This window comes from Hibiscus syriacus, unplaced genomic scaffold, assembly GCF_006381635.1.
Source record: "Hibiscus syriacus cultivar Baekdansim isolate YM2019G1 unplaced genomic scaffold, ASM638163v2 tig00111059_pilon, whole genome shotgun sequence".
In the NCBI taxonomy this organism is placed as follows: domain Eukaryota; kingdom Viridiplantae; phylum Streptophyta; class Magnoliopsida; order Malvales; family Malvaceae; genus Hibiscus; species Hibiscus syriacus.
Window position 1 is genome coordinate 596,995 of NW_024062966.1, and position 144,179 is coordinate 741,173.

The 144,179-nt window shown below is 35.0% G+C and overlaps 3 protein-coding genes and 4 pseudogenes across 3 annotated transcripts; 4 read left to right on the forward strand and 3 right to left on the reverse strand.

The window, feature by feature from the left end:
• The first annotated feature begins 16,488 nt into the window (after window positions 1-16,488).
• On the forward strand, window positions 16,489-17,212 carry LOC120151503 (annotated as a pseudogene).
• Window positions 17,213-36,522: 19,310 nt separating this feature from the next.
• On the forward strand, window positions 36,523-58,525 carry LOC120151546 (annotated as a pseudogene).
• A 3,689-nt stretch (window positions 58,526-62,214) lies between these two features.
• LOC120151540 lies at window positions 62,215-64,687 on the reverse strand (annotated as a pseudogene).
• A 35,491-nt stretch (window positions 64,688-100,178) lies between these two features.
• On the forward strand, window positions 100,179-101,050 carry LOC120151556 (ethylene-responsive transcription factor LEP-like). The gene has a single exon (XM_039163965.1). It carries the CDS (start codon window positions 100,179-100,181, stop codon window positions 100,995-100,997), a length of 819 nt encoding a protein of 272 aa, XP_039019896.1. The 3' UTR covers window positions 100,998-101,050.
• Window positions 101,051-109,348: 8,298 nt separating this feature from the next.
• LOC120151565 (transcription factor VOZ1-like) lies at window positions 109,349-111,931 on the forward strand. The gene is made up of 4 exons (XM_039163972.1): window positions 109,349-109,591; window positions 109,738-109,893; window positions 110,713-111,205; window positions 111,444-111,931. Exons 1-4 carry the CDS (start codon window positions 109,364-109,366, stop codon window positions 111,914-111,916), a joined length of 1,350 nt encoding a protein of 449 aa, XP_039019903.1. The 5' UTR covers window positions 109,349-109,363; the 3' UTR covers window positions 111,917-111,931.
• A 724-nt stretch (window positions 111,932-112,655) lies between these two features.
• LOC120151566 lies at window positions 112,656-114,762 on the reverse strand. Its single transcript, XM_039163973.1, has 2 exons — window positions 114,072-114,762; window positions 112,656-112,934 (listed from the first exon to the last, which is right to left on the reverse strand). Coding segments are annotated over exons 1-2 (609 nt in total). The 5' UTR covers window positions 114,680-114,762; the 3' UTR covers window positions 112,656-112,933.
• A 27,965-nt stretch (window positions 114,763-142,727) lies between these two features.
• Window positions 142,728-144,179, reverse strand: part of LOC120151452 — a 5,812-nt pseudogene continuing 4,360 nt past the window's right edge.

Here is a 144,179-nt window from a genome sequence, read left to right on the forward strand (position 1 = left end):
TGGTACTCGCAATCAAAGAATATGCCACTTTGTTGTATTGTAAATGACTCAAAATGGACCAGGATTGACACTGAGCACACCAAAAGTCAACATTTTGAGCTGGCAAAGGTTGTAGGGGCAGACGAGAAAAATGTTACTGACCTAGAGAGTCCATTCAAAGACAACAAGAACAAGATGACAAAATGATAGTTGAAATTGGAAGCCATTATTGACAAATTCAAGAAACAAGCAGATAAACTTCAGATAATTCCTATCGATGGAGGGTTCCAATTGTGTTTCTGTTAGGGAACATACTTAGCAGAGAGTGAAAACCAGAGATGCAGTCATTCGAGACTTCTTGGAACAAGTACAAAAAGCAGCTCAAAGAGGGCAGAACGGTTTGACAGGGTATTCAACCGGTGAAAGTAGAATGCGGAAGATGAATCATCATGTTAGAAGCTGTTCGAGATCTAGAAGAACATACCTTTAAAATGTTTTTTGTCTCTTAAGAAATAACACTTTTGTACCCAATAAGGATTATTTATAATAACAGACGTTTTTGGATCAATGACTCATTTCATGCATCATGCATTTAAACATATTTTGCATTTTGTTATTTTCATTTCTTTACATTCACATTAACTAACAGAAGAATGTCTCATCAAAAAAATGAATAAACACTGGACATACCACCTCAAGGATTGGACACACCACATCCTCATAACACCCGCTCAAAGAAGAAGAATATGGAAGCCAAAATTGCTCAACTCAAAGAGAACATGCTAAGGCTACAAAGAGAGTTAGAAGAAAAGATAAGCCAGAACAATCAAAGTACTTTGGATACGTCTACTAAGAGCCAATAGTCCTTGGTCGATCAGATTATTGCCAAATTTTATGGCTTACATCAAAGCCTGCACGGGGCAGGTTCATCTGATGGGGTAGTTGTGCCACCTACCCCGCAAATGGTTATTTCACCTGGAATTTTACCAGGACTTCAAGGGGACTCATCCGCTACAAAAGAGAAGACCTCGTCAACTGTAAAGATACAGACTTCTGTATCTAACCCTGAGAATAATTCGGGTGATTACCATATACCAGATTTGGACGAAGAGGACAAGGCAAAGAAGATGGAGGAGAATATCAAACAATTAGAGGACCAAATGAAGGTGACAATGACTACTATGAAGTCGATGCCACAGAACTTAGTCTAGTCTCAGACTTGGTTCTTCATCCGAAATTTAAGTCCTCATAATTCGAGAAGTTCAGTGGAAACAGTTGTCTATCCGCCCACATCACCATGTTCTGCAGAAAGATGACATGATACGTAGGAAATGACCAACTCTTGATCCATTGTTTCTAGGAGAGTCTGTCGGGCTCAGTCATCAGGTGATACAATCAGCTAAGTCAATCTCATATCAAGACTTGGAAATATTTAGCCAAGTCATTTCTGGAATAATACAAACACGTCAATGACATGAGGCCAGATCGAGTTATGCTACAAAGCATGGAGAAGAAGTATAATAAAAGTTTCAGAAAATACGCACATAAATGGAGGGATTTAGCTGTGCAGGTTCATCCACCTTTGGATGAGAAAGAAACCCAAAAGCTCTTCATGCAAACACTAAAGGCTCTTTACTTTAGGTACCTGGTTACAATCACATCCAGTAATTTTTCGGACTTAGTCATGGCCAGAGAGATGGTAGAAACGACCATAAAGCAAGGCAAGATTAATGAAGAGGAGGCAAGCAAGAAACCTCCTATAAGAAAAAAAGGATGGAGAGATTAACAACGTCAATAAATACAATGCCAATAAGGGTGTTACAATCTCTAACTCAAAATTAACTACAACTGTACTATCAAGTACTTCTAGACAAGATTCCAGGGAACCCAAGAAGGAAAGGGAATATTTCGACCCTATTCCCATGACTTACAAAGAACTTTACCAATAACCTTTTGACACCCACGTAGTGTCATCATATCCTGTGGAACCCATGAAGCCCCCATACCCCAGGTGGTATAATGAGAATACTCATTGAGAATATCATGGCAGTGTCCCAAGGCACACTATTGAAAACTGTTATGCATTCAAGAGAATCGTGTAGAATATGCGTAACAAGAATTGGATCGACTTCAACAACTCAGGAGCATCCAAATAAGAAAGAAGATCATTTCATAATTTTCAACATTTTGTTTAAATTTGTTTTTCTTTTTTTCTCAGTTTTTTGTAAGGACATTTAAATGAATTTATGATACTTTAAAGATGACAAGCAATTAATCAAATTTTAAGACTTGAAATTCTTTGAATATCAACTGAATTAAAAAACTTTGTAAATGATTGGAGTTATAGATCTTTGACAAAATAACACGATTAAAAACTGATAAAACAAGGTTTTGGCCTTACATCATAAAGATACGCTCGAACACCATACCCTTCTCTTGAAAGAACCGACATAGCATTCTCCTCTTATAAGGGAATGAACAAGAGGCTTGATATTTAGGTATGCATAGGAGCGCACAACATGAGGCATCTCTTGTGTATGACATTACTATACTTTTGTTGAGGACGTTCAATGAAGATCATGATCTTTACGGATGGGATAATCGGTTAAGTGAATCTAGTTCAGGTTAGTTGCTTGGAAATTAAACTCTAAAGATGAGATTTCTTGACTTTCAACAACACCTAGACTATAATAGGTTCTTCTTGACAAACTTAAGAAATTGAATCCGTATACCTAAGTTATAATTTTATATGTATACAATAAAGCTCGAGTTGTCCCTCTAGAGGAATTGGTTAAACGCCCCGGCTTTATGGATAAGATTTAGCTAGCCTGACAAAGGTGATTATAATATCTATACAATAAAGCTTGAGTTGTCCCTCTAAAGCAATTGGTTAAACGCCCCGGCTTTATGGATAAGATTCAGGTATCCTGATAAAGGTGATTATAACATTGATATGTCCCTCTAGAGCAATTGGTTAAACGCCCCGACTTTATGGATTCGGCTAGCCAGACAAAGGCAAATTAAATCAAATTTATCTAAATAAGGAGTTTCGGTAAAGATGAACTAAGGGAGTTAAGGAACACATGTTATAGTCAATTTCACACGAGCACTCATGAATTTCATCTTTAGACCGATATTTTTGCACTGCCTTTGTTAGAGGAGCCTACGAAACTTGAACAAATGGAAGATTTTAGAGAATCGAATTAGAAGGTCTAGTAATTGATTATGCTAGTTGCGTCGTTTTATCCGCATCCAATTAAAATGCCAAGCCGAGAAAGAGGGGTATGTTGTGATGTTCAAAAAAAGAAATGATATTTTGGTGGCCGGAACCTTAGAAATTAGGAAGCCAACTCATCTATTTGAATATTTGTCAAAGAGTTATAACTCTAAAATAATTAAATAGCTATTGATTCCCCTGATTTTTGGTGAACTCATGTTTATGATTCGATTCGATAGTGAGTCTGAATTAAGGGGCAATATTTTACAAAATTCTTATATTCTTTTTTTCTAAAATAAGAGAAAGGAAAAAAACATCTTCAAACATGACAATCTCAAATGTGAAAGGTCCTTGACGCTGCAACCTAAGAAAAAAATGGGGCATGATCGATTCCATGGGCTAGATCGGTAGACAAAGAATGAGACTCCATCCAAGAGATAAAACCGGAACTAATTCATGTTGCATTCATCTTAGACATACTTAAGAGCATCTCATTTATCATTTTTTGTATACATAATTTTTGCAGTTTTAGAGTCAAGTTTCAACTTCAAGACGAAAGATACTCGATTCAAAAGCACTTTCAAAGATCGATGGTGGTTCCTTAACTCAACAATAATGAGATACACCTAAAACCAATTTGACATATTGAAAGATCAACAGATCTTATAATCAACTTCAGAGGGGTTCGAGAGCCAATTCAGAATGAATCCATTTCAGATTAACTCAATGATGAGTGGCTAGTTTTCAGTTAGCATATCAAAGCCAGATTTCAACTCCACGATGGATGATATCTAACTGACAGAATTTACCACTAGGCTTTCCAGTGAATGGGAGTCATTTAAGAATTATGATCGGCTTTGACCCGTGAAAGGGAGCAATTTTTCACTTAAAGGAACTATTTGTAGCGTAGCTCAAGGCGAGAAGGGTTATCTGCCAACAAAAAACCTTCGAGTTCGATTACATTCAGCTCAAGGGTATATCAAATTTACATCATAGCTCAAGGAGAAAAGGGTTATCTGTCAACAAACCTTCGAGTTCGATTACATTCAGCTCAAGGACATATCAAGTTTATAGTATAACTAAAGGCGAGAACGGTTATATCAATAAAAAAAACTTTCGAGTTTGATTTCATTCAGCTCGAGGGCCTATCAACCACATGGTAGTGTCGAGAAACTACTTTCCAGTCAAATTTTCAAACCAAGGTCTTTAAACTGAGAAGAATACCAAAGTTGACTACAATTTGGCAACAAGAAGACACATTCCGATTCAAATTCCAAACTATGATATCATTTCAAGACTGACTCGTCTTCACGACGGAGGAGTCATCCGCGACTCAATTTAATAGGGAGTTATTTCTAATTGCAATATCAGAGTCAATTTTCAACTCCACAATGGAGGATATTAGACTTAGGGACCCCTTTCATACCGAACGAAAATTTGTGTCCATTTATCTTTGTTCTATTTTTTCGTTACACGAAAAAATGACAAAGAGGGGCAGCCATAGACACTCATTTTCGTCCGGATTTATTTTATTTTATTTTATTTTATTTATTTATATATATATATTATTAATATAGTATAATTTTTGAAAATATTTTTGAAAAATATAATATATAATTTTTAGAAAACGGATTTCATAAATATATAGTTTTGAAAATGGTTTTCGAATATATATATATATATATAATATTATATAATTTTAAAAAACATTTTGAAAATATATATAATATATGTTTTTAAAAACATTTTAAAAATTTATATAATATATGGTTTTTAAAAACATTTTGAAAACTTATATAATATATGGTTTTAAAAAAACGTTTTGAAAATATATATAATATAAGATTTTTAAAACATTTTGAAAACTATATAATATATAGTTTTGAAAACTTTTTTAAATAAATAAATATATATATATATATAATATGGTTTTAAAATATTTTTGAAAATATATTATTTTTTATTTTATTTTATTGTGGTCCAGGGTCCAAAGTCCAGGCTCGGGTCAAAGCCTAACCGAGCCTGCAAGCCTGACCCAGCAAGCAGACCCGGTGGGAGGCCCAAATATGCAATAGGGTTTTATCTTCAAGTCAAACTTGCAACCAATTGAGGGTCCTTAGATCTGGCCCTTTGATCTAACGGTCCAAATCTCACCAGAGGTGCCCAACGGGCGTTTCAACGGCTCCAAGATTTCTGGCCAAGGAAATCGGGACTGACCTATCCCGAAATCCATGGCCAACAACGATAAGTAATCGAGATAATCGGAAATGGCCACTTATGGAGGGGGTATAAATACCCCCACTAAACCACGATAAAGGGGACGGACACCACAGAGATCATCGAACGAACAGAAGCAACCGAGACAAGAACACAACAGAAGCAATCGATAACAGAGCCAAAACAACCAAATACCAGCCAAAACACAAAGCAACTACATTAGAAAAAACCACAAAGAAACATCGTGTACAAAAAACCCATGCACAGGAAGTGAAAGATCGAACAGAAACATAGACAAAGCAAAAAACTCGAAAAGTATTCGAGTATTCTCGAGATGATATCATAAAAAGCCGGTAGCTTTCATTGGAGGTCGAATCTGAAAAACAAAGAGCCACGTTGGAAAAAGTATATTTCGAGGCTTTGGAACTTAGATCTACGTCATGTGGGATTATTTTAGGAGAATCGGGCTTCGGTTTTGTGTTTAGGGTGTAGAGGAGGACATTTTTTGTGGGTTTTTTTGTTCTGGCCACCAGAGGCGGCGGTTGGACGACAACCTGAGGGTTTTGAGGCGATCGACCTTTGAGAGAACTTTCTCTATTTTTTTTGAGTTTTGGGTGAAAATAAAAAACAAAATGTTGATATATATAGACAAAGGTAGTGGGAAAATTACATTTTAAATACCTCCACTTTAGTCGTGTTTTTACATTTTGGTCCCTATAGGGACCAAAATCATTATTACGCCAATATATTATGCATGTTTTAATTATTTGGTAAATTTACTATTTCAGTCCCTCAAACTTAGACGTGTTTTTACACTTTGGTCATTAGACCATTCGTTTTAATTTATTTTAATTTTATTATTCAGTTTTGTTTTATTTTAATTTAGCCACTATTATTTTTTTTGATTTACCCACTGTTTTTTAATTTTTTTTTCATTTTGATCCTTTTTTTTAAAATTTATTTTATGGGTTTTCCTTAACATTTTTCTATTTTTATTTTTTATTTCAAAATTTAACCATTTTTATTTTTATTTTTTTATGTTTTTATTTTTATTTTTACTATGTTTTATTTATCTTTGTTTATCTATTTTATTTATTTTATTATTATTATTATATTAATATTTTTTTCTTTCTTCATATTTATTTTTATTTTATAATCTAATAATATTCTTGACTTTTTAGGGGAATTTTTTACCAATCAAAGTTAAGTAATTTGAATCGGGTTTTTTAAATTTTAATTTTCACAATTAAGACAACCGAAAAATTAATTGGTACCGAAAGGGCAGTATAAGGGTGCTAATCCTTCCTTGACTGTAACCGACTCCCGAACCCGACATATTTCTGGTAAAACGCGGATCAGGTAAGATGATGTATGATCCACCTAAATGTTTTTAAAATGATCGATGACGACTCTAGCACATTTTTTTATAAGTCAAAGCTCAATTTCGGGCCCACCCGAAAGACGGCCGTGACATGTATGGATTTTATTATTGTCTAAAGTGGGAATCATAAGAGTATAATAATTTTCTCTTCTCATCGCAGTGATTTTCCCCAAAAATCACCGATTAAAACTTTATTTACCTGTCAGACACTCTTTTATCTTTATTTACCGATCTAACACCCTTTGTAGGAAGGCGCGACCCATGCACCGCACCCTACGTTGATCTGACGCCACGTAAATACAATAAAAAAGTCCAATAAACAAGTAAATACAAATATAAATTAAATATCAAAAACTATCGATATTTGCGGTGCGAATGTGTTCCGCAGGGCGGTGACTGTTGGTCTCGAGGAGGATTTCTTTGTATAACTGGTTGTGGCTCCTCACTATCATCATAATCGTCGTCGTCGTCAGGAGTAGATACATTTTGTTGATGAGGAACTGATGACGATGTAACACCTCCATAGAATAAGAACCCTGGAGGTGTATGACTGACTAACCCACCGTTAATAGAAAACAGGGAAAACTCAAAAAACACAGACATTGATGAATGGGAAAACTATACAGGAGGTGTCTTTGCGGCGCCCATTGGTGATGAGGTTGCACCCGCCAAATAACCAGCATATGAACTCCAAGTTGGATCTGCAAATATACACCCATAATATCCACGAGGAGGGGTTATATAACTCTGTGACAGTGACATCGGTGGTATCTAGTAAGGGAAAGGCGATGGCGGCATCAGATATGGCTGCGGGGTGTACGTCATTGCAGACGATGGTTACTGTGAAGGTTCTGGTGGTATAGTTGAAGACGAACCGGAAGCACCTGCTCTCCCGCATGAGTCGGGGGAAGATAGGGTTGTGACGGCGCACGTCTCTGTCGACGTCAATGAATACTCTATCCTCGTGCATCCTCAAAAAGCATAAACAGTTTCCTATTGCTATTGAACCACTGATAATAATCATCTACAACCGTCAAGTCATCAACATAAATGGGTTCACTATGAGGAAGGCGCCGATGTCGATCCTCCCATATAATGACCAACTCATAATGCTTCACCAGCCAATATATATTCGTCTTGCCGCGTCGATCTGTGTTATACAACTAGTCTATATTGTGTGGTGCTTTCGGAATTGGTTGTACAAAACCAAATTACCGGAGCACACAATCAGTGGTGTGCCACTCGATAATAGCATAACAGATAAGAGAGACCACCGCCATCCAAACATCTAATGGGCCCCTCAACTCAAGTGGGATGCACATCCTCATATCATCATTAGAATATGGAGTCCATTCAAACTAAAATAAATATATGTAATTCTTATCAAAATAATAATCTAATTATTATACTATGATACAAAATCGATTTTCAAGAATTAAAATACATACCTATGTGCCAGCATTCTGATCAATTAATAGCCTGATTATTTCTAATTTATCAGATAGATCCCGATTATTTTTCCTATCAATAGACCACCTATTCAAGGATTGTTTTATTATACACTGGTAAAAGGATTAATATACGAAATCAGTTTTGTAATTACCTCAATAGCAGTGGGAATACAAACGGGTTCTTCACAACATAACATAAAAAGTGCAAGCGATACCATCCCCAAAACTACAGCAGAAGGAGACATCCACCGATAATATTTTTTCTGTAGTCATTCGCTCGACACATCTCCCTATACAGGAAATCCAAAACTGTCGAGCCCCAACTCAGTGATCCAGACAGATGAAAATTGTCAAGATGCCGCAACCACATATAATGAACTCGGTTGTGTGATTTGTCCGACATTAGCAACCCTCCTATCAGCTGCAGTATGCATGCCCGTGCATACTTTTTAACTTCATCCTCTGAGGCATCCTCACTCAAATTTTGAAAATTTGCATCTGACCAATTTAACTGTATCTGACCACCGTTAAAATTTCGTGGGACACCTCTTAAATACTCCTGGCACAAAATATTCCAGTTACCGTGTGCCATCCCTAAAATCAAATCTCCATCCACCGGAAGCCCCAAGTGCATGGAAACTCCTCAAAAGTAATCGTGTACTCTCTGCACGGAAGATGAAAAGTGTGAGTCTCCGGCCTCCACCGCTCCACTAATGCAAAAAACAGGTTTGGTTCTATCCCACAATGGCCTTCATATATAGCTATGTGACCGAATCAAACCTCGACTAAATACAACCAGACACGGGTAAGTATCGTTAACTCAAGGTTCCAGATAAAAGGATTTAATATACGATCGCTCTCCTAAAAATATTAATAATTACCATAAATTAATTTATAAACTAATAATCATGCATTAAATAAATAAATTATTACTAATAATTGAAATTAAATGAAAATGTAAAAATGTTACCGTATCAGCATAATGACTCGATATATGATTTTCATCCAAACGAAGCATACCCCTTTGCATTTTATAACTGCACAAAAAAATTATTAAAAAAATTAAATAATTAAATTAAATACTAACAAAATATTAAATATAATAAAATACACCTTAAAGAGCTATGAGAGAATATAAGGGGATTTGAGAGAAGTTGAGAGGATTTGGTGTAATGAAAATGATTGAGAATTGATGTATTTATAGGGAGGGAATGGGGTGTGAATGGGTGGGTGATTGCGAAATTAAAACAAAGGCGCAGGCCATGCACCACGTCTTTCTGACGCGTGTCAGAATTAAAGGAAAGGCATACAACTTAACTGTTTGAAATATTTTCTTTTAAATTCGAAAGTATGGATTCTTACTCTAAAAGTATAGATACTCTAAAGGTTAATAATAATGTATCCATACTTGCTCTAAAAGCATGGAACTATTTTGACAGTAATGTAAACGGTAAAATATATACAACTTAACCATTTGAAATATTTTTTTAAAAAATTGAAATATGAATACTTACTCTAAAAGTATGAATACTCTAAAGGTTAATAATAATGTATCCATAATAATAATATATCCATACTTACTCTAAAAGTATTTATATTTGCTAAAGTATCGATCATCAGATCATAGTAGCATCGATATTTATTTTAAAAATAATTGTAATCCAAAGATACGTAATATATTAAATTCTACGGATATCATTAAACACAACTTTAATATTCCAGATTACAACCTACTTCTTTATTCAAAATAGCATTATTGGGCGCAACCTAGTATGTTAATATTTATTTATAACAAAATAAGAAATTAACATAATTTGTTGTTGTGAGATTTTGAAGGCCCCATCAACTTAAACTTTAGTAACATTTTAGACGCTACTTAATATGTTGATAATATTAACAAAAAAATAAATAATTAACCTATTTTGTTATCGTCAGATTTCTAAGATTCCATCAGCTTAAACTTTGATAATATTTTAGGCGCTACCTAATATGTTGATAATATTGATAACAAATTAAGTAGTTAACATATTTTGTTATTATCGGATTTCTAAGACCCCATCAACTTTAAAAAGGTACTATCTATTACATTAAATAAGCGTTACTTGTTATATTATTATGGTTGATAATGTTTCCAGCAATTAGCCTATTTTGTTATTGTCGGATTTCTAAGGCTCCATCAGCTTAAAATTTGGTAACATTTTAGGCGCTACCTAATATGTTGATAATATTGATAACAAATCAAGTAATTAACATATTTTGTTATCGTTGGATTTCTAAGGCCCCGTCAGTTTTAAAAAGGCGCTACCTATTACATTAAATAAGCGCTATCTGTTATGTTATTATGGTTGATAATGTTTCTAGTAATTAACCGATTATTTAAAGTCAATATTTTTTTGGTGTATTTTACATACGACGATAATATTCCCGGTTATTATCATTATTATTACCAGCAAAGTTAACATTTTCGGTGAATATTTTCGGTGAAAACATATAATATTTTCGGTAACGCTTTTAACCTGTCACTTACTTAACCAGTCACGTACTTAACCAGTCACGTATTTTTTAGCCGTATATTAATCTTCCTCGCAGCAGAACCTCCCTCTGTGATGATTATTGAATCGTGTATGAAATAAATGGGAGGAGGGGACTGGTTTTGCCTTGTGTCAATTTTTTTGGGATAATTAAAGCATATAAGCATGATATGCAAAGAATAATAATATATTTAGATTTTATCCAACAAAAGTATTTATAAAAATTATTTAACAATTAATTATAAGTTAAGTAGAAAAGAAATTGTATATCTATTTTTTTATTTTTTATAATATGTATTGATTTTTTAATATAAAAGTCAAGCTAATATAATATATAGATATTAATAATTACTTTTATAATCATGTAAATCAAATATATATAAAGTTTAAAGTATCTATTAATGTAAATAATTACCCCTAATTATTCATTTCAAAAGTTCACAATGACTAAATTACTCTTCTTACTATTAGTTACCTAATTTAAAAATGAATAAAATACACAAGAGATCACTTAATCATGTTATACTGATTTTTTTTCAACAAACTTCCAAAAGTTATAAAACAATAATTAATTTTTTAAATAATTATAAAATAATTATTAAATTTATTGATCTATTATAAAATGATCAGTGAAATTCTTAAATTATTATAAAATAATTATTAAACTTATTAAAATTCATTACTATTTATCATTTTATGATAAATAGGATTATCACACAGTGAAAATAAAAGTATGAAACCACAAATGTACAAACTGATGTGGTCTTATCTTAGTAGTCATTTCTTTTGAAAACTATTGTTTGGCATCTAGCGGTTCATAACTTAACCATTTAATTTGATAGCAACAACCAATTTAACAAAAGTTAAACGACATTTTTTAAATTAAATGAATGATATCTTATATTATTCCTAAGATAAATATTTTAATAGAATGAAGTTATTTTATTTTAGAAAATAAAAGATTTGAGATGTTATATATAAAAATACGAGTGAACAACAACAACAACAAAACCCTATTCCCATATGCAACGGGGTAAGGGGGAGGTAGGGTAGTAGGATGCCCCCAACACCAGGTTGAGAGCAGCTTCCGTGGAAGACCTCCAGCAGTCAGAAAATTAAAAATAAAGATAAAATATAATGCATATATAAATAAATACATAATTGAACAGTCTTCATATGCACGTCTGTATGAGAAGTAACCCCTGCAAATAAATCCATGCGTAAAAATCTATGCATATAGACAGAAACGTAAGACCCGACTAAATTTAAAAGGAGGAAACATGAAGAGAATGACACAGAAGTCACGATAGCAAACTACGAGAAGGAATATAATTAAATGGGTTAAAACATAAACTAACAACACTACTCCGCTACCCTAGTTCTAAGCCTTCATAAATTCCAATGACAGAAACGTATAAAATTAGAAGTCATGGAAATTACTACAAAGGCATTAAAAAGAAAACAGAGATGCTACACCCTATGATTGTGACCCACACTACTCGACTACCCTGGTCTTAAGTCTCTATACTTTCCTATCAGAGGTCATGTCCTCGGTAAGGGCTAAATCCTTCAAATCAGATCTCAAGCAGTCTACCCACTTCCTCCTTGGTCGTCCTCTCCTTCTGGCACCGTCGGCTGTAATCAACTCTACCCTACTGACCGCATCCGACGGTTGTCGCCTAAGGACATGCCCAAACCACCGTAGTCTTCCCTCCCTCAATTTTTGGATATAGGCACCACCCCCAAGGACATCCTAATTGCAGAGTTTGGTGTCATATCCCACAGAGTCCTACCACATGTCCATCGAAGCATTCTCATTTCTGCGCCCTCCATCTTCCTTACGTGATCTTTCTTTATTGCCCAACATTCTGATCCATACAATAGCGCTGGTATTATTACCATTCTATAGAATTTTCCCTTAAGTTTTAGAGGCACCTTCTTGTCACACAAAACTCCAATAGCAACCCTCCACTTTAGCCATCCCGCCTTTATACGGTGTGTAAAGTCATTATCTACACCCCATCTTTATGTATCATAGACCATAGGTACTTGAAACAATCCTTTGAGGGGAGAACGTGTCATTCTATGCATACTTCTATATCTTCATCGTTTTGGTTCCCACTGAGGTTTGAACATAAATACTCCGTCTTTTCAATATTGATCCCTAGACCTTTTCTTCCAAAGCAGTCTTCCAGGTAGCCAGTCTACTATTCAACTCAGTTTTTGTTTCAGCAACTAGGACAATATCGTCAGCGAAAAGTATATACCATGGAACACCATATGGTGTCGCACAATAGATGTCGTCCATAATCAAGGTAAAGATGTAAGGGCTAAGAGATGACCCCTGGTGGAGTCCGATTTCCACCGAGAATGCCTCGGTGTCGCCAACTGTAGTCCTAACGTATGTAATAGATCTACAGTACATATCACGAATCGCCCGGATATAAGCAGTTGGGATCTGTCTCATTTCCAAGGTCTTCTAGATTGTATCGCGGGGAACGCTATCATACGCCTTCTCAAGGTCAATGAACGCCATGTGGAGGTCTATATTTTTTCCCTATATTTCTCCATAAGCCGTCGAAGTAGATGAATCGCCTCCGTAGTAGACATGCCTGACATAAAGCCAAATTGGTTTTCCGAAACCCTAGTAACTTGTCTCAACCTAGCCTCTATCACCCTGTCCGAACTCGATGCATAAGAATATCAATGAAGAGTGGCACACCGGGAATAAGGGTTTCAACCAACTAGGCCTAACTAATTGGGCTTTACGATTCTGAACTTAATTTACTCCCATTTTCTATTTTACTCGAAGATGTTCTCGTCGGCTACTTACGCCAGTCTCTTGTTACTTGTTTTAAAAGAAAAATGTAAATTACACGTGGATATATTTCATTGGTTTGTCACGCCTTCAGAGAACAGTCAATTTGATTTTGTATTTACCCTTAAACAGAGATATTTTATGAGATATGGGCATATCTTCCAGCGTAGTCTCCTGAATAACAAATATCAGAGAATTATTATTAGGGTAAAATATAGTAATGATCACTGAATTTTTCTAACGCTTGTATTTAAGTCCCCTAACTTTTAAAACTTGCAATACAATCCTCTAACATTTAATTCGTTTGCAATATGGTCCCTTAACTGGCCATTTGAAGTCGTATACTGCCGTTTGAAGAAGATGATGTGGCAGTCCTCCAACATTTAGTCCATTTGTAATATAGTCACTAAACTTTTCAGGCATTACATGTAGGTCCCCCAACTTTTAAAACTTGTAACACATCCTCAATTTTATTCTAAACCCCAAATTCTAAAATAATTCAATTACATTTTAAACCCAAAATTCTAAAATATTTGAATTTAAGGTTTAAAATATAATTGAAGTATTTTGGAATTTGGGGTTTAGAATGTAATTGAAGTGTTTTAGAATTTTGAACATGAATTTGCTATTTGACAGTGTTTACTTCAATATAAATTTGAGTTTTGTTGCATGCACATACAACGGCTGCCGCACTTTGAACATGAAAAGTGCACCTTTCATGTTTATTGCATAAACCGTTGAAGTAAAAGTAACAAGGCCAATTTGTCTTGTTCGTAGCTGTCGCACTTTGGTATGACAATCCAGAAGGTTTGGATAGAACTTGAGCATGCACATCTAACGGCTGCGAAAATAGTAAAGAGTTTTAGTTCATAGGACTACAACATATAGCCAAGAAATAACTAAAATAAACCAAGAATATCAATTAATAACTCATTCAAAAGGAAAACTTAATAAATAAAGGGAAAGAGGTTCGATCATAGTCACTCCAAAAGCTAAGGCGTCAAATGGGTTGTTTAAGATAGACATTAGATGCCAAATACAACATTACCAGTTGTGAATGCATTAATGGCCTATCCTTTCAACATATAATTACTTCTAATCCTCCATGTTTAATGTTCCTCAATAGCCAAAAATGATGAGAATCTAAAGAAGACAACGAAACTAAAATCATAAGACCCCATAATTCTTGTAAATTCATGGCATGTCAGTAATAAAAGACATTGTAAAACATAAAGGACACTACAACAAACATATATATGCCAGAAATGAAGGTGCAAATGTGCAATGACCGGGCAACATATCAAGTAGCTGCTCCAAATACACTACCCTATCATGATGCCTTTCGAGTTACGTGCATGCAGAATTGTCTTCTAAAGCTATAATTTAATACAGATTTAACTGTAAACTTTCTAAACCATGTAAAAAAATTCAGTTCGTTCACGATATATCAGTCTCATAATCAACATGAACTTATTAAGAAGAATACGAGCTCACAGGACACCGAAAACCACACGTCGGATCAATACAATTCCCAGCAAACTAGTATCAGCAGTATCTCGGATTGAGCTTGGCGATTTCATTATGTCGATACTCACAACCAATTCCCTGATTTAAAGAAAAACCAAACAAGAAGATCAAAAAAAAAATTAGCCTAGGACCCTCTTTCACTTCTATTCTGATGGATTGAATATCTTTCATAAGGAGTACTAAAAGTTTCGATTAAGAAGAAATAAATAAAATTAGATGGTTTTGGTTCAAAACAAAATCTGAATATCCAAATCCTTGACATGCAGTTCCAGAAACATAAAAATTTTAACTAAACACACACAATACGATCTGAAAATTGGAAAGTGTGAAAGAGGAAAAGCTTACTTCCGAAGGCCCAAAAGAGAAAATAAATATCTTCTTGCAAGTGAGGGGAGAGGCTAAGAAATAAACACAATCGGTGTTGCGTTTCAACAATTCTTCCTCCATTTTTTTCTTTGAAAATAAAAAGTTAAAAGACAGAACACTACTTGGGTTTACAATTTTACATGGCGGAAAACTGAAGAACAAAAACCAAACGAGAGTGCATGTGAGCGAAAGAGACAAAGAGGTGAATGTACTGTTTGTGATTTCATTATATTTGATCATCTGTTGAAAAATATTTAACCACAAGGATTAAACGAAAAATTATTATGTCATTTATGCAAAATAATTCCAGCTTTGTTGGTGACTTTCAACAATGATACTTAGTTCATCATAGTAGTATTTGTCAATTCTGCATTTCTAACCCTATTTTTTTCTCACAAACATTTCATCGAACATCTATGCTTCACCTGAGATGACCTGTATCTAACATTACACCTTGAATCGTTGATGGTCCTGATAGTCCCTTGGTTGAGTCTTCTGTCAATAGACCCTTATTCAAGTCAACACTTCCACAGAATTCAAAGTTAGATTTGAATTTTCCATGCATCCCCGACTGAAAAATTGCGTTGGAAATGAGAAGAGAGAAGAGAAAAAGTAAATTCGAGATCGAAAAGGAATTTGGAGTTTAGAATGAAATTGAGGATTGTGTTGCAAGTTTTAAAAGTTGGGGGATCTAAATATAATCTCCTACAAAGTTCAGTGACCATATTGCAAACAAACTAAATGTTGGAGGACTGCCATGTCATCTTCTTCTAACGGCAATGTAACAACATCAAACGGCCGGTTACGTCGGGGACCATATTGCAAACGGACTAAATGTCAGAGGATTGTATTACAAATTTTAAAAGTTAGAGGAGCTAAATGCAAGTGTCAAAAAGGTTTAGTAGCCATTACTATACTTTACCCTTATTATTATTTTGATAAAAGAGATAAGAGATAAGAGATAAGAGAGAAGAGCAACAACGATGGCCTCCGCCGACCAAAATCCGATGAAGCCCATGCACAAGATTACCCTCTTCCTCTTCCTCATTTTAACCTTTTCATTTCACTTCTGTAAATCCAAACCCGAACAAGACGACCCGACACCAACTCCATGGCCGCTCCAATTCCACTCCATCCTCGTCATGAACTACAGTGGTATTCTCCAATTGATCGACCTCTGATACGATTGGCCCAACGGCAGAAACTTCAACATAATCCAGCACCAGCTGGGCAATGTCCTCCACGACCTTGAGTGGAACAATGGGACTTCCTTTTGGTACACCCTCGATTCTTCCAGAACTTGCAGCAGTGCCCAGCTCGAGGTCGGGATTTTACGCCCCAACTGGCTCGACGGTGCTACGTACTTGGGTCAGCGGAGCGTTGATGGGTTCCTCTGCAATGTGTGGGAGAAAGTGGATTTCATCACGTATTTCGAGGATGTCGTCACTAAGAGGCCCGTTCACTGGTTCTTCTACACCGGTAAGGTCTAATTAATATCGATTCAAATTCATTTTTAATCTGATTTATCAGTCGGGAGATTGAACTGAAACTGTAGGGAGGGAGGCACATGTGATGACATTTGAAGTGGGAGCAGTTCTTGAGGATTCCAAGTGGCAAGCTCCCGTTTACTGCTTCGATAACACCACAAAAACCTCCACTGATTCCGCCACCCACAGCTTCCTTGATGGTGTTCTCAAAGGTTCTGCTGTGCTATGAATTTTCTGCTTTCCTCTTTATTTCACCCCTGCTGTTTTGATGAACTAATTGATGATAAGAAATTTGCTGAAATTTTCCTGCTTTCATATTGTTTCCTTCTAAGTTCTAAATGCATTATCTTCAATTCATATTTGCTTGCTTTGCAGTTCTAGATATTGATGAGAAATTGACATGCAATCTATTTGAAATATTTAATTTAAATACTTAATGAAGAAAATGCATATGGTTTGAAAGTTTCGTGTACAATTAGACTTTTTATTTATTTATAAAAGTGTGGGCAATGTACAAGTCGGTCCAGATTTCAAGCCCTAATGGCATTATTTAGTAATTGAGCCTAGTTTTGAGGTGTTTTTCCCGAAAAATCACCGGTGATTGGTATATTTACCGATCTAACACCGGTCAGATTATATTTCTCGATCTAATACCCGTAACAGTAAAGCGCGCCCCCTGAATCGCGCTATATGTTGATTTGGCGTCACGTGGGGTATAGCGTGCCCCTTGTACCGCGCTATACGCTGACATGAGTTACACGTGTGTATAGCGCGCCCCCTGATTTGCGCTATACGCCACGTAGGGGTGAATTATATTTAACGCGGTCCCTGGTCTGCGCTATATCTTTTATCTGAATAATTACATATAGCGCGGTGCAGGTACCGCGCCTTATATGGTTATAAATACCCTCATCCGCCGGTTAAGTTTCTCACATCTCCTCGCATCTCTCCTCTCAACTTATAAATTAATACAACAATTCCGTCAACGAGTAATAATTCTGGCAATCTTCTCATATTTGATTTAGAAGTTCGTGCGATTTTTCGTTATAAGGTAATTTTGTTATAATTTTTTAATTATACTTATTGTTTATTATCATTATTTGAAAAAATATTATACTAATTATTTTCAATTAATTTTTATGTTTGTAAAATTGAAAAGCGGGAGCATACGTCGAAATAATTTGCGGTGCAGGTAATAATATAAAATTATATTATTTAAATTATTTACGTTGATGTGTAAAAAATTTATTGTGATATATTTTCGTTCATATATAATTTATTTAATCAGGTTTGTTTCAGTTATTTTTTTTTTGCAAATATAATATTGCCGCACTTTTAAACTCAAAGAATGGAGCGACTTTCAGCTATTGTTTATTATGATGGTGAAATTCGAGAAGATGAAACAGGCGTTGTTTTCGTATCAAATGAGCGTGTTAAAATATCATTCAAGAGAAACATAACTCTTAAGGAGCTGATAACGAAGATTTTGAGGAAGATTCATGTTGGAAGTAGTAGAAGAATGTCGTCGTTGCAGTACAGATTTCCAACATCATTGTTGCCATTAACTTATACAGCGTTCAAACTTTCGAACAATGATGATGTTCATATGATGGTTGAAGCTCAAAGTAATTATTCAGACGCCGCTATTGAGATGTATACACATTTTGTTCAAGTGCATGTTGTTCGGGGTCAATCATTAAGCTCCCACTATGGGCTGATTGAACAAGTTGATCAAGTTGACAGCCCGACTACAGTATTGTGTAATGATTTTAATGCCATAATGGGGAGACATTCATCCGCAACTCCTTACGATATGTACCGAGGTGGGTCTACGAACAATCCGTATGGAAACACCGCATCCAGTTCAAGGGGAAGACATTCATCTGCAAATTTCTTTGACCATATGGAGATTCCATCGACGCAACCATCTGTGCAGTTTCCATTTGACACGATGGCTTCAAACTCCAGGGGGAGGCATTCGACTGCAAACTTTTTCGATCTCAATGTCGATATGCCTTCTAGTTCAAGGGGAAGACATACAAGTAGTAGGTTCTTCGACCTAAATGTGGAGCGCATGGAGGGACCATCATCTCCACCAGAAGAACCGCTTCGTGAGCCTGGTGCAGATGGTGCTGAGACTGGACTATTCATTCACCCAGAATCACCGCAATTCAACTCCGATGATGATGATGTAGATGAAGTACCAGGAAATGTGACATAAACTGACCCTTATGCACACATGTATGAAGCTGATTATGGTGCAATGTACGGGGCAAAATTTGTGGATATGTCTCATCTCGGTGACTATGGATATTAATCATCAATAAATAATGGTGAGTTATCTTTAGGCATGGAGTTTTCAAGCAAAGAATAAGCGATGATAGCTATAAAAAATTACAATATCCGTAATTCTGTTCAGTCCAGAGTCAACCGATCGACGACCGAAAAATATGTATGCTATTGTGCCCGACGCGAAAACGAATGCAATTGGATGGTTCACGTATCGAAAATGAAGAGGAAAAACAACATATGGGAACTAACAGTATACAACGGTACTCACACATGTTGTGCTGGAGGGGTCAACCAAGATCATCCCAACTTGGACTCTGAAGTGATATGTCAAGCCATCATGCCCATGGTAAAAGCAAGCTCTCATATAGCTGTTGCAGTGTTGATTTCAGCTATACAATCACAATATGGATACACTGTCTCCTATAAAAAAGCTTGGTTGGCAAAACAAAATGCCATTGTCAAACTTCATGGCGAATGTGATGCATCTTACAACGAACTTCTAGGTTGGTTTATGCTGGTGCGGACGTTGAATCCTGGGATAATTGTGGACTTCGAAATCTCCTATGCATACCATAATGATCGAGTTCTTCGCGATCGATGTCAATTTTACCGGGTTTTTTTGAGTTACCCACAGTGCGTTAATGCTGCCAAATACTGCAAGCCTGTGGTCCAGATCGACGAGACTTTCTTGTATGGAAAATACAAGCAAGTTTTATTATTGGCAATTGTCCAAGATGACAATCGCAACATTCTTCCAATTACTTTTGCTCTTGTCGAAGGAGAAGATACAGATTCTTGGGTTTTTTTCCTCCGAAATTTACGTGCACATGCTAACACGAGGGAAAACATCTGTGTCATTTCAGATCGCAGAGCTGGGATCCAATGTGGCAACCACCCTTTGTCCAACATAGATATTATCTCCGACACATTGCTGCGAACTATCATGGAAGGTACAAGAAGAATGATGAGCGACAATTAATTGTACGTCTGGGTAAGTGAAAGCAAGTTAGTAAGTTATACATTTTTTAATCATTTTAATTTTGCAAAGAAAGCAAGTTAGTAAGTTATACATTTTTTTATCAGGTTACGAACTACTTCCTCGAACGTTTGAATCAATGCTTCAAGATTTGCGGGTGAAGAACGAGGAAGGATACGATTACATCAGCCTCATCGATAAAGAAATGTGGACGAATGCATATGTGATGGATATCGATATGGACACATTAATGAGGAAATGATGTATTTGCTTATCAAATAATAATTCTTGTACTTTAATTTGCATTTACTTCAAGTTAATGATAACCAAATTGGTATTTGAATATAATTTTAAATACAACAAACTTACAATAAGTATTAAATGGTAAATGATCACCAAATTATAATAACTAATATTAAATGGTAATAAACAAAATTAACTGAAATACATTACAAAAAAAGTCCAACAAATTTAACAAAATAAAGTAAGTATTAAATGAGAAATAATAAAAAAATTACAATTTAACAAAATAAAGTAAATACAAATATAATAAAAAAAATCTATCGATGTCTGCGACGCGAATGTGTTCTGCAAGGCGGTGGCTGTCGGTCTCGAGGAGGATTTCTTCGTATCACTGGTTCTGACTCCTTGCTGTCATCATCATCACCATTGTCATCGTCGTCGTCCTGAGCAGATACATTAGGTTGATGAGGAGCTGATGACGATAAAGCACCTTCATAGAATAAGAACCCTGGAGGTGTATGATTGACTATCCCACCGGCCTGCGAAAACTGGGAAAACCCAGATATCGCTGAGAGTGAAAACTGTACAGGAGGTGTCTGTACTGCGGCCATGGGTGATGAGGCTGAACCCGCTAAATATCTAGCATATGAACCCCAAGTATGATATGCAAAAATAGACTCATAATAACCTCTAGGAGGGGTCATCTGTGACGGTGGCGGCGACGGGGGTCATAAAACCAGGTGAAGGCGGCGGCAGTAACATCTGGTAATGGAAAGGTGATGGCGGTATCATATATGGCTGCGACATCATAAATGGCTGCGGTGGCTTTTGTGAAGGTCATGCTGGTGCAGCTGAGGATGAACCGGAAGCACCTGCTCTCCGTCCACGAGTCGGGGGACGATGGTGCTGTGTCGGTGAACGTCTCTGTCGACGTCGTGGAAAGGTCTGCCGTCGTGCATCCTCGGGAAGTAGAAACGATTTTCCGTTACTGTTGAACCACTCATAATAATCCTCAGCATACATCAAGAAGTCAGTAAAAATAGGCTCTTTACGTGAAAGGTGCCGATGTCGATCCTTCCACAACACGACCCACTCATGATGCATCACCAGCCAATCTGTATCTGTCTTGCCGCAACTATCTAAGCTATGCAACTCGTTCATATTGGGAGGTGCTTCCGAAATTGGTTGAAAACAACCAAACTGTCGGAGCACACGATCAGTGAAGTGCCACTCGATGGTCGCATAACAGATCAGAAGGCCCATCGCCATCCAAACATCTAATGGACCCCTCAACTCAGGTGAGATTACCGCCCTCACATCATCAGTGGAATATGACACCCATTCAAACTAAAACAAATAATATATAATTTTTATCAAAATAATAATCTAATTATATAACTATAATCTAAAATCGATTTTTAAACATTAAAATTCATACCTGTGTGCCAGCCTTCTCATCGATTAGCACCCTAATTTTTTCTAAATCATCAGGAAGCTCCTGATGATTTTTCCTATTAGTAGACCACCTATTCAAGGAAAAAAATTTATTATACGCTGTATAAATTATTAATATACAAATCAGTTTTATAATTACCTCAGAAGTAGTGGAAATACGAATGGGTTCTTCACAACGGGACATAAAAAGGGCAATCGATACCATGCCCAAGACTGCAGCAGCAGGAGACATACGTCGATAGCATTACGACTGTAGTCAATGGCTCCACACATCTCCCTGTACAGCAAAGCCAAAACCACCGAGCCCCAACTGAATGATCCGGCGAGACGAAAGTCGCTAAGATGTCGCAACCACATGCAATGAACTAGGTTGCGCGATTTGTCCGGCATCAACAACCCTCCTATCAGCTGCAATATGCATGCCTGTGCATACATCTTAACCTCATCCTCAGAGGCGTCTGTGCTCAACTCCCGAAAATTGGCATCTAACCAATTTAACAGTATCCTACCTCCGATAAAATTTTCTAAGACACGTCCTAGATTATCCCGACACAAAGTAGTCCAAGAACCGGAAGCTATCCCCGATATCACATCTCCATCCACCGAAAGCCCCAGGTGCATAGAAATATCCTCATGCGTGATCGTGCACTCTCCGCACAGAAGATGGAATGTGTGGGTCTCCGGCCTCCACTGCTCTACTAAGGCAGAAATCAGGTCTGGCTCTATCTTACAGTGACCCTGATATCTACCTATGTAACCGAATACAACCTCTACTAAATACAGCAAGACACAGTTGGGTATCACTAACTTAAGATTCCTAATAAAAGGATCTAATACATGGTCTTTCTCTTAAAAATAAATAATTACAAAAATTAATTCTTAATCTAATAATCATGCATTAAATAAATCAACTAATTATTACTAATAGTTTAAATTAAATTAAACGTTAAAATGTTACTAAGTAATATTTAAATTCAATAACTTAATAAATCATGTTAAATGTAATAAAAATTAAATTAATTAAAATGTTTCGTATCAGCAAAGTGTAGAGATATATGATTTCCATCCGAGCGAAGTAGACTGCCTTCCATTATATCTGCAAAAGAATTATATTACTAAAATATTAAATAAAGTAAAATACTTAAATAAATTAAATACATAATATTAAAAATATTATAAAATATACCTTAAAAAGAGAGAGTATTTGAGAGAAATTGAGAGAAATTGAGAGAATTTGGTGTGATAAAAGTGATTGAGGATGAGGGTATTTATAGGGAGGATTGAGATGTGGACGGGCAGATATTTAGGGTATAGCGCGCCCCCTGCACCACGCTATACCCCACGTGTCAGATAACCAGGTATAGCGCGGATCAGGGGGTGCGCTATACCCACGTGGCGCCAAATCAGCGTATATCGCGGGGAACGCTTTACTGTTACGGGTGTTAGATCGGAAAATATAATCTGACCGGTGTTAGATCGGTAAATATACCGATCACCGATGATTTTTTTTGGAAAAACACCCAGTTTTGATTTAGAACCTGAAAAACTAAAATGCACCCACAAGTGAAAACCATGAGGCCCCATATGCTTGATTAGTTCGATGCGTCTGCTTTAACCATGCGGTACCGTCGATTGAAGCCACTGTTTCATTGTTGCACATGAAGCGTTGATAGCTATTGAATAAGTTTTTAGTTTCTGTTTAAACCAAAAAAAAACTTATATATTCATATTAATGATTTGTGTGAAGTTTTACTATTTGCTTGTAACCCCAATTATCATGGAAACAACTCGATGTTGTGTAACAATCAATATTGGCTATCATCTGTTGCCTATTCTAAAAATGATGATGGCACAATAAGTACAAATGTACAAGGATTATTATGTTGAATCTAGTCGGAGTAGTAAAAGGGATATTGCTCTTCCTAAAATATTTAAGTTCGAACAGTACGTGCGAAAATTTAGGATTATGTTGAGCTTAAACATCAAGTTGTTTGCGTTTCTTGACCCAGACTATGGTTTATTATAGCAATTCCATGCTCATGTTTGTCTTGGTAAACTCGATGGTCACTCAGATTTAAGATTCATGTTTCCATATATTTGTGTTACTGCAGATATCAATTTAGTGCCAACACGGAATAAAAAAACATGACATCCAACCACCTTGATGAGATCTGTCGAGCTCTCTTTTTTTAACACAGGACCCATCATCATTAGCCCGTTATCTATTAATGAACACATGAAGTAAGAGGCCATAGTAGAGTTAAACATCTTTAAAACACACAGTGAGCATGGGCTACCAGCTGAGGCTGGTAGTCGTCGCAGAAACCTCCGAAAACCCTATCCGGAAAACGACCTTAGGGAGACGATGATAAGATAAGATAAGCCGATGCAACTACCACACACGTGGTATTTATGGGGTAGAAATGAAGAACTCTAGTACATTGTGATATATAAGACTGTTTTTTGAAGAATTAGGGCAACATACAAGAAAAAAAGGTAATTGAAGTAAATCAAAACTTGTGCAACTCAGTTTAGAGCAATTGCTCCATTCGCAAACCAAAAAAACATAATTTTAGATCCTTTTTTAGGTATCAGCAGGGTTTTGTTTGGTTTCCCAGACCTCAAAACTCTGCTCTATCCTGTACTTGTACGTATGTGCTGAATATAGGAAAATGCAGACATTGATTATAGAAAGAACTGTAAGCAACCAGTAAAAGTTTACCTGCGATGCTTGGACATGACGAGGTTACTTGCTGGCACGCCCGATGTACCTTTCACTGTACCTCCCGGCACCACGACACCTCACAACAATCGTGACTTTCTTCGAAGACATGTACCACCACCTGCACCGGCGGATGATCTGCGGCCGAACATACAACTTCAAATTAACGAGGTGCACGATCTTCTCAACTCCATCGAGTCCAATCTTACTGAGATTTTGTCTTACCTCTGCCCAAGTACCTCTACCCAAGGTCATGGTCACGACATCACTAACACGGGAGTATCTCTATTTCTTCTCATATGCTTTAATTTTACATATTGGAACAATATGCTTTAAGTGAGGGTAGAAAACTTAGAGAACACACATCAAATTATCACTTACTTATTTACAAGCTTCAATTTGAGTTACCTTGGTTGATCTGTTGAAATCTCTTGTTATTAATCTTGAATCTTGCTTTGTTTCAATGATTACCTTATGAGTTTGTGATCACGTTTTTATCGAATTTAGGGTGCATGATAGTAAAAATGACATGATTAGTATTTTTCCTTAAAATATTTTGCTTGATATTCCATGAATCCATTGGTTGATATGTTTCTGGACTCGATACAAAATAAACATTTTTATGAGATTTGAGCCTAAACGAGCATAATTTTTCATTCTTGCTCTTTTGTTTGATTGAATGCGTTGGATTAATTTTGACATTCTAAAACTTATGATTAAATGCATATCAAGACCACACATCGAACTTGATGTTTTAATATGATTAGGGCACTTAGACACTTAGGATTAATCTACTTCTCTACCCAAATTGCCTACCTATTTCATTTTTATCCATAAGTGAATCAATTTTGTTCCTTTACCACTTTTTTGTTTTCACCACATTATAAAATCTGAAACATTTTATTGTTTCCCCTTTTTTGTCACCCATGTCAAGGCAGATATGAAACTGCTACATGAACAACAAAAGGAAAAAAAGGGAAAGAAGAAGCATTCGAAAAAAATTCTGGTTCAAATAAAGTGTTCAAATGGAGTTGAAAAACAACAAAGAAAAATCGAAAAAAGAAGAAAATTTTGATTTGTTTGATTACGCTTCTTCGAGTTTTTCTTGGCTTTTGCTTAAACCTGTTACATGTGTCTATTTGCTTAATTGTAACCTTACTTTCGATAATTGATGTCATCATTGATTCATTTTGTTTTTCTTTGTTTATTATGAGGTGAAAGATGGGTAATTTGAAATTTTAATAATTGATTAAGGCATGCTTGAGGAAAAGCATTGAATAAGTGAGGGGGAATTTGATGAGTGTTTTATTTTGTTAATATTTTGTTATTAATTAATTTATATTACCTCTTTAATAGTGTTAATTTAGGTTATTCATGTTCACATATGTGCATGACTCTATTTTCTAGAAAATAAAAATTAAAGGGCAAATTAAGTAGATTTTTCCTGTTTTCTGGAATCAAGCTGACGCCAACATAAACAAAATAATTCAGTCAGCAAGATCAAAGGAGGAAAGCCAGGCGAACCACAATTACTTAGGAATTAAAAGTTATAATTTAATTTAAACATTTGAGATTTTATTAATTAATTAATTAGGATTTAATTTGCTTAGGTTTTTAATTAGGATTTTAATTATTCAATATTATGATGACTTTTACTTTACTATTAATTGGGAATTAAGTGTTTCAATGTTCTTAAGAGTTAGTATTTTATTTTCATTAGGTTATCTCAATACTATGAATATCTCTAGGGGTGAAGCTTGAGGGATGTATTAATTTTGGCTTTTGTTTTGCTTTGAAGTTTTTAGTTCAATAAAAATATTTTTCTTTTTCTTCATCCAATTTTTTTACACGCAAAGTATGATTTCTATCATGTTTGGCTAAACTTTTATTTAGCATATAGTTGAGTGACGACTCAATCCGTTTCATGAGAATTGAAAGAGTACTTCATACCTTTAAATTTCTTTCTTGATTTTTGGCAATCAAGGATTGATGAAGCTCAAAAAGAACAACCGAAAAAGTGCCAAAAGGGGGTGAATTGGTAATTTAAAGTTTAGGGAGTAAGGAACAAAAAGATAAGGAAATTTGCATAATGACTTATAGTGGTTCAATTTTTCAACTAAGTTTACATCCACTACCTAAGCTCTTCACTTAGGATTTTCCAACAAATCATTAATTTGTTCTTTCTTTTCCAAGGATCAAGAGTAACCTTTACAACTCCTTATCTTTTCAATTGGCTAAGATAGAACCAAAACCTTTTTACAAAAGGAAAAAGAATATAAACAAAAAACCCTTACAAGGTAGGTGTTTACAAAATTGAAGCTCACAAGAACACAAATATTTACAAGAGAAAGAAAATAAAGAGTGAAAAACGTTTCTCTTGTGTTTGAATGTTTGGATAGCTGTTCTAACCTTTCTTCAAGTGTCTTGAACTTGTATTTATATGTTGGAATGTGTTTGTGGCCGTTTCTAGCCATTGTGGAATATTTTTTTTTGCAAAATAAAACTGCACAAGACATGGATTATCGGTACCTCATAATTGAGATGTCTTGGCTTTTGCTTAAACATGTTACATGTTATGCCTATTTGCTTAATTGTAACCTTACTTTCGATAATTGATGTGATCATTAATTCATTTTTTTTTCTTGGTTTAATATGAGGTGAAAGATTGGTAATTTGAAATTTTAATAATTGATTAAGGCATGTTTGAGGAAAAACATTGAATAAGTGAGGGGGATTTGATGAGTGTTTTATTTTGTTAATATTTCGTTATTAATTAATATGTATTACCTCTTTAATAGTGTTAATTTAGGTTATTCATGTTCAAATACGTGCATGGCTCTATTTCTAGAAAAACAATTAAAGGGCAAATTAAGTAGATTTTTCCTGTTTTCTAGAATCAAGAAAATAATTCAATCAGCAAGATCAAAGGAGGAAAGCCAGGCGAACCACAATTACTTAGGAATTTAAAGTTATAATTTAATTCATACATTTGAGATTTTATTATTTAATTAATTAGGATTCAATTTGCTTAGGTTTCTAATTAGGATTTTAATTTTTCAATATTATGATGACTTTTAGTTTACAATTAGTTAGGAATTAAGTGTTTCTATGTTCTTAAGAGTTATTTTATTTTCATTAGGTTATCTCAATGCTATAAATACCTCTAGGGGTGAAGCTTGAGGGATATACTAATTTTGGCTTTTGTTTTGCTTTGAGGTTTTTAGTTCAATAAAAATGTTTTTCTTTTTCTTCATCCAATTTTTTTATACGCAAAGTATGATTTATATCATGCTTGGTTAAACTTTTATTTAAGCGATAGTTGAGTGACGACTCAATCTGTTTCATGAAAATTGAAAGAGTACTTCATACCTTTAAATTTCTTTCTTATTTTTGGCAATCAAGGATTGATGAAGCTAAAAAAGAACAACCGAAAAAGTGCTAAGAGGGGGTGAATTGGAAATTTAAAGTTTAAGGAGTAAAGAGCAAAAAGATATGGAAATTTGCACAATGACTTAGAGTGGTTCAATTTCTCAACTAAGTTTATATCCACTACTTAAGCTCTTCAATTAGTATTTTCCAACAAATCCATTAATTTATTCTTTTTTTAAGGATCAATAGTAACCTTTACAACTCCCTATCTTTTCAATTGACTAAGATAGAACCAAAACCATTTTACAAAAGGAAAAAGAATATAAATAAAAAAAACCCTTACAAGGTAGGTGTTTACAAAATTGAAGCTCACAAAAACACAAATATTTACAAGAGAAAGAAAATAAATAGTTAAAAACGTTTCTCTTGTGTTTGAATGCTTGGATAGGTGTTATAAACTTTCTTCAAGTGTCTTGAACTTGTATTTATATGTTGGAATGTGTTTGTGGCTATTTCTAGCCGTTGGGGAATATTTTTCTGCAAAATAAAACTCCCCAGGATAGGGAGTATCAGTACTCCTTTAATGAGTATCGGTACTTCCTTTATATTATTTAAATAAACTAGTCGTTGCTAGCAGTTGGGCTTGACCAATATCGATATTATGATCATGATCAGTACTACTATGTAAAGTAGTATCGGTACCCCTTTGGGTATCAGTACTATTTTGCATTCTGGAATTTGAGCCATTTGGAAAACACATGGTATCGATACTACCTAGAGAGTATCGATACTTCTCTTACCTTTGGTATCAGTACCTAAGGAACAATATCGGTATTGTTCATGCAGTATCGATATTGTAAGAACATTATTGGTACTTCGTACCAAGAAAAGCATTTTTGTGGTGAAATTCTATTTTAATGGACTTTGAATTATTTTTTAAAACTTTTAAAAACTTTGAACAAATTCAATTCAAGTCCAAAAACATTTTGCCTTAAATTGTTATATCAAAATATTATAAAACATAGTTCAACAATTGGTAATCGACCTTTCCTTTAAACATCTTAACACTTTTATCCCAAAGAGCGCGTTGGTTTAATATACGTTTTGATCTACTGTTGGGGAGGGTAGTCGACTTGTAGCAAATTCAATTCCTTAAGAACAAACGTAGTGAAGGTTCACTAAAGAAAATAAGGATCGAGTTTGATTCTCATTAAGACACTATAATCCGAGCATGAGATTTTCCAGCACCTAAATTACATTGAAGTTAACATCAATAGTCGTTAATCCAAAGAAGGACTAAACTCCAAGGATTGACTTTGGAAAATTAGTTCACCAGAGAGAAGAGTAAGTTACAAGGGTTGGGCATTGTAGGTTGTAACCGACAAGTATTTGAAGTAAAATCTATTTTAGAGACGAATTGAGACGAATTGAGACAAAGCGAAGTTGGTGGCTATCTCTCATCATAATTAATCTTTTATCAATTTTTTTCTTACTTTTATTATTTTTATTTTATTCAATTTATTAATTGTTCTAAACGCCCTTTTTTATTTTTATTATTTTTAGATTTTCATAATCAAGATTAAATCAATTCAAAATTAGAAATTTTCAAATCCCTGTAGACCGACCCATTTTTTCCCTATTATGCGTTTATAGCTTATTTATCTCAGAAAAAGAGCTTATTTATTTGAAAATTATGACACCTATCAAATTGGCACCGTTTTCGAGGATCATAACAAAATTACTAATTAAAGATTATATCCTCATCATGATTCTGCATGAGGTTAAATCTCTATCTTGAATACATGAGATTATATCCCCGTCGTGATTCTTCATGGGATTAAATCCCCATCCTACTTTTGCATTGGATTATATCCCTATCCTATTTCTGTTTGGGATCCTTTTCAGAGGGCTTTATCCTCATTATGATTTCTATTCCTGATTAGGATCTTGTTAAAATTTGCGGTAGCTCGAATTGACAACCGAAAAAGTTGCAAGAGGGTGAATTGACAATAATTTGATTAGGGAGTAAGGAGATAAAAATATAAAGAAATTTGACACAAGAATTTATAGTGATTCACTTATAAACTAAGTCTACTTCCAATACCTTAGCTCCTCACTTAGGATTTTCTAACAAATTCATTAATTTGTGCTTTCCTTTTAAAGGATTAAGAGATAACCTTTACATTCCCTATCTTTACATAAGGTAAAAAGCAATAAAAAAACTAAAACCTCTCAAAAGTATGGTGTTTACACAATTTAGCTCACTAAAACACTAATATTTACAAGAGAGATAAAATAAGATTGAAAAACTCTTCTCTTGTGTTTGATTACTTGGATATGTGTTTTAACCCTTCTTCAAGTGTCTTGAATTTGTATTTATATATTGGAATGAGTTTGTGGCTATTTCTAGCCATTGGGGATGTTTTCTAGCCGTTTGAGGATGATATCTCTGCAAAATAAAATTACCCAGAACATAGGGTAGCGGTACTCCTAAAGGGAGTATCGATACTACCTTTGTTATTTTTAAATACAACTACCCGTTACTAGTCGTTGGGGCCTGATGGTATCGATACTATGCATATGGTATCAATACTACTATGTAAAGTAGTATCAGTACCCCTTGGGTATCGATACCATTTTTGCATTCTAGAATTTGAGCAATGTTGGTAGTATTGATACTACCTAGCGAGTATCGATACTTCCCTTACCTTTGGTATCAGTACCATATGAGCAGTATCGTTACTGTTCACGAGGTATCGATACTGTAAGAACAATATCGGTACTTCTTATACGTGAAAATCATTTTGTGCTCAATTCAAAGTTAAATGGACTTTGAATTATTTTTGAAAACTTTGAATAAATTCAATTCAAGTCCAAAAACATTTTGCCTTAAATTGTTATATCAAAATATAGTTCAACAATCTCCCCCTTTTTGATATAACAAAACATTTGAAAAATTGTTTTTGGCAAACTCTCCCCCTTAATAAAATATTTAATGAAAAAGATGCCAAATGTTGGAAAATATACGAAAATTTTCAGCTCCCCATTTTTCATTAAGAAATTGAATTTTCAAACCATACTTCTCCCTCTTTTTGTTATATCAAAAATAATTTAAATTTTAAAGTTCTAAAATATTTAAATTTAAAGTTCTAAAATAACTTTGGAGAGTACGTGTTAAATTTTATCATAAAATCATTTGAAAAATCAGAAGCTCCCCCTCAAAAGTTCATTACAAACAAAATTTTACTTTAAAAGCTTGGCACTTAAACAAAATTGAATTTCAACAAAGTGTAACCAACATGTTAGTAACACATGAAATTCAATATATCCAAGTTTAAAATACTTTATGCAATATCAAATATTGAAATTAAGTACATGTGCATAAAGCTTTAAAAAATGTTATGCATTTGAAGAATTTGATATCAATTGTTAGAGAGATATCTTTTGATTTTAAATCATATGCATAAACATTTAAAATTAAGGTCAAAACATAAAATTTGTAAAATCAAACATTTGAAAAGTTGATATAATTGTTAGAGATATTCATTTGCATTGAAAATCAATTTTGACCAAATTTATTATGATGAACTAAAAATTATGAAAAATCATTAAAACTTTAAATGTTCATCATAATGAATTTTTCAATATACATGAGATTAAAACAATGCATAATCATTTAAAATCAAAACTCATGCATGCATAAACAAAATGAGCAACCAAATAATCTAAATAAAACATTAAGCTTAGAGGTTACCCATTCATTTTCAAGTGTGGCTAGAGCATAGTTGATTTCTTCATTTTCATCATCATTGCTCCCACCACCTACAGAGACATTATTTGGATTTTGGTATCCAAATTACTATGGTTCCTTGGACGTTAGTTTCAATGCCCCTTGTTCCTTGGGAACCCATACTTGTCTAATTTTAAAATGATTTCCTTTCTTCAAAGGACAATATGTTTCCAAATGACCATGAAATTGGCAATGTGAACATTTTGCCATTTTTAAATAATGAGTTGTTTTTAGAAATTAATTCTTTTTTTTGTTAAGCTCTCAAGCTTAACTTTTAAATCAAATTTTTTCTAAATCATTTATTTTGACTTTTGAAAGCTCTAAATCATTTTCAAAATTTCATTTGATTTTTAAAATCACTTTTGCTTTCAAACCAAATCATTTTCAACTTTAACTTTGAAATTAATTTCTTATATTTGGAGTTCATGGTCTCAAATTACAAATACAACTCATTATAAGAATCTTGTAACTCATCAAAAGAATGTGAATTTAAATCATTTGATTTAGAATATACCATTGAATCTTCTTCGATGGCCATGAGACATAGGTTGGCTACTTCATATTCATCTTCATCATTAGAGTCATCGTCATCACTCTAAGCTACCACAAATAACTTTTTCTTTGATGATATCTTCTTCTCTAGGAGATGACATTCATACTTGACATGCCCCGTTCTTTGACAATTGAAGCACACCGGGGGACTATTCTTCTTGCTCGATTCATGTTTCACTTCCTTGTAAGACATGAATCTCTTGAACTTTTTGAAGAGCTTGGTCATCTCTTTTTTTCATCATCGTCTTTATCCACCTCTTCATTTGAATCTTGATAGCTCTCATTGGTGGACTTGAAGGCAACACCTATCTCATTCTTATTTTCTTCATTCTTGTCTTCATCATCTTTCTCTTCATTCACCATCAACTCATGAGTGAGAAGAGAACTAATTAGCTCGTCGAGAGTGAGAGACTTTAGGTTTTTAGCTTCGATAATCGTCGTCTTCTTCGATTACCATGACTTTGGAAGATAGTAGATTATATTCCTTACAAGCTTTACATTAGGGATTACTTCTCCAAATCCTTTTAGACCGTTGATGATTATAGAAAATCTATCCATCATAGCTTTGATGTCTTCATCAGGTTTCATCTTGAAATTCTCGTAGCTATGGTTGAGAATACTTATCTTGGTTTCCATCACTTCATCGGTTCCTTCAAGAGTGACTTGGAGCTTATCCCATATATCCTTTGCATTGGAACAAGAGGAGACTCTTCCATATTCATCCGGGCCTAATTCAAAAAAGAGAATGTGCATAGCCTTAGCATTGAGCTGAAACTTTTTCTTCTCTCCATCACTCCAATCGTTCATCTCACCGGGGTGGAGTGGAGTAACCCTTCATGATTGAGTTCTAAGCTCCTAGATCATTGGCTTGAATGAAGAGCATCATCCTATTTTTCCAATAGGTATAATTTTCTCCAGTGAATTAGGGTGACTTGTTGACCGATTGTGAATCTTCAATGTAATAGGCACCGGAGGTTGAAGTCATTTCTTTGTCAGTTACGTCGGGAATCGGTAGAGCTTCTTCTAGGATCGTCTCAAGGTGGTTAAACCCTCTAATGAGTCAAGCTTTGATACCAATTGTTAGGATTTACGGAAGCTCGAATTGACAACCGAAAAAGTTGCAAGAGGGTGAATTGATAATAATTTGATTAGGGTGTAAGGAGAGAAAAAGATAGAGAAATTTGGCATAATGATTTATATTGGTTCGACTTATCAACCAAGTCTACTTCCACTACCTAAGCTCCTCACTTAGGATTTTCTAACAAATTCACTAATTTGTTCTTTCTTTTTAAAGGATCAAGAGATAACCTTTACATTCCTTATCTTTTCACTTGGAAAAGATAGAACCAATCCCCTTTTACATAAGGTAAAAAGAAATAAACAATAAAACCTCTCAAAGGTAGGGTGTTTACACAATTTAGCTCACGAAAATACTAATATTTACAAGAGAGATAAAATAAGATTGAAAATCTTTTCTCTTGTGTTTAATTGCTTGGATGTTATAACCCTTATTCAATTGTCTTGAACTTGTATTTATATGTTGGAATGAGTTTTTGGTCATTTCTAGCCGTTGGGGATGTTTTCTAGCCATTTGGGGATGAAATCTCTACAAAATAAAATTGTCCAAAATAGAGGGTATCGGTACTCCTAAAGGGAGTATTGCTATTACCTTTGTTATTTTTAAATACAACTAGCTGTTACTAGCCGTTGGGGCTTGATGGTATCGATACTATGCCTATGGTATCGATACTACTATGTAAACTAGTATCGGTACCATTTTTGCATTCTGGAATTTGAGCAATGTTGGTAGTATCGATACTACCAAGTGAGTATCGATACTTCCCTTACATTTGGTATCAGTACCATATTGATACTTCTTATATGTGAAAATCATTTTGTGCTCAATTCCAAGTTAAACGGACTTTGAATTATTTTTTTGAAAACTTTGAATAAATTTAATTCAAGTCTAAAACATTTTGCTTAAATTGTTATATCAAAATATATTTCAACATATCTTTTTTGAGGGAACGTCCACATCTTGTTATTCGCAGTGAAAGGTAAAGTTATGAATTGTGTTATACCTCTCGATAATGGTCAATGGTTTATTTTTGTCTATTTTACTATTGTTTACTACTGTGGGGACACTGGGTTAATAGCCTACTCTCTAGTTTCTGTCTTTTCATATTCCTTTAATCAGTATGACTACGACGGGTACTTGGAGGATCGTTTAGAAACTTGTTTCCTTTACAGACATCATATGGATAATTTCAGTTTTTATGTTATTTCTTTTTCGTTGACTTTATATTTATTTATGGGATTTTGGATATTAAATTATTTTATTTGCTTTGGACTTAAACTCATTTCATAGTATGCATTAGGAACTCTTATTTTGTTTAAGAATTTATACTAATTTTCTGATGATGCATGTTTTAATCTAAAAGTTTCATGATTTCTATTAAATTGAATTATTGTTGTGGTCTCTGAGATTCGATCGTAAAGTCTAGGTCGGGTCTAGGGGGTTACATGAACCATATAAATGAACATGTCCACGATGATAAAAGAATATGTTGACAAATGCTAAATGAAAATGTTGACGAACATATAAATAGACATGTTTACAAAAGTTAAATGAATCAAACACGAGCCACTTTAAAAAATAAGCAAACAGACACTAGCACGATTAAGGGTGAGCATTTGATCAAGTTGAGTCAAGTCGAGTCAAATAAATTTTGAGTTATCCGAGTTGTATTTTACAACTCAAACTTAACTTGATTTTATTTTTCAAACGAGTCGAGTTATTCAAATTTCTATGCTAATTTTATTATATTATTTATAGTATTATGGTAAGGAGTGGTTCCGATTTTTTTGACTTTCTTTAACCATATAAGATATATATTTCATATTCTTTTCATATTATATTGTTATTTAATATATTAACTAAAATCTAAAACTATAAAATATATTCACAATATTATATTTTTCTTATTTTGAGGGTGAACTATTTATGAGAGTATAAAAGAGTCAAAGAATTGATGAGAACAAAGAATTTGCAAACAATTGCAGTTTAAAAACCAAATTGAGTAAAATGCAATGTTAAGTTAAATGGGCATAGTTGTATACGAGAGCATGTGGTTCAAATTTGGTTGAAATAAATGATAAATTGAAGAAATAAGGAAATTGAAAAATATACTTAAAAATTGAAAACTTGAGGGAGTAAATCAAAAAATTGAGAACTTGTTATCGAAACAAGAAATTTAAAGTACATATGTATTCTATGGTGGTTTAAGAACATGTGGTTCAAATTTGGTTTAAAATAAGCTTAAAATAAAGGATAAATTGAATGAGTAATGAAATCAGAGACTAAATAGTAAAATTGTCAAAATACATAGTAAAAATTTTGATTTTTCGAATAACTTGAGCGACTCGAACTCGAAAACTGAATTGATAATTCGAGTTAACTCGAATAACTCGACTAGAATAATTTCAAATTTAAAAAATCAATTTTTCGAGTCGAGTTTTACTTACCCCTAAACATGATATTAATTTTTTTTATTAATCTATGATAAGTATAAGGTAATATATATTTAAATATAACTCTCAGCCATTTGACATTGAACACTCACACTTCTAACATTTCTGGTTCTCGAGCCCAAAACCTCACGAAATAACAATAATTTCTTTACCATCAAAATCACTTGATTCATACATATTAAAAATTAAATAAATATGAATATAATATAAATACATTTAAAAATAAACAAATAAACATAAATAATACCTTATTAGTTAAAACACTATTAATTTATACCGATAAATATAGTAGTCTGCTAATTTGTTTGTTTCTTTATTTGGCCTTGATATTTAAAAAAAAATCCTCCACCAATTATACAATTGCAGGATTATTAATTTTGCAAAGAGTACCCTCCACCAATTATAAGACGACACGTTAACATAAAAATACAACCTGAGCCAAAAATTTGCCAGAATCAACTAGCGCCCATGCAAACTCGGCCCTTCCGAATCAAGCTCTGATAATCACGGCCCGGTTCTGTTATAAGATAGTGCTTAGTTCCACTTTTATCAGTATTAACTCTTAACAAACTAATTTAGCTCTTAACCTTTTAATTTCTAAAGCTTTTTTGTTCTCACCAAAAAGTAGAATAAAATGATTCTCTCAGTTTGCTACTTTTCTCGTTAATCTACTAATTTTCTCCTTCTCTGTTCCTTTTTCTTTGCTGATCCCCTGCATTTTGAATCTCGAATCTGGTAATTATTCTTCATTATTTTACCTCATTGTTTCTACAGTATAATTATTTTTGCGGTTAACTTTATGTCTTTGGGTTCTTCGTCGCATTCTTGTTGATTTTCCTGCAATAAATTTTATATAACGATTTGGGTTTTTTAATTGTTTCCCCCCCCCTTTTCTGTAGTGACTCGAGTTAGTCCAACTTTTGACTAACAGTATTGATTAGAGATTCTTCTCCGTAGCTTAAATTTTTTCTTTCATTTCATAATTCCTACATTTTTTTCCTTTGATTTTCAGCTGTGAACCGATAGGAAGCTATCGAATACGAGGCACCATGGAAGCAGATGACAAGTTCTTGAACATGGGCATTCTTCTAGTAGTGGCCAAGCTCATATCGTTCCTCATAATGCCCAGATCTAAGAAGCGGGTGCCTCCAGTGGTCAAAACCTGGCCGGTAATTGGTGGGCTCCTTCGATTCATGAAGGACCCATTGTGATGCTCCGGGAGGAGTACCCAAAGCTTGGCAATGTTTTCACGTTGAACTTGTTTAACAATAAGATAACATTCTTGATTGGGCCTGAGGTTTCAGCACACTTCTTTAAGGCTTCTGAATCAGACCTCAGCCAACAGGAGGTTTATCAGTTCCATGTGCCTACTTTCGGTCCCGGTGTGGTGTTCGATGTTGATTACTCTGTGAGGCAAGAGCAGTTCCGGTTCTTCACGGAGTCCCTTAGAGTTAATAAACTTAAGGGTTATGTGGATCAAATAGTTACAGAAGCTGAGGTGAGTGATTTGCATACACATTACTTGGTGTTTATAAATCGTTTATTATTTGATGACCCCATATCTGAACCTAATAAAGAAGCGACAATTATTCGATAGTGTTAGAGTAGTATGGGGTTTTGCATTTCTGTTTTAGAGTAAATTGAAGTTTGGTGAATGATATAAATGAACCCAATTGAGTTCAGTGTTTAAAAAGGCACGAGACGAGGGTGAAACGCCTAATTAGGTCTGGGTGAGGCGACTTCAATGAAGCGCAGCAAGGCGCTGAAGCTCAGAAAGGCGCCGCCTTTTCGAAGTTTTTTTTTTTGTTTTACATACTAACTTATATATATGAACAAAAAAAATGAAATGTCAGAGAAGAAAAGTGTAAAACATGGTGGGGTGATTAGAAAAGAGAGTTTTATGAAAGACATGAAAATTTGTCGTGAAATATAGATAAAGGGGGTGATTTACAAAATAATTCCAGATTGAGCAAGTAAAATGAGAGAGAGGCATGCATGCACGAATTGTGAATCGGGGAGGAAAGATAGGTTTTAGCGAGTTTTGTCGCACAGTGATGGGTTCTTGAGCAGCATGTTTAGCACATGGTGAAATTTGAATCCATGAGAAAGAAAGAAAAGCTTAGAAACACAATTTAGAAATACGAAAAATGGAGGATTAGAGTGGATAGAAGTGGGGAGTGGGGTTTAGGGTAGGGGTGTAAACGAGCCGAGTCGAGCTCGAGTATTGCAGAGCTCGACTCGAAAACTCGCGAGCTTAAAATTTTCAAGCTCAAATCGAACTCGAAATCTTAAACTGAAGCTCATGAGAAGCTCGAAAAGGTTCGAAATGAAAAAAATCTTAAACTTAACTTGATTGAAGCCTCAAACTCAAACTTAAACCTTAAATACATGAAAATCTTATTGTATTTAAAAAAAATCAATACATAAATGTTAATATTATTAATAATTTATTTTAAAAAAATAAAATCTTAATATATTATATTTTCGAACTGTTCACAAGCTTTTCGAGTCGAATATCAAGTAGCTCGTTAAGAACTCGAGTCGAGTCCATTCGATCCGAGTATTTATCGAGCCTTGATCGAGTCGAGCTCAAATAACTCACGATCTGTGTTGTCTTCATTTACAGCCCTAGTTTAGGGTGTAGGTGGTGTTAATGAGGAAAACACGTTTATTGAGAGGTGCGAGGTGGACGGACAAGAAGGAGACAAGTAAGAAGTTGATGGCAACTCATTATTAGATTTTTATTTATTGTTTCAGTTTCTTATGTGGAATTGTTTATTAGATTTCTATTTATTGTTTCAGTTTCTTATGTGGAATTGTGGACCAAGGAAGGAAGGGGGGTTTTGTTGGGTTTCCCAAGGTTCAATAGTTGATGGAGCAAAAAAGTGATGTTAAATACATAAAATGCTGAAAATGATTACTCTTTGGTATTTATATTGTATGAACTATTCTTTATATTTGATTATACAACTGGAGAAAATTTGTATATCTTTTATTTTTAAAAAGTGTGCCTCACTTCAATGAAGCGCGCTTCTTATACCTTGTGTCGTAACTGGTTTTCGTCCGGGCACGAAATATTAAATTGGGCGAGGAAATTGATGTGAATAAATAATTTTGAAAATAATTTAAGAGTCGCCATCGGCCTTTTGGGTCAGGTAGGTCGAATACCTAAAAAATATCTTTTAAAAGAGTTTTAAGAAAACATCAATTAAAAAAAAATTAAACTGATCTGCGTTTATAACCAAAAATTCGTTCTTTTTAGTAATAAAAAGGGATTCGTGGTCGGTTACGTTTAGGGAAGGATTAGCACCCCTACAACGCCCAAAATTGGTACTTTGCAATTATAAATTGTCTCTATTATTAAAATTTAAAAATTCAAAAATATATTTAATTCTATTATTTTCAAAATTATATATATATAAAATATTTATTTATTTAAAAATATCCAAAAAGAACTTCTAGGTGCCTTAAGACAGCTCTTTTTCTTTGATATTGATAAATAATATTATTTAATTTTTAATTTTAAAATATCAGAATAGGACATCCAGTTGTATTAAGACTGTCCTTTTCTTCGATTTATTAAGATAAATATTTAAAAATTACTATTATATATATTTTATGAATATATAAAATATTTATTCATAAAAATAAAAATACTATTAAAACAATATATTTAAAAACAATAAAATAAAAGAAAACATATAAAATAAATGAATAAATTATAGCAAAAATAAAATTAAAAGTCTAATTCATAATTAATCAAAATTATATGGATCAAATATGTTATTTTCTGATTTAATGATTTAGTGACTAAAATAAAATTATCTAAAATTCGAATTTTATAATGAAATAAATTAAAAATATAAACTAGGGATTAAAAAATTATTTATAGAAATTAATGGATCAAATCTGTAATTTATCCTAAATATATTATTTTAATATGAAGGACTAAAATAAATTAAATTAAAATTCGAAGACCAAATTAAGAATATTATAAATTTAATTTAGTGACTAAAATGTAAATTTTACAAATCCGGAGGACTGCGGACGGGTTTAACTATTTCATAATTACGCGTATAGTCCTTCCCGAAACGACGTCGTTCGGGAAGGACTATAAATGGTCCAAACCGGCTGGCCCGAAGGGCCAGCCATTTCATTTCTTTTTTTTTCTCTCTCTAGCAGAGAGAGTTTTAAAACTCTCTGCCTTCTCTCTAGCTTCCCTCACCGGAGGGAAGCCGGTCACCGGACGGCAACCGTCTGCCGCCGTGACCATCACCGCCGGCCACCGCATCCGGTGGCCGGAAAATTTTTTCTTTACACTAATATATAGATCGGACCGTCCTAAGGACGGTTCCGATGTTATTTCTTCCTAAAAGGCTCCCAATCGGAGCAAATCTACAAAAGTACCTTCGTTGTTTCGAAGGTTCCGGTGAGATCTGGTAGTCGGAGCTTCCTCGGTAAGTCTCTTCTTCCTTTTTCTTTTTTTTTCCTTCTGGTTCTTTGCTGCTACTGAGATCGTTGGTATTAGTTGTTTTTTCTTTTCTCTGTTTTTTTTTCGGTTCTGTCTCTGTCTCTGTCTCTATCCCCTTCTTTTTTTTTTTTTCAGGTGGGTGGTGGCTTTTATAGCCACCACCGGTGTTCGTCTCGGACCGGTCCGAAGAGGGGCTCTCGGTGAGTCACCGGACTACCAGTGGTGACTCACTGAGTAGCCATGGCGTGGACGGCTGGTATTCTGTCTTCTGGAGTCCTCGGTTTGGACGTGGCAGCGGCGGAGTCTTCTGGAAGCAGCAGCAGCGGCGGCCGCGTGGCCCTAGGGTATCAAACCCTAGGGTTTCTCTCTGGAACCATGTGGACCGTTGGATCGTGCCAGATCCAACGGTTGTGATGAGGCGGCTGAGGATGATTAGGGTTAGGAAACCCTAACTGGAAACCTAAACATTTAGGGTTTCTAGTTAGTTTTGGACCGGTTCTGGTTGGTTTGTAACTGGACCGGTCCAGTTGTAATTGGGCCTGTAAATATTATTATGTATTTAATATATTTAATATAAATTAATAATAATAATAATAATAATAATAATAATAATAATAATAATAATAATAATAATATTAATAATAATATTAATAATAATATGGATAAAAATAATATGGATAAAAAATAGTATCTTCAGCTGCCCCTCTTTGCCCATTCTTGTGTTAACAAGAATAGGGCAAAGATGAAAAGATAATAAAATTTTTTATCCATTTGACTTTACTTTGATCATAATGGAGATATTGAGTAAATTCTTCTCTCTCTCCAAATAAGTTCTTCTTATTATGAACTTTCTGCTGGGGATGATGATGACCTCCTTTCTGTGATAGAGTCATTCAAAAGGTTGAATAAGCTCTTGATGAGTTCTTCTCATTATGAACTTTCTCTTCCTTCTTCAGATAATATCAAACAAAGGTTGAACAAGCTCTTCTCATTATGAACTTCTTCTTCCTTCTTCAGATGAGTTCTTTTCATTCATGAACTTTCTTTGGCAATGTTGATCCATCAAATGATGAATTTAAACAAAAAGTTGAACAAGTTCTTCTCATTATGACCTCTTCTTCCTTCTTCAGATGAGTTCTTCTCATTATGAACCTTCTCTGGTAATGTTGATCCATCAAATGATGAATTTAAACAAAAAGTTGAACAAGTTCTTCTCATTATGACCTCTTCTTCCTTCTTCAGATGAGTTCTTCTCATTATGAACCTTCTCTGGTAATGTTGATCCATCAAATGATGAATTTAAACAAAAGTTGAACAAGTTCTTCTCATTATGAACCTCTTCTTCCTTCTTCAGATGAGTTCTTCTCATTATGAACCTTCTCTGGTAATGTTGATCCATCAAATGATGAATTTAGGTAAAAGGTTGAACAAATTCTTCTCATTATGAACCTCTTCTTCCTTCTTCAGATGAGTTCTTCTCATTATGAACCTTCTCTGGTAATGTTGATCCATCAAATGATGATTTAGGTAAAAGGTTGAACAAATTCTTCTCATTATGAACTTCTTCTTCCTTCTTCAGATGAGTTCTTCTCATTATGAACTCTACCTTGCAATGTTAATCTTTCAAATGATAGATTTGAATCTTTGCTAAAATCTTTGAAATTCCTGTTAAAAATTCAACAAGAATAAAATGAATGAAAATGCACCTATTTTTGTAAACACCTAAAATATGATGCATGAATGTTAGTTATTGATTTCAGATTGGTGAACTGAGTATTTCTTCAGTTGTAGAAACAACAATAGATCTTTCTTCTTCAAATCAGAGAATCTATCATCTTTGACAAATATAGATGTGGATATATGTCACAAAACCTCTTGAGAATAAACTTAATAGTATAGGCTCTTGAAAAGCTTGCATTCAGGCAACATGTTGATTCTGATAACAATTCATCTGATTATGAAGTGACCTTTCAAGATGATTTCACAGATATCGATATTCTTCTAATACCAAGAAATCTTGAATTCTGATTCTGATGAAGAGAATAAACTGTTATATTTGACAAAAATGGGATTCTCAGAGGCTGAAACTTCAAATAGCCCTGGGGGAATGTGGTCCAGATTCATCAATTGCAAAATTGATAGATTTATATGTGCTGCTCAAATGACTAAGGCTGCTGATGCACTTCTTCGGATCAAATAACTCAAATAACACTTCCAGAAGATGCTATTGGCAAATTCATCTTCTAAATTCAATGCTTGATTCTGTCCAATCAGATAACTCAAAGAACACTTCCAGAAGATGTTATGTTCTGTCCAACCAGATCAGATAACTCAAAGAACACTTCCAGAAGATGCTATGTTCTGTCCAACCAGATCAGATAACTCAAAGAACACTTCCAGAAGATGCTATGTTCTGTCCAACCAGATCAGATAACTCAAAGAACACTTCCAGAAGATGCTATTGGCAAATTCATATTCTAAATTCAATGCTTGATTCTGTCCAATCAGATAACTCAAAGAACACTTCCAGAAGATGCTATGTTCTGTCCAACCAGATCAGATAACTCAAAGAACACTTCCAGAAGATGCTATGTTCTGTCCAACCAGATCAGATAACTCAAAGAACACTTCCAGAAGATGCTATTGGCATATTCATTTGTTCCAGTTAATGTTTGGAATAGGATATTACCATGCTCATTCGATGTAGAGCCAAAATTTGTAGATTCGAAGCATTTCCATGCTATTACACTGAAAAGGGCTATATTCATAATTCTGCCAATTGAGAACAGATTTCCTCTTATTCTGCTTCCTCCATGTGCTGATGCTTTTCCATTGACAAAGAAGTGATGGCCTTCATGGGATCCAAGAACAAAGTTGAACTGTTTATAAACATGTACATGAAGTGCCAAATTGACAGAAAGGATCTGTAAGGCTCTTGAAGCTTATGACAATGAGTCACCTTCGAGTGTCCAGAAGTATGTTCTTGATGAGTGCTGAAAATGGAATCTAGTATGGGTTGGAAAGAATAAAGTTACTCCACTTGAACCTGATGAGGTGGAAATGCTTCTAGGTTTCCTTAAAAATCATATACAAGAATCTGTATAGAAACATGTTTCCTAGTGATATCAATGTCTTGTTTCTTTTTGCTGGAATCAGTAATGCAAAGATCATCTTCTACTGTTTTGAAAACAGATGTGCAAGAACTGAATGGTGATCGGTTGGAGCAATTGATGAGTAGATTTGGTAAATTCGACCTCGTTGTCGGTAACACCACTTGTAACAATCTTGATGTTCATGGCTCTAGGCTAGTGATGATTTGACTACTTTGTATTCCATGTATTTAAAAGTATTAACATAAAGTGATATTCAGAAATCTTTAAATTATTTCAAAATTATGTTAGTTCAATATAAAAGAATAAATTGAATTTCAAAAATAAATTGAATCTCAAATAAATTGAACTTGAAATAGATAGAATTGTATTCAAAGTTCTGGCAAACATAATAATGATAAAAATTCAAATGTCTCAACAAATTATAAGCATAAGTATTTCTAAATTAATCACATTGACACAATTTAGAGTAATGATGTAAGCTTTTGTCTGGAAGATCTCAAATGTTGTCAAAATGCTTGTAGATGTGAAGTTTCTTCCAAACTACCAAAATCTTAAGAGAATTCAATTGCCGGATGCATAATATCAACCTGCCTTTGAGCCGCCTTTTCAGGTTTTCAACTCAAATCCTTCCTTTGGTTACAAGATGCCCTTTGCGGGTTTTCACCTTGACCCTCTTTTTCCTTTTTTTTTTTTTTTTTTTTTAAGCATAATATTTCTTGACAGAATCCGAGTTTATTGGATTTTTCAGAATTTTTCCATCCATTTCTGCCAAGATCAACGCTCCTCCGGAAAAAGCCTTTTTCACAACGTATGGCCCTTCCCAATTAGGCATCCATTTCCCACGGAAATCCTTATGTATAGGCAAGATCTTTTTAATACTAGATCACCCTCTTGGAATTCTCTTGGATGTACTTTCTTATCATGAGACTTCATCATCCGTTTCTGATACATCTGTCCATGGCAAATAGCTTTCAATCTTTTCTCTTCAATAAGGTTCAATTGATCAAATCTAGCTTGGATCCATTCAGATTCATCCAATTTTGTTTCTCTCAATATTCGGAGCGATGGAATCTCAACTTCAATTGGTAAGACTGCTTCCATCCCGTAGACTAAAGAAAAAGGCGTTGCCCCAGTAGATGTTCGAATAGTAGTTCGGTATGCATATAGAGCAAAAGGTAACTTCTCGTGCCAATCTTTGTAAGTTTCAGTAGTCTTTGTAATGATTCTCTTGATGTTCTTATTTGTTGCTTCAACTGCCCCATTCATCTTTGGACGATATGCCACTGAGTTTGCATGTTTGATCTTGAACTGTGTACAAAGTTCGGTCATCATTTTGTTGTTCAGGTTCAGAGCATTATCTGTAATGATCCTTTCTGGTAGACCATACCGGCAAATTATCTCTTTCTTTATGAATTTACAAACTGTGGACCTCTTAATATTGACATATGAAGCAGCTTCAACCCATTTGGTAAAATAATCAATTGCCACAAGGATGAAACAATGTCCATTTGATGCTTTTGGTGTGATTGCCCCAATGACATCTATTCCCCACATAGAAAATGGCCAGGGCGCTGTCATTACATGTACAGGAGATGGGGGTACATGAATCTTGTCTGCATATATCTGGCATTTATGACATTTCCTTGCATAATCAATGCAATCTGTGTACATGGTAGCCCAATAATATCCATATCTCATTATTTTTCTGGCCATAGAAAGACCATTTGCATGTGTTCCACATATTCCACTATGTACTTCTTCAATGACGTTTCGAGCTTCACTGATATTTAAACATCTCAACAGCATTTGATCACTGCTTCTTCTATACATAATCTCTCCATCAAGAAAATATCCAGCAGCCATTCTTCTCAAAGTTCTTTTATCAATTTCCGATGCATTTGGTGGATAACTTTGATTTTTGATATATTGCAGGATATCATGATACCATGGTTTACCATCTACCTCTTCTTCCACACTATAACAATGTGCAGGAATTTCATATACTTGCATTTTGATTGGCATCATATCAACTTTCTTAGTTACCTGAAACATAGCAGCTAATGTAGCCAAAGCATCTGCCATTTGATTTTCTTCCCGAGGGAGATAATTGAATGTAACTTTCTCAAATTCTTTCACTAATTCGAGGGTAAAATTTCGGTATTCCAACAATTTGGGATCTTTTGTTTCCCACTCTCCTCGCAAATGATACACCACTAAAGATGAATCTCCATATATCTTGAGATATTTGATTTTTCTTTCTATAGCTGCTTTCAATCCCATGACACAAGCTTCATATTCCGCCACGTTATTGGTGCAAAAGAACTCCAGTCTACTTGTAAAGGGATAATAAACATTTTCAGGAGAAATTAACACTGCCCCGATTCCTCGTCCCAAAGCATTAGATGCTCCGTCAAAGTAAAGCTTCCAAGTTGCAAATGCATCATTTGTTTTGACTTCTTCATTCATGGATATGTATAACAGATCTTCATCGGGAAAATTAAAGTTCAAAGGCTGATAATCATTGATACACGACTGGCCAAAAAATCAGCTATGACACTTCCTTTTATCGCTTTTTGGTTGACATATACAATATCAAACTCAGATAATAACATCTGCCATCTAGCCATTCTGCCTGTCAAAGCTGGTGATTCCATTAAGAACTTTAAAGGATCAAGTTTGGATATCAACCAAGTAGTATGGTATAACATATATTGTCTGAGTCTTCGAGTAGTCCACACCAAAGCACAACATAATTTTTGTATTGGTGGATATCGAACTTCACAATCAGTAAATTTCTTGCTCAGATAATAAATAGCTTTTTCTTTCCTTCCTGATTCATCATGCTGTCCTAGTACACATCCCATCGAATTTTCAAAGACCGTCAAGTAGAGAATTAATGGTCTATCAGGTATTGGTGATACTAAAATTGGGGCATTGGATAAATATTTCTTAATAATATCCAAAGTTTCTTGACATTCTTCATTCCAGACTTCAGGATTGTTCTTTCGAAGTAATTTGAACACTGGATCACATTTGTCAGTCAATTGAGAAATGAAACGAGATATATAATTTAATCTTCCCAAAAAGCCTCGAACTTCTTTTTTTGTATTGGGTGGTGGAAGATCTTGAATTGCTTTTACTTTATCTGGATCAATCTCAATTCCTTTTTGCTGACTACAAATCCCAAAAGTTTCCCAGAAGTTACCCCAAAAGTGCATTTAGCGGGTTAAGCTTTAATTGATACTTCCTCAATCTCTGGAAAAGCTTTCTCAGATTTTGAATATGTTCTTCTTCAGTTCGGGATTTGGCAATCATGTCATCTACATATACTTCAATCTCTTTGTGCATCATGTCATGAAACAAAGTTACCATGGCTCTTTGATATGTTGCCCCTGCATTTTTCAATCCAAATGGCATCACTTTATAACAGAATGTGCCCCACATGGTTATAAATGTTGTTTTTTCCATGTCTTCAGGATTCATTTTTATCTGATTATATCCTGAAAATCCATCCATAAATGAAAACCATGCATGCCCTGCAGTATTGTCCACCAATGTGTCTATGTGGGGTAATGGAAAACTATCTTTCGGACTAGCTTTGTTGAGATCTCTGTAATCCACACACATTCGAACTTTTCCATTTTTCTTTGGTACGGGAACAATGTTGGCTACCCATTCTGGGTATTTAGATGCCTGTAGGAAACCTGCATTGATTTGTTTCATCACTTCTTCTTTGATTTGCAACAACATTTCTGGCCTCATTCTTCTGAGCTTTTGTTGGACTGTTTTATATTCTGGATTGATTGGAAGCTTATGTATCACTATATCTGTGCTCAAACCAGGCATATCTTGATAGGACCATGCAAAGATATCTTTGAACTCTTGAAGGAGATTTATCAATTCTTGTTTTATCTGGACTGTCAGAGTGGTACCAATTTTCACCTCTTTTCTTTCTTCATCTGTTCCCAAATTCACAGTCTTAACCTCTTCTTTGTGGGGTAGAATTTGTTTGTCTTCTTTTTCTACCAATCTTAATAGTTCAGTAGGAACATCACGTTCTAGTTCATCTTCACAACCATTGATTTCTTCCAGACATATAGGCTGCTCTAAATTTATCACTGGATTAAATCTAGGAATAAACATGCTATTAATACGGTGACACCTGCAAATTTAAGTCGGAACATTTCCGAAAGAATATAGTAAATTTATGAAAATAAATAAATGTAAAAATGTAAGAAAATGTAAAGAATGATTGCCATCTGAAAATTTTAAAGAAAATTTCTTATATTAACATAATTTCTTTTACAAGATAACAAAAAGTTTTCATATTTTTGAGCTAAACATAAAGATTAGTTCTGAATATTACTCTGCATTAATATTAAAAACTATAGGAAGATCTTCAGTGGTCCAATTGGTGAGTGTTTCTCCAGGAAGGCATGGTCGAATCATATCCAAGTACTTGCCAGTCTTGTTGTTATTCGTGATCATGTTGATAAATAATTCATTCATAGCTTCTTCAACTATGTCTTGATCTTTCCTCAACTTTTCTTCTTTAAAGGCTTCAACAAGCTGCTGTTCCACATTAATTGTTCCCCCTGATCTGAATGTTGTCCTCAACTGTGGGAAAGACATGTGTTTCCAAAGGATTTCTCCTCCTTTCAATTTTGCCTTTCTGTCTTCACATCTTCTTTTCATCTCTTTGTTCCTTTGCTGAAAATTAGGCTTAAACCCCAGCCCAAAACGGTCTTTTTTCATCTTTATACTGACAGGAACTGAAATCCCTTGAAGATTCTTTCCTAGACCTCTCCCAGTTTTAGCTCCGATGCCTAAAGTTTGTTGTACTGTCATCTTGGTGCAATCAGACAATCTGGGATATGGAATTTTCCTTCCTTCTGCAACAAAAGTTGTATTTACAAATTCAAGAGCTCGAAAAGAGCATTCAAGAGCCTCATCATTGGTATCGATATATGGAACATCGCTTGTTACAGACGCAATGATTTCTTCTTCAGCATTGACGCATATTAGTTGTCCATCAACAACAAATTTCAATTTCTGATGTAATGAAGAAGGAACGGCTCCTGCTGAGTGAATCCATGGCCTCCCTAAGAGACAATTATATGTGGGGTGGATGTCCATCACCACAAGTCAATATTGTACACGACTGGGCCGATTAACAAAGGTATTTCCATTTTCCCAAGCACTTCTTTTTTAGTACCATCAAATGCTCGTACCACATTCTGATAACTCTTCATGTGTGATTGATCCAAAGGCATTCTTTGAAGTGTGATTAGAGGCATCAAATTGAGAGCAGACCCATTGTCAATCAATACTCCTGGTAACACATGACCATGACAATGTGTCGTGATGTTCAAAGCTTTTACTGACCCCATTCCGCCTTCCGATATTTCATCATCTGTGAATGTTATATAATTGTCAGCGGCTATATGTCCCACAATTCTGTCAAGTTTATTGAGGGATATATCTTCGGGGATAAATGTTTGATTAAGAATTTTCATCAAAGCATTCCTATGCGCTTCTGAATTCATCAATAGATCAAGAATAGAAATTCTCGCTTGTTGTTTGTGTAGTTGTTCAACCACACTATACTCACTATGTTTCAAGAATTTCAAAAATTCTTGAGCTTGTTTTTCTGTCACAGGTTCATTGAATGCTGGAAGGGATTCATCCTCAAATACCTTCTGAGGTATTGCCACAGCTTTTCCTTTTGCTTTCACTTGTTCTGAAGCATTGGATGTTTCGGGAGAGTAACATCTCCCACTTCTTGTAAAGAAACCGACCTCGCTCACTGCTTCAGACGTCGATGTAGTACTCAAACTCTGCATTTTCTCTTTTGTTTTATCTAGAGAATCAGATCCTCCTACCATTGAAACATTGGTAGTATAATTCCAAGGTACCCTGCGGGTATCTTTGTATGGAAATGGTAGAGGAGTGGTAATAACTACTTTTGGCCTTATTGGTGCCGGAATCACCGTGGATGATTTCACATTAATGATCACAGGATCATTTATTCTTTGATTTGATTTAGAATCCTCTGATGAGCAAACATCATCTTCTTTTTTCCCGGGTTCTTCTTCAAAGAATTCTATTTCTCTGTTGTTCATCAATTTTTGCACCAAGTTTCTAAACTCAGGACATAGTTGAATTTTATGCCCTTTATCCTGATGATATTCACAATAATTCTTGCCTTCATTCTGCTTTGGCCTGAATTGTTGTGGAATTATACCGGCTAAAGAAAGTTGTTGGAATATCCAAACAAACGGAGATTTAATTTCAGAAATGTCAGTCTTTGCTTTCTTTATATTCTCTTCCTGAATTGCATTCACGTTTTTATCTCCATGATTTGGCAATGGATGACTTGATGCGGATGGTGTATTGAATTCCAACTTCCCAGTGTTAATCAAATTTTGAACCACCCTTTTGAATGCTAGACAGTTTTCAATAGAATGTCCTGTAATTCCTTCATGGTAAACACAGTGTGCCTTTGTATCATACCAAGGAGGGAATGGTGGTTGCATGGGAACCAAAGGGTAGGGCCGTATAACATCTGCTTTTAACAGCGAATCATAGACCTCTGCATATGGTACTGGTAAAGGTGTAAAAGACAACCTTTCATTTTCCTTTCGAGATCCTCTGGACTCTGCTCGATTAGTGTTTGTTTCCTCTTTCTTAACCCTTGGCTGGGTTATTGTAACACTTTTCGATGAATCTTTGCTGTAAGAATTGGCATTGTTGACCTCATTCTCCTTTTTCCGGTATGTAGGTCTTTTGGAACTAGATCCATCATTTGATTCAATCTTGCCACTTTTCAAGACATTTTCAATTAATTCTCCAGAAATGACCAAATCTGCAAAATTTCTTGTTGCATTCCCCATTAAATGGTTTAAATAAGGGGCCTTCAATGTATGGACAAACATTACTGTGGCCTCTTTTCTGATAAAGGTGGTTGAACTTGGGCTGCAGTGTCACGCCATCTCTGGGCATACTGTCTGAATGTTTCATTATTCTTTTTCCAAATTCTGGAGAGTCCATCTATCAGGGACCATGTCTGTCACATGGCGGTACTGCTCTAAAAATGCTTTAGCCAAATCTTTCCAAGATCTAATGTTGGCTTTGGTCAATTGAGTATACCATTTTAAAGCCGGTCCTGTCAAACTATCCTGGAAGCAGTGAATTAACAATTTTTCGTCCTTCACATATCCTGCCATTCTTCGACAAAACATAGTAATGTGGGATGAAGGGCATGTAGTACCGTTATATTTATCAAATTCGGGAGCTTTGAACTTGATAGGGAGGATTAGGTCTGGAACCAAACTCAACTCACTAGCATCAAATCCATAGAATGATTCAGTTATTTCCACGGATTTCATTCGCTCTTCTAAACTCTTGATCTGTCTGGTCAGTTCTTCATTTACTTTTTGTTTCTCATTCAGCTCATTTAAATCTGGGATCAAATGCTCAGTATTAAGATCCCCTACTTTCACATCTGATATAAGCGGATTTTTGTTTGAAGATGCAGGATCCACTTGTTGATCTTCATGTGATTGACTTCTTGTAATGCAGATGTACGAGCATTGATTTGTATAGGGGTAGTACCAGAATGATAAATTGATTCTGGTGGAAAACCTAGGGATATATGGGTTCTTGGTCAAAAGATACAGGATTTTCATGCATTTTTCCACTGATAGCCTGCCTTTTAAACATGTCCTCTATCTTCTTCATCATACTGTCTTGTGAATTTGCAATGATGGCTTCAATTTTTTCCAACTTCATTCTCATTTCTTCTTGTTCTTTATGATGCTGTTCCTCAATACGCTGTATTTTATCCTCCATAATTCTCTTAGTAGCTTGTCTAGTACCGTAGTGATGTAGTATTTCTCTTTTGGCCAGAGTAACTTCGATTGAAAAATCTCTTAATATTATTTTTTCAAATTTTAATTAATGAATTTTAACTTAATAAATAAAATTCATAGCGAAAATTATGAAATGAATGATGAATGTATGCAAAATGTATGTATGCAAAAAAGATATTGATCCCAAAAAGTTAACTGTCATAGAACAACTTTCATCGGCATACAAAGTTTCTTTATAATAGTTCAGAACTACAGATAAGGCGTAGCTTTCCTATTAAGCTCTATAATTTCTTTCATTAACCATGACACCTTCTTTCCACACTTAGAAACTGGATCAACGTGATGCTCAATTATTTCGGCTTCAACAGCTAGTTCCCCAACATATCTAGCAACCTCGCTCATTTGTACCATGGCCTCGAACACCATATTGCTTCTTTCTTCACTTCTTTCGACATAGAACTCAGTTGACTTTTGCCATCGTTCAGTTTTCCTTCAAGAGTTTGCTCTAACTCAGTGATTCTGACTTGACAATTGTGCAGAATTTTTTCAAGATCTCTAATGCGTCTTCGCAGTGAAGCATTTTCCTCATTACTTTCTTTGAGATCATTAGGTCCTAGACGAACCTTTTCTTGAAACAATGATTCTTCCAGTTGCAAAATGTAAGCATTAAACTCTGAGTTTTGTTTCTAGACTGATCCAGATCTTCTTCAAGTTTTGTTCGTGCTTCTTGTGTTCTTTGATTAAGCTTCTGGATTTGAACATCTTTGTTTCTGCATCTTTGCATCCAATTGCTAGCCACTTCCTGCTCTACCTCAAGTCTGGTGTTGAAATTTTTTCTTTCTAGCTCCCATTTTTCTTTTTCAACATTGGATTCTTCCATCTTTGGCCTCTAACTTCAAGCTCAGCAATCAACTGGTTCATTTCAGATTCAAATCCCTTGAACATGCTATTTTTCTCGCCTTCAAATTTAACAAAGATGTCATTCTTCATCTCTTCTAAATCTTTGGCTCGATCCCTTTCTCTTTGCATTTCATTCATGATCTCACGGTGTTCAGCCTTGTGTTTTATAATTCGCTCTCTTCTGTCAACCTCGAAATCTTCCATTTTTTGCTTTCCTTTTTCCAGGCTTTTGAGTAGACGGCTATTCTTTCCTTTCAGATCTTCAACTCGTCTTTTCTCAATGTTCAATTCTCTGGTCATCTGTACCGTTGATTGGTTGGGTCTTGATGCTTTTCGGGATTTGTATAACTCCTGGTAATTTTCTGTAAGGCTCTGTACTCATCCTCACCTTTTTCTTATCTCTTCTCAACATTGCACATTGTGATGAATGAAAGTCAATGTCAACCCCTAACATGGCTTTATCTTATCTCATTTGCTCTAACTCTTTCGACCAGCCATCTCTTTCTGCTTCAAACTCAGCTCTCAAGATTTCAATCTCTGATGGAACCACCTTAATGCGATCTTCCATAGAAATATCCTCATTTTGATCTGGTAGAGGAATATTTTCGTTTTTCCTGACAGATCTCCATTCTTCGTAATCAGGAGTTAACATTTCTTTTGCTGCTTTAGCTCGGATGCAAAAAGTTGTTTTCCAAGCTGTAACGGCTTCCATGATGTTCCTTTTATAATTTTTGCTGTGGAATGCAAACTCAGATGACTGTAGTCCAGCAGTGACAGGTACAAATTGACGACCTTCATACTGTCTTATAACCAGAAGTGGTGCATATCCAATTCCTCCCCATAATCCGAGCAACATTATCCAGTTGTAATCACCACATTTGTAAATGATTCCCTTTGTATTTGCCACGGGGCTCGCCAAATAACGTCATTGCTTTGCAGATTTCGAAAGGCATTAATCCACATATCTTTCTTAATTTCTTTAGGCCATTCCTGCTCCAGAAATTCCTTTAATGGTGAATAATCCGTATTAAAACGTCGGTATGAAATCTTTTCTGTTCTCCAGAAATGACTACGGATCCAAACATATAACAACTGAGTACACCCTGAGAATCGTCCTCCCCTAACCTTCTGCAAGCATTTAATGATCTGAAGGTCTCTGCTAGGATGGCAGAAACAGGATTAATCTTCTTCGGTAGTTGTTCAAACAAGTCTACCACTGCAGCTTCAATATATCCCAATACTTTTGGGAAGATGACCATGCCATATATACCCAGAGCAAATAGATCGAATCGTACTTTAATATCTGGATGGCTCTGAATAAGTTCTCTGATGTTGGTCCAAGCAATGCCTTCACTTTCGCCTTTTTGTTTTGTACGGGATGCTACCCATTCTTCTCGTACCCCGGCAATCTTTGCTAATTTAACTCGAAAGGGTTGAGTTTTAATTGACTTTGAATATATTCGATTCTCCAAAGCACCTTCAAGATGTAACAAAGTTGTATATTCTTCAATAGTAGGGACCAAGTCTTCCTTATTGAAAGTGAAGCAATTGTACCCTGGATTCCAGAATTGAACTAGGGCTCTGAGTAATTCATCATCCACTTCAACATAGAGCAAATATGGGATGTCTCCGTAAGTCTGATAAAACTGCAATTTTTTGTTTGAATCCCAACTTTCCCAAATGCTTCGCAAATCTTGTATATCATTTCTTTTTAGTGAAACTGAAGCATAACTGACCAAGTCAGATACATAATCATCCTGCAGACTGTCTCCTTCTTGTCTTTGTAAATCTTCAGCCCACTGTCTTACTTCTGAGTTTAGAATTACTTGACTTGAACACTTTTTATCCATAGATGAAGGCTTTCCAATGAGACAATTAACACAAGGATCAATGTCTTTTATCCTGTATGATGCAATGCAAACAGAAAAATAAAGAACACACAAAAAGAAAATAAATTAGTTTACATAAAAATTCAATAATACATGTATTTAATTTAATACATGCTTTTCTAAATTTAAGTAATTTAAATAAACATGTAAATAAATTAACAGGAAAGACATAATTCATTTCTCCTGTGTGTACACCTATTTTGGACAAAATTTCGGCATGACTTCTGATCGGAAGAGTTTCTAAGGTTTTTATATGCAAGGTTTCAGATCTAGGAATAAAGGTACCCGAATTGTCTTGTTAGTGCCCCCTTGGGTTGCTAACCCTCAATCCTAGTCCATCACAGACTAAAGTGGATCGAGTTCAATTCGAGGGGATACATTTCTCTATGCCTGACACGGAGAATAAATTCTCACGAAGACAGAGAGCATATGAACCCCGGAAGTTACTTGCTAGGTCTGACACGGAGAATAAATTCTCACGAAGACGTCGCTTTCACTTCCACTTAAAAGGGACAACTCAATTATAGAGCTTTATGTTATGCAATGCAGTGTTGTGTGAGGAGAAATGCTCAAACCTTTGACAGTAAAATAAATAATGAAATAAAAATTACAAATAAAATAAAACAGATAAATATTATGAAAATAATAAGTAAATATAAAAATTTTGAAAAAATAAAATTAAAATTAAATATATGAATTTTAATTTTTAATTTATAGAGACAATTCATAATTGATTTTTAAAAGTTTGACCATCCCCAGCGGAGTCGCCAAGCTGTCGTAACCGGTTTTCGTCCGGGCACGAAATATTAAATTGGGCGAGGAAATTGATGTGAATAAATAATTTTGAAAATAATTTAAGAGTCGCCATCGGCCTTTGGGTCAGGTAGGTCGAATACCTAAAAATATCTTTTAAAAGAGTTTTAAGAAAACATCAATTAAAAAAAATTAAACTGATCTGCGTTTATAACCAAAAATTCGTTCTTTTTAGTAATAAAAAGGGATTCGTGGTCGGTTACGTTTAGGGAAGGATTAGCACCCCTACAACGCCCAAAATTGGTACTTTGCAATTATAAATTGTCTCTATTATTAAATTTAAAAATTCAAAAATATATTAATTCTATTATTTTCAAAATTATAATATATAAAATATTTATTTATTTAAAAATATCCAAAAAGAACTTCTAGGTGCCTTAAGACAGCTCTTTTTCTTTGATATTGATAAATAATATTATTTAATTTTTAATTTTAAAATATCAGAATAGGACATCCAGTTGTATTAAGACTGTCCTTTTCTTCGATTTATTAAGATAAATATTTAAAAATTACTATTATATATATATTTATGAATATATAAAAATATTTATTCATAAAAATAAAAATACTATTAAAACAATATTTAAAAACAATAAAATAAAAGAAAACATATAAATAAATGAATAATTATAGCAAAAATAAAATTAAAAGTCTAATTCATAATTAATCAAAATTATAGGGATCAAATATGTTATTTCTGATTTAATGATTTAGTGACTAAAATAAAATTATCTAAAATTCGAATTTTATAATGAAATAAATTAAAAATATAAACTAGGGATTAAAAAATTATTTATAGAATTAATGGATCAAATCTGTAATTTATCCTAATATTATTTTAATATGAAGGACTAAAATAAATTAAATTAAAATTCGAAGACCAAATTAAGAATATTATAAATTTAATTTAGTGACTAAAATGTAAATTTTACAAATCCGGAGGACTGCGGACGGGTTTAACTATTTCATAATTACGCGTATAGTCCTTCCCGAAACGACGTCGTTCGGGAAGGACTATAAATGGTCCAAACCGGCTGGCCCGAAGGGCCAGCCATTTCATTCTTTTTTTTTCTCTCTCTAGCAGAGAGAGTTTTAAAACTCTCTGCCTTCTCTCTAGCTTCCCTCACCGGAGGGAAGCCGGTCACCGGACGGCAACCGTCTGCCGCCGTGACCATCACCGCCGGCCACCGCATCCGGTGGCCGGAAAAATTTTCTTTACACTAATATATAGATCGGACCGTCCTAAGGACGGTTCCGGTGTTATTTCTTCCTAAAAGGCTCCCAATCGGAGCAAATCTACAAAGTACCTTCGTTGTTTCGAAGGTTCCGGTGAGATCTGGTAGTCGGAGCTTCCTCGGTAAGTCTCTTCTTCCTTTTTCTTTTTTTTTTTCCTTCTGGTTCTTTGCTGCTACTGAGATCGTTGGTATTAGTTTGTTTTCTTTTCTGTTTTTTTTTCGGTTCTGTCTCTGTCTCTATCCCCTTCTTTTTTTTTTTTTTTCAGGTGGGTGGTGGCTTTTATAGCCACCACCGGTGTTCGTCTCGGACCGGTCCGAAGAGGGGCTCTCGGTGAGTCACCGGACTACCAGTGGTGACTCACTGAGTAGCCATGGCGTGGACGGCTGGTATTCTGTCTTCTGGAGTCCTCGGTTTGGACGTGGCAGCGGCGGAGTCTTCTGGAAGCAGCAGCAGCGGCGGCCGCGTGGCCCTAGGGTATCAAACCCTAGGGTTTCTCTCTGGAACCATGTGACCGTTAGATCGTGCCAGATCCAACGTTGTGATGAGGCGGCTGAGGATGATTAGGGTTAGGAAACCCTAACTGGAAACCTAAACATTTAGGGTTTCTAGTTAGTTTTGGACCGGTTCTGGTTGGTTTGTAACTGGACCGGTCCAGTTGTAATTAGGCCTGTAAATTATTATGTATTTAATATATTTAATATAAATTAATAATAATAATAATAATAATATATAATAATATTAATAATAATAATATTAATAATAATATGGATAAAAATAATATGGATAAAAAATAGTATCTTCACCTTGCGCCTTGGCTATAAAACCCTTGTTGCAGTATTGCGCCTTGCACCCCTTTTAACACTGATTGAGTTGAAGTACTTTGTTTATTCCAATGTGGATCATGTGAAGTTGGAGACAGAAAGAGATACGTAAATTTTGAGTATGATCTGCACACGCTAATAAATGTCTTTTGGAGTTAGAAAAAGCGACTTCTTAGTAGTTGTGGTTTATGCATAATGTATACTTTTATTTGATGAGTGAGAAGGCTTTTGTTACTTGAGGGTTTGTTGTGCATATTCGGTTCTGGTGTTCAGCCTGACATGCTAGAGGAGAATTTTCCGTTATTGAATTTATGGTTCCATGTTACATATGTTCAATGTTGCAATTCCTTAGTTGTGAGTTTACTGTCTAATAATTATGGAATTGGGCATGACTACTTCTCTAAATGGGGAGATAATGGTGAGGTGGACCTGAAGTATGAGCTGGAGCATTGATCATCTTGACGGCTAGTAGGTCTCTTGGGTCGAGAAGTACGGGATAGCTTTTTGATGATGTATCTGCACTCTTCCATGATCTTGACAACGGCATGCTTCCTATCAGTGTTATCTTCCCTTACTTGCCTATTCCTGCTCATCGTCGTCGTGATTGAGCTCGAAAGAAGCTTGCTGAAATCTTTGCAAATATCATTTCTTCTCGTAAAAGTGCTGGCAAGTCTGAAAACGACATGTTGCAATGTTTCATTGAATCTAAGTACAAAGATGGTCGCCCAACTACAGAGGCTGAAGTAACTGGCTTGCTCATTGCTGCGCTCTTTGCTGGGCAGCACACTAGTTCCATTACATCAACATGGACAGGTGCTTATCTCCTTCGTCATAATGAGTTCCCATCGGCTGTGGTTGAAGAGAAGAAACAACTAATGCAGAAGCATGGAAGCAAGGTTGATCATGATATTTTATCTGAGATGGACACCTTGTATCGGTGCATTAAGGAAGCCCTGAGACTTCACCCTCCACTTATTATGCTTCTACGCAGCTCACACTGATTTTAGTGTAAATCCCGAGATGAAAAGAGTATGACATTCCGAAGGGTCATATTGTTGCAACATCACCAGCATTTGCAAACAGGCTTCCTTACATTTACAAGGATCCAGACACATATGATCCTGACAGATTCCATGTTGGGAGGGAAGAAGACTAGGCGGCAGGGGCGTTCTCATATATTTCCTTCGGAGGTGGCAGGCATGGTTGCCTTGGTGAACCATTTGCTTACCTTCAGATAAAGGCTATATGGAGCCATTGTTGAGGAACTTCGAGCTGGAGCTTGTGTCACCTTTCCTGAGATTGACTGGAATGCTATGGTGGTTGGTGTGAAGGAAAGGTGATAGTTCGTTACAAGCGGTGACAGCTCTCTGTCGATTAGGGAGAGAGAACGTTATGTTGATTTGCAGTTTTAGTTCATGTTTGTTTAACATGTTGGCTTATTTTGTTCTGTTTTCAAACTTTGGTCTATCTCTGAGCAGTCTTCGGATTCCATTTTCTAGTTGTTTTTGGCTATGATTTAAATATTCATGATTAGTTCATGAGCAGAAACTTGGTTTTTGGTGTTCTCTACTTGAATGAAAGTCATGTAAAACTTAATTCAGTTCAATGCAGTGAATGTCAAAGCACACCTGCATCACCAAGGTTTTAAGTCCCCAACTGGTCCTGCTGTCCAGTTCAAAAAAAAAAAAAATCACCAGCCTTTCAAGTAGATACTCATGCTGCGGCAATTTACGAGCTAGGCCATTCAATATTTGATGAAAGCTTCTCCCGGCGATGCAGATTATGGAAACAACTGGCTTCTTTCATCAAAGACTAGCGAGAAGACTCCGTTCCCTTAAAATTACTTCGGGGGATAAAGATGTGAAAATCGTATCCAACCTAGGAACATCTTCTTCGGCAACAAACACTCCGACACCCTCCCTGGGGAATAGCATCACCAAAGTGATAACAGGAATGCAACCAGGTACGACAGCTTCAACTAGCCCTGATTCCAGGGTGTCCATCATAGCGACCACAACAGGTCATTGCATATCGTCGTTGGATGTTCGGTGGAGATGTCGAGTAGATTGTTCTTTAGATTCTCCCATAAAGTTTCCCTTGCACCTGTGCCAATCACCAGAAGAGTCACCGAGGGTTGACAATAACAGGCTCAAAAGCTGCAACAGAGATTTACCAAGAAACATACCTTGCATAGTAAGATGTTTTAACTCTTCTGTAAGAAACAAGGTAGAAGAAATGTGGGCGTGGTGTCTGTGAAAGCAGCGTTCGTTTTGCCGGTTGGATGAGAGGTCACGTCCAACTATCGTGTTTCCCAGCAGAAAATTGGGCATCCATATCAGCTATGTATCCAAAACTTATTGGGCCTACAACCCAAGCTATCCAAGTTCACAAACATCAACTGGAGCCTTTGTCTAACTCCATGAACTTTTAACTGCTTGTGGGTAAAAGTATAATCTTTTTATTGGATTAATTTATTATTTTTTATTAATCTTATAAGTAAAAAATAGTATTTGTACAAAGATAATTCTCTAGCATTTGAAATGTCTTGAACTAAATACTTCAGTAAATTCAGCTTTTCTTCTTCCAATTTTTAGACTAAATACTTAAAATGTCTTGAACTTAAGATAGATTACCCTCCCAATTTGATCATAGCTCTATCCATAACTTGAACATAATTAAAATTAAGATATCCAAACATAGTTACGAGCAATCTTTATTTAAATACAGAAGAAAGCAGCTTTTTCTTCATGGTTGAATAGGAGAGCTCATTGTTCTTTTATAGAATTTTACTTGATGAACTTTGAAGGCAATGCCATTTTTGTTTATTAGATTTGGAATTCTTCCCAACCATTTGTGAATGGAGTCTTATTTTATTAGCCGCCTTTGAATTATGAACTTGACAGTTGATTTATTAAGTTGGAGGGTAGGATCGGTTGGCGTTTTTGGAAATGATCACTTCCCAAGGTTGCAATCATGCTTTAAATGAGATATTTATGCTTGTAAGCTAATCGAATTCGAGTAGTTTGATTATATCTTGAACTGAACTTAAGTTTAAAATTGATATTCTATCATATTTCAATTGAAGATTGAACCTTGGGTTTTGAATCAGGCTTAAACTTGCCACTAATTGAATTTGGTTACACCCCTGTGGCAAGCATGTGTTAAGTATGAAACGAAAAGGGAAAAGTAACTAATCTGAAACAATGGCTGTTTCCCTGATTCCCGATCGGGGGGATCAGCGTCTTGCACACATGCAGGGAGTGAGATATTGGGGAAAAGGCACAAGTCCCACATCGCAAGTCCTTCACTTTCACCCCCCGCATGGTAGCGACATTGCCATATCCCACCAATCTCATTTTTATTTTCATCTCCCATTCCATGCATTTGCTGTCCTTTCAAAAACGACCTCAACCCTCCAGGCTTTGGGTCTAAAAGATGACTACAGACCTTGTCTTTCTCTCCCCACAACATGTGTCCAACACACGTGCCTGGTCTTCCATCTCTTCCCTAACCTCCATTCGCAGCCACGAAGAAACACACCATCGCCCTATAGACATTGATTGTACCACCTATTTTCAGGGACACATGATTTTTATTAAAGGCGATCTTAAGGGACAAACTGAAACTTGTAAAATTTTAAAGGATGAAAACAAATTTCAATAGAAAATAGACAAAAAAATCTAAAATTATGATAATTTTAAAATTTCAAGGGCGACTGCCCCTACTCGCCCCTTCGGGCCCATCCCTATTTACCTTTGCCTATAATGTAAATGAATCGAGTTTGGATGAATAAAACTATATTTGTGTTTGTTTATTTACTTTTAAGGTGTTTATAATCAATTTATATTAGTTTATTGTTTTAAAAGTGTTTATTTCATTTGTTTAGCAGTGTTTTATTCATTTGTTTAGCATTGCGAACGTGTCGTTTAACGTTCATCTAATGTACCAAGCTCTCCTTTTTACTTATAATTTGTAAGTCAAGAAAAAGGTGAAATTACAACCCTGGATTTAATTTTTTTATACTTCACTATTTGAACTCCAAAATTCATCTTGTGTTTAATTTAGTCCTCACCTCACCAATATTAAAATTTATAAAAAATAAAGGAAAAGAAGAACAAGTAAACAAACTTATAAAAGAATTTGTATTTAACATATTCAATTCATGTTTGTTAATTTTAATATCATATTTGTGTTTGTTACTTTGCATTCGCAAACATATTTATTTAATGTTCTCACATGTCACGTTTTGTTCATTTAGATCCCTATTTACAGAGATTGATTGTATACCCGGGCATCGGGTTTGTTTTGTAATTTATGAGGAGGGTATGCAATAGCAAAGGGGTGGAGGTGGTGGTGGTTAGGCCACATGTTTGGTCTTAAATGCAAAAAGAATCCCAGGGTCAGGATGTTCACGTTTTGTTCATTTAGATCCCTATTTACAGAGATTGATTGTATACCCTGGGCATCGGGTTTTGTTTTGTAATTTATGAGGAGGGTATGCAATAGCAAGTCGGGGTGGAGGTGGTGGTGGTTAGGCCACATGTTTGGTCTTAAATGCAAAAAGAATCCCAGGGTCAGGGGGGGGCTGCGCATTCAGACTCTCTCTTCCCTTTTGCTTCTACAGTTTTTATGTCTCCCTGTGTTGCTTTCATGGATCTCTGCCTAACGTTTCGTGGCTGCATGTTGGCCTCTGCCTGCTTTCCCACAAAAACCATAACAATACCGATATGTCGACGCCATCTCTGACTCATCTCCCCTGGCAGTGTCCTCCACGCAACCAAAAACCACCTCTTATGGAAGTCGATTTCCATAAGAAATGAGAAATGCACCTTTTAGATATACATGGAAGTAGAGACAAAAAGGGGAATCATGTGTCAACTGAAACTTTAAATAAGCCAGCTTGCATCATCATCATCTTCTTTACTATGGTTTTATTTTTCCTTGTGAATTTACTCGCTGGAAGATGATGGTTTTGATAGCGACAATTCAGAAGCAGGGCTTCAGTTGAGTTGAGCCATCTGCTTTAATGGATGCTAAACGGGATTACTGATTATCCCCCCTCCACATGATGATTTGAGGTGCATGGTGGATCAATGTGTACCATTTATTCTTTTAGCTTGCAAGCATTAGAAGAATAATTATCTTTGATTTTATACCAGACTGAGAGTCGTACAAAAGGAGATAAGAATTGTCCCGTAGTTCAAATGTCTAATTTCAATACAGAAACATGCAGAAACTGAAGGAGGAAAAGGACAATGAAATTCTTTTAAGATTCCAGGAATTTTTTCAGATTCATTTTCTACATTCAGTCCCCAATCTAAACAGGCTTCCAAGATGGAACGTTTGGACTGAAAACCTTCCTACAACCCTAGAATCTAATATATTCACGACCTCCTCAGATTTAATGCATCTTGGTGTCTTATATTGGTTAACTGAAGAGCCTTGAGACACGCAGAAATCCATGAGAGCATCAATGTTCCATGTTGCACCACTCGTATCTCTAATGGTCGATCGAATTGTCCTTTCTCCGACATCTCCGGTAAACAGAATCGAGAGATTCTTCCACTGTGGAGCAACACTGCTCCATTAACTTAGGATCGAGTACCGGAAGATGGTTACTCCCTTTGATTGTGAGCTCCCAGAATAGAACATAATGACCTGGTATGGAGGAAGTGTCAGCATAGCTTGTGTACTCGATCAACAGGAAACCGAGCGACTAGACTATGACTTTTGCCTTTGTCACAGCCTTCAACAGGTCCTCCTCGTTGGTTTTGTCGGTGTCGATGCTTAAAACAACGTTCCGCCGATGCACGAATCGGAATTGAGGGGCTTTGTTGTGGACCCCGGTCACCATTAGAATATCTCCTACTCGATATCTATACAGGCCTGCCAATGAACATTCAGTTACAAGCCGATATACGAAAGGAGCGTGCTATATATGAAGTAAATACTAACCTGTAAAAGTTGTGACCAGAAGTTCATAATACTTGCCAAGCTTTACGTCAACGAGATCAACAGTTCCGACATCTTCACTGCAATTTTCTCTGCACACACCATTGCAGTGTACATGTAGTGTTCCATCTTCACGGTTTTTCTTCACCGGTATGAACTCGAAGTAGGCCATATTCGGGATAAGCGTGTACGAGACATCCGAAGGCTTGCTCAGCGGTTTGAAATTAATTCCAAAGTAACATTCCGAAGAAGCATACATTGTGGAAACCAAAGGTATCCCTCCACTGTAGAATTCGAGGGTCGAAACATATTGTGCCATGGAACCTGTGACAATGACATCAATGTATTTTGTTCTAGGCCAGAGTTTCTTAACTATCCCTTCCCATGATTCTCCTCGGCATTCGTGTTCAATCGAGTTGGCCAATTCTGGATCCGGTTTGCATAGAATCGACGACACGACATTTCTGCAACTGGGGTCAGTGATCCAGTTACTGACATGACCGGCTCTAATGTTGGAGCAGAGCTCTTTCCAAGTGCCTTCCAAGAACTTGATGGCCCGTAGAAAGCCGAAGCGAAAACTGCACCGACCCTTAAAACCTCTTGTCGTTGAACCAAACCGCAAAGCAATTGGCAGTACATCTCTGCTTGCTGTCGGGGCACAAGATTGTCTCGTCCGGACTGGAGTAAACATTGAAGCGGTTGAAGGGTCGATTCTTGAAATTACTGCTCTTGTAGTAGCTTGTTAATACAGGCCTCGCCATTAGACCAGAGGCAGTTTTGGTCTCTGGCTTAACAAACAAAAGATACATTGCTTTTCCTTCGTCCAAGCCGTCTACATACCTGCAATTTAACAGGTCCAAGCCGTTCAGTATCATTTTTTTTGTGAGAAAACGAAAATAAAGAACAGAATATGTCAAAAGAAAAAAAAATTTCACTTGTTCATCACAGGCACGAGCAGATTATAAAAGAATGTCTTCCTGTTCAGGTCTTCAGCAGTTGAAGGCATCATCTTCGGCTGCCCACCCGAAGTACCGGAGCTTCATCAAACAAAGATAAAAATGACATTATACATCATATATATATATATATATATATATATATATATATATATATATATGATCATATAGGTGAAGTTTTACATACCTTGTGAGCAACTCGATAATTGGTTCGGCAGAAATGATGTTCGATGAATCTCCGTTGGCGATTCGCTCGATATAAGGCTTGATATCTTCGTAATTCACCACAGGAACATTGTGCTTGAAAACCTTCATGTCACACTGTCCATTAAGGAACCCCTTAAGATATTCTGTATGCGCATTCCGTGTTATTATCTCCTCCAATACCAACTGCTGTATCTGGTGAACATTTTTGGTCAGGTCCTCGAGAATCTTCATGCCGGCTTCATTGTCGTTCGGATCATAATCTGGTACCATGGCTGGAAACTGACAAGGATTACCTCTAGACATTTGATCAACGTCGACTTTGGTTATCCTAGAACATATCCTCAACTGCTGTTCAACCTACGAAAACCAATAAAAAGGAAACAGCTCAGTTTCTTGTAAGAGATCACAGAGCCTATCGAACTGAATTAAAAAGCAACCTTACCGCTTAAAACGAAGACAATGAGAATGGTAAGAGAACAGAGGCATGGAGCATACCGCTGCACAATTTATGGGGCATGCTCTCATATTTAAAACCCTTAGGCCCTTTCTCTCTCTTTCAGAGCTGGAATGTGCTGATGAGAGGGGGAGAGGGAAATGATTAAATAACAGATTTTTGGAGGCTTTTTGGAAATGACGTATAATAAAAAACCTCTACTTTAAAGAAAAATAAATGGGGAGGAAATTGTGAGGGAAGTAGAGTGTGTGTGGAGGTCCTACACGCATGGTTTTGTCTACTTAGCTGTGAGATTAGAGGCGGCTATTGCTGGTCAATACTACCTATAATCTACAAGTCCCTATTCTTCCCATCACTAAGCTATGCAAACCCATTAACTAATCCTCGTTGGATTTCAAAACCCAATCGGAAGTTTTTTGTTATTTTATTTGTTATAGCGATTAATTGCAACAACATCCTCGGAGTATGCTCAAATTTTGGATCGATTTATAAATTTTAAAATATTCTAATTGAAACCTTAAATGTTGGTATCTGTCAAGGACATCTTCTGTCGCGATCCAACTCAATTTGTTGGATTTTGTCACCACAATATAATCTAGAATTGTTCTCTTTGAACATCTATTGACCTCTCAAGGTTTTGTCACTCATTTGTGCCTTATGTTCTAAGTGCATATATGTTAGAGATGCCTAAAGATAATTCTAAATTATGCTTTCATAATAAGTCATAACAATTTTCAAAGATAGTTTGACAACCGTTCTATAAGTACACATTTGAATGTTATTTTTTGGATTTGAACCTCTAAGGATGCATATTCGTGTCAAAATATTTAAGGACATTTGGGTGCCAAAAAGAACAATTCTAAGTTACAAGTTGGATTTGGGGCGTCAGAAAAAACAACAACGTTTTTAAAATTTAAGAATGTTTCATTTTTTAACATGTTTATTTATACTTAAAATTCGATTCACATGTTTAAAAATGGTTTATTTCATACCCAAACTAACTTTTTAATGTCCCAGCAAACAATTGAGTTGACAGAATAATATGATTGATACAATCATAATACTTAAAAAATCAATTAGAATAATTTAAAATTTGGGTATGCATTTTGAATTTAAACCATGGGGGCTGTCTCTTCTAATTTAGACCGAGAGTTGTGAAATTCAATGTGATGAAAGACATGATAAACACCAGAAGGTCGAAAGAGAAAGCTAGAAACCTCTCTAACATTGAACGGTGATTTATACACAAACTTTTAATATTGGTATCAGATATGGTAATATGACTATATGTATGCTAATGACTAAATACATTGACATGGTTATAAATTTAATACGTAGGTTATGTGAATTTATCAAGTGATTATGTTAATTGTAGTTAGAAGGAAGATATGAAATTTAAAGATTTTATGAAATTCTAAAAACTTCAATGTTTAATAGTTTAATAGATAGAGGAAAAAAATTGACTTCCGAGAAAAAGAAGGAGAATATATAGCAATATTAATTTTACTGTGTATGTTTGAAGGTTAATAAGACAAAAATTCATTGACACTGGTAGACAAATATTACATGGAAAGAGAGATAAGGGATTTTCTTAGGAAAGACAGGTTAATATACGGTTAATATACGACGTTATCGGATACATTATAATATATTATAATATTTTGTTTAGCGCTACCGGAAATGTTGAGTAATAATAATGTAGTAGGTCTAAATCATGAAGAAATATTAAAAAATTTGGCAACCGACAAACTTAGCTTGTCAGTTTGTGTCGATACAAATGAAAAACGTATCGCTCTATAGCAATATTACAAGTACAAATATGACAAAACCGGTCCCAAAATGACAAAATCGGTAAAACGCTACTGAATATGTTGAAAGTGTCGATAATTTAATATAAGTATCGAAACTTTATGAATTTAAAAGAGAAGAAGTTATAGCGCCTATAAAGTGTCGATACTTTAAAAAAATATATCGATCCATAACAATATAACATGTAAAAATATGATAAAACATGTCTCAAAATTGACAAAACCAGTAAAACGATACCGGATATGTTGAAAGTGACGATACTTTAATATAAGTATCAACACTTTCTGAAATTAAACTAAAAAGTGTCGACACTTTATGAAAATGTATCGATCCATAATAATATAATAGGTAAAAATATGATAAAACAAGTCTAAAAAAAATGAAAAAACCAGAAAAATGATACAGGATATGTTGAAAGTGTCGATAATTTAATATAAGTATTGACACTTTCTGATTTTAAAAGAGAAGAAATTATAACGCCTAAAAAGTGTCGACACTTTATAAAAATGTATCGATCTATAACAATATAACAACTAAAAATATGATAAAACCGGTCTCAACAATGAAAAAACCGATAAAACGATACCAGATATGTTGAAAGTGTCGATACTTTAATATAACTATCGACACTTTTGGAATTTAAAAGAGAAGAAGTTATAGCGCCTATAAAGTGTTGATACTTTAAAAAAATGTATCGATCCATAACAATATAACAGGTAAAAATATGATAAAACAGGTCTCAAAATTGACAAAACCATTAAAACGCTACCGGATATGTTGAAAGTGTCGATAATTTAATATAAGTATCGACACTTTATGAATTTAAAAGAGAAGAAGTTATAGCGCCTATATAGTGTCGATACTTTTAAAAAATATATCGATCCATAACAATATAACAGGTAAAAATATGACAAAACCGATCTCAAAATGACAAAACCGGTAAAGCGCTATCGGATATGTTGAAAGTGTCGATACTTTAATAAGTACGTGTAATAAATTATCGATATTTTCAAAGAAATAGGTAAATATCCTATCAAAAGTATCGACACTTGACATAAAAGTATCGACACTTAGGTAATTGTATCGATTAAATATAAATAACATATCTGGTGTAAATATAAAGGCATAGCTAAATTTCCTCTGAAAATATATAGAGATTTTGAAATCGAAGCGTAATTGTTGTTGCATTTCAGAAGGCGTTTCTACGTGAAGTTTTGTTTGTTTTTTGCTGCAGTCGAATCGAAAGGTACGTTGTTGAAACCCTAGTTTTTATTATTACAGTAATGGGAAATAGGGTTTTTTATGTGTTGTTGTTTGGGGTTTTCGATGTAAAGAAGCATTTGGGACCGAATCGATACTTTTATTTAATATTTATAGGTAAAAAATGATATTATAGGTAGAAAATGATATTTTAGGTTGTATAAATGTGTCGACACTTGTTGTAGTGACTATTCAAATTCTTTTGAAGACCAACCGTTTTACCACAAAGAGTGGTTATTGATTTTTGCATATTGAATAAAGTGTATGTAAGCAGTATTTGATTTGATTTAATTTGCGTAAACTGATATATGAAGGAAAAAATGAAGTCAATGGGATGAAAGCAACCAAAGGGTGAATATATGTACTTCTAGTAAGTATCAGTCTTTTTGTTATTATTGTTGAAATGGTAATTGGATTAAAGTATTTAAGAACTTTAAATTAATTACAAATTTTAAATGTTGACAGTATGACCGATTGTAAAAGGATGAAGGAAGATGTCACACACAACGGTTCGATATGTAAAATGAAATTGACATCGAGTATTATTTAGCGTTAATGTATTGATTAAGAAACATTTATGCTTAATATTAGGTGACAAAAGATGTGAGGTCGAAATGGAATTCGATGAGTGATGCTGAAAATGAACCTTACATCACACAGTCAAGGAATGATAGTAAAGAATACAAAGAACGGATGGAAGCAAATGAAAAGAAGGTATTCATTAAACTTGTAAATACGTTGATACAAGATATATAAGAACAATAACATTATATATTGTTAAAAAATGTAGGAAGTGTCGACAAGGTGCAACATAAAAATGGTGAATTCATTAATTGAACACCTTAAAGAGAAGGATCAGTTGAATGTGCTGAGGGAAATGTGGTTTGAATCGTTGATAGGAGTAGGGGATCGATCAATTCGGAGGGAATTGTGTCGATCCTTGATGGACCAATTTGATGTCAAACAATGTATTACTAAATATGGTGATTATTCATTCCCTCTGGGGGTATCGACTGCTGCAACCGTCTTGGGGGTACAAAACAAAGGCAAAAGTGTTGTAGAAGTCTGTAGGAGTAAGAAATGGAAAGCACTTGCCTCCAAATATGGTTTGAATCAGAAGGTGGCATATGCTGAAGTTGAAGAGGATATCAAAAGTGGATCTTACGGGGGGGGATGACCTGAAGGCCCGAGTTCTATTGTACCTTGTCGGGATATTTCTTTGTCCGACGGGTGATACGTCAATGAACAAGGACGATATGAAGCTTATTTGCGATAAAGGTTTGAAGGGTGAATTCAATTGGACTGAATATGTCCATTCGATATTGATTGAATCAATAATCACCTTTCAAAAGGGCAGCCATAGATACCTCAAAGGGTGCATAGCAATCTTAGAGGTAACTGAGTTGAAGAATGTTTTGTTTTTTATATATAAATGATAGTATAGTTATTATATAAAATGATAACTTTTATTATAAATGCAGGTTGCACTGTTCGATATTTGGTCGCGCTATGATAGTTTGTCGGCTTATGAAAGAAACAGAGTGGCACATATCCGTGCATGGGAGAAGGAAGAGGTGGTTAGAGTGATGGCGGAGTTGAAGTTAGATAGACCGATGAAGCTAGAAATGGTAATAAATGTAATTAAATAATATTAAGAATATAATCAATGTCTTAATACAAATTTAATTTTGAAGGTTATTGTCAAGGAGTTAGAGGAGGCAGATGAGGCAGTGGAGAAGGAAGAAGAGATGGTTTGAGGGGTGGATGACGGTCAGGGGGATTACGGTGAGGGAAAACAGAGTAAATTTGACATTTTGATGTCTAAATTGGCTGATATTAAAAAAAATCCTTTTTGATATTCATAAAAGACAATCAAGAGTCGAAGAAACACTTGAGAGGCATAAGGGAGAAGTGGAAGGAAAGATAGATGTAGTGGTGAATGAAGTTGAGGTGTTGAGGGAACTTAATCTGTTGATGGGTGGAAAAATTGATGTAGTTTTCAAGGAGGTTGTGGAATTGAGGAGTGAACTTACGGGGCTGAAGGAGGTGGTTGAGAAAAACTTGGATGAAGGGGGGAAATTAAGGGTGAAATAAAAGAGATGAAGAGCTATGTAGAGCAAAAATATGATGAACTGAAAAAATTTGAAGAAGAGAAGATGGAGGAAGAAGAAAAAGATGGAGGAAATGAGGAGAAATGATGTCACTAACATCTATACACCGGAGAGTGTTATAGATGCAAATTTGGATTCAGAATGTCCTGCACCCCAGAAGAAGAAGCAGAAGGTAAATTGAATAAAAGAAAACTTAATTTGATTTTTATCATGTTGTTATGACTAAAATTTGTATGCAAAACTGTAGGTTGAATAAACGGTTATTCCAAGCGGAATTGAACCGGTCGAAGCTGCAATTTGTGATTATTTATGGAATAGTGGGTTAGAATCGGGGTAAGTTAAATATATTGCTTTATGAGTGATATTTAAATATTTCATGACAATATATTAATCCTAATGATTCATACAGATGTTCTGTAATCTCAATGGGAAATCAATACGCTAGTGTATCCGACGTTGCAACGTTGAAGCCTAGTGAATGGGTTGGCGGTGTGGTAAGTAGACATAGATTAAAAGTTAAAACCTATTGAATATATTCATATTGTGTTAGGTTATTGATTTGCTCGCCTGGACAGTATGCTACGATTCTAAAAAGTCAGGTCGGACGATTGGCTATATTCCATATCACTTAGTGGTGAGTTAAATTAATAAATGTTGAAAAGTAATGTTATAGACGGTAAATTAATAATGATTGTCATGTAATTGCAGAAACATGTGTTGGACAACGCCTGTAATGTTGAGGGTATTGCGAGTTTTTGGGGTACCATGTTGTATAACTATGTGAAATTCACCAAGTGTGAGAAGGTAATACACCATACGAATAGGCATAAATGATGTTTTTGGATATATAATGTTGAATTTTGTCAAATTGGGTGTGAAATTTTTTACAAATCATGATCACAATAAACCACAATAATTCACGTTAGTATCTGTTAGTGTTGGATATGGTAGACCGTGTTGCAACTGTATATGATAGTCTGTTTACATCTAAAGCAGCTAAACAGAGAGTGAATGATGCTAAGAGATTGGTATGTATGAAAGAAAATTATGTCAATTATAATGCATAATTTGTTTAGATCATAACTTCATATTTTTTTAATGCAGATGAAAATATTAGATAGTTATAATAAGAAACGCATTTGGGTAGAAGCATGTGGATCTCTAGGAAATTTCCCCTTGCAAAGATTCAAATTCACGGAACATAAGATGAACGAGCAATCGAATGGACATGATTGCGGCATTTATGTGATGATGTGGATGGAATCGATTGGTTCTAGAGGGGCTACTTGTGATTTTGTAAGTAGAATTAAAAATTTATTTGCGGTTAAATTGTTAAAAGTCGTAGATTTAATGTTGTGGTCTACAATACTTAACGTACTGACAATTTGAATATAGGTTGTTGGAGAATGGGATCGTATGCGAATATTAAACGATCTCGTAAGCCACAATCAAAATCAACTAAGAGATAAGATGACAAAAGCTGCCATGCTACACAAGAATAACAAAAGGAAGGGATGGTGTAAATGCAGAGTTAATTTTGTATAAGATTTATAATTTTGTATACGATTTATAATTTTGTATGTGAATGTAATTATGTATAAGATGGGAAAAGTTATCCAAATGTTTTTTGTACATGTTTCGTATACACAGTAGGAGTCATGTTTTTTGTCTGCATTATTCCAAATGTCACTAACATAATTGTGATCATGTGCGGGATTGAATGACCATTCTATATTTAGGTATGTTCAATAACTACAAAATGCAATAACTTTAAAGTAATAGGTAAATTTACAATGTAGGTGGCAAAAATAGAATATAATAATGACAAAATTAATAAACATAAAGATTTGATTCCAACATTTTGTCCAAGTTTGGGAATTTAATAGGTAAAATATACCGGTTTAATAAGATAATAGGTAAACTTATGTGTCGATACATTTATAACAAGTGTCGATCCCAAAAACATCGAAAACCATAATTATAATGTAATAGGTAAATTAGCAATATAACCGGTCTAAATATACCGGTTTTTGAGAAAACAGGTGTATGAAAAGTATCGACACAAATCAAATAAGTGTCGATACTTTTGGTCCAGAATGTATTTCAAAACCAAGTGCACTAAAAAGTGTCGATACATTTATAACAAGTGTCGATCCCAAAAACATCAAAAACCATAATTATAATGTAATAGGTAAATTAGCAATATAACCAGTCTAAATATACCGATTTTTGAGAAAACAAGTGTACAAAAAGTATCGACACAAATAAAAAAAGTGTTGATACATCTTGTTCAAATTGTATTTTAAAAACCAAGTGCACAACAAAGTGTCGATACATTTATAACAAGTGTCGATTCCGAAAACATCGAAAAACATAATTATAATGTAATAGGTAAATTATTAATGTAACCGGTCTAAATATACCGATTTTTGAGAAAACATGTGTACAAAAAGTATCGACACAAATAAAGAAAGTGTCGATACATCTTGTCCAGATTGTATTTTAAAAACCAACAAGTGTCGATCCTGAAAATATCGAAAAACATAATTATAATGTAATAGGTAAATTATTAATGTACCCAGTCTAAATATACCGGTTTTTGAGAAAACAGGTGTACAAAAATTATCGACACAAATAAAAAAAAGTGTCGATACATCTTGTCCAGATTGTATTTTAAAAACCAAGTGCACAACAAAGTGTCGATACATTTATAACAAGTGTTGATCCCGAAAACATCGAAAAACATAATTATAATGTAATAGGTAAATTATTAATGTAACCGGTCTAAATATACCAGTTTTTGAGAAAACAGGTGTACAAAAAGTATCGACACAAATAAAAAAAAGTGTCGATACATCTTGTCCAGATTGTATTTTAAAAACCAAGTGCACAAAAAAATGTCGATACATTTATAACATGTGTCGATCCCAAAAACATCAAAAAACATAATTATAATGTAATATGTAAATTATTAATGTAACCGGTCTAAATATACTAGTTTTTGAGAAAACATGTGTACAAAAAGTATCGACACAAATAAAAAATGCGTCGATACATCTTGTCCAGATTGTATTTTAAAAACCAAGTGCACAACAAAGTGTCGATACATTTATAACAAATATCGATCCCGAAAACATCGAAAAACATAATTATAATGTAATATGTAAATTATTAATGTAACCGGTCTAAATATACGGGTTTTTGAGAAAACAAGTGTACAAAAAGTATCGACACAAATAAAAAAAGTGTCGATACATCTTGTCCAGATTTTATTTTAAAAACCAAGTGCACAACAAAGTGTCGATACATTTATAATAAGTGTCGATCCCGAAAACATCGAAAAACATAATTATAATGTAATAGGTAAATTATTAATTTAACCGGTCTAAATATACCAGTTTTTGAGAAAACATGTGTACAAAAAGTATCGACACAAATAAAAAAAAGTGTTGATACATCTTGTCCAGGTTGTATTTTAAAAACCAAGTGCAAAACAAAGTTTCGATACATTTATAACAATTGTCGATCCCAAAAACATCGAAATACATAATTATAACCAAATGTCTCTAACATCATGTGCTGGACTGAATAACCATTACATTCCATCTTCAAAAAATCAGTTGAAGTAGACTGCGTGCTTGTATTCAAACCCAGCTTGACTTGAGGATATGTTAGTTTGTTATGTCCCTCACCGTTGCAAAACCCACATCGCCTAATCTTCTTCTTGACCTTTTTATTTGTTACTTCTTTTCGCTTGCGTTGTTTCCGTTGAGGGTCGCGAACGTTGTTTAATACACTGCTCCGATTGACTGAATCATTCAAACCAAATGTATCGACTCCAAAAACATCGAAACAAATAATTATAATGTAATAGGTAAATTAACAATGTAATCAGTATATATATACCAGTTAATTATAAAACAGGTCAACATAACGTATCGATACTATTATAATTTGTGTCGATCCTTTTTGTCTACAATGAATGGCCAAACGACAGGCACACATAAAGTGTCGATACATTTATAATGTAACTGATAGAAATATACCGGGTTAATGAGAGAATAGGTCAACATAAAGTGTCGACACTTTTTAAATTTGTGTCGATACTTTTTTCCAAAGAAGCACAAACTGGTTCACGCATAAAGTATCGATACATTTAAAATTGTATCGATCTCAAAAACATCAAAACCGATAATTATAATGTAATAGGTCAATTTACAATGTAACCGGTTGAAATTTACCGGTTTTATAAGAAAATAGGTCAATATAAGCGCTACCTATTACATTATATAAGCGCTACCTAATATGTTATTGTACTTGATAATATTTCCGGTTAAATGGCTATTTTATTATATAAGCGTTACCTATTACATTATATAAGCGCTACCTAATATGATATTGTACTTGATAATATTTCCGGTTAAATGCCTATTTTATTATATAAGCGCTACATATTACATTATATAAGCGTTACCTATTACATTATATAAGCGTTACCTAATATATTATTGTGATTGATAATATTTTCAGTTAAATGATATAATATAATCGGTCTAAATTTTAACCGATCACGTTATTTTTAATCATTTTTTAAGCGTCGCACAGCATAATCACCCATAAAATAAAGGTACTTATGAAATAATTGGATCATATATTGTTGAGTCATCACCACAGAAATTGAAGATCACGTTAAGCGAGGCTGGCTTTTGTGTGGTTGCATGACATGTTCAGTTGTTCACCACATATAATCAATGACTCTCCCTTTAGAAACAAATTCTGTTAGAAGATGGCGATTCAATCAATTCCCTTACGAATAAAGTATAATATGGATTTGGGTTGTCATATTACTGAATCATGTGTCTTGTCAGTGACAAAGTTTTTAATTTTAGGTCGTGAGATCGAATCTTATAAAGAATATTTTATAATTTAGAAGTCTCCTACAAAAACTGCTCTCAACCTAATGTTGGAGACAGCCTACAATCTTATCTCCCTTAACCTATTACATATGAGAACAAGAATAAAGAAAAACTAAAAAAAATAGATTTGGGTTGTCGTATTACTGAATCATGTGTCTTGTCAGTGACCCTACCTGGACTGGAATCATCAAAAATTATGATTGGAAACCGAGCAACCGATGTTTGTTCATCGGGATCTAAACTACTAACTCCCTCTCTCCATCTCTAGATTCGTAGAAACAAGGTTTCGGGTCAAAAAAGTGCTTTGAAGGATCCAAGACACCCAGTTCCGCTCATGCAAGGCTATAGTACGTAAGCACAAACCCTAATCAATTTGTTGGGTTAACAAGCAGAACAGGAAAGAAGAAGAAGAAATGGGAGTTTAAAAACAATATTATAATGATGAATCAGTGTGTTTTGAGACATACATATTGGGATTTGATAGATATCGTTTCAGAGGTTTTGATGTTCAAAGGTAGAAAACAAAAAAGGTGCCCTGTGGAGGGGACAGCAGGAGCAAAGAAGGGAAGGTCTCTTCTGCTACATGCATTTTTTTATATAATCGTTGACCAAAAATATATTTAAAAAGCTCTGCTTTCTTGATAGGAGAGCTTTCGAGTTGAAGCCGATTGAAATCATTCAATCAAAGTACATGATGATTTTTCATCTTTTGACTCTATTTAAAGAATTAATTAATATTAATGAACTCATTGCACCATGTTAATAGGCAAAGAGATCATTATTTTAAAATTTTTTTTTCTAAATTTGAGTAATTTAATTTTTAGAATGTATGATCTTTGTCAATGATTAGAAAAGATTTTAAATAGATATTACTTTATAATTATTTAAAACAAAAAAAATAATACTAATGAACAATATTAGAGCAGAGGCAAGTAGACTATAAGGTATATACGTGTCCATCTTAAAATCATAATTTTTTTATGTTAATTATTTATTTTATTGATAGTATTCACCTTAAAATTTTATTTGTGTTTAGCGTATATGAAAAAAATATTATTATTAAACATCGTGATTTTATCCCCTTCTTACGCCTAATATAACTGTTGTATACGCATGATCCGTGATGAAACCTATTTAGGGTTTTTAAATCTCCTCTCCCCTGGTCATATGCCGAAAGGCAAGAGGCTTTGGCTTCAGCACATTAAAAAATAAAATCAGCCTCTGATTACATTATCTTTCAAGCAGAGACACTGATCCAGATCCAAGAGTAAAGCAATGCTAATTATAAAAACGAAAAGCTAAAAATAGACAAGTTGGGGAGTATAAATTACGAGTACACATAATTAATTAACATTTGCATTGTTGTTTTGTTTCGCTTTAGATAATATTTAATGAAACTACATTTACGTCACAACTAAAGCAAGCTGCTTTAGGAACAACACATTTTCTGCTACTTGGTGTATATTACTGTGTACACGTGATATGAATATTAAAATTGGTTTATTTTGATGATTCATTTTAAATCTATTTTTATATTTTTATATTTTATTCACACAAATTATATATATATAAGTATTGACACACGACGTTTATATGCCAAATAATTTATCCTTAATCTTAGTAAAAAGAAAATAGAGATTAGTAATAGGGAGAGTAAGGATCGAACCATAAAGACTATGGGAGTTGCCGAAAATTTGGTTCTTGATTTCTGATCTAGACGAAAATTGCAAGATAAATAAAGAAGGGGGGAGATTGTTTGATAGTTTGTAAAGAAAGTAAATTGAATCTAAAGGCAATAAAGAAAGTAATTTTAAAGAAAGTAGAGATGAAAATTCTATGAAATAAAATCAGCTTCAGGCTTTAGCTTTGCCTCAATTTCATCGATCATTAAATAAGATCTTAGCTTCAAATTCATGCCAGTTACAATCTACAAGGCCCTACCCCTATAACTTGTTTTCTCTCTTAAGTGAACATATCATCAAAATCAATCTTTGGATCCCAACCCATATGTAGACTAACCACAACAATCGTTGGTTAATACCAACTCTGTTATAGCTTTGGAAAAACCCGACTCTGATTATAGTCTCTCAATGAGAATTGAATTCGATTTCAGTTTTCCTTAGCGGACTGTCGCTAAGTGTGTTCACAGGAAGTCGAATGAGCTACAAGTCGATCATTCCTCCCAACCATTAACCAAAATATTAATTATTCTAACATGCACTTTTTGAAAGGAAAACATTTTTTTATTATAAAAGGATGACCGATTTCCAATCTTTAATTCTAGAAAACTAAAAATATAATCCGAAGGGTATGGGTGCTTTTCAATTCTCACGATCGGAATTGAGTCATTCGCTTTAGCCTTTGACATATGAAAAACTTAGCTAAACATGGTAGAAATCATACTTAGCCAATTTAAAATAAATAAAGTTTTAAAGAAAAATTAAAGAAAAAAAATAAACGAAAAGAAAGGAAATTTTATAAAGTAAAGAAAACTAAGAACAAATGAAAATTAGATACGTTTTTGAGTTTACCCTGTGGGGTATTTATACTCTCCTAAAACCCTAAAAATGTAGCAGAGATGACTATAGATAATTCTTGGAATTTTTCGAATTAAATCCTAAAAACAAAGATAAATCTTAATTTAAAATTTGAATTTGCAGCCGAGTCTTTGTCTTCAAGAAACTGATGACTAGATGCCACGTCAGCCGTAGTCACGGTCCAAGCCATGCCCACTAAGTTGGCCTTGATTCCAAAAAATAAAAAAACTGTAAAATCACGCCATTTAAATATCGTTTCTGGAATCCGACATCCTATACAGAAAACAAGTTTAAACGCTCAAATCAGCAAAAAAAAAATCAATTAGTAATTAACAATAAAATAATTACTATTTAAAGAACTAATCAAATTCCCCCCACTTATTCAATGCTTGTCCTCAAGTATTTCCCAACTGACATGTAAAAAATCTCAAGTTGTCATCTCCAAATTCACAAAATTTCCAAGATTTCTAATCAAATTAAGTCAAACAAATGTCGAAATTTAAGAACATCAAGTAAAGGCATAACTAAATTAGATGTACTAGAACATGCCATTCTAATTATCTGTCAATCGCAAAGAAACAAGACTTAGTACCTCACATCGGTTCACTCATTCCGCTTAAAGTGTTTCGGGTGAAAGAATCACTCAAGCCTAAACTAAGCAACACATTGTCATAAGCTTGTAACTAAATAAAATCTTCACTACTAAGTATAAACATGATGAAATAATCAAGAGGTCTTTCGGAAAGGTTGTGAATGAGATAAGGTTCTGGTAAGAAAAAGGCCAAATAATCAGGTTAAAATCATGAAAAAATAAGCTTATTCCATGAATTTAATCTAAAGGAAGCAAAAGAAGATAAAAGAATGAAGCAACTATCTATTATTTTAAGCTTTTTTTCTTATTTTTTCTCGGTTTGAACCATATTTTTCTTTTTTTTTACTATTCAAACAGCTTATTCGAATCTTTTTTCTCTCTTGCTATTCGAACCAAAACTGCATTTTTCTCTGCTCATTCAAACCAAACTACACTGTTTTCCTGCACTATTCGAACCAAAACTGTTTTTTTTTTTTGCACTCCTTTTTTTGTGTTGAAACAAACTTACCTCTATCATGAAAAGGGTAACAAATAGAGGTATAAAAACAAAGAAAATCGAATTGAGTTAATGATGAAGGAAACAAAAAAAGGATACAAGGCTCAAATTGGTTCACTAAGGGAGAATAAACAAAGGGTAGGCTATTTTTTCGGAAGAGAAATGGTTAAATCCTAATGCTCCTATCACATTAATGCATCATATTCAAGTGTGTAGTCTCGACAAACATTACACTACAAGTACTAGAATATAAATAATTAGTTTGACACACTCAATTAAAATAAAGAGTAAGAATACAAGATATCTCATTGATAACTCCGTAAAAAGACTATTTTTAAGGCCCTTTTCACTTAAGTTATTGTTTGTTTAAGGGTACATATAGGTCATTTTAGATATATGTAGTTGTATATAATTGTATTTGTGGTGGTTGTGTTATTTTATTTTATTAATGTGCTATATGAGGAGGAAGGTGTGGTTTTTAGTGATGTGCAAAAATAACAAGCAAAATAGGCGAGCTGGGAAGTAATGCCGCGGCATCACACGTTGCTGAAGCAGATTGAAATGCCTTGGCATTTCTGGCGCAGAAAACGACAAAAATATACAGCTGTACATGGACAGCTGGCTCTGCACGTGAAATGATGGTTGTAATAACCTGCTTGGGACCACTGACACCTGGAGGATAAGATTCATGCATAACATGTGATTCTAGGGGTATGAGGGGTATTTTGCACCCAACAATATCCCAACAACATCATCATTACCCCTAGATATTTTTATTATTATATATTACACCTCACAAGAGAGAGAGTGTGTGGAAGAAAAGAGACGCATACTGTAGCAGAAAAATCAGATTTTTATTTTCCCTTTTTCTTTCTTCTTCCTTGGGTTTTCCTCCATTGATAAAGCTTCAAGGAGTGGTGAGCTAGGCGCCGAGAGGAGCTAGCGAGCTAAGGTGGTTCGTGGTGGCCGAGGAGACCTCTTGTGGCGCGCGTCGAAGGCTCTTTCTCACTTCCCTTTGCTCCTATTTTATTTATTTTATTTGTGGGTTGTTAGAACGAATATTTTATGGATTTTTCTATGAATATTTCGAACCCCACCATGAACTAACTTATTTGGTGGTGGTTGGTTTAATGGATGTTTAAACTTTATTTTTAATGGTATGTTTAAGTTTATTTTGGTTCTTTATTTGCTTTGCTTATGAATGCTTCACCATCTAGGCTTGTAAGAGGCATGGAAATGTCCATTTCTTAGATGAAGGTTAGGTGTTCGGAAGAATCCTAAGCTAAAAATACTTGTAAGTATTCGGAAGAAACGCAAGACAAGATCCTCATAAGCAATGGGTTATAGTATTTTCAAGGAGCTTTGAACCGGCCTAGGAGTATTATTATAACCTAATCCCTTAGATCTCGGAAGAGACTAGGATAGGATTTCAACGACTAAAAAGGGTGTCTTTATCAATAGGGTAGGCTGTCCAACATCGTTGAGTGAGAGCAGATGCCTTGGCATCCTATTCTGTTAGTTCCTGTGAGAACATTTTAGGAAAGCCCTGTCGAGTAAGTAACGACCAGGTAGCTTAAATCTGCCTGAGAGATAAGTTTAACATCCTTAGATCAATCCCTACCATTCATTCCATTGAAAGCTTGTCACGTGAGGATTATCTTTTTTTTTATTTATTTACTGTTTTTTTTTACCATTTTCCTTTGCCATGACATTTCTTTTTGTTACTCATACACATTTCATTTGCCTCGGCATAATCATTTGTGAATACCATTAGCTATACTTAATTAATTTAGAATAGTGCATAAATTTTACTCAATATCCTTCTAATCCCTGTGGAGACGATACTCACTCATCACTGTATTACTTTTACGATTGTGTATACTTGCACATTATTTGCGTATAATTTTATAGTACTCGCAATACGCAACACTCATTAGGTCCAAAACTCACATGAAAGACTTAATTTACTAAGTTATGCAATCAATTCAACTAACGAACTCATGGAATTACCAAGAAAAAATTACACAAATTAGTCATGACATGTTATCATGTATCCTAAATCACAACAAAAGCAAGATTGAATTTGCAAAGAAATTTAAGGAAATTAAACAACACAAAATATAGGCAACAAGAATTTTCAACAATTAGAATTAGGAAAATGCTCAATTTCAATCACAATCAAATAAGTGAAGGTTAATTCAATCTAATTCCACCCCTTCACTTAAGTCATATTATCCCAATATAAAAATTAATGCACAAGAGAGGGAACGAAAATACTCCCCAATTTAATGACAATCGCGACCGCGTCGAGATGTGCCCAGGCAAAGGTAAGAGAAAATCTCGGTGAGGTTTGTTTCGATGGAATCAAGCCTGTTGTGCTCTTGATGGATCTCATCTTGCACATCCGACGATGGATGTTCTATCAGTGCCACATGTGGTGTATGCCTCTGAAGGAATACACACATATTGAGCGGAGTAATGGTGCCTGGAGGAATGATATACAGCGCAACGGGAGTACTTGCAAGAAGACTCATCGCATCCAAACAATGAGTATCTAAAGGATCTATTGCAAAAGCATAAGTAAACTGAGCAGTATCGAAAGTTAATAGAAATAATCGAGATGTAAGGTGAGTAATATAAGGGTCGAGAATTAATGGGCGATCAGAGCGCACAATATGCTCGAAGGCGCGGGCGAATCAAAAGCCCAAATTTACCTTCATACCGGTGTGCATACACCATAAGAAAAAGAGTTCAACCTTACTCAAGCAGGACGTGGTATCATTCCATCTGGAAAAGTTGTATGCGAGGAACCAATATATGTAGCAGAGAGCGAGATCATGAATATGCCAACCTTTGGTGGTGTGAGCATCGAAAGTAGCACCCGTCGAGCTAGTGAGCACATCATAAGCTATGTTTGTATCAAAATCTCGCAGAATCTCACGTAAAGCAGTTATAAAATCATGAACCTCATTAAGAAATTAAAATTTACTAAATACATAGTAAAGTGTTATCCAAACAATCGAAAAGAAATTACACCTTGCATATCACTAGATACGATACGATTTGGAAAGAACGTAAATGTAATATAAAATTCAAAGACCAGTTTGTAGTAAGTACTACACCTAATTTTAGAGTCTAATCGCCAACCAATTGCATCAAAATTCGTCACAATCAAGTCACACAAATGTAAATAGTCAAGAGTTCGATCAGGGATGTACTTGCAAACTTGAAATTTATGGTGTTGGATGCTATCAAACCACCAAACTTCTTCATAGTCAAAGTCTAAATATCCTTGAAGAACCTCCTCAATTAGGACAAAATAAGTGTGGTCGCGCCGATGATGCTCATAATAGTGTGCGTGTCTGGCTCCTCCACCGTTGTGCATGGGTGCTTCACTCGAGCTCGTGACAAATAAGGGTGAAGCTTGCTGTTGCTCGAAGTATGGATGGGATGGTGAAGCATGATTAGTAGTAGGCGGAGGCGGTGAATTGGTCATAAAGCATTTCAAAAAGTCCTCCGAAAAACCAAACACATGATGCCATATTAGTAGAAGTTCAAGTGCAACGAGTTTAAAGTTTATCTCATGTTGCTCGGGCATTACCGAGTAGGTAGAGAATGAGGGACTGTACGACATGGAGTAAAATGTCAGAGTGCCCGATGAAGAAAGGTGGTATTGGAGCGGGAACTGATTTGGTGAACAACGGAAGCAAAAGTAGGAGATGATGGCTGAGGTAGTGAGTCAGAGCTGCTCGACACGACGATGTGGGTGGGTGGTAAACCGATGGTTATTTCCACTGAGATTAACCGGTGGACGAGACAGTTTACCAGATTGGTTTCTTGTTCTTACCATACTTTCGTAAAGGGAGAAGTGAGATAAGATAGTGGCGAGATGATACATTCGATATTGAAAGGTCGATTGGTGCAGCGACAGTGAAGCAAGAAAGCTAGCGAGGTGGTGGACGATAATCGGGGTGTGCGGTTATGACTAAAAGAAGAAGTAAAGGCTTGGTTTCTTTATGATAGTAAAAAGGATGGAGAAATATGCGAGTCATCGTAAATGGTCCTAGCCATTTTGATCGAAGTTTACCTGCAAAAATTTTAAGTTTTGAATTAAACAATAAATTTGTTTGATTAACAGTAATTGATTTAAAAGAAATCTTGCGATCATGGATTTTTTTTATAGTTTCTTTAAATATGCGAGCCCTTTCGTAAGGGTTTCTTTGGATTTATTCTAATTCTTGAATATGGGCTTCTGCGCTTCTCCGATTGCTTCCATTTTTATGTTACACTGCTTGACCACCTAATAAGCTTGATGTTCTTGTTCAACTGAAAAATTGCACGATTTACTGAAAAAAAGACGATAAGGTGACATTCCGATGAGAACTTTGTAAGCTGTTCGGTAAGCCCATAATGCATCGGGTAATTTAACACTCCAATTTTTCCGATCTGGCTTAACAATTTTCTCGAATCGCCTTAATTTCATCATTTGAAACTTTATCTTACCCATTTGTTTATGGATGCTAGGCCATGGAAATTCTTTGAGTCACTCCAAAGTTCTTCATAAGCGCCTCGATGATCCACTGATGAAATGGATGCCTCGATCACTTATTATCGCTCGCGGTGTGCCTAACCTAGAAAATCTATAATTTTTCAAAAAATCAACAGTTTTTTTGAGATCATTATTACAGGTAGCTTTAGCTTCTACGTACTTAGAAACATAATCAACAACAAGAATTATATATGTGTTTCCAAACGAAGAAGTAAAGGGACACATATAATCGATTCCCCCTACATTGAAAATATCATAAATATGAATCAGGTTTAAAGACATTTCGTTTCTACGACCTAAATTACCTACTCGTTAACACTTTTCACATGTTTTGCAGTAAATATAAGAATCTCTAAAAACATTCGTCCAAAAGAAACCACATTCCAAAATCTTATTAGTTGTTCGCTTTGGTCCAAAATGATCGCCATAGGAATATGAATGACAAAATTTTAGAATCAAGTTTACCTCTTCTTCGGTGATGCATCATTATATTACCTGATCGGAATAGTGCTTCCAAAGAGAAAGATCATCGCAAATGTAGAGTTGGGATTCCCTCTTAATCTGATTAATTTATGCTCTTGGTAAATCTGATGGTATTTTACTTATGGCCAAATAATTCACCATATCAGCAAACTATGGATTAGTTCCTCGCGCCAACATCAATTTCTCTTTAGAAAACTCTTCTTTAATTGGTGGGACAGAAGAGGTGATAGGGACCCTACTTAAATGATCAGCCACAAATTTCTCGCATCCCTTCTTATCCTTGATTTCCAAATTGAATTCTTGAAGAAGTAGAATCCAACAGATAAGTCTCGGCTTCGCTTTCTTTTTGCTCATCAGATATCGTAACGCTGCATGATTAGAAAAACAACAATATTATTTCCAAGAAAATATGATCTAAATATTTCTAAGGCAAATATTATTGCAAAAAGTTCTTTTTTGGTTGTAGAGCAACTTCTCTACGCCGAGTCTAAGGTACGAGATACATAGACAATGATGTGCGACACTTTGCCAACTTTTCGACCAAGAACCGTGCCAGCACTAGTGTCTGAGGCGTCACACTAGTGTATGAGGCATCACACATAAGCTCGAAAAGATAATCCCAATTTGTTGGTTGTACAACCAGAGTCAATATTAGCTTTTATTTCAAAATATGGAACGATTCCTTACATTCCTTGGTTGAAATCAAAGACTTGATCTTTTTGGAGTAGATTAAATAATGGTTACACTATCCTTGAGAATTCATTGATAAATCATTGGTAGAATCTTCCATGGCCAAGAAAAGAACGTATTTCTCTTACCATTGTGGAGTAAGGAAGTGAGCGTATGATCTTGGCTTTATCGACTGCAATCCCATCAGAAGAAATGATATGTCCTAGAATCAATCCCTTATCAACCATAAAATGACATTTTTTATAATTTAAAGCGTGGTTGAATTCTAAGCATCGTTTTAATACATTAGTTAAATTAAGAACCTGTCATAACCATTTTTTAAAAACGGGTGTCTACAGAAGGCATTCATCAAAAATGTTGTTGTAAACTGTGAAATCATTCATAAAGACCTCTATTTCTTTCTCTATGTAGTTCGAAAAGATGCTAAACATACATCTTTGAAATGTGGTGGGCGCATTGCAAAGTTCGAAAGGTATTATCCAGTAAGTAAACGTTCTAAAGGGGCAAGTGAAAGTTATCTTTTCCAGACCTTCTGACACCACTGGAATTTGAAAGAAACCTGAAAATCCATAAAGACAATAGTAGTAAGTTTTACCGACTAATCTTTCTATCATTTTATCTATAAAGGGAAGAGGAAAATGATATTTTCTAGTTAAAGAATTCAACTTCCTGTAATTAATGCAGACTCGCCACCCGTTCTGTACTATAATCGAAACTAACTCACATTCTAAGTTCTTAATTATCGTAACTTTGGTTTTCTTAGGGACCACATGGACTGGACCTACTCGATTACTATACGAGATTAGATAGATAACATCTGCTTCAAGAAACTTTTGAATTTCATTCTTTATCACTTCCATCATTGGTGGATTTAACCGACGTTATCCTTCTCGTGACAATTTATCTCCTTCATCGATCTTGATCTTGTGCATACAAGTCGAGGTACTAAGTCCCTTAATGTTTGCGATAGTCTACCCTATAACTTCTTTATGCGCGCGCAAGACCATTACAAGGTCTCGTTCATCTTCTTTCATCAGTTTGTTTGAAATTATCAATGGCAAGGTGTCGTTTTCCCCCAAAAATACATACTTCAAGTGATCCAATAATTGTTTTAATTCAATATGAGATTTTGAAGGCGTAATAAGTTTACCAGAATAAATAGATTTTTTTTCTTCTAAACTCCTTGATTTCCCCATCAAAGTTGCCCAATTCTCTGTACAATCATCAAAAAATTAGTTTCTATAAATTTATCAACTACAGGCTCAATTACATCAATAAAACGTAAAATTTGAACGTTATCAGGATACCACATCTCTTTATACAGATTAAATTTAATAATCTCACCATCGAATTCCATTGTAAGAATTTCACTTCTTACGACAATCTTTTTGTTTGTCATACTAAGTAAATGTCACCCAAGGAGAATTTAGAATAAGTATTTGTCTTATCGTTTTCCATGTTAATGATATAGAAATCCGTCGGAAAGATGAGTTCATTTTTCTTCACTAAGACATTCTCGAGAACTCATTCGAGATAAATTAACGAGCAATTCACCAACTGTATCGTCACTCTAGTATCTTTAAATGGCTCAACAAATAGTAAGTTATATACACATAAAGGCATCACATTTATAGATTCTTCCAAATCACACATTGTACGTTTTATGCCAATTTTACAAATTTTATGGGATAACGAACATACCTTGGTCCTTCAACTTTAGTGGATACCTTCGCTGAAAAACTGCAGAAACATGTTCTATCAAGATCTATTTCTCCTTGGCTTGTTTATCTCTTTTTACAAATCTTGAGAGGAAATGAGGTAGAATGACATAGAGAGATGGTGTTGGATCAGATTGTTAGTCTTTTTTCTTATTTCTCTAGTATCCCGCGCCATATTCGTTTCTTCTCTAGATTCTAGTTATTCCTCTTTCTTCTAGGATTCTGCGTCTAACTTCTATAAGATTGGTTGTGTGACAACTGTTCCGCTTCGGAGGGTGATATCGCTTACATTTTCCACGGGTTCATATCAGTTTGAAAGGGAAGTTTACCTTGTGATTCCAAGCGTTCCATAGCCTAAGCCAACTGACTAATATACTTTTCTATTTCTTGTAAATGTGAATCAGTGTAATTCTGGAACTTCTCATGGGATAGAGCCAATTTTTTAACAATTGACTCAAGTGATGATTTCTGCGGTTGATAAGGTTTTTGCGGAGGTGGTCTCGGTTGGTAGGATTGATTACGCTTTGGGTTATGTGCATAACTGAAGTTCAAATGATCTTTCATCTTGGATTATATATGTTTCCATGAGGCTTGTAAGGCCTTTGGGGAGGTCCAGAAAGTTCCCCACAACATTAACTTGAGCACCAACTTCTTCCTGTAGCATCGGGCAACAGTCTGTTGGATGATCCAATATCGTGCATATCTCGTATACTCTTACCAGTCCAATTTTACCTGTGACAAGGGCATTAACCACGTCAGTTAATTTGTGGATTTTATTTTCAAGGGAAAATGTACTTACCTCGTGAACGCATCAGATGGGTTCACTTACAGAGCTAAACTGTTAAGAGTTGGCTATCATCATCAAAATTAATTCTTTTACTGCGCTTGGGGTCTTATTGATGAGAGGTTCTCTGCTAGTAGCGCCAATCATTTTCATTTCCATGGGAAGCAACCCTTCGTAGAAATATTGAAGAAGTGTTTGCTTTGTTAATCTGTGTTGCAGACAACTTGCACAAAGTTTCTTGAATCGCTCTCAGTAGTCGTAAAGTGATTCCCATCTTTTTGTTTAATTTTCAAGATTTTTCTTCTCAATTTTCTTACCTTTTTTGCTGGGAAAAACCTATCAAGAAAGATACAATTTAAATCAGCTCATGTATTAATTGAATTCGAGGTAAGTAAAATAGCCATTCTTTTGCTAAACCAGATAAACAAAAAGGAAAAGCTCTCAATTTAGTTTGATATATGGATACTCCCTATGGTAATGCTGGAACAAATCATAAGGAACTCTATGAGATGTTTATACGGATTCTCGCTAGGAAGTCCATGAAAGGTATGAAGAAGATGAATAATCCTCGTTTTTAGTTGAAATAGAGTTTCTCTTTGTGGAAAAACGATGTAGAGAGGTTGTTGAACCACAAGAGTTGCGACAAACTCATGAATGGTGAGATCGCCCATTGGTGTTGGTGGTTGTGTCCGATCGGCTTAGGTGCAGCGATTTTGAGAGTTGATTCAGGGATCGGCGACTCCTCTTATGTGAAGCGAGATTTGGTTCTTTATCCTTATGGGGATATGACATCAATTGTTCTTTCAGGGTTTGATTGTTCTTGTCTTCGTCTTCTTTTATCTCGAATCGTTTGTCTATGAATTCGTCTAGCTCGTGCTTTGATTTCTGGATCAAATTCTTCTAATGTAATTGGGTTTTTCCCGGTCATAAATAAAAAATGAATTGAATTAGTAACTTTTTTCAAAGTTCTCGACAACGACGCTAATTTGACACACATTGTTTCTATGTCAAATAATTTATCCTTAATCTAAGTAAAAAGAAAATAGAGAATAGTAATAGGAAGAGTAAGAGTAAGGGTCGGTCCACAGGGACTATGGAAGTTACCAAAAATTTGGTTATTGATTTCTGATTTAGGCGAAAATTACAAGATAAATAAAGAGGGGGGTGATTTGTTGATAGTTTATAAATAAAGTAAATTCAATCTAAAGTAAATAAAGAAAGTAATTTAAAAAAAAAAGTAGAGATGAAAATTCTATGAAATAAAATCAGCATTAGGCTTTAATTTTGCCTCAATTTCATCGATCATTGAATATGATTTTATCTTTGAATTCATGTCCGTTACAGTCTACAGGGCACAACCCCTGTAACTTGTTTTTCTCTCAAGTGAAATGATCATCCAAAATAAATCTTTGGATACAAGCCCTTATATGGACTAACATCGATAATCGTTTGTTAATACTATATATGTTATAGCTTTGAAAAAAAATTACTCTAATTATAGCTTATCGATGAGAATTAACTCGATTTCAGTTTCCTTAGCAAATTGCCTCTAGGTGTGTTCACAGGAAATCGAATGTGCTACATGTCGATACTTCCTCCCAACCATTAATCAAAATCGTAATTAATCTAACGCTCAATTTTAAAAGAAAAATAATTTTTTATTATAAAAGGATGGCCGATTGCCAATCCTTGATTCCAGAAAACTAAAAATGCAACCCAAATGCCATGAGGTGATTTTCAATTCTCATGATCGAAATTGAGTCATCGTTTCAGCCTTTGGCTGATGAAAAACTTAGCTAAGCATGGTAGAAACCATACTTATCAATTTTAAAAATAAAGAAAGCTTTAAAGAAAAATAAAGAAAAGCATAATAAACTAAAAGAAATGAAATTTTATAAAGTAAAGAAAACTAAGAACAAATGAAAATGAAATACATTTTTAGCTTACCCCGGTGGGGTATTTATACTCTCCCAAAACCCTAAAAATGTAGCAGAAATGACAATAAATAATTCTTGGAATTTGTTTAAATTAAATCCTAAAAACAAATATAAATCCTAATTTAAATTTCGAATTTGCAGTTGAGTCTCCCATCTTCACGAAACTGATGACTGAATCTTCTAGAATATGATGTCTGAATGCCACGTCAGACGCAAACATGCCTACTAAGCTGTAATGCAACATCCTGCACAGAAAACAAGTTTAAAAGCTCAAATCAACAATAAAAATCGACAAATCAAGCAGTAATAACAATAAAATAATGATTATTTAAAGCACTAATCAAGTATATTTGTATAAAAATAACAATATTAAAAAAATTAATTAAGTTTTATAATTTAGTTAAATGATTATTTATTATTTTTCAAATATATTTATTCTAAATTATTAAAGTAAAAAATTAAAATTAATTTAAAATATTGAAACTTCGTATCAATAGATATGAATTAATATTGAACGGATTAAACCAAAACAATTAAAATGATAAGTTTTTTTAAGGGGATGAAACTTATATTTGATGTCTATTTAAGAGTGAAACCAGTGGTACTGATACAATATATACTATCATAATTAAAATACATAATATTTTTTTATTATAATTTCATTTATATTTTTTTAATTTTTTTGTACTTCTATTGATGCCTAATGTTGTTATGATCTTAGAAGTAAGCAAGAGTAAGGAAGAATGAAGTAAGAGGAGTTAGAGAAGAACGATGAAGAGAGAAGCGGTTAAAGAGAAAGTAAACGAGAACTTAAAGAATAAACTCAAATGTGCAAACCTTATCATATTGAATTAATTCAGCCTATCTGGCCCAAGAGCCTTACAAGCCTAAATATAGTAGACAGCTCATAACAGACGGGGCCCAAGGTCGTTACAGCAACAACTTTTAGTTATACAACTGCATGATACATATACTCTATCATTCTCCTGGTTCTTCTTCCTCTTAACCTCTTATCCCAGCAACCACACCAAACTGACTTTACATGTGATGAAATGATGGAGGAGGAATAAGCTTTGTCAAAACGTCTGCTATTTGTTCAATTGAAGTTGAAGGTACAAAATTCAAAACAAGCTACCCAGCTAGAAGCTTTTCCCTAATAAAATAATAGTCAATCTGAACATGCTTAATCTTAGCATGATGAGTTGGGTTTGCATCCATTGAAACTGTGGAAGTGTTGTCACACCAAACAACATGCACTCTCGACAGTTTCACCCCAATTTCATTCAACAAGTGCTCCACACATACAAGTTCAGAAAAAACATTGGTCGGACTGTGATATTCAGCCTCAAAGGATGAGCAAGAAACAACAGCTTGCTTCTTGGAGTTAAGGCCAAGAAAAATGCAGTAACCAGTTGTTGACCTAATATCTTCAACCGAAGATGCCCAGTCAGCATCAGCATAAGACACCAGGCTACAAGTTTCAGCTGTCTTAAACATCAACCCATGTTTAAGAGTACCACTAAAATACCTCAGTATTCGCTTCACAACTTTACAAAAACAATCAAACCGTTAATTGAAATTATTGATTTCATTTTCGAATATTGGTTATTTTTTATAACAAAATCTAAAATAAACGAGATTTAGTTTTCTGTTTATTGAAATTATTTCTAATTTCTGTTCTGTTTTTTTTTACAGAAAATGGAGACAGTAGACTACTAATTTACCCAACTTGGAGACTACAATGATGATTCAAGTTCAGAAGTCAAATATGAATTCGAGTCAACCAATAGTGGTAGTTAGTCTCAACGAGAAGTTGGCAAAATTCTACGGAGAGAATTTCAAGATGTGACAAAATATATTTCTCTATATGACCACGATGAACCTTTCTAAGTTCTTGAATGAAAATCCTTCTATCTTTAAAGAGGGGAAGGAGAAAGGGATGTAGATAATGCTACTGCTTATAATATTGTAGATGATAGGATGCAGATTAATTATATATGTCATAATGCAATACTGAATAATCTACAAGATTCTCTATATATGATATATGTTAGTTTTGAAACAGAAAAGAAATTGTGGGAGACATTGGACCATGAATACAAAGCTGAAGATGCTGGAGCTAAAAAAGTTTTTTGTTTCCAAGTTCTTGAATTTTAATATGGTTGAATCTAAATCAGTAGTAAAACAAGTGAAGGAACTCCAACTACTGATTAATGAAATTCTTTCCAAAAGAATGGTCATAGGCAAATCCTTTCAGGTAGCTATCATTATTGAAAAATTACCTCCTGGATTAAGTGACTTCAAGAATTATATGAAGCACAAAAGGAATGAAATGACCATGAAAGAACTGGTTGTTAGACTTTGAAAGAAGATGACAACAGAGTTAATGCCAAAAAGCACGACAAAGAAAACTTTAAAGAGTCTAAGGCAAACGTTATGGAAGTCAATGACTTAAAGAAGGGAAAATAACCCAAAAATAGGTCAAATAAGAGACCTAAAGATGGAATTTCTAAGAAGGAAAAATTTCAAGGGAAATGCTTTAACTGTGGAAAGATGAGACACAAATTCTTCGAGTACACACATACAAAGAAAGCTAAAGCTCATGAGGTTAATGTTGTGAAGGATATAGATCTATGTTATGTGATCTCTGAAGTCAATCTTTTTTACTCTAGTTCAAGAGAATGGTGGCTCAATACTGGAGCCACACATCAAATTTGTTGCGACAATGACTTTTTTTTCTTTTCTGAATTGGAATCTTGCAACAATAGGGAGAAGCTCTACGTGGGCAAAACCAGGACTCCCGAAATCAAGGGGAAATGTACTGTAGTCTTGAAGATGTCTTCTGGCAAAGAACTCAAGTTGTAGAATGTGTTGTATGTACCTGACTTACGAAAAAACTTTATTGCTAGAATACTCCTAAGTGTTCATGGCTTTAGAATGATGTTTGAATCCCAAAAGCTTATTTTTTTCTAAAGGGGGAATGTTTGTGGGTAGAGAATATGTATTGAATGATATGTAAAAAATCAATGTTTTCTCTATAAAAGCTAAAAGAATTAAAAAGAATAATGTTTCTTCTTTCGTTTATATGCTTGAGTCATTTAATTTATGACATGGTAGGCTTGGACATGATAATTATGATGTTCTACGGAGATTAATTAACTCTGGACACATTCCTTCATTTCATATTAATTATAATCATAAATGTGAATCATGTGTTGAGGCAAAATTAACAAGGTCGTCTTTTCAATATATTGAAAGAAATATCGAATCGCTTGATTTAATTCATAGTGAAATTTTTGACTTAAAATTTGTTCAAACAAGAGGAGGGAATAAATATTTTATTACCTTCATTGACAATAGCACAAAGTATTGTTATGTATATTTGATTAAGAGCAAAGATGAAGCTATAGAGAAATTTATATTCTATAAGCAAAAAGTCAAAAACTAACTTAATAAAAAGATTAAAATGGTAGGAAGTGATTGCAGTGGTGAATATGTTGAACCATTTGGTGAATTTTATTCACAGCATGATATTATTCATGAAGTAACACCATTATATTCTCCTTAATCAAATGGAATAGCCAAGCGGAAAAATTGGACTCTAAAAGAAATAATGAATGCCTTGTTAGGTAGTTGTAGGTTATTACATAACATATGGGGGAAGCTTTCCTTTTAAATAATTACCTTTTAAATAAGGTACCTCGAAAAGAAATATGAAAGAAACCATATGAATTATGAAAGGTCAGAAACCTTCCTACAAACATTTAAAAATGTGAGGGTGCCTTACCAAGGTAATGACCTCATTACCAAAACAAATGAAAATAGGTCCTAAAACTATGGATTTCATTTTCATTTTCCATTCAAAATATAATAATGCATATGATTTCTTGTGTATGAATCAAAGAATCTTGAGATTCATAAGAACACGATAATAGAATCAAAGAAAGCATCATTCTTTGAAAATATTTTCCTTTATAAATCTTAGGAGGTTGATCAAAGTTCAATAAAATGAACTTTAGAGACTAACAATGAAGATAGTATAGATGATCAACAAGAGGCTGAAAGTGAAATAAAGCCAAGAATGTGCAAACGAGCAAGGGTGGAAAAATCCTTTAGATCAGACTTCCTAATCTTTATGTTGGAAGTTAAACCTCAAATGTATAGTAATGTTATACGATCCTCTAAAGGCACCTTATGGAATGAGGTCACTAAGAGTGAAATAGATTTTATCATGCAGAACCATGCGTGGGAATTAATGGATCTTACTCTGGGGATTAAACCACTAACTTCTAAATGGATTTTCAAATGGAAAATGAAAGTAGATGAAACAATTGATAAGTACAAGGCTAGAATGGTAATAAAAGGATACTGACAAAAGGAATGCCTTAACTACTTTGATACATACGTTCATGTATCAAGAACAATATTCAAAAGAATGATACTTGCAATTTTCGCTTTGCGAAATCTAGAATTACATCAAATAGATGTTAAAACAACTTTTCTAAATGGGGACATTGACGAAGAAATATACATGGAACAACATGAGGGTCATTTAATTCTAGGTCAAGAAAAGAAAGTTTGTAGGTTGATTAAGTCTTTGCATGAACTTAAATAATTACCAAAATAATGACATGATAAATTCGATAGTGTCAAGATGACTAACAAATTCAAGATAAATGAGTGTGACAAGTGTGTATGTATCAAAACTACAAAGATTGGATATGTTATTCTATGCTTGTATACTGATGACATACTCATTTTTAAAAGTAACAATGAAATGGTAAAACGTATCAAAGACATGTTAAATTCAAGATTTAATATGAAGGATATGAGATTGGTCGACACGATTATGGGTATCCAAATTAAAAGGTCATTTGAAGGCCTCATACTAACTCAGTGAGACTATATGGACAATATTCTTGAGAAACTTAACAAAGGTGATTCTGGTATAACCATAACTCTAATAAACTCTTGTTCACATTTTTCTAAAAATCAAGGTGAAAGTGTTCACCAGGTGGAATATGCAAGGGTCGTATGCAACTTAATGTATCTCATGAGATGTACAAGACCATACATTACTTTTGATGTGAGCAGTCTAAGTAGATTCACGAGCAATCCAAGTGAAAACTATAGGAAAGCGATAACAATGATATTGAGATCTTATATATACTAGAGATTATAGGTGACATTATTCTAGAGATCATGTTGTCTTAGAAAGATACTTCGATACTAGTTGGATATCTGATATTGAAGATACCAAATGTACAAGTGGATATGTATTCACTTTAGGAGTAGTTGTGTCTTGGAAATCTTCAAGATAAATGATTATAACTAGATCCACAATGGAATATGAGTTTGTAGCTCTAGACAAATCTATAAAAGAAGTAGAATGGCTTCGAAACTTTTTTTGAGAATATTCTAAAATGACTGAAACATGTGCCCACAATCTGCATATATTGACAATAAAAAACAATGACTAGAGCACAAGATTTCATGTATAATGGTAAATCAAGATATATGTGTCGTTGACACAATACCATTAGACAACTAATCTCAAATAAAGTTATCTCTATTAATTTTATAAGATTAAGGGATAACATCGCAGATCCACTAACCAAAGGGCTAAATCGAGATCAAATTGAGAAAATATATAAAGGAATGGACTAAAGCCAATGAAATTTAAAGGCTTTATGTAAAAGAAAGCCCTACCTTGTTGATTAGATATCCCAAGATCTAGGTTCAAATGGGCAACCTAATTGCATAAAATGTGTACGATCACTATATGAGTTTCTTATCCCAAGTTTGTTCCTATAATGTAAACAGTGATCAAAGTGGTATAGGCTAAGCAAAGCTTTTAATTCTCATTGTGTGCTTTGGTTACCCGAGCAACATAAGTCACCTATGTGAGAGCAAAGTGGGGTCGCTTCAAGGAGATTATTAGGCATAGTTTTTTTAAACTCTTGCAGAACGAGGCGATGTCCATGACTTTAAGGACATACCCATCAAAAATAAATTCTTGTTAGAGGGGTAGTTGTTTGAAGTATGTCATCGTTTACACAAACAACAGAACAGTTCAAGGACATCGACTCTATTGTTTAGCCAATAAAGTAAATATGCTATCAATATGGAATGTTCAAAGGAGGACACCTACCTATCCTATGCAAATATCGATCGTAGAGGCTGTTACCACATCTCATCAAAATATTAAATGTGTGGAATTGTTGGGAAAAAAAGGGTGAATTTAATTGATGGATTTATATTTATATTAAATTCATATTGCTTTTGAATATTGAAAATTAAAAGTTATTATTTAACTTGAATATTAGTAGAATAATTATTCTTTTGAATATGTCAAATAAAATAGATATTTATTATATATTTAATTTTGAATATTAAAAGATAATTATATAATTTTGAATATTTTTAAATTAAAACATTATTTGTTTAAGTTTGAATAGTAAAAGGAGTTTACATCTTTTGAATATTTCAAAAAAAAATTAAAAGATAATATTATCTATTTAAATTTGGATATTAAAAGATATTTGGTTGGAGTAAAACTCTCTTGAAAATACCTTAATACAAAGCAAACCTACTAGGTGAGGACCAAAGGAGTTACCAAAAATCTATCTTAAGAAAACTGCGTAGTGACAGACCTTAACTGTTTCCGATCACGAGATAAAAAATAAAAAGAGTATTTTTCTTTCCATTTATTCTCTTTCCTTTTTAAATAAATTTAATTTTTTCTATTTGTTTTTCTCAGGCTCGATTTTCGAATTGTTATTTTAGATAACAAATAACTTATTATAAAATGAGATATTAACACTAATCGAAATAAATAAATAACTAGGGATCAAGTAATTTTATTGTATTGAGTAGTAACTATCTTAAAAGTAATTTCATCTAAATTGATGTAATCTCAAAATTTAAATGTTATCTTCTAAAATTGAACATTGTTAAGAAATGGTGTGAAAAGATATCTTTGACCTGATTAAAATCTAGAAGAGGTTAAAAAAGATACATACAAAGTCAAATTTAAGATGCATGTTAATTTATCAAAAAGAAAAAGATACATGTTAATTTAAATTTAAACTAAATCGGACATCGACAATCAAATATTTGTATTTATGAATTTCATCCCTTATTACTTAATTCAAATAAAGATAAATATTAATATTAAACTTTTTACCACTAATATGAGATGCATAAAACTTATTTACATTATACTATTTTACCCATACATAATAAAATGACCCAACTTGTTGTTTGAAGGGAAATGGTAGTATCTGAGTCAATGCAAACTCTTCTGGTCTCCCATCTTTGCATATTACACAAATACACAAAGCATTATTCCGTTTTCTTTTATGACTTGGTCTCGAGTACATTGATAATGAAAATTGACATATAGAGACAAAATAAGGAAGCTAATGGGCTCCGGAAACCAAGAAGGTTAAATTGGAAAATGGAAGACATATGAACAAAGGTGGGTGAGAAGATAGTGCATGCATGCTCTTTCTGCAAATCCCAAGGCATTTTTACATTAATTTTGGAGCCCCTTGTAATAAAATAAACATTGTGTATACTCAAAAGTCTTTGAAGATTTTTGACCTATTACTGTGTCACTTGGTGGGAATCAGATTTTGCCAAAGGATAAACACTAAAATGAGGGTCCAAAAAGTCAGCATTTCTAACTCGGGATACGGATTTTCCCCTATTTGGGTTTGGTATTTTTAATATTTTTGAGGTAAAATTGTCTGTTTCCTTATGGGTCAGATAGATAAGCTAATGTATAATTTACAGATAGTACAACAAACACATACGGGTTAAAAATAAGATTTGTGAGTAATGTATAATCATAATTTTTTTTTTTAAACTGTATTGATTTCTAAAATATCCATAGAAGTAGTACGTTCATTTACAGATAGTACAACAAACACATGGATTTTATTTTTCGAATCAATTTCTTCATTAATTAATATCAAAATTAAACTTAAATTTAAGGATTATTTTTAGAATCTTTCTAATTTCTTTTTCTTCTCCAACAATACATACCAAAACACCAATTCTTCCCTTGTCTTCAATGGCTAAGTGCATTGTCGCTCAACTTTGAGTCTGTGACGAAGTTCGAGTGCCACAGAATAAATCAAGTTATCAATATTTTGTGTTGTATAGGGAGGGGAGCTTGGGATTGTAAAGTTAGATGAGATTGTTAAAAATGGAGATTCAAACAAATTTTTTGTTTCTTTTATGGAGGGTTATATGTTACATGTATACTTTTTCCCTCTCTAATTTAATTCGTTTGAACGTTTGTACTGTAGTAATCCTGCAACAAGTAGCTGTAGGTGGTTCATGGCTAATGTTTAAAGAAAAACAACCTTCTCTCAATACCAAAGAAAGAGTAACTAGCTACCCATCAATGCATGATCTAACTTACATACGCTTTAGTTTCAGAAATCATGAAAACTTAAAGAATTTAAAGGAAAAAAAGAAAGATTTTGGAAGAAGAAAAAGAGTTTAGATTAACAAAGAATTTTTATATGTATTAATAAAGATCCTAAAAATAATTTCCAAATTTAAATTTAATTTGAATATGCATTACTGACGAAATTTATTTGGAAAATAAAATTCATGTGTATAAATGACATGAAAAAAAATAATGTGGATTCTTTTAATTGATTGGGACCATCAATGATGTGGAGAAAATGGTCCATAAAATAACTTGTCCAATAAATGTTGATCCCTAAATGAATTGATATCATGATGTATGTGATTTATATTTGGTGTCTACATGTTTCTATAGATGTTGCTTGTTGATTAATGAAACTTTTAAGGGTTATTTATAATTTAAGAATGTCCATATATGTTTCAGGGTAGTTAGTTCTAAACTCAGAAACAAAACTTGAAACTTCTACTCTAGTAGATTTGTAGATTTCGAAACATCACTTTAAATTTCGATACTCAAGAATGAGTCTTTAAAATTTTTCTACAACTTTTGTAACTTACAGATTGACTTTCTAGAAGTTATATTTGCTTCCTTTTTATTTTTTGGTATAGCCACTCATATTCAATCTATTAATCGACTAATTTAGATTGAATGCTGCAGAGGTAAGGGCGACAATTCCAACCAAATTTATTCGTTTCGCAATCGCCAGAATTCAAACTTTTGACCTTGCTTAAACAATCTATTGCCTCATCCCATTAGACCTACTAATTATTGGTATTTACTTTTTTATGATTTAAAATGATATTAAACCCTTATTTTTGAAATGATTAATAATTTAGTATTGTTTGGTTATTATTGAAATATTTGATTGTTTGATTTAGAGTCGGTTAAATTCCGATTAAATTTTGATCAACCAGTATGATATTTTTATTCCAATTTTTAAAAGTCAAATTCAGAATGTTATACTATTAGTACCATACTTCTTAAATTATAAAAACCTGGCTATTGTAGCATCTAATGTAAAATCCAACGTCACTCCTCATTTTAATAGGAATGATTGTTTTTCCAAGTAAATTATATACAGTGCCATAAGCCGGCTATAAGGATTTCCTTTATTACTCACATGGTTTACTTATGCATAGACCTCGATTTCCCGACTTATAGTTTACTTTTACGCGTGTATATATTATATATTCTAAGCATTTTGCTAACAAATGGTGTTAGGATATATATATATTAAATGAATTAATATATTTATATATATAATTGAGTGAAAATTATCAATTGTTATTATTATAATAAATTTGAAGGAAAGAGGACCAATAATACAAGGTGCAAACCTTGATCTATTATGTTAATAAATAATAATTTTGTTATTTGAACTCTAACCTCATTGACAACTAGTGTTAGTACAAGTGGTTGAGATTCAAGAATTTGAGTTTGTAAGATCAAGTTCAAATCCTATAACCGTCACTCTTGGTGGGCAATCTATAAATTATTATATAAATCTCAATTGAATCTTAGGTATGCTTTGACTCTGAACTGGAAAAATTACCGACATAAACTTTTTTATAAAAAAAACCTTTAACCTCATTGTTATTAAGACGTTATTGTTCTAGTAATACATTTCAAAATAAATGTTTCGAATCATTTCAATAACAAAAAATGTTATTTTCTTATAAGACTTGTATTATAAAAGTTGTATCAATAGAATATATTAATATTTATCAATAAATTACTAAAATTATGAATAAATAATATTTTGTAATAAAAAATGTTAAAAAACGTCTTTTAATAAAGCGCAAAGGACATTGTGACCTTATATTAAGCAAAATACTAGTATAATATCTTACATGGGTCCCTTCAGGTCAAAGCATGCTGCGAATGTTAATTAACTACAAGTAGATAGGTCTTCCTAGTGAATTGTTTCGTTCAAAAAAGCATGCCCTATGTGTCCTTTCCACATGCAACCCAACATGCCTCCCTCTTCATTTCATTTGAATGTGTTCATATTATTAGAAAAATATGTGCTCATATACATGCTGATGTACAACAAGGACCGATGCTCCAATATTTCAAAAGCAACAAATAAATGAATAAATAATAAAAGGAAAAGCACAGATTTTAGGTTAAAAAAGATGAGAAAGATTGCGGAACGTATCATTATATTTTTGCTTAAATTTGGTGCACATGCTGTAACTGTATGCTATTCTATTTTCTGACAAGGCTTAGTTGCATTAGTCTTACGGCAACATGACCTTTTCTACGTGTTTAGAGGTCTATAATTATCTTGTAGATTGTGTTGTATTTTCTGTCAAAAGAAAAAAGGTGTATACCTGTGGAAATGATGGGGACTGACATTTGAATGATATTTGGATTGCGATCATATGTTAGACAATCATTTTGGTACGGTTCTGCAGCTTTTTCTAATGAAGATATACGCAGTCACATGCTCTTAAATATATACATTAAAAATTTATATAATTTTAAAAGATAAAAATTAAATTATCAATAAAAACATAAAAAGAAATATTGACCCTTATCTATTCCTTCTCTTATGTCGGAATCTTTGAAGATGGATGTTATAGTCTCAACTTTGATGATGGGAAGTCAATGAAAATTTGGTACAAAGTTGATTCAATGATGGAATTATATTAAGGCGGTGATAAGTCCATGATTGCACTTCCTTCAGGAGAAATCATATAAGAATGTTCAAAGTGATATGGTCCAAAAGAATGATTGAACTCCAGGTAGATGAATGATGAGATCAGGTGAATAGCCTCTAATCAAACCCATGATTACAGGTCAACCTATATGATTGATATCTTAGCCATATGGTGCAAACAACAGGAGCAGAGATTTAGTTCTCAAAACATCACAAATATTGGAAAGTGACTTTTGTGTTGAGTGATTCATAATGAAGGGCAACTGTGCTGATGGGAGCTTATGAGGGTCCAATCAGATGCATGGCCCCACGCTAGGATCATTATCTAGCATGGGAGAGAGTGTTCTTTGCTCACTCGTAATCTTGGATTACAAAAAACTATGGATGCATTTCAAAATTTCTCCCCTATTTAAACACAAATGCAAATGGGTGATGAACAACCCCCAAGTGTTATTGCTTTATTCCATTCCCAAGACCAAGAATTTTCTCTCTATCTATCTAATCAACAAAAAGAGAGAAAAAGACCGTCCTTTAAAGTCCCAGAAAGACATACACCGAAACTAGAAAGAGACTGTACTTTACAAAGACTGTTATTTTTATCCTCATGGATTTCAACAACTCAAAAACCAACTCTCCTTCCTCTTCTAAAAACAAAAGAAAGCAACAGCAACCTCAGCAGCAGCAGCAGCAGCAGCAACAACAAGAGATACGATTCTTGGGAGTAAGGAGGAGGCCATGGGGCAGATATGCAGCGGAGATAAGAGACCCTTCCACAAAGGAGAGGCATTGGCTCGGCACCTTCGACACTGCCGAGGAAGCTGCCTTAGCCTACGACCGTGCCGCTCGCTCCATGCGTGGCTCCAAGGTTCGAACCAACTTCGTTTATTCCGATATGCCAGTCGGCTCATCGGTCACCTCCATCATTTCCCCCGATGAAACACAGCATAACATGTCGTCGATTTTCCCAATTAATCCACCTTTTCACCAACAAATGGACAGTAACCAGAACCAGCTTTTCTTCAACCAAGACCCTTTCAATGCCTGCCACTTCTCGTCCGGTTTATTACCAGCCGGAAACAGGTGGAACCAAGAGAGTAGTGATTCATTAGTGTCTTACACACCCATTACCGGTGTCATGGAAGCCGGAAACGGTGGTTCTCAACAGTTCAGCGATGATTGTGAGCTGCCACCTTTGCCTCCCGATGTCTCTTCCACTTGTTACGCATCTGGAGTTGCTGGTTCAGATATGAGTTATACTTACGGTGAGTGGAGTGACTCGAGCCTTCTCGGGTTTGATTCAGGAGTGAGTGAGCCGTACTTGGGATTTAACTCTTACGAATTGATGATGCCATCGGTTTCTGATACGGTAAGCGAGGGATTTAATTTGGGTTCATTATCACCATCATCGGGTTACTTCTTTTAATAGCTAGCTTCCACAATAACAAATGATAAATTGCTACTACAAGTCTACAACTTCTGTCATATGTTATTGAAGAAGAAGAAGAAGGTGTTGGTTTAGTTTTAAGATTTTGCTGTCTGGATCTGCGTATTTTAATGATTTTGGTGGTACTTAAGTACCGGTTTCTTTGGTTGTTGTTGGATTTGGGAGGAAATGGTCCTGCTTCCAAGCCTTCTTTTGTGGTTCATGTCATGCCTTTTTGGTCAAAGTTGCTTTTTTTTATTTGTAAATGTAAAACGTTTAATCACACCACTATCAGCCGCTAGTGTGTTTTTTCTTTTGGTTACTTTTTAATGGATCTACCCATGTTCTTAATTAGGCATGTGCTGTAATGTGTGATGAGACTTTATAGACGAAAATATAGTTAACACATAATGAAAATTAATTATAATTATAATTATAAAAATAATATTAAGCATTATTCAACTTTTCTAATCTATCTCCTCCACAGTGATTCTAATATTGAAACCTAAGGACGAGCATAAGAAAAATCCATTAAGTGACTTTAGTAATAAGAGGGAGTATTGATCTTCATAGAGAATTTGAGTTCGAGCAATTGAGTTGATTTGGGTGAAAGTTTAAAATTTTCATATTTATTTTCTACTTCAACAACATTTCCTTTTCCCCTTTTTGTTCCATCTCTTCACCGATTCTTCATACCGGATTCTTCAAATTGTTCCATCTTCCTTAGTTAACCCATCTCAACCACCATACAAAATAGAAGTGTTGGTATGATCTAAAGCTCAGAACTTCAGCCATTTGCATGGAAGTAATAAACAAATAATCTTTCCAGATAATGAGTGTCCAAGTGCCGTTTGAGTTGCCCTGGTGCTGGAGTCTCTTAAAGTAATAGCATTGTTAAATCCATGGATATGTCCAAAGACAAAATTTCTTGAAGAATTTAAGATGCTTTATCACCACTTCTATGAATGATTAACAAATTATATTTTTGGGATTTCAAGCTCATTCAAATCAAATTTCAAAGCAAAGCAACAATCAAGAATGACAAACTGTGATGCGTGGATCATGGAAGCAGGTAGTGTTAAAAGTTTCAAAGTTTGGCAACCAACTTTGGAAAATGTTTTTTTCAAAGTTTGGTAAATGTTTCTTTGAAAAATGTTTTTCAAAGTTTGGTAAAATTTTGGTAGATGTTTGTTGAAAATAGGAATGGGTAAATTCACTTTAGTCATTGCACTTTAGGGTATTTTCAAAGATTAGTCCCTATGTTTCTACTATAAATACCCTTACCCATTTAGCTTCAAAATCATCCCAAAATATTTCTTTCTTCCTATACTAGAGAGCTTTCTTGTGAGTAGTGAGTGTTTTGTAAACACCTGTAAATTTTCTCTCTTAGTAAAAGATCTGCAGCAGCCCGGAGACGTAAGCACAATTGGCTGAACTCCGTTATCAATTTTCGGGTATTATTTTTCCGCTTTTATTTCGCATTCTCACTAATCTGGTTATAAGGAAATTACTTGTACTCGATTTATTTTCCTAACAACTGGTATCAGAGCTTTTGGTTGTGAATTTTGTCAATTTTTCTGCGAGCTTACTATTCATTACTATTCACGTGAATAGTGAAATTTCGGTCGGCGATACGAGTTTGTCGACAGTGGTGTTCTAATACACGGTGGTTCACAAGAATTGTCAGAAACGATCCAAAAGAAGCCAGATTCGAGTGGAAGCGATGGCTGCAGACGAAGGGAATGTGAAAATTGAAAAGTTCGATGGTGCGGACTTTGGCTTTTGGAAGATGCAGATTGAAGATTTTCTGTACCAGAAAAATCTTTATCAACCTCTCTCAGGAAAGCAACCAGAGGGCATGAAGAATGAAGACTGGGCTCTTCTCGACCGACAAGCCCTCGGAGTTATCCGACTGACGTTATCCCGCAATGTTGCTTTCAACATAGCAAAGGAAAAGACCACGGCGGGTCTTATGGCGGCTCTCTCCAGTATGTATGAGAAGCCATCGGCCTCAAACAAAGTTCATTTGATGAGGCGATTATTCAATTTGCGGATGGCGGAAGGGGCATCGATGGCACAACACCTAAATGAACTCAACACAATCACAACCCAGTTGAGTTCAGTGGAAATTGAGTTCGATGATGAAGTTCGAGCTTTAATTCTCTTATCATCTCTACCAGACAGTTGGAATGCTACTGTTACAGCAGTCAGCAGTTCGTCGGGAAACATCAAATTAAAATTCGACGATGTTCGGGATCTGGTATTGAGTGAAGAAATTCGACGAAGAGAATCGGGTGAAGCATCAACCTCCTCAGCCTTACACACGGAGTCTAGAGGGAGAACTTCAGAAAAGAAATTCAAATCGTGGCAGATCAAAATCTAGAAGGGGAAAATCAAGAACAGGAAATAAAGATTTTACCTGTTATAATTGCGGCAAAAAGGGTCACTTCAAAAGAGATTGCCGAGCACTGAAGAAAGATACCGGTGCACAGGAATCTGCCAACATGACGGAGGAGACAGGTGATGCCATGATTTTAAGCGTCAACAGTCCGATTGAATCATGGATCTTGGATTCAGGGGCATCTTTCCACTCCACCCCATGCCGAGAAATCATGGAAAACTATGTCAGTGGTGATTTTGGGAAGGTTCATCTAGCTGATGATGAAACCTTGAAGATCGTCGGAAAAGGAGACATCCGACTAAAGTTGCCAAACCAGACCACCTGGAAGCTGACAGGAGTGAGACATATTCCTGGCCTCAAAAAAGAAATCTGATTTCTGTTGGACAGCTTGATGGAGAAGGATATAGCACAACCTTTTCAGGCTGTGAATGGAAGATTACCAAAGGAGCACTCGTCATTGCTCGTGGTAAGAAGACTGGTACTCTCTATGTAACCTCAAATTTAGAGAATATCATTGCAGTAGCAGATGCTGATGGAAAATCAAACCTATGGCACCAAAGGCTTGGCCATATGAGCGAGAAAGGGATGAAGACACTTTTGTCAAAAGGGAAGCTGCCGGATCTAAAGAAATGTAGATGTCGGACTATGCGAGGATTGCATCTTTGGAAAACAAAAGAAAGTCAGTTTTACAAAGATTGGCAAGACTCCCAAGGCAGAAAGGTTAGAATTGGTTCATACTGATGTATGGGGACCATCCCCAGTTTCATCTCTTGCAGGCTCACTATATTATGTCACCTTCATCGATGATTCAACAAGGAAGGTGTGGGTTTATTTTCTGAAGAAGAAATCAGAAGTCTTTGATACCTTCAGAAAATGGAATGCCATGGTGGAAAATGAGACTGGTTTGAAAGTCAAGCGGTTGAGGTCTGACAATGGAGGAGAATACAGAGACAGTAGATTCAGAGATTTCTGCGCAAACAATGGGATCAAGATGGAGACAACAGTTCCCATAACACCGCAGCAGAATGGCGTAGCAGAGCGCATGAACAGAACTCTGAATGAACGTGCCAGAAGCATGAGGATACATGCCGGATTGCCCAAATTTCTATGGGCTGAAGCTATCAACACTGCAGCTTACTTGATCAACCGTGGGCCCTCAGTTCCTTTGGATGGCGGAATACCAGAGGAAGCTTGGAGCAAGAAAGAAATAAACCTTTCATACTTAAGAGTGTTTGGTTGTATTTCTTATGTACACATAAACTCTGCTGAAAGAAGTAAACTTGATGCCAAGTCCAACAAATGCGTCTTTGTTGGTTACGGTGGTGATGAGTTCGTTACCGGTTTTGGGACTACGAAAATCGAAAGATCATCAGAAGCAGAGACGTCATTTTCAATGAAAATGTGATGTACAAAGATAGGTCAACCGCAGAATCAAGTAATACCGAAGCTGAAACAAAGGAATTTGCTGAGTTCGAGGAGATTTCTGGAAATGATGTTCAGATCAATCCTGAAGCAGTTCAAGAAGAACCAGGCACACCAGAACTGAGACGCTCCTCCAGAATTCCTAAACCAACCCAACGGTATTCTCCTTCTTTACACTACTTGTTGCTGACTGACAATGGTGAACCAGAGTGCTATGATGAAGCAATGCAAGTGGAGGATCAGTCAGTGGGAGTTTTCCATGAAAGATGAGATGGACTCGCTTATGTCAAATCAGACATGGGAATTAGCTGAATTACCACCAGGCAAGAAAGCGCTCCACAACAAGTGGATTTACAGGATCAAAGAAGAGCACGATGGGAGCAAACGCTACAAAGCAAGATTGGTTGTCAAAGGCTTTCAGCAAAAAGAAGGTATTGACTACAATGAAATATTCTTTCCAAAAACTGTCTACAATCAGACTGTGTTGAAAATTGTAGCTGCGGAGAATTTACATCTCGAGCAGTTAGATGTAAAGACAGCTTTCCTTCATGGTGATTTGGAGGAAGAGATCTATATGAGGCAGCCAGAAGGCTTCATAGAGACAGACAAGAAAAACCTGGTATGCAGGTTGAAGAAGAGCTTGTATGGTTTAAAACAAGCTCCTAGACAGTGGTACAAGAAGTTCGATAGTTTCATGAGTAGCAGTGGTTTTACCAGATGCCAAGCAGATCATTGTTGCTACATCAAGAGGTTCGACAATAGTTTCATTATTTTATTGTTGTACGTTGATGACATGCTCGTTGCAGGCTCAAACATGCAAGAGATCATAAACTTGAAGCAAAAATTGTCGAAGCAGTTTGCTATGAAGGATCTGGGCGCTGCAAAACAGATTCTTGGGATGAGGATCAAGAGAGACACAAAGTCGGGGACTTTGATGTTATCGCAGGCTGAGTACATCAACAAAGTACTCTCCAGGTTCAACATGCAAGATGCTAAACCAGTAAGTACACCTTTAGGTGTTCATTTCAGACTCTCCAAAGACCAATCACCAAAGACGGAGGAAGAACGTGCACACATGGTGAAGGTGCCGTATGCCTCAGCAATTGGAAGTCTGATGTATGCCATGGTTTGTACCAGACCATATATTGCTCATGCAGTGGGAGCTGTTAGCAGGTACATGAATAATCCGGGCAAGGTACACTGGGAAGCAGTCAAATGGATCCTCAGATATCTTCGGGGTACCACAAACAAAGCACTTTGTTTCAAAGGTGGAGATATGATACTGACAGGCTATGTAGATGCTGACTTAGCCGAAAATGTCGACATCAGAAGGAGCACTACAGGGTATGTCTATACTCTAGGAGGAACTGCAGTGAGTTGGGTTTCTCAACTACAGAAGATAGTTGCTCTCTCCACAACTGAAGCAGAATATGTCGCTGTTACGGAAGCCAGCAAGGAGATGGTTTGGCTCCAAAGTTTCTTGGAAGAGTTAGGCAAGAAACAAGAAAACAATATATTGTATTGCGACAGTCAAAGTGCTATCCATCTAGCAAAGAATCCGTCTTTTCATTCCAGGACAAAGCACATACAATTGAGATATCATTTTATCCGGTCTCTTCTGGAAGATGGGATTTTGAAACTTGAAAAGATTAGTGGAGCTCAAAATCCTGCAGACATGTTGACAAAGACGGTGACTACGGACAAACTGAAGTTGTGTTCAGCTTCAGTTGGCATGCTAGAATAACAAGACCAGAGACATGCTGCTGCATTGATCGAGGTGTGAAGACATATTAAAATCAGTCTTCAAGTGGGAGATTGTTAAAAGTTTCAAAGTTTGGCAACCAACTTTGGAAAATGTTTTTTTCCAAAGTTTGGTAAATGTTTCTTTGAAAAATGTTTTTCAAAGTTTGGTAAAATTTTGGTAGATGTTTGTTGAAAATAGGAATGGGTAAATTCACTTTAGTCATTGCACTTTAGGGTATTTTCAAAGATTAGTCCCTAAGTTTCTACTATAAATACCCTTACCCATTTAGCTTCAAAATCATCCCAAAACATTTCTTTCTTCCTATACTAGAGAGTTTTCTTGTGAGTAGTGAGTGGTTTTGTAAACACCTGTAAATTTTCTCTCTTAGTAAAAGATCTGCAGCAGCCCGGAGACGTAAGCACAATTGGCTGAACTCCGTTATCAATTTTCGGGTATTATTTTTCCGCTTTTATTTCGCATTCTCACTAATCTGGTTATAGGGAAATTACTTGTACTCGGTTTATTTTCCTAACAGGTAGATACGATACCATCTTAACACAAGGCAAAACTGTCTCTTTATTTGGATTTCTCCTTTGTCAATGGCATCACCTATCATTTACATTTCTTTTATTTCTTGTGTCTGTTTTACGATTTATGTATCGAAAGATGTTATCAGAGAGTTCTAAACCCAGGTTAATTTTGAATACATGGACCATGGTCTTCAATCGTGGTTGGTATGATTTTCTTCTTCTTTTTGTCAGCTACCTTGTTGGATCATATATTATTCTAGCTACCTGTCTGCATTGATCAGTGTCAAATGCAGCTAAACATGTCAAACTTTGTGCAGTATTTCGAAGAAAATGGACATCACAGCACCGTCATCGTACAGTCGTCTACTGAGTGTCCGAATCCTCTTGAACATCCTATCACGACAGGTTCGAAGAGGAAACTAAATCTTCCGAGAGATCCAGGCGAGCATGCATATCGTATCTTTATCTTATATTCATATACTTCCAAATTTTAATCCGAGTTAATTTTCTGTCTATGGAAAATTTTCAGACCTGGATGCGAAGGGCGTAGCGCTGTGACAAAACCAGGGTGGCAGTGTGTGCGGCTGATCAGGCGATTTCCGCGGCGGAGGAGGCGGCAAGAGACGTGGCGAACAACATCAAGAATACTAACTATGCTGCGGTTGGTGCTACTTGGTTCTCTGGTGTGCTTGAGAAAACATCCAAGCTAGTCTTAGAGCTTGGCAATAGGAAGGGTCATAGTGCCAACTCTATGGATCATATATGAGTTTCTTTTGTCTCATTTTAAACACTATATCATTGACTTCTGATGGGAGGACGTGATCGTTAAACAATTATGTGATAATATTTGTTAAAAAAAATTAATCATTAGAATTATAATATATTATTTTAATAATATGATTATTCTAATTTAAATTTTTTAAGAAGACTATTTTTTCTCACAATTAAAATAAACTCTTGATATTGTGATGAAATTAGCCTTTTGTACATGGGCAATCGACAGCGGAAGTAGTCCATCTCCTTGGGTCCGGACTATATCAGGAGAAGGCTGATTGTTGACCATGTAAGGCCCGACAAGTGTAACAATGAGGCCGGAATCCTCTCCCTTTCCGTCTTCGATTATCAAAAATCGACTGAAATAGATAAAAATAAACTTTATTTGATTTAGTTAATAAATTTCTTTAAAATTTTGATTCAATTAACAATTAAGAAAATTTTAATTGATTTGATTTTGTCTAATTTGAATTTATACCATTTCAACGTCCTAATATTTGATTTTTAAACATAAATTTTGAATTTTATATTAAATTATATTACACCATATAAGTCGAAGTTAAAAAGTTAAAAAGTAATACAAATATAATAGATATGGATAGATATATTAGTTTTAATTAATTAATTAAAAAACACTTAGTTAATGCATAAAAATAAAATAATCTTTAAAAGATAGGATATTTAAAATCAAATATATCAAAACTCAAAACATCACATCAATTATGGTAAAATAATAAATCAATAAACAGCAAATCAATTGGATTAAATTGAATTGATTGATACCCTGAGAAGAAACGCTGGAAAAGTTTCTCATTGCATGTGGATAAATATAAACAGTTAAGTCTTTTTTTTTCCCTTTTGTCGCGGTGTCCTTTGCTTATCTGGTCACTGCGCTGGACCCTCGCTTTCACCCTCCATTTGCAATTGCATGTAACCTTTTTTACCCTATACCATTCCTCTTCATTCCAACCAAAATCTCCTCCATCTCTTCTCTTTAGGTAAATATTATTTCTTCCCTTTTCCTGTTTTTTTTTTCCAGTCTTGTTCTTCTGTCAATTTTTTTTCTGAAGTTGGAATTTTTTTTATGTTATTTGAGAGATCAAACGTGTAACCCATGTTTCGTTCTTTCCTTTAAGTCATCCCTTTGACTTGCTTCTTTTTTTTTCTTTCAATTTCTTGGTTGGGTGGAGGGTTTCGTATTCAATTTGGGGAAGTATTCGTTAGAATTTAGGGTTTTGGGTAGGATTGAAACTGTTGAAACTCGGTGGATTTGGGATCACTACGGAAAAGGGTTTTTTTATTATTATTAATGCTCCCACCATTAGACACCATTAGAAGTTTGTCTTCAGTTTTTTGTGATTCTTTTGTTTATTTAAGTGTTGTATGTATGTGATCTTGTGTTGAGGTTATTCAAGGTTTGAAATTCTTGGATTTGTTAGGTTTTTCTGATTTTTTTTCCATTGTAGTTTAATAGGGTTTTGGTGTTCGAGCGACAATGCAGAATAAGTCATCAAAGAGCAAATGTACATCTGCCTCTCACCAGTTGATGGTGGACAATGCCAAGAACAGGCTAAATTTTCTCCAAGAACAGTTCACTGGTCTTCAAGCCGCTAGGAAGGAAGGTCGAGCCGGTGATCTTGCGGTGTTAGAGGAGCAAGTTTATCAGAACCTTCGTGAGTGGAAAGCTGAGCTCTGCACACCGTCCCCGGCCTCGTCTTTCTTGGTTTGTTTTTCTTTTTTATCAACACTGACTTAAACTCTTTGCATCAATGTACCCTTAAATAAAATGGGGGTTAATCTCTGGTTTTGTACTCAGTGGATGTATTTTATGTGCCTAAACAAGAAGAGACTTTGGTGAACTTTATGTAGGGTAGTCTTGGATCATTTTCTGATGATATAAACCGATTGTTGCAAATTTACGAAGTGGAAGATGATGCCACTAGTGCATTAAAGGGACCACCGGTGCTGAAGCCTGAGGTTGATGATCAAAGCCTAAATCCGTGTAATTTACCTCTAGTTCCAGAGGTGATAGCTTTTTCCCCAATTCTGATTTCAATATGGAGAAGAATTAATTCTTTTGTTTTACTTTTTTCCCTCCATATTTCTTCCCAAAGCACCATTACACTGAAAAGAAAGGAAATTATATATAAAATATAATTTATGGCAAGTTTTTATGTTTAGGTTTACTCTATAATATATTTTTCTTATTGTTTGCTATATATAAATACTATATATTGATATAGTTCTTTATAAAGAAAAGGTGGATGGAGCAATCATACATTGGTGAAACACTAGAAAGTCTAGGTGCCACTAGTGTAATTTCATTTGATAAATTCACTATTGTTGAAATATGAACTTGGTTGGTATGATTGTTTCTTAATTATGTTTCTGAGACCATTTTTACTTTTGTATGTGCAAAGTGCACCATATATAAGGAACAGTTATATATTGTTTTTTGGTATTAAGGTGTTAGCTCTTGCATGTTGATTTATTTCTCCTAATGCTAACCATTTTATATGAAAAGTAAATAGGGTGATGGTTGCTTTGGTTTTTGGTATTTAGAAGAACATAAGTAAAATTCTCAGTGTTCTTAATTGTTTGAAGCGAAAGTATGCAATATTGATTTGTTTGACGGACTCATTGTTTTAGCACTCCAAGCATGAAACATGAAATGACTTGCATGGTGTTTTCTTGATTTGAACTCTGCATCACTTTCTCCCCCCCCCCCCTTTTCAGTCCCATTTTGTTCTGGCCATATTTGGTTTGTTTTGTGAGTTTCCAGTAGTTTATTGCTCATCCTCTGCGCGTAATTTGACTGGAATTGACACACATTTTCTTTCTCAGGACTATTTTGTGAATCATGAGCCACAAGAACAATCAATTCAAGGATTTGATTTATGTAAAGTTTCTACCTCAGCTAATGCTGACATGAATTATCAATTGGATTATCATACATTTGATTTACAACAAGAATTTGACCATGGGCTTCCCATTGGTGCCAATGCAACTGAAGATTATGTGAAGGATGCTAGCCCTAACATACCATCGAATATTGCTTGTCCGCCATCTGCTTTCATGGGGCCGAAGTGTGCTCTCTGGGATTGTACAAGGCCTGCCCAAGGATCTGACTGGTATCATGACTATTGTAGCAGTTTCCATGCTACTCTAGCTGTGAATGAAGACCCCCCTGGCACAACTCCAATTCTACGTCCTGGTGGAATTAGCTTAAAGGATAATTTACTACTTGATGCAGTTCGAGCAAAGGCACAGGGTAAGAATGTTGGCATCCCTCAATGTGAAGGTGCTGCTACCATGAAATCACCTTGGAATGCTACAGGTAAAATAACATGTCTTTCTCTCTCTCAGTAAAAGATAAATTAAAATGATAATAAGAACATTCTTGTTTGACTTGGAAGTATGCTAGATAATGCGGTATGATGTGGTTTGTGGCTACTTATTTGAAATAGTGTGTGTGGTTTCTCTCTATTTGACTTTGACAATAAAAAAATATGCCCTCTCTTGTCCCTTTTCTTGCTATCCATGCCTTATAACAAAGGCCATCTCTTGTATTGCAGAGCTTTTTGATCTTTCTTTACTTGAGGGTGAAATAATCAGGGAGTGGCTCTTCTTTGATAAGCCTAGGAGGGCATTTGAGAGTGGAAACAGAAAGCAGAGGTCGTTACCAGATTACTCTGGGCGTGGTTGGCATGAATCAAGGAAGCAGGTGATGAAGGAATTTGAGGGCCAGAAGAGGTCATACTACATGGACCCTCAACCTGTTGGGAAATATGAATGGCACTTGTTTGAATATGAGATCTATGGCTGTGATGCTTTTGCTTTATATAGACTGGAGCTCAAGCTTTTCAATCAAAAGAAAAGTCCGAAAGTGAAAGTTCCTAAGGATTCGCTTGCCGATCTGCAGAAGAAAATGGGAAGGCTTACTGCTGAAGTTCCTGGAGATGGCAAATCTGCTGGTAAGGGCAAGACGAAGGTCAACAATAAAGCTGCCGAAGAAAATGCTGATTCTGCTCAAGACGGGCAAGCTTGACTGACTTATGGTTCTAATGTTCGGAACTGAAGAAAATTGACTAGTTTGTTGTGCATTTGGAACCTATTGTCAAGCGTGCTGTAGTTGGTCTATAGATAGAGATCAAATATTGCGAAGCCATTTTCTGAAAATACTTTTCCTTTAAATCCTTCTTCGGTTGCTGCTCGGTGGCTTCTATTCTACAATGGGGCATCACTCCATAAACTAGAATATGGAATATACTGTTTAACTGCTTATAGATGGTGTTTCGTGTACAGGGTAAGTTAAAAACTTTCGTCATATTGAACTCGGGAGGTAAACGGTAATTGTAGATGAAAGAAGTTCTATAGGGAAACATATTGAATTCTCCCTATTGGTACTGCATTGTTTTATCTTCCTAATGCTATCTGGTTTTTCAAGTTAGTCTTATCTGGTGCTTGTTTGGACTTCCAAGTTTCTTCCTTCAAAGTTGTATGCTTGCTGGTAATTAGCATAAGACAATATAATTGCCATATCTGAATGGTGGTGCATTTGCATGAAAGTGGTAAGCCAACTGTAAGATAATGTTAAAAGGTTGAAGATTTAGGGTTTATCTGAAAGTCCACCCTTCACCATTGTTGAATTTTCAAGACTAGCTTCTCTTAAGGGTCAAAACCATGTGAACATTCGATGTTCAGAACAAAAGCGGACTCATTGCAAAGAAGCATTGAAAATCTTATGAAATTGAAAGGATCTTTCAAAGTACATCCAAGACAACAAGGAAAGATGCATCATTTAAGCCCCTCCATAACAACAGATAAAGTGGTTGAACATAAAAAACAACATAACTGAATCCTACACTCCATATGAACTACTCAGCTATATTTCTGAGCTCTCAAGGGAGTTTTGGTCCAAAAAGCCTTTTTCATTATTTTAGAGAACTCATGATGGTCCTGTCATTTGAGATCTAAAATAACTCAAAACATGCACGGATGGCAGCCATTCACAATAAAGCATCCATCTAAGCCTTCAAGGAAGTTACAAGTTCTTCACAGCAATTCTGCAAAACAGTTTTCATTTAGTTGGCAATTTGAAGATATAAACGAAGTTAAATGTCAGAAGCCACATGTACCAACAGACGTAATAACTCGATTCGAAGGCTAAATGTAGGAGAAATCGGAAAACAAAAAGAACAATGTATTGAAAGAAAGAGGAAATTAGAAACCTGAACAAGTTCAACACATTTTCAATTGCACAGAATGGGAAGGATGCCAAATCCAGAAATTAGTTAAAAGGAAGTGGGTGAACATGAAATAAAAATCCGTTCCAGTTCCAAGCACCATTAATGAACTCATTTGGCAGCATAAAACGTCATTAAGCAATATCCATACAAACAGTACGTATAAAAATACAATGTACTCACGATTATACTCATGTTTAAATGATAAAAATATAGACCAACAGAATCTACTATCTTCCCACTTTTCTTGGTAAGAAAAAGTCAACTAACCTTTCAGCAACTCCATCAAACACTTAAGCATTCTACCGCTCATATATTTCAAAAACATCTAGACCAAAAGGCTTTATAGCATGTTCAGCAAATTCGTTTTAAAGCGGAGTGAAATTTGTAGATCCTTAGATGTACACTCTGTTCAATTCTGACCAATGATTAAGGAAAAAGAGACGGCAAACTTTTCCTTTAGAAAAACTCCAATAATTTCTTGTTTGTTTCAGCGAGCAAGTCAAAGATAAGCTATAAAACTTTATACACGAGAATTTGCACTCTCGCAATAAAATAGTCAGGCTCGTAAGGAAAAACATCAAATGTGAAATTCAAATACCCAAAAGCTTTATTATTATTTTTCTCTTATAATTCATGTTCGTTTTATGACCCATGTTTGTATTTTATGACTTGAAAATGCTCCAATTAGCCCCTAGAATGCAATCCCAAGGAATCAATTTTGACAAACAACTTGAAAATGTTCCAATTAGCCCCTAGAATGCAATCCCAAGGAATCAATTTTGACAAACAACAATATCCCAATCCGTTTCAGTCATAACTAAAGGTATACACAGCCCTGGTTGCTTATTTCATTGTTGATTTAAACTAGAGATGAATCCAGAGATAAGTCGATGTTCACAAGTACAAAATTAAATCAGAAGCAATAATGAAATCAGAAAGAGAAATGAAAAATACCATCCACTAGAACTAGGGCCGTTTCCGCTGGATCTGGGACGAGGAATCAATCCCAAATCTGAATCACCGCCTCTTTTGATATTCTCGTAGCCGCTTGATTTGGGTCGCCTATCTTTACCATAGTGAGCCGACGAGCCAAAATGCTTCACCCCCTGTTCTCTCCCCCGAAAGACTTTGGGTTCGGGTTTCTCCTCTTTCCCCGCAAAACCCGGCCTAAGATGAGGCGGGACGAATCGACCTGATTTAACAGATCCAGAAACGGTCACACCATCCTTCTCCTTCTTCTCCGGACCGGAAATCGAAATCCCAGAACCGGGTCGCAAAGAAATCTGATCAGAAGACGGCGGGTGATCCGGGACTGAAGCAGAACGAGGTTGTGGCTGCTTGGGAAGCGTCGGAGAAACGACGGGAGGAGTCGAAAGAGGCTTCGGGGAAGGACGGGTCAGGACGAGCATGCGGCCATGGGTGGCTGATGAATAAGAAGTAAAAGAGGAGTGGCTTTGGTGATTAGTATGGGGATTCTTGTGGGAACCAGAAGAAGAAGCAGTCAGATTCTTCTCGATGACATGATTGAAATTAATAGAGGTATATTTGTTGGTTCTTGCCATCCACCACTATCTCCGCCAACTTCTTCACCTCTTTCGTTTCGTTTATAATTTTGATACAACCTAAATCTCATAAGGAAATTCTCCTTTTTGCTTTGGATAAAATGAAGGCGGTGTTTATAATATATATTCTTTTTGAAAGCATGTATTTTTGTCTGTGGGCTGTCGTTCTGCTGATCTGATTGCATTAGTGACGCCGATGAAGTTCGGACCTGTGGTAACCGGTTTTCGTCCGGGCATGAAATATTTATTTGGCGGTAAAATTGATGTGAATAAATATTTTTGAAAATAATTTGGGAGTCGCCATCGACCTTTTGGATCAGGTAGGTCGAATACCTAAAAATTATTTTCTTTAAAAGAGTTTTAAGAAAACATTAATAAAAAAATGAACTGATCTGCGTTTTATAACCAAAAATTCGTTCTTTTTAATAATAAAAAGGTTTCGTGGTCGGTTACGTTTAGAGAAGGATTAGCACCCCTACAACGCCCAAAATTGGTACTTTTTAATTATAAATTGTCTATATTATTAAAATTTAAAAATTTAAAAATATATTTAATTTATAATCCTATTATTTTAAAATTATAAAAAATATTTAAAAATATCAGAAAAGAACTTCTAGGTGCCTTAAGACAGCTTTTTTCTTTGATATTGATAAATAGTAATTTAAATTAAATAATATTTTTTATAATTTTTTTTATTTTAAAATACCAGAATAGGACATCCAGTTGTATTAAGACTGTCCTTTTCTTTGATATTGAAAAATAAATATTAAAATAATTTATTTAAAATAAATATTTATTTATTATATATTTATAACAACATTTAAATATATAAACAAAATACAATTCTAACTATATATTTAAAAGCAATAATAAAAAAATACTTAAAATAAATGACTAAAATATAGTGAAATTAAAATTGAAAAACCTAATTCATAATTAATCAGAATTACAGGGATTAAACATACTATTTTCTTATTTAATAATTTAGTGACTAAAATAAAATTATCTAAAATTCGGATATTATAATAAAATAAATTAAAAATATAAACTAGGGATTAAATATTATTTATTAAATTAAGGGATTAAATCTGTTATTTATCCTAAATATATTATTTTAATATAAAGGACTAAAATAAAAGAAATTAAAATTTCGAGATCAAATTAAAAGTATTATGAATTCGATTTAGTGACTAAAATGTAAAGTTTACAAGTTAGAAGGACTGCGGACGGGGTTTAACTATTATCTAATTACGCGCATAGTCCTTCCCGAAACGACGTCGTTCGGGAAGGCCTATATAAGGTCAAAACCGGCTGGCCCGAAGGGCCAGCTTCATTTCATTTTTTTTTCTTTCTCTCTCAAGCAGAGAGAGCTCTGGCCTCTCTCTAGCTTCCCTCATCGGAGGGAAGCCGGTCACCGGACGGCAACCGTCTGCCGTCGTGACCGTCACCGCCGGCCACCGCATCCGGTGGCCGGAAAATTTTATTTTTACACCATTAAATAGATCGGGACGTCCTAAGGACGTTTCCAGTGTTCTTTTTCCTTAAAAAGCTCCTAATCGGAGCGAATCTACAAAAGTACCTTCGGTGTTTCGAAAGTTCCGGTGAGATCCGGTGGTCGGGGCTTCCTCGGTAAGTTTCTTTTCTTCCTTTTTCTTTCTTTTCTGTTTCTTTGTTGCTGAGATCGTTGGTAGTATTTTGTATATATTTTTTCCTCGGTTTTGTTTCTCTGGGATCTGTTCTCTGTCTTTTTTTTTTTTTTTTTTTTCAGGTTCGGGTGGTGGCTTTTATAGCCACCACCGGTGTGGCCATCGGACCGGTCCAAAGAGGGGATTTCGGTGAGTCACCGGACTACCAGTGGTGACTCACCCCGTAGCCATGGCGTGGAGGGCAGCTGGGTCTTCTGGGTTCTTCGTCTTGGGACGTGGCAGCGGCGGAGGCGGCGAGAGCAGCAGCGGCGGCCGCGTGGCCCTAGGGTATCATACCCTAGGGTTTCCATCTGGAGCCATCTGGACCGTTGGATCTTGCCATATCCAACGGTCAGTCTGAGGCGGCTGGCTAGAGGCGGCTGATATGGGATTAGGGTTAGGAAACCCTAACTGAAACCCTAAATGTTTTGGGTTTCAGTTTGGTTTGGGTTTTGGGCCGATTGATTGGGCTTTGTAATTTAATATTATTTATTTAATATATATTTAATAATAATAATAATAATGATAATAATAATAATAATAATAATGATGATAATAATAATAATAATAATTATAATAATAATAATAATAATTATAATATGGGTAAAAAATTAGTATCTTCAGATGCCCCTCTTTGCTCATTCTTGTGTTAACAAGAATAGGGCAAAGATGAAAAGATAATAATTTTTTTATCCATTTGGCTTCACTTGATCATAATGGAGATATTGAATAAATTCTTCTTTTTCTTCAGATGAGTTCTTCTCATTATGAACTTTCTGCTGGGGATGATGCTGATCTCTTTCTTTCTGTGATAGAGTCATTCAAAAGGTTGAATAAGCTTTTGATGAGTTCTTCTCATTATGAACTTTCTCTAGAAAGGCTGATGATAATCTATCTCCTTCTGTGATAGAATTATTGAACAAGTTCTTCTTATTATGAACTTCTTCTTCCTTCTTCAGATGACGAGTTCTTCTCATTATGAACTCTTCCTGGCAATGTTGATCCATCAAATGATGAATTCAAACAAAAAGTTGAACAAGTTCTTTTCATTATGAACTTCTTCTTCCTTCTTCAGATGACGAGTTCTTCTCATTATGAACTCTTCCTGGCAATGTTGATCCATCAAATGATGAATTCAAACAAAAAGTTGAACAAGTTCTTCTCATTATGAACTTCTTCTTCCTTCTTCAGATGACGAGTTCTTCTCATTATGAACTCTTCCTGGCAATGTTGATCCATCAAATGATGAATTCAAACAAAAAGTTGAACAAGTTCTTTTCATTATGAACTTCTTCTTCCTTCTTCAGATGACGAGTTATTCTCATTATGAACTCTTCCTGGCAATGTTGATCCATCAAATGATGAATTCAAACAAAAAGTTGAACAAGTTCTTCTCATTATGAACTTCTTCTTCCTTCTTCAGATGAGTTCTTCTCATTATGAACTTTCTCTGGAAATGATGATCCATCAAATGATGGATTCAAGTAAAAGGTTGAACAAATTCTTTCTTCAGATGAGTTCTTCTCATTATGAACTCTTTCTGGAAAATCTAATTCATCAAGTGATGAATTTGAGCAAAAGGTTGAACAAATTCTTCTCATTATGAATTTCTTCTTCCTTCTTCAGATGAGTTCTTCTCATTATGAACTCTTTCTGGAAAATCTAATTCATCAAGTGATGGATTTAAATCTTTGCTAAAATCTTTGAAATCCATGTTAAGAATTCAACATAGATGAAAATGCACCTATTTTTGTAAATACCTAAAATATGATGCATGAATGTTAAGTTATTTGATTTCAGATTGGTGAATTGAGTATTTCTTTAATTGTAAAAACCCAATAGATTTTTCTTCTTCAAATCAGAGAATCTATCATCTTTGACAAATGTAGATATAATGTCACAAAACCTCTTGAGAATAAAACTCAATAGTATAGGCTCTTGAAAAGCTTGCATTCAGGCAACATGTTGATTCTGATAACAACTCATCTGATTATGAAGTGACCTTTCAAGATGATTTCACAGATATCGATAGTTCTTCTAATACCGAGAAATCTTGAATTCTGATTCTGATGAGGAGAAATAACTGTTATACTTGACAAAAATGGGATTCTCAAGGGCTGAAACTTCAATAGCCATGTAGAGACGTGGTCCAGATTCATCAATTGCAGAATTGGCAAATTTTATATGTGCTGCTCAAATGGCTAATGTTACTGACACATTTCTTCCGGTACAAAATGGGAAGCCATTATGTGATGATCCCAATTACAAGAAAAGGCAAAACCTGGACTATGATTTTTGGGAAAGGAATAAGCAAAAGAAGCTTGAAAAGAAACTTCTTAATGAAGACGATCATGCAGTTCATCTTTTAATTCCAATGATTGGTTCTGTAGTTTCTACCAAACCAGATCAGATAACTCAAAGAACACTTCCAGAAGATGCTATGAACACATTCATCTTCCAAATTCAATGATTGGTTCTGCCAAACCAGATCAGATAACTCAAAGAACACTTCCAGAAGATGCTATGAACACATTCATCTTCCAAATTCAATGATTGGTTCTGCCAAACCAGATCAGATAACTCAAAGAACACTTCCAGAAGGTGCTATGAACACATTCATCTTCCAAATTCAATGATTGGTTCTGCCAAACCAGATCAGATAACTCAAAGAACACTTCCAGAAGATGCTATTGGCCAATTCATCTTTCATTTAATGTTTGGACTAGGATATCACTATGCTTATTTGATGTAGAGCCAGAATTTGTAGATTCAAAGCATTTCCATGCTATTACACTGAAAAGGGCTATATTCATAATTCTTCCAATTAAGAACAGATTTTCTCTTATTCTGCTTCCTCCATGTGCTGATGTTTTTCCATTGACAAAGAAATGATGGCTTTCATGTGATCCAAGAACAAAGTTGAACTGTTTATAAACATGTACTGGAAGTGCCAAATTGACAGAAAGGATCTGTAAAGCTCTTGAAGCTTATGACAATGAGTCAACTTCGAGTGTTCAGAAGTATGTTCTTGATGAGTGCTGAAAATGGAATCTAGTATGGGTTGGAAGGAATAAAGTTGCTCCACTTGAATCTGATGAGGTGGAAATGCTTCTAGGTTTCCTTAAAAACCATATACAAGGATCTGTATAGAGACATGTTTCCCAGTGATATCAATGTCTTGTTTCTTTTTACTGGAATCAGTGCTGCAAAGATCACCTTCTACTGTCTTAGTATATCTTTGAAAACAGATGTGCAAGAACTGAATGGTGATCGGTTGGAGCAATTGATGAGTAGATTTGGCGGATTCGACCTTGTTGTCGGTAGCATCCCGTGTAACAATCTTAATGTTCATGGCTTTAAGATGATGATAATTTGCTTATTTCGTATTCCATGTATTTAAAAGTATTAACATAAAGTGATATTCAGAAATCTTTAAATTATTTCAAAATTATGTTAATTCATATAAAAGAGTAAATTGAATTTTCAAAAATAAATTGAATCTCAAATAAATTGAACTTGAAATAGATAAAATTGTATCCAAAGTTATGGAAAGCATAAGAATGATAAAAATTCAAATGTCTCAACAAATTATAAGCATAAGTATTTCTAAATTAATCAAGTTGACACAATTTAGAGAAATGATGTAAGCTTTTGTCTGGAAGATCTCAAACGTTTTCGAAATGCTTGTAGATGTGAAGTTTCTTCCAAACTGTCAAAATCTTAAGAGAGTTCAATTGCCAGATGCCTAATATCAACCTGCATTTGAGCCGCCTTTTCAGGTTTTCAACTCAAATCCTTCCTTTGGTTACAACATGCCCTTTGCGGGTTTTCACCTTGACCCCCCTTTTTTCTTTTTTTCTCTTTTTTTTTTTCTTTTTTCTCTTTTTTTCTTTTTTTCTCTTTTTTTTTTCTTTTCTTCAAGCATAATATTTCTTGACAGAATCCGAGTTTATTGGATTTGTCAGAATTTTTTCATCCATTTCTGCTAAGATCAATGCTCCTCCGGAAAAAGCCTTTTTTACAACGTATGGCCCCTCCCAATTAGGCATCCATTTCCCACGGAAATCTTTATGTATAGGCAAGATCTTTTTTAGTACTAGATCACCCTCTTGGAATTCTCTTGGATGTACTTTTTTGTCATGAGACTTCATCATCCGTTTTTGATACATCTGTCCATGGCAAATAGCTTTCAATCTTTTCTCCTCAATAAGGTTCAATTGATCAAATCTAGCTTGGATCCATTCAGATTCATCCAATTTTATTTCTCTCAATATTCGAAGCGATGGAATCTCAACTTCAATTGGTAAGACTGCTTCCATTCCGTAGACTAAAGAAAAAGGTGTTGCCCCAGTAGATGTTCTAACAGTAGTTCGGTATGCATATAGAGCAAAAGGTAACTTCTCGTGCCAATCTTTGTAAGTTTCAGTGGTCTTTGTAATGATTCTCTTGATGTTCTTATTTGCTGCTTCAACTGCCCCATTCATCTTTGGACGATATGCCACTGAGTTTGCATGTTTGATCTTAAACTGTGCACAAAGTTCAGTCATCATTTTGTTATTCAGGTTCAGAGCATTATCTGTAATGATCCTTTCTGGTAGGCCATACCGGCAAACTATCTCTTTCTTTATGAATTTGCAGACTGTGGATCTCTTAATATTGGTATATGAAGCAGCTTCAACCCATTTGGTAAAATAATCAATTGCCACAAGGATGAAACAATGTCCATTCGATGCTTTTGGTGTGATTGCACCAATGACATCTATTCCCCACATAGAAAATGGCCAGGGTGCTGTCATTACATGTAAAGGAGATGGGAGTACATGAATCTTGTCTGCATATATCTGGCATTTATGACATTTCCTTGCATAATCAATGCAATCTGTGTACATAGTAGCCCAATAGTATCCATATCTCATTATTTTTCTGGCCATGGAAAGACCATTTGCATGTGTTCCACATATTCCACTGTGTACTTCTTCAATGACGTTTCGAGCTTCGCTGGTATTTAAACATCTCAATAGCATTTGATCATTGCTTCTTCTATACATATTCTCTCCATCAAGAAAATATCCAGCAGCCATTCTTCTCAAGGTTCTTTTATCAATTTCTGATGCATTTGGTGGATAACTTTGATTTTTGATATATTGCAGAATATCATGATACCATGGTTTACCATCTACCTCTTCTTCCACACTATAACAATGTGCAGGAATTTCATATACTTGCATTTTGATTGGCATCATATCAACCTTCTTAGTTGCCTGAAACATAGCAGCTAATGTAACCAAAGCATCTGCCATTTGATTTTTTTCTCGAGGGAGATAATTGAAGGTAACTTTCTCAAATTCTTTCACTAATTCGAGGGTAAAATTTCGGTATTCCAACAATTTGGGATCTTTTGTTTCCCATTCTCCTCGCAATTGATACACCACTAACGATGAATCTCCATATATTTTGAGACATTTGTTTTTTCTTTCTATAGCTGCTTTCAATCCCATGACACAAGCTTCATATTCCGCCATGTTATTGGTGCAAAAGAACTCCAGTCTACTTGTAAAGGGATAATAAAATATTTTCTGGAGAAACTAACACTGCCCCGATTCCTCGTCCCAAAGCATTAGATGCTCCGTCAAAGTAAAGCTTCCAAGTTGATAATTCATCATTTGTTCTGACTTCTTCATTCATGGATATGCACAACAAATCTTCATCGGGAAAATTGAAGTTCAAAGGCTGATAATCATTTGATACACGACTGGCCAGAAAATCAGCTATGACACTTCCTTTTATTGCTTTTTGGTTGACATATACAATATCAAACTCAGATAATAATATCTGCCATCTAGCCATTCTGCCTGTCAAAGCTGGTGATTCCATTAAGAATTTCAAAGGATCAAGTTTTGATATCAACCAAGTAGTATGGTATAACATATATTGTCTGAGTCTTCGAGTAGCCCATACCAAGGCACAACATAAATTTTTGTATTGATGGATATCGAATTTCACAATCAGTAAATTTCTTGCTCAGATAATAAATAGCTTTTTCTTTTCTTCCAGATTCATCATGCTGTCCTAGTACACATCCCATCGAATTTTCGAAGACCGTCAAATAGAGAATTAATGGTCTATCAGGCATTGGTGATACTAAAATTGGGGCATTGGATAAATATTTCTTAATAATATCCAAAGTTTCCTGACATTCTTCATTCCAAACTTCAGGATTGTTCTTTCGAAGTAATTTGAACACTGGATCACATTTGTCAGTTAATTGAGAAATGAACCGAGATATATAATTTAATCTTCCCAAAAAGCCTCGAACTTCTTTTTTTGTATTGGGTGGTGGAAGATCTTGAATTGCTTTTACTTTATCTGGATCAATCTCGATTCCTTTTTTGCTGACTACAAATCCCAAAAGTTTCCCGGAAGTTACCCCAAAAGTGCATTTTGCGGGGTTAAGCTTTAATTGATATTTCCTCAATCTCTGGAAAAGCTTTCTCAGATTTTGAATATGTTCTTCTTCAGTTCGGGATTTGGCAATCATGTCATCTACATATACTTCAATCTCTTTGTGCATCATGTCATGAAACAAAGTTACCATAGCTCTTTGATACGTTGCCCCTGCATTTTTCAATCCAAATGGCATCACTTTATAACAGAATGTGCCCCACATGGTTACAAATGTTGTTTTTTCCATGTCTTCAGGATTCATTTTTATCTGATTATATCCTGAAAAGCCATCCATAAATGAAAACCATGCGTGCCCTGCAGTATTGTCCACCAATGTGTCTATGTGAGGTAATGGAAAGCTATCTTTCGTACTAGCTTTATTGAGATCTCTGTAATCCACACACATTCGAACTTTCCCATTTTTCTTTGGTACGGGAACAATGTTGGCTACCCATTCTGGGTATTTAGATGCCTGTAGGAAACCTGCATTGATCTGTTTCATCACTTCCTCTTTGATCTGCAACAACATTTCTGGCCTCATTCGTCTGAGCTTTTGTTGGACTGGTTTATATTCTGGATTGATTGGAAGCTTGTGTATCACTATATCTGTGCTTAAACCAGGCATATCTTGATAAGACCAGGCAAAGATATCTTTGAACTCTTGAAGGAGATTTATCAATTCTTGTTTTATCTGGATTGTCAGAGTAGTACCAATTTTCACCTCTTTTATTTCTTCATCTGTTCCCAAATTCACAGTCTCAATCTCTTCTTTGTGGGGTAGAATTTGTTTGTCTTCTTTTTCTACCAATCTTAATAGTTCAGTAGGAACATCACATTCCAGTTCATCCTCACACCCATTGATTTCTTCCAGACATATAGGCTGCTCTAAATTTATCACTGGATTAAATTTAGGAATAAACATGCTATTAACACGGTGACACCTGCAAATTTAAGTCGGACATATTTCCGAAAGAATATAGTAAATTTATGAAATGTAAGAATGTAATAAAGTGTAAAGAATGATTGCAATCCGAAAATTTTAAAGAAAATTCCTTATATTTAACATAATTTCTTTTACAAGATAACAAAAAGTTTTCATATTTTTGAGCTAAACATAAAGATTAGTTCTGAATATTACTCTGCGTTAATATTAAAAATTATAGGAAGATCTTCAGTGGTCCAATTGTTGAGTGTTTCTCCAGGAAAACATGGGCGAATCTTATCCAAGTATCTGCCAGTCTTGTTGTCATTCATGATCATGTTGATAAATAATCCATTCATAGCTTCTTCGACTATGTCTTGATCTTTCGTCAACTTTTCTTCTTTAAAGGCTTCAACAAGCTGCTGTTCTACATTAATTGTTCCCCCTGATCTGAATATGGTCTTCAACTGTGGGAAAGACATGTGTTTCCAAAGGATTTCTCCTCCTTTCAATTTTGCCTTTCTGTCTTCACATCTTCTTTTCATCTCTTTGTTCTTTTGCTGAAAATTGGGCTTAAATCCAAGCCCAAAGCGATCTTTCTTCATCTGTATATTGACAGGAACTGAAATCCCTTGAAGATTCTTTCCTAACCCTTTCCCAGCTTTAGCTCCGATGCCTAAAGTTTGTTGTACCGTCATCTTGGTGCAATCAGACAATCTGGGATATGGAATTTTGCTTCCTTCTGCAATAAAGGTTGCATTTACAAATTCAAGAGCTCGGAAAGAGCATTCAAGGGCATCATCATTGGTGTCGATATATGGAACATTGCTAGTTACAGACGCAATGATTTCTTCTTCAGCACCGACGCATATTAGTTGTCCACCAACAACAAATTTCAATTTCTGATGTAATGAAGAAGGAACGGCTCCTGCTGAATGAATCCATGGCCTCCCTAATAAACAATTATATGTAGGGTGGATATCCATCACCACAAAGTCAATATTATACACGACTGGACCAATTAACAACGGTATTTCCATTTTCCCAAGCACCTCTTTTTGAGTACCATCAAATGCTCGCACTACATTCTGATAACTCTTCATATGTGATTGATCCACATGCATTCTTTAAAGTGTGACTAGAGGCATCAAGTTGAGAGCGGATCCATTGTCAATCAATACTCCTGCAACACATGACCATGACAATGTGTCGTGATGTTCAAAGCTTTTACTGACCCCATTCCGCCTTCTGGTATTTCATCATCCGTGAACGTTATGTAATTGTCAGCGGCTATATGTCCCACAATTCTGTCAAGTTTATTGAGGGATATATCTTCGGGGATAAATGTTTGATTGAGAATTTTCATCAAAGCATTTCTATGTGCTTCTGAATTCATCAATAAATCAAGAATAGAAATTCTTGCTTGTTGTTTGTGTAGTTGTTCAACCACACTATACTCACTATGTTTCAGGAATTTCAAAAATTCTTGGGCTTGTTTTTCTGTCACAAGCTCATTAAATGCTGGAAGGGATTCATCCTCAAATACTTTCTGAGGTATTGCCATGGCTTTTCCTTTGCTTTCACTTGTTCTGAAGCATTGGATGTTTCGGGAGAGTAACATCTCCCACTTCTCGTAAAGAAACCGACTTCGCTCACTGCTTCAGACGTCGATGTTGTACCCAAACTCTGTATTTTCTCTTCTGTTTTTTCTAGAGAAACAGATCCTCCTACCATTGAAACATTGGTAGTATAATTCCAAGGTACCCTGCGGGTATCTTTGTATGGAAATGGTAGAGGAGCGGTGATAACTACTTTCGGCTTTATTGGTGCAGGAATCACCGTAGATGATTTCACATTAATGATCACAGGATCATTTATTCTTTGACTTGGTTTAGAATCCTCTGCTGAGCAAACATCATTTTCTTTTTTCCCTGGTTCTTCTTCAAAGAATTCTATTTCTCTGTTGTTCATCAATTTTTGCACCAAATCCCTAAATTCAGGACATAGTTGAATTTTATGCCCTTTCTCCTGATGATATTCACAATAATTCTTGCCTTCATTCTGCTTTGGCCTGAATTGTTGTGGAATTATACCGGCTAAAGAGAGTTGTTGGAATACCCAAACAAACGGAGATTTAATTTCAGAAATGTCAGTTTTTGCTTTCTTTCTGTTCTCTTCCTGAATTGCATTCACGTTTTTCTCTCCATGATTTGGTAATGGATGATTTGATGCAGATGGTGTATTGAATTCCAAATTCCCAGTGTTGATCAAATTTTGAACCACCCTTTTGAATGCCAAACAGTTTTCAATAGAATGACCCGTGATTCCTTCATGATAAACACAGTGTGCCTTTGTATCATACCAAGGAGGGAATGGTGGTTGCATGGGAACCAAAGGATAGGGCCGTATGACATCTGCTTTTAACAGTGAATCATAGATCTCAGCATATGGTACTGGTAAAGGTGTAAAAGACAACCTTTCATTTTCCTTTCGAGATCCTCTGGAATCTGCTCGATTAGTGTTTGTTTCCTCTTTCTTAACCCTTGGCTGGGTTATTGTAACACTTTTCGATGAATCTTTGTTGTAAGAATTTGCATTGTTGACTTCATTCTCCCTTTTTCGGTACGTAGGTCTTTTGGAACTAGACCCTTCATTTGATTCAATTTTGCCACTTTTCAAGACATTTTCAATGAGTTCTCCAGAAATGACCAAATCTGCAAATTTTCTGGTTGCATTCCCCATTAGATGATTTAAATAAGGAGCCTTCAAGGTATGAACAAATATTACTGTGGCCTCTTTTTCTGACAAAGGCGGTTGAACTTGGGCTGCCGTGTCACGCCATCTCTGGGCATACTGTCTGAATGTTTCATTATTCTTTTTCTCCAAATTTTGGAGAGTCCATCTATCAGGAACCATGTCTGTTACGTGGCGATACTGCTCTAAGAATGCTTTAGCCAGATCTTTCCACGATCTAATGTTGGCTCTGGTCAATTGAGTATACCATTTTAAAGCTGGTCCTGTCAAACTATCTTGAAAGCAGTGAATTAACAATTTCTCATCTTTCACATACCCTGCCATTCTACGACAAAACATTGTAATGTGGGATGAAGGGCATGTAGTACCATCATATTTATCAAATTCAGGAGCTTTGAACTTGATGGGGAGGATTAAGTCTGGAACCAAACTTAACTCACTAGCGTCAAACCCATAGAATGATTCAGTTATTTCCACAGATTTCATTCGTTCTTCTAAGCTCTTGATCTGTCTGGTCAATTCTTCATTTACTTTTTGTTTCTCATTCAGCTCATTCAAATCTGGGATCAAATGATCAGTATTAAGATCCCCTATTTTCACATCTGATATAAGCGGATTTTTGCTTGAAGATGCAGGATTCACTTGTTGATCTTCATGTGGTTTGGCTTCTTGTAATGCAGATGTACGAGCATTGATTTGTATAGGTGTAGTACCAGAGTGATAAATTGGTTCTGGTGGAAAACCTAAAGGATACATAGGATCTTGATCAAAAGATACAGGATTTTCAGGCATTTTTCCAATGATAGCCTGCCTTTTAAACATGTCCTCTATTTTCTGCATCATTCTGTCTTGTGAATTTGCAATACTGGCTTCAATTTTTTCCAACTTCATTCTCATTTCTTCTTGTTCTTTATGATGCTGTTCCTCAATACGCTGTATTTTATCCTCCATAATTCTCTTAGTAGCTTGTCTAGTACCGTAGTGATGTTGTATTTCTCTTTTGGCCAGAATAACTGCGATTGAAAAATCTTTTGATATTATTTTTTTTCAAATTTTAATTAATGAATTTTATCTTAATAATAAAATATTATAAAATTATTCATAGAGAAAATTATGAAATGAATGATGAATGTATTCAAAATGTATGTATGCAAAAAGGTATTGATCCCAAAAAGTTAACTGTCATAGAACAACTTTCATCGGCATACAAAAGTTTCTTTATAATAGTTCATAACTACAGATAAGGCGTAGCTTTCCTATTAAGCTCTATAATTTCTTTCATTAACCATGACACCTTCTTTCCGCACTTAGAAACTGGATCAACGTGATGCTCAATTATTTTGGCTTCAATAGCTAGTTCCCCAACATATCTAGCAACTTCGCTCATTTGTACCATGGTCTCGAACACCATATTACTTCTTTCTTCACTTCTTTCAACATAGAACTCAGTTGACTTTTGCCATTGTTCATTTGTTCCTTCAAGAGTTTGCTCTAACTCATTGATTCTGACTTGACAATTGTGCAGAATTTTTTCAAGATCTCTAATGCGTCTTCGCAGTGAAGCATTTTCCTCATTACTTTCTTTGAGGTCATTAGGTCCTAACCGGACCTTTTCTTGAAACAATGATTCCTCAAGTTGCAAAAATGTAAGCATTAAACTCTGAGTTTTTATTTCTAGACTGATCCAGATCTTCTTCAAGTTTTGTTCGTGCTTCTTGCGTTCTTTGATTAAGCTTCTGGATTTGAACATCCTTGTTTCTGCATCTTTGCATCCAATTTCTAGCCACTTCCTGCTCTACCTCAAGTCTGGTGTTGAAATTTTTTCTTTCCAACTCCCATTTTTCTTTTTCAACATTGGATTCTTCCATCTTTTGGCCTCTGACTTCAAGTTCAGCAATCAACTGGTTCATTTCAGATTCAAATCCCTTGAACATGATATTTTTCTCACCTTCAAATTTAACAAAAATGTCATTCTTCATCTCTTCTAAATCTTTGGCTCGATCTCTTTCTTTTTGTATTTCATTCATGATCTCGCGGTGTTCAGCCTTGTGTTTTATAATTCGCTCTCTTCTGTCGACCTCAAAATCTTCCATTTTTTGCTTTCCTTTCTCAAGGTTTTTAAGTAGACGGCTATTCTTTCCTTTTAGATCTTCAACTCGTCTTTTCTCGATATTCAATTCTCTGGTCATTTGTATTGTTGCTTGACTTGGTCTTGATGCTTTCCGGGATTTATATAACTCCTGGTAATTTTTCTGTAATGCTCTGAATTCATCATCACCTTTTTTCTTTATCTTTTCTCAACATTGCACATTGTGATGAATGAAAGTCAATGTCAACCCCCAACATAGCTTTATCTTGTCTCATTTGCTCTAATTCTTTCGACCAGCCTTCTCTTTCTGCTTCAAACTCAGCTCTCAAGATTTCAATCTCTGACGGAACCACCTTAATGCGATCTTCCATAGAGATATCCTCATTTTGATCTGTTAGAGGAATATTTTCATTTTTCCTGGCAGATCTCCATTCTTCATAATCAGAAGTTAGCATTTCTTTTGCTGCTTTAGCTCGGATACAAAAAATTGTTTTCCAAGCTGTAACGGCTTCCATGATGCTTCTTTTATAATTTTTGCTATGGAATGCGAACTCAGATGACTGTAATCCAGCAGTGACAGGTACAAATTGACGACCTTCATACTGTCTTATGACCAGAAGTGGTGCATATCCAATTCCTCCCCATAATCCGAGCAACATTATCCAGTTGTAATCTCCACATTTGTAAAAGAATTCCCTTTGTATTTGCCACGGGGCTCGCCAAACAATATATCATTGCTTTGCAGATTTCGAAAGGCATTAATCCACATATCTTTCTTAATTTCTTTCGGCCATTCCTGCTCCAGAAATTCTTTTAATGGTGAGTAATCCGTATTAAAGCGTCGGTATGAAACCTTTTCTGTCTTCCAGAAATGACTACGGATCCAAACATATAACAACTGGGTACACCCTGAAAAATCGTCCACCTCCTATCTTTCTACAAGCATTTAATGATCTGAAGGTCTCTGCTAGGATTGCAGAAGCAGGATTAATCTTTTTCGGTAACTGTTCAAACAAATCTACCACTGCAGCTTCAACATATCCCAATACTTTTGGGAAGATGACCATACCATACATACCCAGAGCAAATAAATCGAATCGTACTTTAATATCTGGATGACTCTGAATAAGTTCTTTAATGTTGGTCCAAGCAATGCCTTCGCTTTCGCCTTTTTGTTTTGTACGGGATGCTACCCATTCTTCTCGTACCCCGGCAATCTTTGCTAATTTAACTCGAAAGGGTTGAGTTTTAATTGACTTTGAATAGATTCGATTCTCCAAAGCCCCTTCGATATGTAACAAAGTTGTGTACTCTTCAATAGTAGGGACCAAGTCTTCTTTATTGAGAGTGAAGCAATTGTACCCTGGATTCCAGAATTGAATTAGGGCTCTGAGTAATTCATCATCAACTTCAACATAGAGCAAATATGGGATGTCTCCGTAAGTCTGATAAAACTGCAATTTTTTGTTTGAATCCCAACTTTCCCAAATGCTTCGCAAATCTTGCATATCATTTCTTTTTAGTGAAACTGGAGCATAACTGGCCAAGTCAGATACATAATCATCCTGCAGACTGTCTCCTTCTTGTCTTTGTAAGTCCTCAGCCCACTGTCTTACTTCTGAGTTTAGAATTACTTGATTTGAACACTTTTTATCCATAGATGAAGGCTTTCCAATGAGACAATTAACACAAGGATCAATGCCTTTTATCCTATATGATGCTATGCAAACAAAAAAATAAAGAACACACAAAAAGAAAATAAATTAGTTTACATAATAAAAAAAAATTCAATAATAACATTTACATAAATATTTTTTTATTTAAACATGCTTTTCTGAATTTAAATAATTTAAATAAACATGTAATTTAATCAATAAATAAATTAACAGGAAAGTCAGAATCCATTTCTCCTGTGTGTACACCTATTTTGGACAAAATGACTTCTGATCGGAAGAGTTTCTAAGGTTTTTTATATGCAAGGTTTCAGATCTAAGAATAAAGGTACCCGAATTGTCCTTGTTAGTGCCCCCTTGGGTTGCTAACCCTCAACCCTAGTCCATCACAGACTAAAGTGGATCGAGTTCAATTCGAGGGGATACATTTCTCTATGCCTGACACGGAGAATAAATTCTCACGAAGACATAGAGCATATGAACCCCGAAAGTTACTTGCTAGGTCTGACACGGAGAATAAATTCTCACGAAGACGTCGCTTTCACTCCCACTTAAAAGGGACAACTCAATTATAGAGCTTTATGTTATGCAATGCAAGTGTTGTGTGTGAGGAGAAATGTTCAAACCTTTGACAGAAAAAAATAATGAAATAAAATACTTGTAAATAAAACGAATATTAATAATATATATAAATACTATAAAAATATATATATATAAATAATTATAAATTAAATATATGAAATTTTAATTTATAATTAATAGAGACAATTTATAATTGATTTTTAAAAGTTTGACCAATCCCCAGCGGAGTCGCCAAGCTGTCGTAACCGGTTTTCGTCCGGGCACGAAATATTTATTTGGCGGTAAAATTGATGTGAATAAATATTTTTGAAAATAATTTGGGAGTCGCCATCGACCTTTTGGATCAGGTAGGTCGAATACCTAAAAATTATTTTCTTTAAAAGAGTTTTAAGAAAACATTAATAAAAAAATGAACTGATCTGCGTTTTATAACCAAAAATTCGTTCTTTTTTAATAATAAAAAGGATTCGTGGTCGGTTACGTTTAGGGAAGGATTAGCACCCCTACAACGCCCAAAATTGGTACTTTTTAATTATAAATTGTCTCTATTATTAAAATTTAAAAATTTAAAAATATATTTAATTTATAATCCTATTATTTCAAAATTATAAAAAATATTTAAAAATATCAGAAAAGAACTTCTAGGTGCCTTAAGACAGCTTTTTTCTTTGATATTGATAAATAGTAATTTAAATTAAATAATTTTTTTTATAATTTTTTTTATTTTAAAATACCAGAATAGGACATCCAGTTGTATTAAGACTGTCCTTTTCTTTGATATTGAAAAATAAATATTAAAAAATTTATTTAAAATAAATATTTATTTATTATATTTATAACAACATTTAAATATATAAACAAAATACAATTCTAACTATATATTTAAAAGCAATAATAAAAAAAATACTTAAAATAAATGACTAAAATATAGTGAAATTAAAATTGAAAAACCTAATTCATAATTAATCAGAATTACAGGGAATAAACATACTATTTTCTTATTTAATAATTTAGTGACTAAAATAAAATTATCTAAAATTCGAATATTATAATAAATAAATTAAAATATAAACTAGGGATTAAAATTATTTATTAAAATTAAGGGATTAAATCTGTTATTTATCCTAAATATATTATTTTAATATAAATGACTAAAATAAAAGAAATTAAAATTTCGAGATCAAATTAAAAGTATTATGAATTCGATTTAGTGACTAAAATGTAAAGTTTACAAGTTAGAAGGACTGCGGACGGGGTTTAACTATTATCTAATTACGCGCATAGTCCTTCCGAAACGACGTCGTTCGGGAAGGCTATATAAGGTCAAAACCGGCTGGCCCGAAGGGCCAGCTTCATTTCATTTTTTTTTTCTCTCTCAAGCAGAGAGAGCTCTGGCCTCTCTCTAGCTTCCCTCATCGGAGGGAAGCCGGTCACCGGACGGCAACCGTCTGCCGTCGTGACCGTCACCGCCGGCCACCGCATCCGGTGGCCGGAAAATTTTATTTACACCATTAAATATCGGGACGTCCTAAGGACGTTTCCGGTGTTCTTTTTCCTTAAAAAGCTCCTAATCGGAGCGAATATACAAAAGTACCTTTGGTGTTTCGAAGGTTCCGGTGAGATCCGGTGGTCGGGGCTTCCTCGGTAAGTTTCTTTCTTCCTTTTCTTTCTTTTTTGTTTCTTTGTTGCTGAGATCGTTGGTAGTATTTTGTATATATTTTTTCCTCGGTTTTGGTTCTCTGGGATCTGTTCTCTCGGACCGGTCCAAAGAGGGGATTTCGGTGAGTCACCGGACTACCAGTGGTGACTCACCCCGTAGCCATGGCGTGGAGGGCAGCTGGGTCTTCTGGGTTCTTCGTCTTGGGACGTGGCAGCGGAGGCGGCGAGAGCAGCAGCGGCGGTCGCGTGGCCCTAGGGTATCATACCCTAGGGTTTCCATCTGGAGCCTGGACCGTTGGATCTTGCCAGATCCAACGGTCAGTCTGAGGCGGCTGGCTAGAGGCGGCTGGCATGGGATTAGGGTTAGGAAACCCTAACTGAAACCTAAATGTTTTGGGTTTCAGTTTGGTTGGGTTTTGGGCCGGTTGATTGGGCTTTGTAATTAATTATTTATTAATATATATTTAATAATAATATATGATAATAATAATAATAATAATAATGATAATAATAATAATAATAATAATTATAATAATAATAATAATTATAATATGGGTAAAAAATTAGTATCTTCAGGACCGACGAGGAAGAGTCATTATGGGGCTTCATACGCTGATGTGGATAGATCTCAGCCGCTACAATTATGCCCTTTCTTTTCTATCTTCAATTAATTATTTGAACACTAAATTGTTAGTTTTTACGCTTTATTATTCCAACCCGTGAAGTGTCATGTGATTAAAGTAAAATTTTATAAAAAATATTTATTGAGTGAAATTAAAAACAAAACTTTTCCAAATCCTAAATATTTTGAAAAATTATAATTGTTATATACCCAAAAAAACTAATAAAATAATTCGCGTAGTTCGAAATCTGGATTTTATCGATTTTATTATTTTCATATCTATAATATGTTGTTGGTTTAAAAATATTTTTTAAAATAAATAGTTTATTTTATTTTATTTACTAAATAATTAGGTTGTGTTTGTATAATAGATTTCAAAATTAAGATTTTTAAAATATCAAACTGAATTTCATTATTTTGTTTTGAAGTATAACTATGATATATTCATTTCTTGGAAGTATCATCAATAATGTCGTGTAAAAAAGCAAACTGAACAAATACAATCGTGACAATCATAAGTAAAATATAACAATGATCGACTAGTGATATTTTGATAAATAAAAACGTAAACAATTCAGGTAACGACATACATAAACGGCTCACTCCAACGGCCCCGAGCACCAAACAGAGAGGAGAGAAACTTGAAGAAGATCCAAAATGGACAAATGAAAAAGCGATCTCCCCTTAACGGCAATCCCATCATGCATAGTTATTCAATAACAATGGATCGTCATGGACAAATGAACAAAGAAACCAGACATCAGGAAAGCAACCAACTATGAAAGCATATCGAATCACGGACCTAGAAGATCAATAAAAGAAACATGCACTGAAAGTTCAAAACCACTAGTATACATGATACACTTTACTAGAAAAAATGGCTAAGAGAAAACATTATTATTAAATATGTTATGAGAAAGAAGCCATAGAGGCTGAGAGTGATGAAAGGTCGGTGGCCTGAGTTGGAGAACGGCAGTTATGGGTGTTTAGATTTAGGTTCAGGAAATAAGAAAGTGAAAGGAAAGAACTAGAAGTATTTTTATTATAACTATGACTTGTATCAATTACAAACCAAACTTAGGTATTTTATAGCCCAAATATAACAACCCAATGACAACTCAAAACAGATTAACAAACTAACAACTAATTACAACTTATTTATAACATTCTCCCTACTTTCTCAACCTTCTTGATCTTCAGAACTTGACTCATTCACGAGAAAAATACAATTCATTTCTCACATTCACGGGTGCAATCTGAAGCCTCTCTTGGGCAAGAAAACACCCTATTTTGTCTAGTTAAGGTGGGTAAGACTGTTAAACTCTTAACTCTCCCCAGATAATTTTTCTTTCCATGAAAACTTGGCTATTAAGCCTTAAAGTCTCATGTTCACCTTGTGAGAGAAGCAAACAAGTAACAAAGAAACGCAAGCTGAGATTAACTGAACAACCCAAATCTGTAGTAGAAGTGCCCATAATTCAACAGCAACACCAGCTTAGAACAAAATCAAAATGCAAAATACAACATACATTAGTAATATGAGTAGCATCACACGTCAACAATAAACACTAACAGTAGTGATGAACAATTACCAACATCTACTAGCAGTAACTTGGAACTCAGATGTCCAAAATTCAAATATGAAGAACAATGAATCAATACTAGCATCATAGATCATACCAGCAGTAGAAATCACACTTGACCTCGCTCATGCACAAGATAACAATATTCACAAGTCAACATGCATAACCTTCTGTCTAACTTTGTATAACCAATCACATATGCGTGAACAGCAAGTAAACACCCATTTGAATTCAACCTTGTACCAAATATCACAGAACCATAAGTCACCATTAGAACTAGTAGTTATTTCCCCTTTTCTTTTTCTTTTTCTTTTTGTTTGCATCTAAGTATGGATAAAAAACAATAAATCACAGTTTCACCATATGTGATTTCAGAAACGAACAAAGTGAGATCTCACCACAGTAACCAAAATAGAGAACGATGATAGTGGAAGCCATAACAGTGAGTGATACTCTGATATGGTTCAATAAAAAGAAAAACGGTTCCGATAAATAAGGACTAAAACCGAACATAAATACACGCCAGCAAAGGTAAATGATGGTCGATGAACAACAAGCTCGAGATATGTTGAATCTTGACGCCGGAAAGGATAGCGATTATCCTGTAGGCTAGTTCCACAGATGATTCATAAGAGAAAATTCACCCAAAACCAGAGAAAACAAGTCTCTAGGGTTTAACGAAATATTATAAAATCAAACAATGCAAAAATCAGTCCACAAGTCGGACTGTTATAGCCAAAAATCATGTTTATCCGAATTTTACCAAAAATAGCAAAATCCCGAAAATCACTCTAAATTGAAATTCGAAATAAAATAAACAATCTGCAAAAATAGTAAAATGACAGAATTTGAGGTCGAAAAAAGGCCACATGGAGCCATGCTCAATGTGGACAGCGTGCGCATCGAAAGGGGCTTTTTGAATTGGGGTCTTATGCGCGATTCCGACACCCGTAGCCAAAGTTATGGCCAAAAGACTGAAACGCACTCAAAACAGCCCCAATGAGGAACATATCACAATCAACTCCCGCCTTTACGCTGATCTGCCAACTCATAGTATCTCAACGCCATCAAGGTACAATCTGACAGCTCAACATCATCTGTCTCGGATCCCCCTGCATCAAATCTGAACTGTCTCTTTAGTTTGACGAAGCATGGCTCTAAGCTCTTGGTTGGTTAGAGCTTTACTCCCTTCAAGTTGATGAATGTGTTCATTGTACCTTTGCAGCAAGCTCTCTAACTCTGTGATCTTGGTCTTCAAAGCATCATTCTCTTTTTGTTCCATATCCATAGCTGAGGCATAAATCAACTCACTTTCTTCTAGCTTTTGCTATCATTTTCTTTAAAGCCTTGTTTTCTTGCCGGATGATCAAACTGTTGCCATGGTTTTGGAAAGCTTCCTCTAGGATGATAATTTGTATCTCAAGTAACTCAATATGTGCTCGCCTTTGCTCTAGCTCATGATTGATCTCATCTCATTGTTTCCTCAACTCATGGACATGTTGAACTACTCGATTCTTCTCTTCTTTACTCTTCCTGACATTCAGTTTCGTCTAGTTCTATCCTTAAATCCTTGGTTGTATGATGGAGACCCTGAGCCTTCAAATTATTTTCCATATTCATGAAGTCCCTATCTAAAGCATTAAAGGTTTTTAGAATATTTTTCTTCTCTTTGGTTAGCTTCTTTATATCCCCTTCTCGTTTTACTACCTTCAGCTCCCATATTATCTTTTCATCTAAGAATTTATGTTGTTCAGTTTCCTTTTCAAGATTCATTTGCCTTAGCAGCTCGAATTCAGTTGGGACCCTTCTTAGTCGTTCAACCATTGTCAGTCCATCATCCAAATTTGGCTTGGGGATATTCTCATTTACTTGTTTCTTTCTCCACTCATCATAATTAGGAGTGAATGATGGTTTGATCATCCTATAATTAAGACAGTGTTGAGCTCTCCAACAACGATATATCTTTCAGAGCTATTCCCTATAATTTACCATTGAGAACATAAATTCAAATTCTTTTAGTCTACAGGTAGTAGGAACAAATTGTCGAGCACTAAATTGCCTAAGGACCAACAGTGGGGTGTAGCCAATTGCACCCCACAACCCATGTAGCATAACGAAATCATTATCCCCACATCTATATAGTATTCCTCCCTGGGTAACCAATAAGTTCTCCAAACCACTACGGTGTCTTTCATGTTTCTCAAAGCTTCAATTCATTCATTCCTTTTGCGATGCTCGGGAATTTGAAAATGTTCGAGAAAATCCCCCAAATGAGATAACCATGTCATACAACTTCGAGTCCATCCTTTTCCAATCACCCAAGTATGGCTCCACCACCAAACCATCAATAAAGACACGCATCCACTGAATCGACCACCACCGGATTGCCTGCACTCATTTAATGATATGAAGTTTCAGGCAACACAACTGTGGCGAGATTTATCATTCTTGCTAGAAATTCAAAGAAATTGATCACCGTGATATCAATGTGACTCACTTCTTTAGGGAAAATTGGAAGCCCATAAATTGCTAAAGCGAATAGATCTCTTTTTCTTTTTGATAGTGCTTGCTCATAAATCAAACTCTTCAAATTAGCCCAAGACATTCCATTACTCTGGATGTATTCAACTATCCATTCGATTAACTTTCCAATGAGTGACATCATCATTTTTACGAAGCCTTGTGATCAGGTTGTCTTGGTATAAATAGAATATTTTCCAATATTCGGTATGTTCAATAGAGCATAGTACTCTTCGACGGTTAGAGTATATATATTTCACCAAACGTGAAGCAACAATAGACTGGATTCCAACATTCGAACAAGGCTCGAATAACAGCATCATCAATCGGGATCTTCAAGAGTTCGACTATATCCCCATATGTAAACTTAAACAGAATTTTCGCATTCTTGTCCCAAGTCTCCCAAATTGCAAGAGCTCTATTCAGTGATTTTGCTTAATGGACAAATCTACTTTTGTAGGTAGCTTAGAACCTTCACCGACCATAAGATTGTCCCCATACATAGCTTATTTGAATTTAGACCATGGCTAAATCTCTATAACTCTCTCATACTCCTCGGAAGACATTACAACCTCAAGAATCCTCTACTGAGAAATCAAATAATTCAAGGATCCATACCTCCTAATGGCATACCATGTTTATGTAATAAGAATGAAACATGCAAGGCAAAAGACAGACAAGAAATTAAGTTAGTATAATCTGGAAGTAATAAAAGAAATCAAATTATACAATCAACTATTATACTGTAAGTATGATAAATAAATCACAAGAAGATTTGACGTCATAACCGTAGGCATTCTAATTCTCTTAGGTTATCCACATGACTCTACCAGGATAGGCTTACTAAATTCTCTATATGAGGTTCTATTCTAGAAAAGGTTCCCAAACTTTCATTACAACCTATAAAGGTTAATAAGAAATTTGACTCTGACCCATTATGAACTATACAAATTGAATTCGATTTAGAGGATGATACCACAAAATGTATACCATAAAAGGGAATATATTGCTACTTTTTTCCATAAAAAATACATCATTCTTTCTAACAAATTACCAATTTCTAGGCGAATTTCCTGAAAAACAGACACCCTTTGAGATAATATTACAGATCTAACACCCTTTGCAGAAAGACGCGACCCATGCACCATGCCTTACGCTGATGTGACGCCACATGGGGTAAGGCGTGACCCATGCATTGCACCTTATGCTGATGTGGCACCACGTGGGGTAAGGCGTGGTGCATAGGTCGCACCTTTTATAATTATGTCCAGTTTTCTCGGCTTTTAAACTTTTCTCTCGGCTATAAATACGCTCTCAACCCGTAAACATTCATAGCAATCCTCTCAACCCGAAAAATCACACAACAATCCTTTCAAGTTTCAACCCGTAAACATCACCCGACAATCCTCTTATCTTTGATTCAGAAGTTCGTTCGATCTTTCGTTGTAAAATAATTTTTTAATATATAATATTTTTTATATATGATTATTTGAAGAAAAAAAATTGTAATAACTATTTTTTAATTAATTTTTGTGGTTGTAAAATTGGAAAGCGAGAGCATACATCAAAATATTTTTTCTGATATGATAATAATATAAAATTATATTATTTAAATTATTTGCGTTTATTTGTATAAATTTTATTGTGTTATATTTTAATCCGTAATATTATTTATTTAATTAGGTTTGTTTCGGGTTTTTTTTCCAGATATAAGATTGTCTCCCTTTCAAACTCTAAGAATGACGCGAATTTCAGCTATTGCTTATTATGATGGAGAAATTCAGGAAGATGAAACTGGCGTTGTATTCATATCAAATCATTATGTTAAAATATCCTTCAAGAGAAACATAACTCTTGAGGAGCTGATAACGAAGATTTCAAGGAAGGTTCATGTTGGAAGTACTAGAAGACTGTTGTCGCTTGAGTACAAATTTCCAACATCATTGTTTCTGTTAACTTATACAACGTTCGAACTATCGAACGATGATGATGTTGAAATAATGGTTGATTCTCAAAATCATTATTCAGGCGTCGATACGGAGATGTATTCAAAGTTTGTTGAAGTGCGGGTTGTTCGGGGTCTGTCATTAAGCTCCCACTATGGGCTGGCTGAACAAGCTAATCAAGTTGACAGCCCAACTACAGTAATGTGTAATGATTTTAATGTCATAATGGGAAATTCACATCATGGTGTCATCCCATCAACTTCAATGGGGAGACATTCATCAGCAACTCCTTACGATCTGTACCGAGGAGGGGTCATATAACTCTGTGGCGGCGGCGGCGACATCTGGTATGAGAAAGGCAGTGGTGGCATCTGATATGGCTATGGGGTATACATCGTTGCAGATGGTGGTTGATGTAAAGGTTCTGGTGCTGCAGCTGACGACGGACCGGAAGTACCTGCTCTCCGTCCACGAGTCGGGGGACGATGGGGTTATGATGATGCACGTCTCTATCGACGTCGATGCTCCATCCTCATATATCCTCGGAAAACAGAAACAATTTTCCGTTACTGTTGAAACAACTTGTAATAATCATCTGCAACCGTTCAAATGGTCCACATAAATGGGTTTTCTATGGGGAATGCGCCGATGTCGATCCTCCCATATCATGACCCACTCATAAGCTTAGCAACCAACTATGTTATGATGATGCACGTCTCTATCGACGTCGATGAATGCTCCATCTCATATATCCTCGGAAAACAGAAACAATTTTCCGTTACTGTTGAACAACTTGTAATAATCATCTGCAACCGTCAAATGGTCCACATAAATGGGTTTTCTATGGGGAATGCGCCGATGTCGATCCTCCCATATCATGACCCACTCATAATGCTTATGCAACCAATCTATATATGTCTTACCGCGTTGATCGATGTTATACAACTGGTCAAGATTTTGAGGTGCTTCTGGAATTGGTTGTACAAAACTAAATTACCGGAGCACTCGATCAGTAGGTGTCACTCGACAATCGCATAACAGATCAGAGGGAGCACCACAATCCAAACATCTAATGAGACCCTTAACTCTGTGGGATACAAATCCTCATATCATCATTACAATAAGGAGCTTATTCAAACTAAACCAAATATATATAATTCTTATCAAAAATAATAATCTAATTATATAACTATAATATAAAAAAGATTTTCAAACATTTAAATACATAACTCTGTGCCAGCCTTCTGATCAATTAGTAGCCCCATTAATTCTAATTTATCAGGTAGATCCTGATGATTTTTCCTATCAATAGACCACCTATTCAAGGAAATAATTTTCAATATATACTAGATAAAATGATTAATATACGAAATCAGTTTTGTTATTACCTCAATAGTAGCGGGAATACGAACGAGTTCTTCACAACAGGACATAAAAAGGGCATGCAATACCATGCCTAAGACTGCAGCAGAAGGAGACATCCGCCAATAACATTTTTCTTGTAGTCAGTAGCTCGACACATCTCCCTATACAAGAATGGCAAAATTGTCGAGCCCCAACTCAGTGGTCCAGCCAGATAAAAATCGCCAAGATACAGCAACCACATACAGTGAACTTGGTTGCGCGATTTGTCCGACATCAGCAACCCTCCTATCAGCTGTAATATCCATGCCCGTGCATACTTTTTAACTTGATCCTCCGAGGCGTCCTCACTCAAATTCTGGAAATTTACATCCAACCAATTTAACGGAATCCGATCACCGTTAAAATTTGGCGAGACACCTCCTAGATATTCCTGGCACAAATAATTCCAGTTACCATACACCACCCCTGAAAGCACATCTTCATCCACCGGAAGCCCCAAGTGCATGGAAACTTCCTCCAGCGTAATCATGCACTCTCCGCACGGAAGATGTAATGTGTGTCTTCGGTCTCCACCGCTCGAATAATGCAGAAATCAGGTTTGGTTCTATCCTACAGTGGCCTTCATATCTAGCTATGTAACTGAATCTAGCCTCGACTAAATACGGCCAGACACGGGTCGGTATCGCTAACTTAAGGTTGCAGATAAAATGATCTAATATACAGTCGTTCTCCTAAAAATATTAATAATTACAAAAATTAATTTATTAACTAATAATAAAAAATTAAATAAATAAATTATTACTAATAATTTAAATTAAAATTTAAAAATGTTACCGTATCAGCAAAATATCTCAATATATGATTTCCATCCAAACGAATTAGATTACCTTCTATTTTATAGCTGCAAAAAAATTAAATAAATAAAATATTAAAAAATTAAATAATTAAATAAAATACTAAAAATAAATAGAATAAAATATAATATATTACCTTTTAAAAAAAATATGACTGGGGTTTGATTTTTTATATGATTTGAGAGGATTTTAGAGGTTTTGAGATGATTTGGTGTGATGAAAATGGTTGAGAGAGTATTTATAGGATGGGAGGGAGAGTGTGAATGGGCGGAACAGTCTGAATTAAATAGCAAAGGCGAGGCACATGCATCGCGCCTTACCCACGTGGCGCCACATCAACGTAAGGCGGGGGGCATGGGTTGTTCTTTACCCCACATGGTGCCACATCAATGTAAGGTGCAATATATGATTCGTGCCTTTCTATGAAGGATGTTAGATCCGTAATATTATCTCAAAAAATATCTAATACGTATTCATTTAACAAAATGATGATTTTCGACCAATTTCTACGGCCATCTTATGATATCTCGTCATCTTATACATTCTGTCAATATGTGCACCTTTTTCTTTACCAGTTAAAGAATTGTTAACGTATCCATCCACAATTATTTGTCATCAATCCATTGCCCCTTCTAACTAGTCAAACATTTTTCTAGTTGCACGGATTTACATCAACATTGCCCTCCTTTCATTATTTTATCATGTAAGAACACTGTACTTTCCCAACCTTAAATTCAAGGCGGCCAAAAATATTTACGAGGATGAACCTATATATTATTAATTTTTTTTTACAAATTAAACATAAATAAAATTTTAGAATATACACTTATGATAAAATAAAAAATTAATATAAAAAATTCGAATTTAAGAACATGTCCACCTTAAATATGTTTTCCATCTGTCATTACTTAAATTAGTTTGAATATTCAAAGAATATTCTCCACCTAGGGATGGTCATGAGTCGGGTTGGGTCGGGTTTTTGGTCCACCCGACCCGACCCGAGAACAAGGAGTCCTCCACCCGAGATCCGATCCGACCCGACCAAAATAAGTTTCACCCGACCCGATTCTAACCCGATATATAACTTAAAAATTCGACCCGAAATAATAAAAAAATTACTTTTATTCAATAAAAACAGTGACTTAATTGAAAAAATAATATATAGAAGAGTATTATTGTAATTATTCCTAAATATTTAAGTTAAAATTATATATTTTTTTCGGATTAGGTTGGATTGGGTCTTTTTCACCCTAAACCCGACCCGACCCGAACATCATATAAAAAAAATCCCACCTGAACCCGAATTTTTTTAAAAAAATCCGACTCGATCGAATCGAGTCGGGTCGAAAATCATCGAATTTGGGTCTCATGCCCATCCCTATCTCCACCAACATGTTCCACACCTACAACCAAGTATCATTTTAGAAACATATTAATTTATCTGTTGTTTTTTTAATACTTAAGAAAAACACGTTAATTTAACTGTTGTACTAGGGACAGTAGGAGCGTTTTTTATAACATGAGGCAAATCGAAGTTGATGCCTTTAATGTTGGGGGTACTTGGAGACAATCATGTTAAGTGCGACCCCAGTACCACCGCCAACATCAACCAGTGTTTTTAGTCCCTCAAAGCCATCATATCTCTCGAGAATCCATTTCATGTTAATGCAGGATAAATCGAACATTCCTTTGTTGAAAATCATGTTCAGTCTATGATCCGTGCCGAGGTAATCAAATACAGGCATACCATTGGCCTTGTTAAATGGAGATCCACCTTCCAACACTGCATCTTTCAAGTGAAACCAGCTGTCCATAAAGACCTTGTCTTGAACAATGAGGATGGTGGAAACTGAGCCTCCGTCCTCGTTCTTGGTGAAGAATTTGCAGACGGGGCCAAGGCCATAGAGTCTCTCCACTTTACCGTCGGGAAGAAAGAGCAAGGAGCAAGTGAGAACGGAGAAGCTCGGAAGTACAGGAAACATGCGGTCTAGCATGAGGGGCGCATCAGGGTTGGTGGAGGGTGTTATGACCCAAGCAGCTATGCCAACTCAGCAAACCTATCAATTATTGACAAGTCAACATTCCAAGGCTTTGTTGGTTACTATAACTAGCTCTAAAATATAGTGGAGAATAGAAGGGCATGAAATATTGTTACAATCTGTTCTCTCTTTCCTTTCTAATTTTCTCTCTTATTTCTCACTCTACCTTCTCTATTTGCTGTAATTTCTTGTTCTTCAGTGGAATACAACTTAATTACTTGAGTTCATATCATTAAGAAACTAAATTCATAACATTTGTTGCTTTCCTTGAGAAGCTGAACTAAGGTGAATATACAAAAGCCATTAAAACTCTGCATGAGACTGTCGCTCACACAAACAACTATTGTGATCTCTTCAAGCTCATGCGGAACAACAGAAATAGGTGAACTATATGATCCAACAAACACTTAAATATGTGAAACATCAATTGGAAGTCATAACGTTGCATTTGGGACTGTCGGGGGAATTTGTTACTAAGCAAGACAACTCAAATACAAAGACCCCCCAAGTATTCGACGATTTGTCGACACCAAATAAAAATGATGTTGAAGACCAAACAAATTAGAGCAGTGATGGGCTTAATTTTTCAAGTGATCTCACGAAAATCATAGGTTCATCTAAACACGTCGAGACAAAAGAAAATCATGTTCAAGATCAGAATATTAAAAAACAAGAGGAGTCATCGAAGAAAATCAGGAATCTGCATGTAATGAGCATCTTGAATCATGTCAATGACAGTAAGTACGAAAATCTACAATTTGAA

Excerpts from the sequence above, each read along its gene's own strand:
- LOC120151566 (XM_039163973.1), bottom strand. The coding sequence starts at position 114,679 with ATGGCAAGAACCAACAAATATACCTCTATTAATTTCAATCATGTCATC.
- LOC120151565 (XM_039163972.1), top strand. The coding sequence starts at position 109,364 with ATGCAGAATAAGTCATCAAAGAGCAAATGTACATCTGCCTCTCACCAG. Across the intron at positions 109,592-109,737 it reads CCCCGGCCTCGTCTTTCTTG|GGTAGTCTTGGATCATTTTC; the intron begins GTTTGTTTTTCT and ends AACTTTATGTAG. Across the intron at positions 111,206-111,443 it reads ATCACCTTGGAATGCTACAG|AGCTTTTTGATCTTTCTTTA; the intron begins GTAAAATAACAT and ends CTTGTATTGCAG.
- LOC120151556 (XM_039163965.1), top strand. The coding sequence starts at position 100,179 with ATGGATTTCAACAACTCAAAAACCAACTCTCCTTCCTCTTCTAAAAAC.